General features: G+C 44.5%; 6 protein-coding genes across 11 annotated transcripts in view; 3 read left to right on the forward strand and 3 right to left on the reverse strand.

Annotated features, from left to right (window-relative positions):
- TBPL2 (TATA-box binding protein like 2) overlaps window positions 1-3,501 on the forward strand; it is a 9,955-nt gene extending 6,454 nt beyond the window's left edge. The window contains exons 6-7 of the mRNA XM_074909356.1: window positions 1,365-1,459; window positions 3,145-3,501. Coding sequence (XP_074765457.1) covers window positions 1,365-1,459; window positions 3,145-3,224 — 175 coding nt within the window. The 3' untranslated portion in view covers window positions 3,225-3,501. The remainder of the gene's footprint in view (window positions 1-1,364; window positions 1,460-3,144) is intronic.
- A 2,248-nt stretch (window positions 3,502-5,749) lies between these two features.
- On the forward strand, window positions 5,750-26,138 carry ATG14 (autophagy related 14). Its single transcript, XM_074908912.1, has 10 exons — window positions 5,750-6,246; window positions 11,637-11,699; window positions 11,826-11,868; window positions 12,281-12,362; window positions 17,191-17,428; window positions 17,844-18,073; window positions 18,524-18,641; window positions 19,744-19,834; window positions 19,945-20,030; window positions 22,818-26,138. The coding sequence occupies exons 1-10, from the start codon at window positions 5,957-5,959 to the stop codon at window positions 23,122-23,124; spliced, it is 1,548 nt and encodes a 515-aa protein (XP_074765013.1). The 5' UTR covers window positions 5,750-5,956; the 3' UTR covers window positions 23,125-26,138.
- A 3,374-nt stretch (window positions 26,139-29,512) lies between these two features.
- FBXO34 (F-box protein 34) lies at window positions 29,513-70,204 on the reverse strand. Of its 5 annotated transcripts, XM_074908913.1 has the most exons (5): window positions 70,070-70,204; window positions 56,269-56,347; window positions 44,136-44,240; window positions 41,414-41,611; window positions 29,513-32,278 (listed from the first exon to the last, which is right to left on the reverse strand). In XM_074908913.1, the coding sequence occupies exons 4-5, from the start codon at window positions 41,488-41,490 to the stop codon at window positions 30,085-30,087; spliced, it is 2,271 nt and encodes a 756-aa protein (XP_074765014.1). In that variant the 5' UTR covers window positions 41,491-41,611; window positions 44,136-44,240; window positions 56,269-56,347; window positions 70,070-70,204; the 3' UTR covers window positions 29,513-30,084. The 5 variants fall into 5 exon arrangements, with proteins under 5 accessions (XP_074765014.1, XP_074765015.1, XP_074765016.1 ...); XM_074908914.1 differs by lacking the exon at window positions 56,269-56,347; XM_074908915.1 differs by lacking the exon at window positions 44,136-44,240.
- A 5,658-nt stretch (window positions 70,205-75,862) lies between these two features.
- DLGAP5 (DLG associated protein 5) lies at window positions 75,863-101,469 on the forward strand. Of its 2 annotated transcripts, XM_074909357.1 has the most exons (20): window positions 75,863-76,313; window positions 76,464-76,543; window positions 80,261-80,508; window positions 81,821-82,029; window positions 82,485-82,577; window positions 83,546-83,630; window positions 85,714-85,806; window positions 86,941-87,011; window positions 88,662-88,957; window positions 89,339-89,460; window positions 89,544-89,673; window positions 90,073-90,158; window positions 91,151-91,311; window positions 92,811-92,903; window positions 94,859-95,078; window positions 96,232-96,481; window positions 96,821-96,878; window positions 98,208-98,376; window positions 98,744-98,787; window positions 99,829-101,469. In XM_074909357.1, the coding sequence occupies exons 3-20, from the start codon at window positions 80,271-80,273 to the stop codon at window positions 99,949-99,951; spliced, it is 2,541 nt and encodes an 846-aa protein (XP_074765458.1). In that variant the 5' UTR covers window positions 75,863-76,313; window positions 76,464-76,543; window positions 80,261-80,270; the 3' UTR covers window positions 99,952-101,469. The 2 variants fall into 2 exon arrangements, with proteins under 2 accessions (XP_074765458.1, XP_074765459.1); XM_074909358.1 differs by lacking the exons at window positions 75,863-76,313; window positions 76,464-76,543 and having other exon boundaries at window positions 80,109-80,508.
- Window positions 101,470-102,574: 1,105 nt separating this feature from the next.
- On the reverse strand, window positions 102,575-107,675 carry LGALS3 (galectin 3). The gene is made up of 7 exons (XM_074909360.1): window positions 107,584-107,675; window positions 104,841-104,894; window positions 104,690-104,712; window positions 103,988-104,365; window positions 103,684-103,772; window positions 103,366-103,534; window positions 102,575-102,802 (listed from the first exon to the last, which is right to left on the reverse strand). The coding sequence occupies exons 3-7, from the start codon at window positions 104,705-104,707 to the stop codon at window positions 102,647-102,649; spliced, it is 810 nt and encodes a 269-aa protein (XP_074765461.1). The 5' UTR covers window positions 104,708-104,712; window positions 104,841-104,894; window positions 107,584-107,675; the 3' UTR covers window positions 102,575-102,646.
- A 10,916-nt stretch (window positions 107,676-118,591) lies between these two features.
- Window positions 118,592-130,313, reverse strand: MAPK1IP1L (mitogen-activated protein kinase 1 interacting protein 1 like). Its single transcript, XM_074908918.1, has 4 exons — window positions 130,215-130,313; window positions 123,038-123,065; window positions 121,776-122,492; window positions 118,592-121,313 (listed from the first exon to the last, which is right to left on the reverse strand). Exons 2-4 carry the CDS (start codon window positions 123,059-123,061, stop codon window positions 121,302-121,304), a joined length of 753 nt encoding a protein of 250 aa, XP_074765019.1. The 5' UTR covers window positions 123,062-123,065; window positions 130,215-130,313; the 3' UTR covers window positions 118,592-121,301.
- Window positions 130,314-142,009: the final 11,696 nt, after the last annotated feature.

Below are 142,009 nucleotides of genomic sequence, written 5' to 3' on the forward strand. Positions count from 1 at the left end.
ATGAAATGGCTGTAGATGCCATGTGTTACAATAAAGATAGTAAGGTTTATCGTGATTGCCAGGATGACCTACTACAGCTATCAGTAAAGCTTCCAGTGCTTTGAAACCCTGACTGACACAATTCAGCACTGAAGGGCTCTTCTAAATTGCCTTCCTGTGTGTTGTTCACTGCTTTCTCCTTGCAGGGACACCATAAACACCAGCTTTAGAAACATTGCAACTGTGTGTGCACTAGACAAGTGTTCACTCTGGGGTAAATTGGATGCACGTTAGATCTGGTTAAGATGAAGGGCTGAGGAACCGCAAGAAGCTCCTGGGTTTTTTGCCCAGTTGGTTAATAAAGAGACTCTGGTTTTGTAAAAGCTTTCTTTGACCATGAGTATCGCTGACACAATCTTCGGTGTTGCTGCACATCAGCAATGTGCACCGTTTTCATTAATCTGAGCAGTGTTGGTGATCACAATTTTACTATTCTCCTGTTATTGCCAAGAGCAGTAGTATCAAACCTTAGTGGGTATCTTTCGTCACTGCAGAACCGTATCAATAGGAAAATAACAAGTCTTGATTAAACACTTCAGGTTTAATTGGAGCAGCTCTTAAGCTACTTGAACCTGGTCTATGCCCTTGCCTCACTGTGAGCCTTTAATACTAAGCAGGCCTCTTAACTCCTGTCAAACCAGATGCCTCTCTGCAAGGATAAGGTTTCTAACCTTCAGACCTGAAGCCAGACAGCAGCTGCAAAATACAGAATGGAAAGTATAGTGTTTCTGGGATATTGCTTTGGTTCTTTCTGTCTGGATGTCTATTAGCCAGCAATTTCAAGTAAACCTGTAGTTGAGCGATGGGCATGCTGTGCCTTCAGGATTGGTTTGTTCAGAACTGGTTGTTACCATCACTGAGGGAAGGATGAAGATTTTGGCACTGACAAAATCAAAATTCAGCTGTGTCTTTAGCACTGCGTTTACTTTGCATTTAATCTGGGGACTAAATATATATTTAAGATTCACTTGGCTGTTGTCTTGTCTTAGTTGCACAAGATGCTTCCTGATAAGGGCTCTTTGCAAACTAGGAAGGATTTGAGTACTGTTTGAAGATTACAATAATTGTTCCAACGCTATGGAAAAACATTCAGAAGTGGCTCAGAAGTCTTTAAAAGTAAGCATGAAGAACTCCTACCAGCTCCAGCTGGGATTACCAGGTTTCTCTTGAAGACATCTAAAACCTGACCTGCCTTTCTCTGGTTAGCTAGCTAAAATCTGTGGGTTTAATTACTCTATTGTTAGTATAATTAACGATCAGTTTATGCATATTACACTGAAACAGTATTTGCATTTTACTAATCTCACCTGCTTGCTTTGAAACAGCTATGAACCTGAACTATTTCCTGGCCTTATTTATAGGATGGTCAAACCAAGGATAGTGCTGCTTATCTTTGTGTCTGGAAAAGTTGTATTGACGGGTAAGTGGTCCCCCTCTGTGTATCTGTAATCAAGTGCTACCACATCCTCTGAGAAAGTCTTTAAACTGAACATTAGTTAAACTAATATCTTGCCTACTGCTGCTTATCTGTGTTTTCTGCAAATAACAACATCAGTATTGTTGCACTAAAATATCATATTGCTTTGTATAGTGTCTCAGATTTCCATGTTGCTAACCTTGAGTATCTTCATTTTATTCAAAGTGTGATGCCATGTGTCAATGTACAGAATTCCAGCAGGATGTTGATGTGCTAGTAACTACTCAGTCACTTAAATAGGAATATCACAATAAGCAATTTAAAATTGCTTGGACAGGAAGCAAACTTCTTAAAGCACTTCACTAAAAACATTTAGTAGGGATTATGAGAGGAAAGGGTGGAGATGGAAAAACTTGTCCCAGGCTGTTTGGCAAAACACTCATGAGGCAAAAGCCTTGCTGAGTAAGTGTGCTCAGCAGATATTTGTACCTCAAATCCCATGTCAAAAAAGCTGAATTCCTGAGTGCACGTTCCTAACACATACTTTTGTAAAGCTCAGGAAAATACTTTTTATTCAGATGTACTGAAAGGTAAATGGTACTTGTTCCCAGAGGACCCAAATGCTGTATGGATATTCACAACACAGCTTTGAGGTGTGTGAAAGGCAAAAGAGGAGTGCCTGCCTCAGTCAGAGATTCTCACAATCATAACTCATGAAGGAGCCTCAGCTATCTGAAGAATGGGGCAATCAGTACAAAGCTTAAATGCTTTCCCCTCCAATGTCCCACCAACACCTTCCTGGGTCCAGTAAAATCATACTGGCCAGTTCCATTTTGCTGATACTTGCATTTTTGGGTACTGTAATTGCAACACCCTTACAGGTGCAGTGGGCCCAGAAGGACTAAGCTAAGTCCTTGTCTGTGAAGGCTGGGCCCAACTGCAATGACAAAACTTGAATTTGCTGAGCTGTGAGGGTTTTTTACCTTATCAAAACAGTAACTTGAAAATAACTTTACTTTTTAAAGTTGTAATGTAGGTGAATTAGTCATATCCAAGTGTGTTCTGAGGGAAAGGTTTTACACATTCATCCCAACTGGCACTTAATCATTTAAACGCAGTATTTTTGTAGCTAATGTTTGTTGCACTAGCATGATAGTGTCACTGCCAAGGAACATTCCTGCCTACTGCAATACAGTGTACAAGACTTGGTGTTAAAGATTTGCAGTAAGATAGAAAAGGCTGGCTTTGAAATCACAGGTGCCCTAACAAAGATTTAAAAAAAAAAAAAAAGCTGCTCAGAACTGGAGGAGTTCTTAAACTGTGGATCAGCTTCCCATGTTGGAATAAATACCTTTAATTTCTTTACTTACCTTATCAACAGGCAGATAATACCATGGTTATTCCAATTGCTTTTTTTTTTTTTCCAAAGCCATTGTTTTGCACCTGTCAAGAGTAGCTAGCTCCTGTTTTGGTTCCACAGATTAAACAAAACTAGTCTAGTCTTAAAGCAAGCTACAAATTGTTCTTTGTGAGGCGGCAGAAGTATGATAGAAATTCTGCCTTAAACTAATAGTAAGTTGCTTTTAAACTCCTGTGTTTTTGTGGTTTGTAATCTTATTGAACTGCATTCTGGTTATTCCCGGCACTCAGTTAATTCTTAACACATTTTTTCCTAAATGTCTTTCTAGGAGCAAAAGAACGTTCTGAAATCTATGAGGCATTTGAGAGCATCTATCCCATTTTAAAAGGTTTCAAGAAAGCATCATAACATGGCCCATAAAGCAACTAAGAATAATACATGTGTTTGTACTACTGTGTGTGGATTAATAAGCAAATGACACTATTTTGAATGCTATAAGTGCTGGTGCCTTTCTATAGTCTGTGAAATGTTTGTTTTGCTTTCAGATTAGCTGTTTGTAATTCACTTGTTCTGACCACTTCTTTCAAGCTGAAAAATTTGCCAAATCAATGTATTTTTAATAGAACGTATATTAAGGTGACATTTTAAAGTGTTTTGTAATAGAAAACCCATGTCTTCTCCCCTGTTGAAGAAGTGAATCAACACTATACCTCAAACCAGATTTATCAAAACACTCAGATTTAAGTGGACTGAAACCTAGTTCCTGCAATGTTGTATTTTCATGTTTAATCTCAAAATATATTTTTGTCTACAGTGTGCCTTACAAAATCCAGCATGAGTTGATTTCAGGGTTTTGAAGACTGATTGTAAAGGACACACACCAAATCCCTCTGATCCTACTGGTTGGATAAACTCTTCTGTGTAATGGTGGTGTTACTCCTTTTACAGAGATGTTCAAGGCCCCTGACAGTGCTGGAATATAAAGTCTGTGGGTGGAGGGGTAATTAACCAAATTAACAAAATGGTACCCACTGAGTTGTATTACCAAAGTCCCCTCAGATAATGGGAGTTTGTTGCTTGGCCCAGACAAAAACATGTTGGTTAGGAACTACCTTTCAAATGGGCTTAAGGAAAATACAGTGGGGTTCCTGTAGGGTTTTTTTTATGTCCAGGTGGACTCGAGGCTTCCTTTGCACAAAGGTGTTATGCTCAGCGTGGTGATGTGACTAGGAACAGTGTAAAGATTATCCCTTGGCTGTTCTGGTACCTCCCAGGATTCCCTGGAAGCAAGGGGGTTTTTTTTCCAGCACAGGACTTTTTTGCTGTTTTGGGGTTTGTCTTGAGTCCTCCCGTTGTTTTCTGCTGAAGGCAGGACAGATCTGTCAGGAAACTCCCGGAGCCACTAGAGGTTGCTGTTAGATGACTTAAGCTTAACCCAGGCCAACAGCTACCTCTGTTCTTGACGGAAATACACAGTATGGGCCATGGCTTAATACAGAACAGGGTGTCATAGTCTTGCTGGGCTTAGTTTTGCTGTCCCAAGTTTATTTCTGATTCGGTGAGGATGTGATTTCCACTTCTGTGTCTATGTCTCAGAAGTGCTTTCATAACTGTCTCTCCTCTGGAAAAAAGTTTGGAGAACTTCGTGCACTTCCTTACGATAAACTGGTCTTAACTGTTATCAGTTCCTTTGTCACAGTCAAACCGTGTATTTCCACACTCAAATCTACTCTAAACAGAGGCTTACTTTTCTGTTTGTTTTCCAACACTGTGGACTTTCTGTAGCTATGGGCTGGACTTTTATTTGCACTGTAGCTATAATAGCTGATAAGCTTGAGTTAACAATGATCTTTTGCAAGTGAAAAATAACCTGCTCTTACTATGATGCTGGAAAAAGTTTGTCTAAGATGAGCTGTCTTCAAGAAATTGCATGTTAATTAAGAGCTTGTCATGTATTTTCACCAGTGAGGTAAATGCTCTTAAAGTATGGATAAAACCCTAAAGATAATGGGCTCTGTGCCTTTTCACTGAGCTACTGATTAATTTGCTATGGTAACTCCTGTCTTAGGTAAAACAAAGATAGTTGTTTTTACCTATGTAGTGCTGTTCATGCTAGTGTTTTGTAGCACTTAAATACACTAGGATGGTGAAACAATAGGCTGGGATTCTCTCTTTTTTTTTTTTTTTTTCCCCTGAAGTGGGACGTTTTGTTCTGGGTTGGTTGGGTTTTTGTGGGTTCTCTTTTGGTTTTTTTTTGAAGGGAGATACTGCTTTAAGTTATTGTGGCTTGTGTAGTCCCTGTCTCTTCAAATTCCCTGGTGTTTATGAGTATATTCTGACACAGAGGACTGGCTCTCTGCTTCTACATACTAGTTGCTAATATGTAACTCCTGATTCTGGCTCCAACCTTGAGGCTGGAGTGAGGAACCCTACTAGTCTAGGATGTGTACCAATATTTGCCACTTACACAAATTGTTCTTGACGTTGTTGTAAATAGAGGGAGTGGCTTTGATCGGTATACATCATCCATGCAGCAGTTTTATTGACTAGCTATGGTGCAGATGGTGGTCTTGGGACTGCAATGAGGAGAACTGAAGCTGAAGCCCCACCACTACCCTACTCCAGGTCGGCGTGTCCTACTCCGGGAAGTTAAATCATTCCTCTCCTGGGTTCCAAACCACCAGTGCCTGCCTGAGGTTGATGTTGAACACCGAGCACCGCAGGAAGCTGAATACAATCACACAGCTTCCTCCAGCCTTTAATAAGACGGCAGAATTGTAGGAGACGCCGTCTACTTTTTTTTTTTTACTTCAGCTTTTACAAAGAGAAGAAACTGCACAATTTCCTTACCGGGCCCAGCGGAGCTGCCTGCCCTGCCTGCTGTGGGGCGGCTCCTCGGGGAGCGGTTGAGCCCTCCTCCCTTCAGCAGGTGCTGCAGGCAGCCAGACGGCGAAGCTGACAGAAGGGAAAAACCGACCTGTTTAGTTTTAAGGCCGCGATTGTTACGCTGCTTCCTCCTCTTCCTCTCCTGGCCCTGCGGCGGGTGGGGGTGTCCCCGACCCTGAGGGCTGGGCAGGGGGGGCTGAGGGAGGCCGGGCCGGGGCCTCCCCCCCAGCGCCGCCTCAGCCCCGCTTCCCACAATGCCCCTGCCCGAAAACAAAGTCCCACGTGACCGGCGGCGCGCGGAGCCCATCATGGCGTCTCCCAGCGGCTGCCGGCCGCAGCCCGGCGGGCAGGGCGGCGGCGGGGGGGCCGCGGCTGGAGCCGGAGCCGGGCCGGCGGCTCTGCGGGGCGCCGAGGAGGACGCCGAAGGGTTGTACGTGGCGGTGGAGCGGTGCCCGCTCTGCAACACCACGCGCCGCCGCCTCACCTGCGCCAAGTGCGTCCAGAGCGGCGACTTCGTCTTCTTCGACGGTCGCGACTCCGAGAGGTACCCGCGGTCCTGAGGGGACGGGGACGGCGCGGAGCGGGACATCCTCCCGTAACCGGCGGGGGGGGGGGGCGAGGAACGGGGGGCTGCCCTGCCTCGCCTGGCGCGGCGGCCGTTGGGCTGCCCCTCCCCCGCTCCCCTCAGGGCCGAGGCGGGGGGGGGGGGGGTGTGGTGTGTGTGTTACCCCCCCTTCCCCACCGCTCGATCGCTGGGTGGAGGAACGGTCCTGCCGGTGCCGGGCTCGCCGTCGGGCTGCCTGCTGGGGGGCCGCCAGGCAGGCAGAGCGGGACCCACAGCGCGTTGTTAAGAATAATCAAAAATAATATAGCACCCCCACTTTGACTTGGTCGGGCGCAGCTGTCAGCAGGCATGCCCGTGTTGATGTGGCCAGCGGAAGCTCCGGACAGTTCAGGGCAAAAAGCGAGCCGAGCGGTAGGATATTTGGAATGCATATCTATTTTCAGCAGTATGTGTTAAACTGGTAGCCTGCTAAATCATTAAAATCAGGAAGCTGTGCAAGAAAACAGCACTTTTTTTCATTTTCCTGTCTATATAAATAGTCCTAATTATGGGCCCCGTTTTAGAATTACAAAACATACTCTGCTTGAGTTAATCATGCACCTTCCTGCTCCTTTTTGCAAAGCGCTGGCTCTACGGGAAGGCGCCTGAATGAGTGTTACGTCAATAAGCAAATATTCTCATTATATGACTCAGATGCAGATCTCTTCTCTGTAGCTGCCATTCACAGTATGTCCATCCTTGATTCTTAAAAAGTCTGCCCAGCGCCGTCTCTGAAATAGTTCTGATTCTTGGCTGACGTCGTGTTCTTGGTTCTTCGTTTGTAGCTTCATTAGCAGCTGTTGAGAGTGATTTCTTGGACTATTTGGGGACGGTGGTAAGCAGCATGTGGTGCGGTAGGGTCCTCACACCAAAGGCTCTTTGCATCCTTCTGCCAAAGACAAGAACAGCCACGGGGACACTGGTGTCTTTCTTCCATTAACCCCGGTGGGAGTGGGCACAGGGTGTCAGTCAGCTTGAAAAATGGAGACCAGTCTGCCACTGGATGGGCTTTCTGGGTTTTTTTGCATAAAAGACTGTGTCTTGGAATCACAAACTATATTTAGTCTTTCTGAAATAGGTGGAAAACTTGTATTTTTGTGAGACTGCTTGGACTTATCTGCAGCTTCCATGAAAAAATTGGATTTGGAGTTTGGAACATAAACCGAGGTGTTTTTTTATTCCCAGCCTCTTTTGTAGCCTTAAGATTTTGGCTAAACTTTGGGCTTAATTATAGAAATTCAACTGTAGGCTTTGTTACAGTGGAACTACTGTCTTTCTGCATTAACCAAGACTTAAGAAGTTTCCCTACCCATCAGAAACATGAAACCATAAAGAAGCAGCCTTAGCCAAATTATCAGAAGCAACGGTTTGTTGAAAAAAATCCCCTCTTTAACTTCCTTGTATCTTCTCACGTGAGACAAGATCAACTTTTCTGCCTGACAGATTTCACTGCATCCTCCCAAGATGGTCTGTCCCATTTGTCTGTGTCTAGAAAACGTTATGTATATTTACACTGTGTTTCTTAACTGCAGGAAGTTAAGTCTCTTCTTCTGTGGTTTTTTTTGTCTTTTTTTTTTTCCCCAATGTCTGGACATCATGGTTCCATCTGTGGGGATCACTGCTGTTCTTTTCTCCCAGAGCCTCCATTCTGGGGGGCCTCCCTGTATGCTCAATTTCCCCAGGCTTTTCCCCTGCTGCTCAAAACTTCCCCGAGCAGTAGTGCAATTCACTGAAAACAGCAACTTCATATTAATAAATTAAAGGAACAATATAACACACTGTGAATAACAGAAGCGTGCTTGATTGCAGCAGGAATGCTCAGTGTAGGGACAGAGCCCTGTAAAGCTTGGGTTTCTTCTTGTTCTTTTGAAGATAATGGAGTTACTTATTTTTAAAACTGTGCTTGAAATATTTTGTCTGCATTCTATGATTAATACTTGGAACTGCTGATATCAAAGAAAGAGCCTGTCACCTCAGAGGTCAGTTTTTGTTTCCTCTTTGTAAGCGGGTGTCCACAAATTTCTTGCTGTGTGAGCAGAGAGAGGTAACGACTTTTTAAACGTTGACTACTCACCATGGCAAAGTCATGTGGGGACAGGTGCGGTTAACTGGCTAGACTTCAGGTTGTGTTTACTGTCATCATTATTTATTTGTTTATTTTATGCCTTCTAGTAGTACCTGGGTTAATTTTAGATCAGCGTTATGGCCGGTGCTGGAGGGGACTGACAGGGTCACAACAAGGGCTTTTCTGTCTGACTGGCTAATACGCACCGCGTGAGAAATTCAGAATGTGGAAGTGTATGGGGGTCACTTGGGCCTCCCATTTGTCTTCTTGAAGTGTTACAGATTGTGAAGAACAGATTGTCCTCCCTCTTGTGCAAAGTGAAGAAAGCGAGCATTACCCCTTGTGTCCAGGGGTGGTTTATTTTTAGAAATGTCGTGTGATTTTTCCTCATAGGAAGATAAATTATTTCACGTTCTAACAGTAAGAATTATTTCACATTTCTTTTAATTGGACTGTTTTGTGTGTGAATTTTTATAAAAGCTACAGTAAGATTGTTCATATGTCTGACAAAAAATCACACCCTGTATCTGTGAGGGGGAGAGATTGAGGAGCTGTTAAGACTCATTATTGAAGTACAGCTACAATTAAGGATGAGTTGTCCGGAAGTCCTCCAGTAAAATAATCACTGACATTCTTCTTTGGATTAGTAATGTGTTGTATATTCAAAAGCTAAGCTGGTATCTTGATGCTGGCTTCAGCTCGGAGATTCTTCTTGCTCCTGGGAGCTTACTCCAGCCTGTCATATACATAAATTCTCAGAATGTGTCTTACAAGCGTACTGAATTGCTTTGCTTTATGTGTCTGCTGGTGGCAAAAGCCAAAGACAATATAATTGTGATGTCTAAGCCTGTCTAACTTCTCTGAGCTGTGGGTTATGGTTAGGAATAGTGACTTTTTGCAGCAGTGGAGTTTTATTATAGTGAATAGATATAGTAATGGATGCACCTATTGCTGTCCTCAACTCCTCCAGCATTAATCAATTCCTATAGATTAGGAAGTCATCCTTTCTAGTTGCTTCCCTCTAATTATGAACATGTAGAAATAAGCCAGGTAACTGTAGAAGATCTGAGCTTCGTGTGATAAGACTTGAGGAAAGAAAAACATTTAATGGATCATTTGAGATGTTGAGTTCTGTCCTTCTCTCAGTTTACGTTTTATGGGAGTTCCTGTACTAGTTCATCCAAAGTTTTGTTTCTTTGCCAAGTTGAAAGGCTGTAGATACATAGAGAAAAATTAGTTACATGATGCAATATAATTAAAATTAGGGCTATGTGAAGAAATGGAAACGTTTGCTTAAGAGAAACCTCCTGAAGAAGTTTGTAGGAGCTGTTTGACATAGTTGCCGAACTGTGTGATGAGCTCTAATTTTTGCAGCCTTTTGCAAATATTTCTATCTTCTCTCCCCAGTAAGAACTTAATTTGGTCCCAGATTCTTGACAGATCGTTCAGCTTTTCACTGATGCGATGGATGTCGTTTGGGTAATTGCTTTTAGTCAGACGAATGAATCCAGCTTTGAAAACAAGAATTGCCAAATTACCCCAGCGCTCTCTCCCTGTGTGACTGCCCAGTGGTCTGTTTCTGGGCCAAGTTATTTTTGATTGCAGCCAAAGGTCAGGGGTACAGTAGGTGTGCATTACTCTCTGGTAAACAGGAGTCTGGTACAGTGCCCTTTTGTAATTTCCATGATGACTGGTGGGGTGAGGACACATGGGAAGAACGAAGGTGCTGGGTTGAGCAGCCAGACTCCAGTTGTGCCACATTCCTCCGGCTCATGCGTGGCCTCTGGCTTTTATGCCAAGCACCCACATTTGGTTTTGGTTTGTTTTGGAAGGAAAACGGGTATTTTTGGTTGACTGTGAAGGCAGCAGCTGGTAGTTTTGCTGTTGGTTTAATGTTAATGTCATCTGGAAGGGTGATGACACACTTTCTGAAAGCAAAGTTAGTCACCAAGCTTTCAGATTTCAGCACCTCAATGAAAAAAATGAAACATTTTAAAATTTCACCTGAAATCAAACCCACAAAGTTGAGCAGAGAGGGAAGCCCAAGATGCCATCCTGTCAAGGCTTACTGTAGAATTTGTTCTAAATAAAGCTTAGATACCTCTGAAATAAAGGACTTGGTAGGTTGTAGGTAAAATGTTAGGCCTCTGTTAGGATAAAATTGTCAATTCCACATGTTGCAGAGGGAAATATAATGAATTGTTTTTCTGTACCTGGATTCATCCCAAGACACACTTTTTGAGGTGTGGATCAGAACGGTTCTGTTGACATCACAAGCACAAAGGAAGGCTGGGAAACCATGTGCTGGCAGAAGACAAAGCACATTTGCTTTTTTTTGTGTTGTCTAAATGTCTTGGCTGTCTCCTTTGCTGTTTGCTCTTACTATTGGCTTTGTCACTTCATGCTTCATTGTAATTTCTCAATATGCATCATTCCTATTTTCTTTAAATGTGTTTCTCAATACATTGTGGAACACGAAGGGGAGCAGAGTGTGGCTGCTGTGTATTCGAAAGGTGAAAACACAGGATGATGGATCCTAAAAAAAATTCCCTTCTGATCAGTTCTTTGCAGTTCATATACCTCAGACTGCCAGTGAAGCTTAACTCAAGCAGATGTTTGGGTTATGGGACTTGTGATGGCAACGAGTGCCTAGTAGAAATAAGTAGAAGACAATGCAATTTAATGCTGTGACTAATACAAGAAAGATTTGGATGTTACGTAAAAGTTTTGAGAAAGTGCTGTCCCATTTGGACCCATTAATGAATAAACTGTGAGACAGTGCCACATTGGAAGGGAAAAAATGCAATGCAGAGTGTATTAAAACCTGCATTTCCCACTACCAGAGCAGACTCAGCTAATACCATCAGTTTATGAAAAAACACAGTTCAGACTTACTACAGTATCTGAGGTGGTACTGTTAATTTCTCCAGTGACTAAAGGTTTTTAGAATGCTATATATTTTTTCTGAATACACAGAATATTGATACTGATAAGCTATACATCTAGAAATAGCAAGTAATTTGCTTACAAGTTCAATAACACAACAAGCTGATGTTTTCTCAGCTTAGAGGTTCTGCTGCAATTCCTGTGAGACATATGCTCTAGAATTCCGCAGGAGTTTTATACATTTAGCCATTACTTCTCAAGATTAAGACATATAGTTGAGATTTAGAGACTCCCACAAGCTTCAGTCTTTTTATCTTTTCAGACAACTCACAATGCCATGTTGTGCAAAATATCAATAAAAACACTTAATCTCTTCCAGGTTTTCAGACAAGAAAGAAAGGCTGATGCATCTTAAAACCAAACAGAGAGAATTCCAAAAACAGTAAGTTGTAGTTATTAAATGAAAAGAACTCTCAGAAAAACAAAACTGTCTCTCTAACATGCTGTCGCTAGAGACTGACATTGTCCAGATAGTCATAAAACTTTTTAATCATGTTTTTTCTTCTAGTGTTTTGAAGGCCATGGAAGGGAAAGAGATAACTGATCAGCTGGTGAGTTGTTCAAAGTGTCCCGCATAGTTTTTAAACTCTCTGAATTCCTAGATTTCATAGTTTAAAGTTACACTTTACCTTGAGGGCATTGTGTTGCTTTCCCAAAAAGCGTGTCGTAAGCAAAACTGAAATTGGCTCTGCAAGCAGAGTGCTCCAAACTGTCAATATTTTTAATTTCTTACTAGGTATTTGTTCAATAACTTATTATACTGATTGACTTTATACTAAGCATTCGGTTTGTTTGTAGCATTCTTCTGTGCACAGAACAGTATATGAAAAATTTATTTGTTCGTCTGATCCAATTAAGAACATCCTGCTACTTTTACACTAAAGCTGCTGGCTTTGTTGTTAATCATTAGTCAGTGTGTTTGAAGTCGTTTGTGCCCTAGAGTTGCTGAATGTTCTTTTTCAGAGATGGAAAATAATGTCTTGCAAGATGAGGATTGAGCAGCTGAAACAGACCATTTGCAAAGAAAATGATGAAATGACAAGACGTGAGTAATGCCTGTGCTTTTGTGATGTGGAAAACTCTGTGCCTTAGAGTGAAAAATCAATTTATGTGAATTTGAGTGTTAGTTTTTTAAAATGGTGACTTTCCAAACCGTCACTTCTTAAATCAGCTTGAAGGCAAATCTGAGCGAGTGGATTTTAGCTTTTTTATGCTTGGGTTTTAATTAGAAAACAGGAGACATTATTCAGCTGGATGGAGATCATTTTGCAACAGCTCTAAAAGTAAATGCTTAGCAGCCTATGACTTTGGCTTTGTCCCTGGAGATGGCTTTATTCAGTGTAGTGTTTCTGATCACTTCCTCTTGATAAAGAGGAGCAAACAGCTCTGCAGCTGTTAGAAATTTCATGCAACTGATAAATTTTAACCCACACCTGTCTAGAATTCCTAAAATCCAACTTGAGCAGGAGTCACTGAAATATGGCATAGGCTGGTGGCTTGCTACCGTTCAGCAGCTTCAGTTTTGGAACTCATTAAATTTTTTACACGTGAGAGATTTGTAGGGTAATTTTTCAGATGAGAATATGCAGCACTCCCTACAAGCTACATCCAAATGAAAGATAGGAAGCATGTTCAGAAGCATTTTGATTGAATCGGGAACATTTTTATGACTTGAAATTCAAGAGGAGCTGTACAGGGAGTGGAAGCAGATGCATATACCTGAGAACAATTATAAAGGAATAGCACAAGCTTGCAGTGATAACATCAAAAAGACTGAGATGCAAAATGATTTTCAGTTAATAAGGTGGATGGATAGTAAGAAATGTATAATAAGAAAAAGATGAAGGAGTAGGCAAGTTAACAGGAAAGAGAGCAAGTAACAGTGAGGAGAAGTCTGAAGCATTCAGCGCCTTCTTTGCTTCATCTTCTCACAAAGAAAATGTGATCAGCTGCTTAGCCAGATTAAATTTTACATCATGAGAGGACTGGAGGCTAAGGAAAGAAAACAGCCAGCTAAATATTATTTTGATTATGTCAGCAAGGCCTTATGAGATTCACCTTAGAGAACTTAAAGAACAAGCTGAAGTAGTCTGTAGAGTGCACTTGAGAAGGGAGAGAGGATGTCCCAGGAAACAGAGTGGAAATAATACCTGTTTTCAAAGGGTGGAGGAAGGGAGAACCTTGAACTGATGGCACAGGCATCCTGTTATAAGCCTCTGGCCATTTTGCAAGTAGTTAGAAGATAAGGTAATTAAGAATAGGCCATGTCAAATCAACCCCTCCTCTGCAGATCGCGTGGTCTAGCAGAGTGAGGTAGAAGATGCCTTTGGGCACTACCCCAGACTGTCTTAGGAGCAAGCAAAGATGTTTACTCTGGGTGTAATCACTGGAGGGTTGACACAAAAGGCTAGAAAGGCTGCATTCAGAGTGGTGAGACAGGTGGAACTCAGCAGGAGCCGGTTCCTGGCCCATTTTTGTTCAATATTTTCCATAATACTTGCATGGCAGAATAAGAGGGTGGAATGGAGGAAGCTGAGGTGGATGACAATATGACTTCTGTGAAGAACAGGATCAAATTCAAAATCCTGCAGATAAGTTGACAATATAATCTCGAAAGGACAGAGTCAAGTGCGTGTTTAGGAAGGAGAAACATGCAGACCTAAAGTGGGGGACGGTGGTGAGATTTGACAGGAAAGGATCTGAGAAATTGCAAATTAAATACAAATTATCAATCTGGTGCTCCTCCAGAAAGGTTTAGACCTCATTCTGGGTTATACTAATATAAGCATTGTATTCAAGATGAAAGCAATTATCCTGCTGTGCCCCCAGCATTGATGTTGCCTCAGTGAAAGTCTGGTGTCCAATTTGTACAATTTGAGAAAGACACAAATCAACTGGAGAAAGTCTGGAAGAGAATATTAGGAATAAAGCACAAGGAATGGCTAAGGAAATTGATATTTGCTTTGGTTTATAGAAGAGGGAGGTAAAGGAAAGCAAGCGTTTTAGTAGGTAAGGTTATTATGAAGGCATTAATTACTTTTTTCTTTAGCCTGTGAAGAAATGAGAAGGGGATATCAATGTTACTTTGAGGAACTTACCTTTTCTCAAAATGCAGCTCTGAAGGTGGTGAAATGCTAGGACCAACTGGGGAATGGAGTTCCTCCACTTTTCTACTATGCTGTGAAGTGCATTATCTCCAGCTTTTGCAACTTCTCTGATTCACAGTGAACTTGATTAGGTTTCACCCGTGAACTGGCCTAACTATTGCCTAGCTGACCTGTTGTTAGTTCAGTTACCCCAAAATTGCTCTTGCAGATAGACCCAAAATGAACTCTTGCCCTGAAAAGCCAGTAGATCAGGAACCCAACTTGGTTCACTCTTGGACCACATTAGAAAATGTAAATAGGTTGTTTCTCTCTGGCGTAGTTTAGTTTTCTGAAATAAGAATGATCTGTGGAACATTGGGCTCCTGCTTTTGCGGTTGACTGGATACCTCAATAATAGGTGCTGCTTAAAATAAATTTTTAAAATATCTATGTTTACCTTATGTCTGTGGAGAACAGTTCAAGGAGAGTCTTGCAAATACCTGGCATAGCTCTCTGTTGGGCAGAGACCGGTGTGCCTGTGTTTGCAGTGTAGATCTGTGGGACATGGTTGTGTCCCGAAATACTTCTGGGGGCAAATTCTAATCACCTCATAAACTGGGTCATAAAGCAGAGGTGCTATGCCAAAAAAAAAAAAAAAAGGGGGACAGTTGTTTCTGCACCAGGACTGCTAAAGAAGAAATGTGTATGCAGTGTTCTCCCCTGCTTCTCTCATAATTGCTGTTGGACCTGTGGAAAAGGGAGCTCACTCTGTGGAAAAGTGGCCTTTGAAGTACAACATGAATGTGAGAATTGAACAGATGGACATTTTACTCCTCCTCTGTCTCTTATTCTTTATGCAAAGGAAGAGTTTGGGAATATGAATGCAAGCATTAATTGATGTTACAGGAGTGCTTAAAGGAAACTGAATTACTGACACTTAAGGATTCTTGGTGTCACTCGGAGAAAAGTCAGTTTTCCTATGGTTCCTCTAACAGGGGATTGCTTGTTTTATAAACCTGAGGATTATTAGTCCTTACCTGCACGGAGAAGCTGTTCTCACCTTTAATCGAGGACTTTGCATCTCCCATGTATCAGATCTTCCTTCCTACCAAACACATCACAGATCGCAACAGATCAGTTAGATGACTAGAAATAATTCCTGACGTTCAGAGAAAGCACATGCGCTGTCTGGGGGAGCAGGCACACTCTGAGGGGTACCAGCAGCCCTGGTCTCCCACCCTGCCAGACCAGGGGCTGGCCAGAGGTCTGTGCAGTTCCAGCTCTGCAGTGCAAACCAGGACTAGCAGGAGGGTCTGGTGTGCTGGCTGAGCGTGGCTGGGCACACACCCCCGGGGAGGTTTAGACTGGACATTAGGAAAAAAATTTTCACAGAAAGAGTGGTCAGAGAGTGGAATAGGCTGCCCAGGGAGGGGGGGAGTCCCCATCCCTGGGTGTGTTTAAGGGTCGTTTGGATGAGATGTTGGGGGATGTGGGGTAGGGGAGAGCTTTGTAGAGTTGGGCTGAGGGTTGGACTCGATGATCCCGAGGGGCTTTTCCAACCTGAATGATTCCATGTGATTCTGTGGTGGAAATCAGTCTTGGGTCCCATTCTTTGGATGTAGCCTTTAATTTTTGTGCTCCCCTGTTGGGAAGACTGACACTCTGAACGTGGTGTTTGAGGTGGCCATTGTTGCTTAGAAGTTTTCTTGATTTTAGTATCTTGTAATACAGCAGCTTTGAGTAGCAGATGCCACAGAGCGTTCTGGTAGCTCTGGTCTCATCTGGGCCTTGCAATCAAAATGTACAGGTAAAACAATGTCAGTGAGTTGCTTAGTGCTTTCATTCTGTGCAAGGGACAGTTATCCCACTTCTTGATTACAGGAAAGTGATTCCTTGCTGTGAGAGAACCTGACTAATGCTGTTTCTTTTCAGCCATAAAAATGGAAAGTGAGTGATTAGTCGGTGAGAGCTTTCATTCAAACTAGGGTACATTAGGAGCTTTAGACATGGATTTGCAGAGTGTGTATAAGAAATATTTTCCTATGCTTTTGAAAGACAGAAGTGGCTAACTCACCGTCTTTAGCACCATATGTTTCTGGAAGCATTACTGCAAGTCAGTTATTTTATAGGAGAATCAGCAGATGCTCTTGAAGGATGTTTTTCCAAGCCTCAGTGTGCTTGACTCATGGAGTAAATTCAGGCAGTTGCAGCCCTTTGGTACATTAAGCGCATTTCTCATTTTGTGACTGGAAAGGGACATAGTCACTCTTCCCTTGTGGTAACAAGAAGTCTGCACCGTTGGGATCCAAGTGCTTTAAGAGCACACACGTGAATGCGAAGCCTGAGTAACATACACCGAGAGCAGCAGCAGTGCCAGAAATGGTGAATGAAGATGCTATCTGCACTTGATTTTTGGCTGCGAGCAATGCTTGTCTTTTTGGCCAGCCCCATGCAAACATGTACAGTCAAGCTATTTCTGTCATGATGATTACCTCAGAAGTTTAATTAAACTGTGAAATCTTGGCTTTTCTGCTCCAAATCCAAAAATAGCTGGGTAAAAGATAGGGTAAGATTAATACCAATTTCAGTCTCTTTTGGAGATCTTTGGAAAAGATTAAAAAGTTGTAGCACTTAGCAGCTGGAAAATGTTAAGAGTTTAGCAGGGTTTTCTGTTTTAAGCTGCTATAGATCTTGTTTTCTATAAATATTAATAATGCTGTTCTCAAGCTTACTACAAGTACCTCACAGCTCCTTTTCCAAGGCTCACATCTGCTGCTGTTTTCACAGATGCGGAGGGGCTTCTGAGAATTAAAGAGGAGAACCAGAAGCATTATCGCAGGGCTCAGCGGCATCAGGAGAAGAAAGAGAAGATCCAGAAGCATAACCGCAAGCTGGGAGACTTGGTAGAGAAAAAAACCTATGACTTGAAAACCCAGTATGAGCATCTGGCAAATCTTCGTCGGACGCATATCCTGGAGCTAACATCAGTCATATTCCCCATTGAAGAAGTAAAGACAAGCATGAGGTACAGAGGGCTTATTCTTTTGGACTCGTTTTGCTGAGCTTTAGACACCCAGAAGTGAGTCATGTAAGTCTAAGCTAGACATTCTGTCTCCCTTAGCATCTGTGGGGAGAGGGGGGTGTTTCCCAAAGGCAGAGCATCTGACCTAAAGGTAGAGGTCCAGAATAGAAGAATCTGGAGGTGGTAGCATCTCCCTGCTGAAAGATCTGCAGTGTGTGTTCAATGTTAAACTTCTTAAAATAGATCATTAAAAACCCCAGAACAAAGGAAAGTAGTTTTGGGAAGGAGGAGTTTTGCAGCAGTGTTTCTGCAAGCATTTTGCTCTCTGTGAAATCAGGCTAAGTGCCTGCCGAGCGCGCCTCTGATTACATTTTTAAAAGTTCTTTAAAAACTCTCTGTTCCTCTTCGGGTGCTACAGAGATCCTGCAGATGTGTCTTCTGAGAGTGACAATGCTATGACCTCTAGCACTGTGAGCAAGCTCGCGGAAGCCAGGAGAACCACGTATCTCTCTGGGAGATGGGTGTGTGATGATCATAACGGGGACACCAGCATCAGTATCACAGGGCCTTGGATCACCCTTCCTAACAACGGAGACTATTCGGCGTATTACAACTGGGTGGAAGAGAAGAAGACTACACAAGGACCAGGTGAGGAGCAAGGTCTGATTTGGCATCTGGAATACTCCAGAAGCCACAGAACTCGCAGCCTTGGGTGCCAGCAGAAGACACTGAGGAGCAGCAGCCTGGTCTGTTTGTTCTCACCACTGCAAACCTGAGTCAGAAATAAGTATCAGTACAGGGATTAGTCCACTGAAATCCTCTTTTGCAGGAAATGCTCACTGGGACAGAGCGCAATGTAATAGGTAAAGTTAATTATTCACAGTTTTGACATGGTTCACCTGCCGTCGTTTTAACAGGAATTCCAAGAATTACTATTTTCTCCTGACTTCTGACAGATTTCACTGTAAATGATTGCTGGATTCAGGCAGTTCTCAATACTTACAAATTACATTTTCTAGACTAGACCAGGAACACACTAACACACCCACTGAGGCTTCATTTAAAATGAGATTTTCATGATGTTTTTATTTCTTTCAGACATGGAACATAATAACCCTGCTTATACCATCAGTGCTGCATTGTGCTATGCAACTCAGCTGGTTAACACTTTGTCTCTCATACTTGATGTAAATCTTCCTAAGAAGCTCTGCAACAGGCAAGTAAATGCAAGCCTCTGAGGAGGTGAATCAGTGACCAGTTTTGACTGATCCTAATTCAGTTTGGTTTTGGGAACCATGTCATTACTTGGAACAGCTTTTATGGTAACAAGTTGACAGCTCATGGGTTTTTGTGCTGTTTAATTTTGAGTGGAGGGCTAGTAGGATTTTAGACTGCAGTTAATAGTCCCTCCCTCCTTTTTTACCTCCTGAGAGTGTAGACTAACCATCACAGTTGAAAATAACAGCTTTCTAATTGGCATATTCAGCAGCCTCAAATTAGAATTGAAATATGACAGTCCCTGAATAGCACTTTTCATTTTATGAGACCCTACTGTGCTCTACAAAATCCCAGCCCCATTCAGCAACTCTTAGTCATCTTGAATAGCTCCACTACGTAAAGTGCTGCAGAACAAAGCCTTATCATGTGGCACGACAGCAACGTGATTCTCTTTAGGATAAAGCACCAATAGGGAACGTACCTGGCTGCCAGACATCTGGGAGTGTGTTGCGTAAACCCCATTTGGGATGAAAAGCACTGTTAGGTTTTTCCTGTCTATGTGGAGCAGGTGGGATCTCTACAGAAGTACTGAGGGAGCTGTAGACCTGGTCAAGTCTTCCAGGAGTCTCAGATATGCTGCTGAGATTCTTTTAAATGTTTAAAGTAGTGGTTGCTGAAGCATGGACACAAAAGCTGTGCAAGGTCTCTGCAGGTTTTTTTATGCTGTTATTTGAGTGCTCGCTCTTCACGGAAGGAAAGGCTTGGGAGCAGGAAATGACGCAAGATTTAAAAGGAGAGCCAAAATAGCTTGGCTACAGTGGATCTTTGAGTTTCGTACAGTTTACTGAAACTGGTGAGGGTAGGGCAAGCAGTGCTTGCTGAGGAAATGGTAAGAGTCTTGCTAGGTGAAAAATTGTTCTCCTGAGCATTCTAAAAGTGTCTGTGCAGTTTAAACAAGTGCTCACTGCGAGGATGTTTACTCCAGGATATGTTCAGAAGCCAGGGCACAGGCTGCTGATGTCTCCAGCACGTGTATTTTCAGAGCATTTTGCTTTCTGTATATATATATATATGTGTGTGTGTGTGTGATGTTCCAACAGCGAGTTCTGTGGAGAGAATCTCAGCAGACACAGGTTCACACGGGCAGTGAAGAAGCTGAATGCTAATATCCTTCACCTTTGCTTCTCTCAGGTAGGGGGAATGCACATCTGGATTCTTTGAATAGCTTTTAAAATAGCAACTGTGCCTGCGGATTTCCTCCAGTAACTGATCATGTCTTTTTGTTCCCTTCCCCATGGTAGCATGTAAATTTAGATCTGTTGCACCCACTGCATACGCTCAGGAACCTTATGTACCTGGTCAGCCCAGACACTGAGAATTTGGGCAGGTAAGAAAAGCAGTATCTCAACTCACCTGTGACTGATTCCTTTTGAAGTTACGCATTTGCCTTGTTACTTAGGAGGGAGTTCTTCTCTTCTGCTGTACCTCTAGATCAGTCCGCAGCACATCAGAAATCAGGGTAGTCACAAGGAGGAGACGAGAGAGAACAGAAAAAGGGGGTCCTGAGTAGGAAATCAGATTTGAGAGATGTGTGCATGCTGTGCTTCTGTGTATTGCAGGCTCAGCTGGAGGCTTTGTAGCTGATTATGGACTTGTTTCCCCTACAGCCAGAAGCAGGAACTCCTTCCCTCCCCTGGACAGCAACACGTATGCCAGGCACTCTCCCTGTGCTCCTAATACGACCCTACCCACATCTTCCAACATGTAAATACCTAAGAGCACCCAGCAATATACACCCTAAAACAAATGCTAGGTAAATCTTGCCCAGAATAACTCCAGTCAGTGAACACCCTAGACCAAAGTCAACACTTCAAGTAATATTAATTTATATGTAAATTAAGATTAAAGACAATTTTTCTGTTAACTTAGTACGTGATGAAAAGAACATCAGTTCTTGTGGCCTGCACACACCAGGTTTAATACTCTTTTTCTTTTTTTTACAACTTCAATACAAGAAAGCCAACAACATTGATTTCGTGTTGGGATAATCCAGTCACAAGTCACTTGTGCCTGAGACAGTCTGCAAATATTTGCTTAATCTGACTACTGCTTATTCCCCCTTAAACACAGTAATGGTCTGAAATCTACTTTTCCACTTTGCTCTCGTGTACAGATCTATTTTATTTAAAAACCTGCAGTGCCACTAAGAGGAACTGAGTGCACACACCTCTAACCACTTACCCAAAGTTCTTTGGGTATGTCCCTACTGATTCAGCCCAAAGATATGGGGAGCCAAATCTTTGTAACGGTTTGGAAGAAATCACGTGCTTGCTGCTGCTTGCCTGAAAACATGGAGAGTGCAGGAAATACCCAGAGAATGAAGAACTGTGTCCTGGAAAGCAGCTGCTGTAAAAGGTCCAGGTACCACAGTGGGTCTCACTTCTCTGTGCAGATGTTACAGAGCTCCACAGGCATCAGCTGGGTCCACGGAGTAAAAGAGGAGGTTACAGGGAAGAGCTGGAGAAAATACCTACCAGTGAGGGGCATAGTTTAGTCCATATAAAACTGTCTTAGCTCGGTAGAGATGAGATTGAGACATGACTTCATTTCCACGCCTGCACGGGGAGAAAATACAGGCTATTGAATGGCTTTATAGACACTCCTGGAAGCAAAGAGTCTGAGCTAGGTTGAAATGAGGCACATGCGCTTAACGTGGAGATTTAATTGCCTGCAAGAATGAAGGTGGGGAATTTCTGTTTCCTGATGTCATCCTGCCAAGGCTGGATGAGTTTCTGGAATGGATGCTTTCATCAGGCTCAGGACAGGGGGAACATAATGGCCTTTGTTGCAGAGGAGGTCACTCGAGAACGATCTGATGGTCCCTTCTGGCCTTAAACCTGATGACTTTTTTCTTATGTTGCCTTGTTAAGCAGAATGCTTTGCCAGAAGGCAACGCTCCCATTTCTTTCTGGATTATGAAAGAGGAGTGTTTATCTCTAATTTCTCAGCTGTCTGCAAAGTTTGCAGCAACCAGCTCTCTTTATTTTCCTTTTGATATCTAGGCCCGTAGTTGCCCAATAGTCCCCTTCATAAGCAACATCAGATACATACAATTTTACCAAGCTTTAATCGTTTGGATTGCAATTTTCCACATTAAATGGCTCCTTCAGGCTTCTTCTCTCACTAAGGCTGGAGAAACACTCTTGCCCATGTTAAATTCTTGCTCCTGTTTCACTGAGCAGCTTCATGCTTTGGAATGAACTTTGGCAGGGATGCTGCTTGCTGTGGGAATCCACCTTTTGCTGCCTCCACAAAAACCTCGTGTGCTCAGACTGTGGGTCCCAGGCCTCTGAAACTGCCTGCTTTGGCTCAGTGAAGATATTTCAGATTTTGGTTTCCCGTGTTCTAGTGCAAAGGAATGGGATGGGGAGGGATGTAATTGCTTCTCCCACCAGGCAGCGGCAGCAGGGAACTGGGAGTCCCACACAGGTGGGTTTGGGCAGGACCCCTGAGACCCAGCCCATCGCCCCACTCAGAGCAGAGCCAACTGGAGCAAGTTACTCAGTGGCCAGTGGGGCTTTGAGTGTCTCCCGCAGAGGCTCCATGGCCTCTTGGGGCAACCTGTTCCAGTGTTTGACCAACCTCATAGTAAAAAAGATCTTGAGATGTTGCTGAGGGTGAACTCTCCGCTAGTGAGTTGTGCCAACGCAGCTCTGTAAGTCGTAAACTACACCCTTCCCCTCGCTGACAGAGCTGAGGCCGTCTTGGCCTGGCCAGGGCTAGTGTTAAAAATAAAAGCTGTTCCACATCGAGCTGAGATTGCCACCAGTGGAGCTGTGAGTTATTAGCAGTAGCTTTTTCCTTTGTGTGTATGTATTTCACCGTCCACCACCAAAGCGGAACAGCTCTTCCGCCGTTCCTGCTCCATGGGTTGGAACCCAGCTCTTGCTGCTTTGGCCAACTGTTTTCTTTTCACCGTTGTCATAATACAGTTATCTCTGTAGCCAGTGAGTTTCTCCCTGCCAGTTGATAAACACAGAGGTGTTTTTGATTTCTCTGCTGTATGCTTGACAGAGCAGGGTGCTTTGGCACGCTAGGACTCATCCCAGCGAAGTGACAGCCCCTCTCCTGCGTGGTACCAAGCAGGCTGACGGCCTTGTGTCCGTGTTTGCAGGTCTGGGCCTTTTGAAATTAGTGCTGATCTCGAAGACTCCATGGAGTTTGTGGATCCCAGTGCCACCGGCGAAACAGATGAGAGTGGAGATGAGCACGTCAGCGACGAAGAGACAGACCTGGGGACAGACTGGGAGAATCTGCCGAGCCCCAGGTTCTGCGATATCCCCTCTCAGCAGGTGGAGATGCTGCAGAGCCAGAGCACGCAGGTGTCCCAGCCCATCGCCAGCAGCAGCGCTGGGGGAATGATCTCATCTGCTGCTGCCTCGGTGACCTCGTGGCTGAAGGCGTACACTGGACATCGCTAACGAGCACGGGAAGAAAAGGATCCTAGGATTTGTGGAAGGAAGGAATCCCCTCCCCGACAATGCTGTAGTAAACCTTTACCTATTCAGTTAAGTAGTGCCTGGAACAAAAGAAAAGGTCAGACTTTCATTTTGTAAACCAGAAAAACCTTTTTATTTACCCAAGATGACTGTGATAGTACCATTTTGTAAATTAGCTAGCTACATACTTCTGACGGATTCTGTGACGGCACTTTGTGTCTTGGTTCTGTCTGCGTTGTTGAGTATCCAAGGACCCGGCAGCCTCCAGCTCTCCTTCCTAAAGAAGCAACAGATTTTGGAGTATTTGGATCGGGATGAGTACGGAGAGAAGGCTGCTCAGTGTGCAGTCTGGACGGTGGTGCAAATGCAGTTCACATTTTCTTAACTCCTTACAGGGTTTTTTGTTTGTGTGTGTTTTAAATCTGTCTTGCATAATGCAAAAATGCGTATTTCTAAATTTTTTTCATTCAGGACATGGAAGTTATGCATTTTTAACATGTTTTCTAATCTCTGTTGCCATATTTTTAATACAAAGAATCAGCGTGGACAGGAATTCACACAGCAAATTGCTCTTATTTTAGATTTGGTTGTGAATCTTTACCCAGTTTTGCCGCAGAAAACTGGCTCGTTTCATGCTGTTTCCACTGGCAGGTAGTCTAGAAGTTTTGTGTTGTGCTGTCCAAAGCACACAAGCTCTTTACTCTTGATATCATACACCAAAGAAACACTGGACGTTCTCTTAGCTAGACCCACATTTAATGCTGATACAGGATTGCGTTGTTGCAATAATCGGTTCTGACACCACGTTGCCGCTTTTTAATATTTGAAAACCCCCCCCTCATTTCAAGCTAGTTGAATGAAGTTACGCGGTCTCCACACTACAGGCGTTTTAAAACCTATTTTATGTTTATGGCGGGTTTTTTTTTTTCCCTCTTGTTTACTGAATGCCAAGAAGTTGGTTTCATTTCACTGCAGAAACGCTCGCGGCGCAGCTGGCTGGCTTGTAAAGCTACGGGAGGTGTGACGCCGACAGATGCGTCCCTTAACAAGTGCTCCTCCGCTTCCTCTGCCTTGCCGTGTGTATTACTTAAAGATGCGTTTGCTCAGCAAGGCTTCCAACGTATGGTTTACATTTTCTATAGCTGGGACGTTACTTCTCCACAGGGTAAACTAACGTAAAAGCGTCCTCCCAGCCCTCCGCGTGGGAAGATTTTTGCCACTCTTCCCTGTAGCTTCCCCGTGGCGACGCAGCCTGTAACAGGGGCATGGTGAGGCTGCGGAGAGTGATGCACAAGCCACATCCCTGCCATCAGGCAGCGTCCTCCTGCATGTCCTTCCAGCTCCGGGGCTGGCTTCCCCGGCCGTCTCCCAGCACGGTGTGTGGTGGTTTTGCTCTGGTCGCCACAGAGCCGGGGGGGTTTCTCTGCACCCAGCTCCCCCACCGAGGAGGAGCGGGTGGAAAAGCAGTTTGTACCCAGTGAGTTCCCCTCAGCCAGGGGTACGGGCTGAGTCAGGTGTCTCCCAGCCCCCTGCCCCTCTCCTATGGCAGCTCTTTCTCTTTGGCCTTGCAGATGGGCGTCTGTTGTCAGTTTGATTTTTTTTTTTTTTTTTTTTTAAACCAAAGACCCTTAACTCCGCACTAACAGCACGCACGGTGTTAGATGAAGACACCCTTGATCCTACCATTCTTTTGGTCTAAATCCAAGAGTTGGGTTTGTTTTAAGAGAACAGCCAAGATTCCCTTGACTACTGCAGCCTGAACGGGGACGGAGCCCCCCGGCTCCTCCAGCAGCGAGCGGGGCCGGGAGGGTTTGGTCACTGTTCAGTTCACAGCACTTTACTCACTTGCAGCTATTGGATCCTTTGCAGTTCTGAGCAACCAGCACACGCTCACCAGTACTGTATAGTGGGCTCTGAGCATCACACAGCCCCCTCTGGTTCCCCATTTATTTTGCACTGGACCCCACCATAGAAATATCTTTTCTTTTTTTTTTTTTAATACGTATTTCAGTCACTCTTTCATTGCTGCCTTTGGGCTACTCTGAACCCTTAAAAGTCAGGCCATTATTCTGCTTTGTACGTTGTCATTTACTTGCTTAGGGGAAGAAAAAACAACATAAAAAAAAACACTTTTTAAGCCATATACTTCATAATCATAATGTTTTCCAAATAATTTATTTATAACCATGTCATACTCTGAAAGTGCAACGGCACTGAGAGGGTGTTAAATTGCATTGGGATAGGTCTTTTTGTGAAATGTTTTTGTAACACGACACAGATTGTGAGTTGGTTTGGGTTTTTTTTAAAAAAAAAAAAAGTGTTTTGCACATGTGTAGCTAAGGAAGAAATGTGTGTGTCCAAACCTTGAGTGCAATTGCCAGGATTAGTTTCCCAGGTTGTTTTGGGGGCAGGGGAGGGAGGGCAGGAATATCTGTAGTTATAGATATTTGAAGACAGCGAGCTGAGAGTTTACAAAACACTTTGCGTAGCATGAATGCGGGAATTTCAGTTTAGGCCGTGACTTTTGTTCGTGACCAGTGATCTGGGGTGGCTGATCTGAGCTGCCGAGGAAGAGCCCAATGGCAAGAGCCCAGCCCTCTGCTGAAAATGGGGTGAAGGGTCTCAGGTGGGACACCCAGGGGTGGCTTGTCACCTGCAAAAACTCGGGGCCTCTCTCTGCAACTTCCGAAGTAGATGTAACTAAACACAAGTGTGTTTTGGTTTTTTTGTTTGTTTTTCTAAATTTTATTGTATTATTGCAATAAATCTTTTAACAGTAATTTTTTTTTAAAGTTGTATATTGATAATTATTACTTCTGTGTGGTTTTGTTTTTAACCATGCTGGGGCAGTACACAGGAATTTCCAGCCTTCAAAGCATCACAGGGACCAGACCTGTTCCAGTGCAATCGTACAGCGGTGGAACAAGCAATACCATTTCTAAAAAAATACTCTTAGATAAAATAACTAGCATCTCCAGTGGAGCAGGTAGAGGAGTGCTGCAAAACACAAACACACACACACACATGTCCCTCTATGTACATGTAAACAGATAAATCTCTTGTGTACACCTGGCTGATACTTATTTCTGCAGGTGCTGAGCCCGAATGACTTCTGCTGCATGCAAAGACAAGGCTCCTCTTTTCAAGGTCATCTCAGAAGGACACGAGCGTGTGTCTCCTGAGGGAGGTAACTGTTAACATGAGCTGTTGTGTGTCTGAGCAGTGGGGATGGGAAGGGGCTGTGTTTGTCAGTAAGAGGCCTGTGGGAGCTGGTGGCCTGCAGCCTGTGGTTTACTGGCTGCTGAATGATGGAGAAACAACCTACCTCACTTAGTTTTTTTTGTGGCAGCAGCTACCTGCTGCGGAGGACTGATGCTGTGTGATTCCCATCTGCTGCTCTCCCAGGAGCCAGAGCAGCCTGGGGCTCCTGCAACCACACGGAGCTGGGGCAGTTTGCTGCCTCAGTCACAGCCACGCAGGAAAGCAGCCTGTGTGCAAAGCCAAGCCTAGCTCCAAGCTTGGCTCATGCCTATGGGCTGCTTGGGTCACTTCTGCTTAGGCAGTGACAGCAGCAGGAGGTTTTGTCCTCTGCCACCACTGGTTTGTGGCAGGAGAGCAGCCCCAAAATGCCCCCGGTCCTGTCCCTGCTCCAGAACCAGTCCAACGCAGGCTGAGGGGGGCAGAAACAGCCCAGGGCAAGGCTTCAGCACCATTCCAGCCTTGCAAGAAGTGAGATTCCAGAGGTCAGATGCGTTGGCACAGCCTTGTGCTGGTGTGAAATGACAGTCCCGGGAGGTGGCACAGGGGCAGACGCTGCAGAAAATGAAGTGGAGCCAAAGCCACAGACCTGACCTCTGCTACCACATGGCAGAGCCTCGGTCCAGGGCGCAGAGACGCCGCGGAGGGAAAAAAACTGCTGCAGGAACAGGCAGGATGGAGCAACAGCCCAAACACAAGCCCACAAGCCTCGGCCATGGGCGGCTTTTTTCAGTGGTGTCTATGCCAGGAGACCCCCAGAGCTTGATGAAAACTGGAAGCTTGAGAACAATGGAAATGTTACTACAATTTCTTCACGGGCGTATCTGGAAATTCAGTCCAGACGTTCCAGCCGCTCCCAGGCAGGGAAATCGAGCACATAGCGCAGGCTTTCGTCCTCAGTTCTGAATGCTGAGTTTTGTAAATCCAACCTTGGATTTGGTTTTAATTGTCTCTTAGAAAAAAGAAGTTCATCAGACGTTGGGTTCTCCCTGAACTGGCCCTTCAGGAAACAGAAATCTGCACTTTATATGAGGGGGGAAAAAAAAAAAAGCTTGCAGGCAGCTCAGCACGGCTACATTCAGAACCAACCCACTTCTGGATGAATAAGTTTGTTCTGTAAAACAATTTCTAACAACAGCAGTGCTGTGCAACAGGGATAGTTCCGGCAAGCAACGTAATAAATGATGTATAAAACAGCCAGCGTTCCTCAGCCAGCCTGGAGGCAGGGTGGGGATGGGAGAGGGTAGAGAGCAAATTGTCCTCCCTACTTAACTGCTCCAAGGAACAAAAGAGCGCAATGCTATTATTTTATTCTCATTTTTCCTCTTGTTCAGTGAAGGTGACCAAAATCTCACACCCTGTTCCAAAAGAAATTACCTCACCGGCCCCTTATCTAGTTACAAAATATTTTTCTCCGCTGCTTTCAGCCTCGTAGGGACTTTCCTCGCTGCTGTCAGCCTGGCATGGGTTATCTCAAGTTTTCCAGAGTTTTGGGTGGGGGGCAGGAAAGCAGCTTCTTCCCCCCCTCTTCCTTAATTGAAATTAAGCTGCAGGCGTTTGATGCTGATGGTTTCAGCAAGACAGCTCCTGCCACAAAGTTGTTTTGCTGCTCGTCCCAGTGCAACCGATGGATCGGATCGAAGCTCGTGGGTGAAGCCTGCGCCCCGTTAGAGAATGAAGTCACGAATTAACGAGGGATCCTGCTTTTCCTCTCCTTCACAGCTGATTACAAGCAACCGCACCCTCCTTTTCAATTTCTAATTTCATTCCTCCTGGTTGCCATCATGTCTGCTGCATTGCAGAGCTGGCCGAGGAGGAGCAGCAGCAGGGAGGGGAGCCCAACGCCCGGGGGGGGCAGGCAGCAGGTAAAGCAGGGATTGGAAAAAAAACCAACATAACCCATCCCTTTTAAATCTACTGTGAACATCCTGAGCTTACTAAACCCACATTTCCAGCTGTAAGGGCTCAAGTTTTCTTTCGCTGTCACTGGGGAGAATAAAAGCATCCTCCTTGAAACCCTCTCTGTCCTCAGCTCCACGCATCGCTCCCTGTGACCCTGCTGCAGTTTTAGGCCCGCAGAGGCGAAGCTGAGGGAGGAGGGTGGTTCAACTCGGCCCTCGCAGCCACCAGCTCCCCTCACTTGGCTGATCTTGCTCCGAGGGTTATGGAACAGCCGCCCCCCTCCAGCCACTGCTCCCGCAGAGCCCTCACCTGCTCCCAGGCGCTCCCCTGGGGGCGGCAGCACAGGGGGGAGCCCCAGGGGAAGGGGGCACCAGCTCTTCCTGCACCCTGTCGGATATTTCATCCCCTCCCGCTGCACCCAGTGCCAGGAATCCATCCTTGTCCTGAGAACAGCAACAGAGGGAAAAGGGATTTGGAGGATGTAAAGGCCCAACTGCAGTTGGCTCCCTGCAAAATGGCTGCCGGGGTGTCCCGGGCACGTCCCCAGATTTCCCCACTGTCCACCCCCAGGCAGAGAGCTGGGCCAGAGGAGGGCTGTGACCACACCGCAGGGGAGGAACGCCTTTGGGAAATACTCCAAGAGAGGCCCTGCTCCACTCCCAGGAAGGGGTCGAGGAACTGGCACTTGGCTGCTGCAAACATTCACAACTCCCCTTCCAAAGCACCCACTCCTACCTCAGAAACAAGATGGCAGAGGCTGGGGTAGAGCAACACAACGATTCCTCTTACAAGGGAAAAATTCCATATCCTGTGGACAGCAAAGCTTCCAGCAGAGCACTGAGGCAGGACAACTCCACCTTCCACCATCCTGCTGGACCCACACTCCGGCCTCAAGGACCCGGTGAAGAGGTGATGGGCCAACACAAGGGTTGAGAAGCGGGACTCGAACAGGAGAACCTCTCTTTTTGCAAGTTTTACACACCCAGCACCAGCTTTCTGCACAACAGGAGCCGCTCTCAAACCTCTTGAGGGGGGAGTGAAAGGAAAAGTGAAGTAATACAAGTTTGGGGGTTTGTTTGTTTCTTTTTTAGGAGGAAGACTAGTTTTACACATCTGAACTACATCACAGTACCAAGTTTCTGCCATGTGTTTTACAGTATTTTTATTTTGGGGCAAAAGTCTTACAAGAGAAAGTCGGGTAAGGCAGATCTAGAATGCACATTTTATTTAAGTAAAAAAAAAAAGACAACAAGGATAAGGTAGACAAGAACTTTTTATATTCTGACTATACAATAATATTCCTCTTTTTTTTTAATCCACTGCCACACTACTATAATGGATCTGTTCTAGTCTAATTTTAAGGTTGTCCAGTTAAGTTGTCTGAAGATTCTTTAAACAAGTTGACCTTTACCTATTTAGAGTTTCTTCTCAGAAACATTCATATATTATACAGGATATACAGATTTTGAAACAAGACACTTAAAAACACACAAAACTATAGCCGCAACACTATCATAGCTGCATTGTAGTGATTACGTTGTTCAGCCAGCTGTAGACTCTGTATGTACAATTAGTTTTTATAGTGTTATTTACATAGATGGACTAAACGCTATCTTTAATCTAAAAGGTAAAGGCTCTTGTGTTTAAGTATGTGCAGTTTCATAGCCCTGTGAAAAAAAAAAAAACAAAACCAAAACACGACAATTATATACACTGTAAACAGCACAAGGCATGAGAATCTCCTCCTACCCCAAAACAATCTCGCAGGAAAGTGTATGTGCACTAATATTCCTCTTCCACTTCGGCTCCCACTCCTCTGGTCTTCTTATGAATAGCACGGTTAAAGCTGTGGCAGGCAGGAACCCAGTGATTGTCATGAAGACCTAACTTACAGCCCGGGATGCCCTTCTGAGACCGGTGACAGCACATCCAGTACCCAGGCCCGTAGGGTAAAGCTTGACAGTAAGGTTTGGGATGCCACCGGCACAGCGATACGTCCCCTTTCACGTATTTTTTCTTGCACTGCTTACACGGATCTTCTCTGTAACGGGGATCGCGGACCCAGCGGGAATCTGCTGGCCTGATGTTGTAGTATTCAATGATGAATTTGAAGTAGTAGCAAGTGCATTTTAGGGCAACCAGGCTCCTAGTAGGAAGCAATCCAAAGATCTTCACTATGATGTGGTGAGGCAAGAAGGCCATATACTGCTGAGGCTCCAAAAGCTGTTGAATTTTAAACCTGGTCTCCAGAAAGTCATGTGAAACCTGCCTTTTCAAGCAGGAAGCATCAAGTACTTGCAAAGCCCCTTCTGTCAGAGGAACAGAAAGGGCAGATGGCTCTGTAGGGACACCACTTCTGACGCACGGTCTGTCAGACGCCAAAGCATCCTCATCCTCATTTTGGGCTACTTCTCCTGGCTTTTCTTGGGTACTTTCCCGTAGTGGCTGTTGCTCGTGAGCAGCAGGCTGGTCAGCTGGGAGAAAAAACAACCTCCCTGGGAGTGGATCTTCACTAGAACTGGAGTTAGAGAGCTTCTCCTTCCTGCATCCTTTCTCAGTCTTTGTGACCGATATACTGATGCATAAGGGCTCCTTCCTAGCAGGATGCTGACTCTGCCTTGGGAAAATTACAGGCTCTTTCAACATACAATCAACAGTCGTGTTCTTGCTCTGCAAGGAATCTGGTGGCAACCTGGCAGCCGCCGGACACTCAGACAGCAGAGGTCTGGGAGGCTCAATTCGCGTTTCAGAATCGCTCCTGCCAGCGGTTCCCGCCAACACCGCGTGAGCAAGTCCCGAATTCACATTCCCCATCCGAGTATCCAGCCCAGAAGGAAAAGGCTGCCGAGCACAGGCAGCGCCATCCCACAACTCGGTGTCACCCAGAGGACCGCAACGTCCTCCGTATCCAGCCTCTGCCACCCCTGCCTCCTCCAAACCATCCCCTGGGGCCAGGACCCCCGCGGAGACCTTCTCCCCCGCCTCTCCCTCGGCCTGGGTGCCGTTTGCCAGGAGCACCCTCCCGACGTTTCTGCGGAAGCTGTTGTTCCGCGAGAGGCTCCCGGCCTCCCGCTCGCTCTGGCGCCTCAGGCACTCCGACTCCAGCTTGGCCACCATGTCCAGCACACGCACGGGCTCGCTCGGCTGCTGCTCGCTATCGCCGCAAGGTCCCCTCTCCGCGTGTACCTCGCAGGCCCCGGCAGAGGAGAAAAGGTCTGAGCTGGGAAGCGCACCTTTAGGCTGAGCGCTCAGCCTCGTAGTAGGAGCAGGCGTGCAGGATTTAGCACAGTCTACCAGTAAAGCACTTGCTCGTTGCTCCAGAAAGGCCACCATCTCTATCACCGAGAGGGACCGGCCCGCGAACACGCCCTCACCGTTCTCGTTCACGTAATGCACCGAACAGTGCTCGATGCCGCAGGCAAAAGGCTCCGGCTGAGAGCACCTGGCATTCACCTCCCTCATTCTTTCCAGTTGAATTTTGGCTTTTTTAAGATCTACCGATTTTTTCCTGCGTTTAACTGTTCTTCCATCGATATCCCACGTGCTTTTAATTTTCATGGAGCCTACCCGGTTGTTGCCACTGCACTGCTGGGCTGCAAAGAACGCGATCTTCTCCTTTGTGTTGCCAGGTTTTACTACAGCCCAGACATCCAGGGGCCCTTCCCCTTCCTCTCCCTGATGGATCGTTGCAGACAGGGCGTTCTTCTTTTCCCTTGCACTTGGACCATCCGCTGGACCTTTCCCATTCATATTGCACATAGTATTTGGATAAATAATCCCCAGAAGCTTTTGAGATGGAGTCACAAGGGAGGGTTTTGGGAAAACGCTCAGTTTGGTGCAGTTGGTGGTGTATTTTTCTTCTTGTGCTGATCTCTGATGGCTCGTAGGTGAGCCTCTCAGGGAATCCTGGCTTAGTTCTGGAGATCGCTCTTTCTTCTGTAACTTGAGATATGGCTTTAAGTGCATACCAGAAACCCTAGGAAAACAGAAAGGGAAGAAGTTATAGTTGCAAAATATGCCTGCCTGGAATTAGAGAAGGTGGCCCTGACTAGGCACCAGAGTGCCTCCTGCTCTACGTCCAGCAGCCCACACCTCAAAAGAGACCACGTGAAAAAGGAAAAGCAGCAACCAAGCTGCAACATTCACCCGTGGAGAACTTCTACTCACATCTTGCAACAGGATTACAATCTTAAAGATAGCAGAGATCTTCCTGTTCGAGAAATGTGTTTCCAGGGGGTTGTAAGGAGAAATCCTAACTTAAGTTCTATCTATTATGCAAACATAGCTAGAGGTTTATTCTGAGAGTTAGAGCCACCCTTCTGTCCGTTCATTTCTTAATGCAGTTGTGAGGCATGTGCGGGTCCAAGGTTTTTATCTTGACATTAGCTACCAGACAGACAGATATATATATATATATTCTTTTCAGTAGATAAAGTACAGTTAAAGCTGAAAAGGGAAATGAGCAAGTGCAATTACATTCAGAGATCCCAGCAGATATCTAATCTCCTAATACCACCCAAAGTGAAACCTACCCTTTGGCACATCAATAATGGCAAATTTGGTGTACTTTCCCATAAGGATCCTTATGCTATACAGCAGATGTGCCCCCCCCCAAGCGACAAAACTATCACATACAGCTACGAGAACCGCTTTCAAGGATGTGTTTTCACAGTTAAGAACTTCAGAGCTGTGAAGGAGACACTTGGATGCTGCTGACAGTACAGCAGCAGTACCCCTCCTGCAACAGTCCCAGGCGCTCGACTCCTCCTTTCTGTTACACCTTCGCAGTAATCTTCAATTCAAAGCTCATAAACACAAAAGCCCAGGGCACTGCCACCTAGGATTCAATCATCAGGAGACTTCAGGCTCTTCTCCCAGGAGTATCGCATAAGCATATTATAGAACTAACTATAGATTATGTTTCCATGGTAATCTTGGTTACATTAAAAGGCCTCCTTTTTGAAACGGGGATCATCCATGCTTGCTAGTTTAAGAACAGCAGGTTCAATGCCACATTTATCGAGAGTGGATATGGACACATTCAGACACCACATGTGTTTCCCTTGACAGCCACCACCAAAAGAGGAGCTTTGCTATTGTGTTTCTAGCCTAAAACCAGCCTTTAATGAAAAACCTCAAGCCGTAACATCTATAAAGTTGGACAAACGTACAGCTGTAACACCTGCAGCTGTATGAGGCAGATGCAGCCAGAGTCCAGCTGGGCACCATCAGGACACGCACCCCCTCGAGATGCCCTTGCCAATGCCGTGCAGGGTACCCGTGGAGTCGGCACAGGAGGAGGAGGGAACCCAGCTTCCCCCCTCCTCCTCGAGCAGACCTGCCAGAGCGCGCAGGATGGCTGTGAGGAGGAAGAACACACGCAGACGCACTGTACGACCAACCTCGAGCAGCAGCTTGGGGACCTCCCTGGCAGCCCATCCCCACGCCTCAGCCAGGGCCATAGACCCCCCATAGAGGAACAGACGGCAGAGCAGAGAGCCAGAGTGCTCCGGAGCCAGCCCAGGGCTGGGTTTGAGAGCAGGATGCTCCACTTACAGCTGCAAACACCACACGCACACAAGAATCCCAGAATCACCTCGGTTGGAAAAGCCCTTGCAGCTCCTCCAGTCCAACCGTGAACCTCACCCTGAGCGTTCCCAACTCCCCCAGATCCCTCAGCGCTGGCTCAGCCCGACTCTTCAACCCCTCCAGGGATCCCGGGGACTCCCCCCTGCCCTGGGCAGCCCATTCCAACGCCCAACAGCCCCTTCTGCACAGAAATCCTTCCTCAGAGCCAGCCTGACCCTGCCCTGGGCAGCTTGAGGCCATTCCCTCGGGGCCTGGCGCTGGCTCCTTGGCTCCAGAGACTCATCCCCCCTCTCTGCCCCCTCCTGGCAGGGAGTTGCAGAGGGCCAGGAGGTCTCCCCTCAGCCTCCTCTTCTCCAGACTGAACCCCCCCAGTTCCCTCAGCCACAACTTGAGTACACAAGGGCAACCACACAGCCAGGCACCACCTGTGCCCGTCCAAGCAGAGGAAGCCTCCAGTTTAGCCACTGCTTTCCCCTAGGTTTTGATTCCTCCATCTGGCCCCAGCAATAAATAGCGAGGGGATGGGTGACAGATGAGGGCAGAGAGGTTTTGGGGAGGTACATCAAGAGGAAGGGCTCAGTTCACCTTCCTATGAGCGTGCATGAAAACTAGGGGATCCCTTCGGTCCTGTGCAGTGCTTCGAAGGCCAGGAGGCAGACGCTGCGAAGGATGCTGTTATGTTCTCTCCCCTCTTGATTTTCTAGGAAGATCATCACCTCGTCGTTCCACCAGTGCTAAAACCATCTGCAGTTCACCTACAGCCTGTGGGGTAAGAGAGCTCCCATGACTGCAGATACACCCACCTAGTCCCTGGGTTAATTCTCTCCCAGTGCCTTCTGCTCACTAATTCCAGCTCTTGTTGGAGTTGGGTCACCTCCCAATTTAGTCTTCTCCGCAAAACGTAACCGAGCTATTTTGTTTGCCTTCTCGGCTGGATGCTAAAAACTAAAATAATCTGATAAAAATAGAACTTCAGGGTGCTGAAATAGATGAATAAAAGAGAACAGGAAATCAAGGCTGCTGCAGTTTGCTTTGGCCTCATTTTCCACAGGGTCTACCTCATCTTGGTGGCATTTTCTAACTAACCAGGATCAGACCACCAACATGCTCAGCCCAGAGCCCAGCCCCAAGGAGCAGGAGGCAAACCACCACAGCAAGGTGCTGCAGAGAACTGTGCCTGCAGCCCTCCTGTCCCCATCCAAAGGGCGTTTGGGGGCTCTGCAGAGAGAAAAGCTCCAACGGCTGCCCACCGCCATACCCCAGGGAGAAGAGGTGAATACAATAAAATACACGATTTTGCCCGCTGAAGTCTCACGAGCTAGGAGCAGAAGATCAAATTTCATTCAGGAGTTTTCATGCCAGGGTGTTTGAAAGATGAGCTGAACGTGTTTTTAAAAGGCTTTCTTCAAGCAGTTTTCAGGAATCCAGCAAGACAATCTGTTCAACACCCTTCATTAAGAGAAGCTGCAAACGAAGGTGAGACCAAGTATTATACGACTGAAAACAGGACCAAACTGGTTACCCCAACATGCTCAGAGGACATGTTTAGCCAGCAAAGTTGGTTCAGCTGCTCCCAGCTATTTCTGGTCTATGGAGAAAGACAAAGGATAGAGTTATGCCTCACCTATTACGGATTTCTCGTTTAAGGTTATATTTCCTCCTCTGTTGCAGTTAGTCTCCGGCTCAGCCAACAATACCATTTAAGGTTGAGAAGTTATAATTTACATAACAAAATTATGCCTTAGTCAGAAGTTTTACTGCCAGAATAATTGCTTCATTTGAATTCAGCATTCAGTTCGTTGCACTGTTTTAATGGATCCAGATTTAAAGACAACCTTCATTTAATAACTTCAGACAGCTATAAGGAGTACTGCTAACTCCACCTGACCAGCTCAATTGCAGAGCCACCTGCCTCCCAGGTTTTGGGCAGTGGGGAAGAGAACTTCCATTTTAAAAGGGATGTTAGCAATGGACCTTACTTGAAAGCATCACTTGGGAAAAACAGGTCCCCACCCCACACACACTTTGCTGTGAATGTTAAGAACAAACTTTTAGGCAGATGTAGCTTCTTCCCTGCCTGTCAGCAGCAGATTTCATATCTAGCTCCTAGAATTAGAACAAGGCTTCCCAGCAGAAATTGCTTTGAAGATGAACCAGAGCCCAGTCCCCACCCACAGACTACCTTATTTCTGCAACACTTCAGTGCTGGCAAGTGGAGAATTGTGGCAGCTGCAGGTAAGTTTTTAAATATTTAAAAACACCAAAAATAGTTGTTAAAAGGTGAAGTCACTGACAATTTCCCATGATACTGAATTCCAGAATAATTCTGTTTGCTTTCCTCCACCCTTTAAGTTATCAAGCTTTCTAATTTTATCTTTAGAGACAATGACTCTTCAGAAGTTCATAGAGTAAGCATAAAAGGTTTTCAATCCCAAATGTGCGGTTTTGAATTGCTGATAAGAAATAATTCTGCCAGGAATGATCAGCACTGAAACAACTAGCAGTGCTGCCTTTATACTGTTATTCCGTCCTTAAGCTGATGAAATAAAAGGGCCAGTTTTTCTATTTCTAATCAGCCGTGTCTGAAAAACAGGATACTTACACTTCTGGAATGATACTGCTGTTTTTACAAGTCGTAACTACAGCTTGTTTCCACTACAGTTTTATCAAGTTAGTTGCTATACAGGATTGATACAGAAATATATTCCTTTATACATGTGCAGACATGCACGCACCCCTCCTCTCCCTACTGAAGGCAAGACCCATCAATAAGCTCCTGTGCCAAGCTGGCCAGAATCCTTCTGCATCCTTTTGTATTTATACATCACCTAAATCACAGCAGTCTAAAAAAGTCATGTATTTGCTTTAGTGGAAGCTCCGAAGTTGGAGGAAAAAATGGTAGAAAAGGCTCAATTTTCACAACTCCTTTCTAAGGTCTGCAGAGAGCCTAGATGCCCCTCGCTGCACCCAGATCAGGGACTCTGACAATACCCTGTGAAGCCAAAAGATTTCCTCTGGCCAGCAAGAGCAACAACAACAGTGTAATCTTCTCAACCAGCATATTCATGCTGCAAGTTTTCTGGGCAAAGCACCGGAAGGTTTTATTAGGGCGCAAATTTCAATCAAAACCCCAAAGTTTCCTGTGGATTTCTTTTTGTAAACACTAAATCCAGTCGACAAAAGTTCCTAGCATTGCTGACTGCACACGCAGTGCCAACTACAACTCTGAAAAAAAACCAAAAACCCTCAGGACATCCTAACACAAGGCAGAAGCCAAACAAAAAAAAAAGAAAAAAGAAAAAAGAAAAAACCCAACAACAATACAAACCCACACCAAGCATAACTTCTGGCAAGGCATTTCTCTTCCCTGGCATCCCATTTCTCTGTCTGTAGAGCTTAGCTCCTCTGTAAGGGACACTAACAATTAGGAAGGACTAAGTACTGAATGCAAGTTAAACTACGGTCAACCACTTGTTATTTCTGGAAGGACTTGGTGGGTCCTTTGGGCTCCATCTCCAGTACCATTTCCATCCCCTTTGCACTGCCGGGGCAAGGCAAAGCAGACGGAGAGCTGCTTCAAAGGCATTCCACGGATTCTGCTGGGGCGGGAAAGTCCCGGCCGAGCAGCCGGGATGGAAGACGCTCTGCTACTCACTGGAGCTTGTTCTGGCGCGTGGCAAGTGTCCAAGCTGGGAGAAAGGCGGGTTGGGAAGCACAATGCTCCAGACCAGGGGTGGGTTTGACTTCAGCAGCTGCAGAGGCATCCAGTTTCTAGAAAACCTACTCCGCCTTTGCAGCAGTAACTTCCTATTACAGCAATGGCTCCTGACCCACCTCCCAACGCCCGCACAACTGCCTCTTGCATCAATCGGAGAGCAAGCGAGGATTATCGGGGGCTTTGAAGGCAAACAGAAAGTACCTGACTGCTGAAGCAACGTTCTCTGCTTGAGCAGCCAGCCTGGGGAGAAACAGGAGCAAGCTGAGCACGTGGGGCAGAGCTGGCCCAAAGAGCTGAGGAGCTAAATGCAAAGCAGGCACCTAACTTACCACTGGATCCCCTGCCGCTTGGACACCCACGTCAGGTGTTACAATAACTTGACTTTGGAGGAAATGACACCCAAATATAGCTGCACACTGGAGAAGCTATAATACCCATCACACAAAATTAATCATCTTCACCAAGCAGAGGTTCCAGGTGACAGATCACACATCCAAGCTCAACGCACAGACCAGTTTGAGGACTCCCACCCATTAGTAAGTTCTGAACACATTTTAAAGCAAACGCACACCCATACACACCCCCCAGCATAAAGCACAGTAGCCTCAGCTACTTTCTAAATTTTACCCAGGAAGAAGTGCCATTGCTTTGCCAGTCTTTTGTATAAAAGCACTTACCATGAAGCTAGTGACGTAGAAGCAATTCTTTGCGGAGCCTGAGGAAGCTCAAACCCATGCTCCCTGCTTCCCAACCATACTACAGGGATGTCACAGGGATGACATAAAGCAAAAGGGAACAAAATAAAATGAAAGATTTGCTATTCGAGGTTATAAGCTGCTCCAGAAACACGTAGTTCAGAGATAATGGGACAGCACATATGCCTGTGGTGGAATAGGCTAAGATGAGAAGAAATCACAGAAGGACAGTAAGAAAAAACAAAAAAAAAAAGTGCTGGTTTTATAGGGCTTCTGCTGAAAGCTGCCCAGAGCAGCACAAGTAAGTGACATGTTTGCTTCTGGCAATGTTTTGCCTTTCTTGATTTTTTTTTTTTTTAATTTATTAACTGCAAGAGGACCAAGACCTTTCTTAATATCATGGCGCAACAAATTTCCTCAAACAGTTAACAAACCAACACAAAGTGATGTTATTTAGTCTTCATTTTTATGCGTGCATAATGAGAACACATGAAAGGTTCTAGAAATTAACCTTGGACTGCACTATCTTTAAGAGACTCAGAGTTCAAAAGAAAAAAATATGTAAATGTAGGTCTGAAGGCGAGTTATCAGGTTGTTCTTTTGAACCTCAAGACTGAAAGGAATGGGTTCACAAAGTCAGCTGCACTGTGGTGCAGAGGATTTCACTGCAGACAGCGCAACCCAGCAGGCATTTCCAGGAGTCAAAAGGTGTTTTTATTATTTAGAGCACATTCCAAACAAGAACAGAAGCAGCTCCAACTGAACACGGATGCAAGAAGACGACACAAGTTTCAAGTCACCAGGTCACATCACTTGGAAACTTGTACCCTAGAGATGAAAAAGTCTAGTAATAATGCTGCACCAGTTCTCAGATTTAAGTCATTGCAAAGATATTTAAAAACAAAGATTTCTTGAACTGAAAAGGTTCTTCAGTTTGTGAGAAAAGACAGGGCGAGAAACAGGGCTGGCAAGCAAGGTCAGGGTAGAGATTAAGAGCACTCTAGGAACAGCACAAAATACCAAATCTGACTTTGCATCACTTTTAAAGAGGAGTGGTAAGGGTGATCATGAGGGCAAAACCCCTGGGGATTAATCTTGAACAAGAACACTGGTGGGGGAAGACTAAAAAGCTTCATGAAAATGGTGAGGATTGGCTCATCTCAGTTTCAGAATTCAAAACAGACAGGCTCATGAACTGCAGGCCAAGAAGCAAGATTTATAAACCTCTTGAAAGGCAACGATACGAGTTAATAAAATATGTGGCACACTGCAGGTGGCACTGAAGGGGAGAAAGAGAAGGGAGAGAGATCACAGCATCTCCAGGCTTGGTAGTCTGACTTCAATATAAAGGTGTTTTGCAAGCAAAGAGGATTACAGCAACACAAGAAAAAGGGGGAAGAGAAAATGGTTCAATATGCCAGACTAACCAGAAGGTTGTCCAAAAAGTGATCTTTTTAGACCAGTGTACTACATCTTACTCACATGGACTTCCAAAGGCACAAGGAGATTTACTAGTTCAGACAGACTGGCAGAAGAATGGGAAAACAGACAAAGGAGCTGGCTTAGCAGCAGACAACCCCAGGTGATGCTGAATAAGAACACACCAGCCTGGAAACCAAAGACATGCCTCAAGAATCAGCCATGGGAACCTCTGATTTTATTCGGAATGACCTCAGCACAGCTACTACAGGTGCACCCACAGAAACAAAGGCATTTCCAAACCAGCAGAGGCACAAAGCCCCGAGCAACAGAAGTTGAGGAGAGTTTTGAAATACAGATGGTGATGCACCAGCAAGCTGAACACCAAGAAGTTTTGGAGGTAACCGATATATTCAAGGCAGCAGTGAACAGCCCTCCTCTGCCAGATCTGCTCTGGAGGGCAGCACATGCTTTTTGTCACGCCCCAGAGGAGATTCACCCAGACTGAGAATGACCATGACTGTCATTATTTGAGAAGCTACTACCTAACACTTGGGTCATTTAGCACTGCGAAACCACAGGTGAGGGTACAGAACCACATTTTACAGAGTACAGGAAAAGAAGTAAGCCACTGAAAGTAAGCAGCAGCCCTTATGCAAAAAAAGAAAAGAGGAACACAAGCTCCAAGAAGTGTATAAGATGGCATTAATGTTCAGCATGGGAATCCAAAGAAGGTTCCTATTAGCACAGCTAGATCTGTCATCTTCAGTAATGGCTTAATCTACAGGAAGAGAGAAGAAAACATGTAATTGTTTTTAGGCTAGACTTCTAAATTTACAAGGGGATTATGAGATACTGCTTGGGAAAACAAGGAGCTGGGTCACCCAGGAAGTCTTTTCCAGCACTAAATTACCAAGAGACTAACAGAGCAAGTATCTGCTGTCTACACAACCACAAAGAACAAAGGTTAAAGTTTGCTTTAAACCCACACAGCTTTTGGAAACCAGAAAGTTGGCTCTCTTCCTCCAGATTGAGGAAGCTTGAGAGTCTTGGTTTTAGAAAAAGAAGAAAAAAGATACATATATTTTCAAGTAGCTTGAACTCAAACAAACTGGCATGTTCTTGCATTTGCATAAGGACAAGTTGTTCTGTACGGTGTTCCTATAAGGAGACACAGTGAGAGGCGTTCACTTAATTGTCACATAAGCACAAGTGTTTGAAATCAATCGTGCATTTCTTCTTAATAAGAGACACAGGAGAGCGAGCAATACAAAATCTGAGCTTAAACTAATCTACTTACTCCGTAGTAAGACAAACCGCAACACTGATTGCCAGCATTTCCACTTGCTTTAAGCTGACTGCATGTTTTAAAACGTCCTATGACAAGCCATTCTCCAATTAAGTTTTACTTCAAAGCCACGTTCCCAAATTAATTTGCAGCTGTTGCTAAAAAACCCCAAGATTTCTCCAAGTACAGTACCAGCTGTAGTGAATCTGTAGTTGTCATTATCAAATAAAAACGTCAAAGAACATTTCTACCCTTAAGCCATTACAACATTTCACTTAAACACTATCCAAAAGTAAGAATTCAGACCAAACGTTTGAATGACACACAAGGCAAGAGGAAAGTAAGAAGGCTAAATTGCTGCTAAATACTTAACTCTCAGCAGACCAGCTGGTCTGTTCATACCGTTTGACTTGATGGAAGGTGGAGGATGTGGAATTCAGTGGTTCCCTGTGGAGGCCAGCTCTGCAGGAACTCTTCATCGTAACTCTCTCCAGCTAAGGCACACCGTCACAGCCAGTCCATCCTGGGCTACACACAAGGCTCCCCCATCAGTTTTCCTTGCCCCACACAGAGCTTCACTGTGTCTCTGCCACCTAGAAACTGAACAAACAAGAGGTAAATAGTAATCATATTACTATTAAAAATAATAATATCATGTTCAAGTACAGCAGCAATCAAAGCACAGGTGATCAGGACAAGGTCTCTTCCCCAAGAGAGAGAAAATAAATATATATACACACATAGACATGCACATACATATATAGAAATACATAAATATAGAAGAACTTAACATCATTAAGCTGTTACTGCAGCTGGAGTTTCCAAACACCATTAAAATACAAATAACCCCCCCTCACCAGCCTGTCTGCACATACAATGCTTCTGCACCTTATATACGACTGCAGCACCACCTTGGCACCTCCCGTAGAACACACTGTCCTCCCAGCTCCGTACAAACAGGACACACAAGATCTTTCTGCCTGTTAGCACCGCATCAGGCTTTGGAAGGAAGTTGCTGCTAGCAGTAAGATTTGACCCTGCCAGGAGTTACGTTAGCGTTCTAATCAAAATAACGTGGCAGATTTCATGAAGGACAAAAAACATGCCACCACGCAGCCTCCAAGCTTCATGAAAACTGCTCTGTCTTTGCATCACACACAGATAAGCTGGCAGATTTCACCAAAACAAAACTGTTCTGCAGTATCTCTTGTTTGCACTAGGTTGCCGCCTTCTACGTCTTGTCCTTGGAGGAGAGACAATTACCAGCGTATTTTAATGTACTTTGATGGTGAAAAAACAACCACCTTTGAGTGGGAATATAAAAGGCAAGAGTGACACAGCAGAAGAGCACTGGAAAAACTCAAATACTCAAGCCTGAGTTGCCAGCAGATTGTTTTAAAGATCGTTTGCTTCCTCTCTAGAGGACCATGGACAATGATGCTGTAATAAAGGAATGCCAATTGAAGAGGCTAACTATAGAGCTGCGTCCCCAGGGGATTTCTGATTTAGTACAGCAGGTTGTTCTCTCCTTTTCAGCAGCTCTGCCCAGCGTTCCTACCACTGCCCTGTTCCTACAGCAGCATTTCCCTGTGCAGCCTGGCAGAGGCACTCGGAGGTTCGTGCTTGCCGGCAGCCAAGCTCTGGCAGAGATGGAGCCTCTCGCATCTCACCCCTTTCACAACACCTGCCAGAGAAAAAACTCCCACACAGCAGAACACCTACCTATGCACAGCTCAGTTCATCAGTGCTGGACCAATGTGGTTTACAACTCAGGGCAGCCACTAAACACTCTTGGCCTGGAAAGCCCACTCTAACTTGGTAGCCACGCTCGCCAAGAAAGTAATGAAGGATGACTTTTCAGGCAGGGAAAACAGAAGCTGTTTTAGATCCAGCTGACCTGACATCTGCTACATCAATTTCACAATTCCTCTAGCAATGGTGAATGAGAGGTTAATCATTTGCCTACATTTGAGTAAGCAGGAGCCTAAAATAATATATAAAATATTATATAAACACATTCCAGTCTTCATGAATAAATCTCTGCTGAGCTCTACGCAAGGCAGAGAAACGTGTTGGATGGGGAAGATGGAGGCACTGCACTGGCAGAGCAGGAGGATGACAGAATGCCCTCTACTCCTTGAATTCAGAAAGACAAGAAACAAGGCTGCCGTGGTTAACAGCAGCAGAAATTGAAGCTTTGTAGTTAAATACCATTTTCATTAGACTACCCAGAGCCTATAACAAGGACCTACCTGCAAAAGTGAAGCTTAGGCACAAAAATCAGCCATTTCTGATGTTTTGTGGGCTGTAAAAATCTACATTCACAAGCATCAATCCACAGAGGAAAAAAAGCATATGCCTAGTGCTTTATGAAAATCAAAAGTTAAACAAAATCATTACTTTCCCATGAACCGTCAGTAAGAGGCACTGAAACTCTGACTTTTATCCAAGCTTTTGTCTGGCTTTCCTTCTGGCTTTACTGACACTAACATTTCAGACGCAGCAGGAATTGTATCACAGAAACATTATTATATCCACACCCAAATAAATGCAGCCGTACCATTTAAAGAATGCCAGTCACTTTTTTAATAGCTGAAACTCTCTCCATATATTCCTGGTCAGGAACACCAGATGTTTTGTCCTAGCCCCACTCCTATGCAGATCAGTTGAGAAGGATAAAAAGTCAGACCAAAAAAAAAAAAAAAACCAACAAAAAACCACCAAACCAAAAGATCATCTTGTTTGTAGTAAAGAGCTCGAGAAGCAAAACCATCAAACAAACTGGTTGAGGTCAGGGGCAGCCACAACCCCAATCCAAGCACAGACATCCTATGGGTGGGATGTGATGCGCTTAAGGAGGAACTAGCACCTGCTAGAGGGAAGCAAAAGCTGACAAAATAGACACAGACAAGTTCAGATGGGCACTGCAGCTCCATACAAAGCATGCTTTTTCCCCTCCTCCAGCTGCTGGGCTATAGAAAAGAGCTGAAATACACTATTAATGCCAGCAAGCTACTGACAAATTCCTACTGTGTAAGTAGTAAAAAAACTGTGCTTGTGAATTTAAGAAAAAAAAAAAGTACAAAAAAAAAATCACGATCCAAGCTAGCACAGAGATACTTACTGCTTTTTAACTACCACAGTGTCTTTCTTTACCAAGGCTGATCCTTATCAGTAGGTGCTTCAGCTGATTTGTTAGTTTTGCACAGAGTTGGGTACAGCCTGAAAACTGAAATACAGATGCACAGAGAAAGAGAAAAAAAAAAAGAGGAAGTTAGAAAACCTAATCGTGTTTTTCTCCCTTTCTGAAACCACCCCCAAACATATGCCTTTATGCATAAGATGTGGGAAGGACTCAAGATTTTTGGCAGCAGTAACCATCATGTCCTTCCAGCAACGGGCAGCAGGTCGCCGAGTGGTCCCACAAACTCCCCATCTTAACAGTTCTGAATGCTGCTGCAGTTTAGGAAAACAAACGTATTAACTGGTGTGGATAAGTGGGAGGGTCAAGGTATCCTCATCTGTGCAGCTTTTGATTTTTTGATAGCCAAAGCTTTACTGCAAGACCGAGTGTGTTTTAAACAGTAGCAATACTAAACGGATAAACAAACGAGTTTAGAAGATGGGCACATCCTTTCAGAAAATCTGCTTTCTAGGAAGGAGGCTGTGGCCTCGGGACTGGTTCTGAGCAGCTACCACACTGCTGGTAAAAACACATTTGACCACCCTACCTCCACCCAGGGCCACTACACTGGGTCAGCTGGGCAAAGAGCATAACACACCCCAGAAGAAAGCAATGGCAAGTAGTTCAGAGGGGAACTCGGATGAGTTAATACCATTTTCAGTCATCACAAGGAACAGGTAATCCTTAAAAAAACCCCAAGAGTACCATTGCTAAGGCCTCATAACAGGTATCTCCATGTGGGTTTTTGGGGTTTTTTTGCAGGAACAGGGTTGCCTGTCCATTCCTCAACTTCAAGTTTAAGTTGTTACATGATACTTGTCTCTAGAAGCGTGTTTCACCAGACACCAATTCCGCCATTCCCCAGCCTAGCCAGCCCTCCCTCCCCAAACATCCCCTAGGACACCTATAACAGTGCCAGGCTCTCTTGAGCAAGAAAGAGGCTTTTGCAGAAAGCTTTCCCTGCTCCCAACGTTCACACTTCATGGTAACAACCAGCCATCTGCAGCAGCTCCCAGACTAGGTCAGACCGCGAGACAATACTCCAGGTCCTCACACTCAGCCACTTAAAACACCTACAGGAACACAACCCTTTCTTTTTAACTGTTCTTTGTGTAATATCCACCCACTTTTAACACCTCAAAGAACTACCTTTTAACACTAAGTTCATCAGCTAGGTTTTACTGCTTTATTTAGAACAGTCTTAGGCAAAATAAGAGAAAACAAGCATGTTTTATCTAAAGCTATCTTAGAAAGAGCTTCAGAGTGACCTCACATTTGTGTTTCCATCCACCTGCAGCTGGCAACAAACCCTCACATAAAACTAGGTATTTAGTAAACACACCATATCCATCTTAGGAGCATTAAGAAATGCCAAGATTAATAACTGCAATCAGATGAGGTTCTCTGAGTCCTGCTCAACTGCAGTTTGGCCTTTTCACCTGCAGCAGGAGGCTACAAGGAGCCACCACAGACATCGTTTGCCTTGTGAAGCGTTGTGTGCTCAGCTTCCCCCCTGCTCGATGGTCAAAAGGTATAACTTTGCATAAATCGGACGTTATCTGACCTAAAAGCAATACAGCTGCCACAGGGAACCCAGCTGGAATAAGCAAGGGGGGGCTTCCCGTGTCTATTTACACACCAAACCCTCCTGATGCCACTTGTAGGCACCGGGAGTCAGAGCTGGCCAAGCAGCAGGACCTCATTACCATCACACTTGGCTCATTTCCCCACCAAATTCACTCCAGCCCTTCTCCAAGCTTCACCGAGCTCCCAATTCATACCCTTTACCCTGGATAACACCAGATGGAGCAGTTAAGTGAAATCTGAAGATTCCCATGTAAATTTGAGCCTGGGCATCCATGTCAGCAGGGAGCACGCTGATGCTCCAAAACACTGCACAGCCCTTCAGTCACTGTGACTCCTGCCATGCTGGGCTCTCACCCCTCTCTTCCTCCCAGTCATTTCACCTTTTCCCCTTTAGCAGCACTGGTTCCTCAATGATTTCTCACCTGAAGCAGCTCAAGGAGCTGAAATGGGGAGAAAATGAACCCAGAAGAGGTCAGCTCCCTGAACCCACTTACCCCCAGACCTGGCAGGCACTAGCAAAGCTCGGCAGGACGAGGTTCTCAGCAACTCAGACTGGACTCAGCTGTCTTGAATCCACACCTTGAATCATGTTGGGAAAGGTGTCTGCCACAAAGTGGTTTTTTTGCTTTTTTTCAAGTCAGCAGAAAGCAACACTTCTGAATGCACAGTGTGCAAAATACAGAGTGTTTCGGAAGCAGGGAATTGAGTGTGGAGGGCTCCAAGGCAACGTTTGACTCCTTACTGCTGTCAAACAGTGCTACTGGCTGTACCAATAAGCATATGAAACACTTATTCTAATGAAGCACTACAGGGAGAACCTGTCTTCCTTCCAAGATCACATCAATAAAGAATGAAAGGCTTCAAATTCGTAGCTCTCATGCTTTCTCTGTAGGTGTGGTTAGCATTGGAAGGACTAAGTCGTCCCACTCCCCTCGGAAGGAAAAATCTCAGAAGGGAAAAAGAAAATAAAGAAAAATTAAGCTCAGCTGCACCTTGTTAACCCTGTATTTTAATACTGGAAAAAAAAGAGTATTACAAATGTTTCCTTTGTTCAATTATTCCTGAAAGGTTTCAGCTGTCTTGCACAATTTGGGTAAGGACATCATCCGTTGCTCAACTGGGAAGAAGTTAAGAACTGGCTCATTAGATTTGTTCTGCTTGATCCAAGAGGAAAACAAAAGCAGTAAATCCCTTACTCGCCAATGCTGCTGCAGCACTGGTGACAAACGCACCCAGATCACACATTACTCTGCTTTCTAGAAAGCTACCACCTACTTTGGCTCTCCTGGTCACCGCATAATCTATGGTGTGCCCCGAATGATAAATAGGGGGTAGCTGAACACCCCTGAGCGGGGCTACAGCTTCTGCGTCCTGGGGTTACGGGGTGAAGATACTGTAACGCTGCTCATTCCAGGCCACGTGTTCATGAGCCACATCCGAATTATTTAGTGTATAAAACTCGATTTGTTTTGCCATGCAGATTCTGAATTGATAAAAGCTCGGCTGAAAGGCTACTTTCTTGGGGCGAGGGGAAGGAGAAAGCTTCCAGAAGCCTTCCTATTATAGAAGCAATAGAGCTGGTTCCAAAAATAGTAGAGAAGCACTCCCAGAGCTCTGGAAACGTTGTGCCCTCGTTTTGTAAGGCTGAGGTCTCGCCGGATTGCTCCTGTACATGCAAAGAACGGCAGAAACAACTGCAAGATGCAGAACTGACGTTAAAGGGGAGTTTTAGGACAAACACCAGAGACAGAAATCCAGACAGGAAAGAGATCAGCTTGAATGCCAATAGAGAGCCAACCTGTCCCACTTTAGAGAAAGCCAGTTAAAACCAGCCACAAGAAGCAGCTCATCTTTTTCAAGAACGCAACGTTAGTTTGCTAAAGAAGATCTTGATTATTATTACAACACTGACGTGGCAGATTAGAATTGTCAACAATAATTTCATCACACTGTTTCGCCTGCGGATGTCAGGGATCCTGGCTGGAGAGGTCCACTTGACTCATTTTGGCACACATTTGGTAGATGCGTTTTTGCTGCGACAGCTAATAAGTTGACCATCACATGGCCTGCCTGACAGTAATTACTCACTAGTTTGCCCGTAATGGTTTGTTAGTGATCCAGCAGCACGGCATAACAACCCGCTCTAATTCTTAAAATTAAAGTTTCCCGTGCCTGTTTTGTGGCAACTCTTCACACAGTGAAAATAAACCCATTTGCAATACTCCTCTGATTACAGGCATATCTTTGAAACGATGTACTCCAGCATAGGACTGGCTATTTTACTGGCATGTACTGACAAAGTATAATCAAAATTCATCAGGGAACCAAAAAGCTCATACTTGACACTAAGGGCAAGAAACCCCCCTGCACCATGGCACACAATGCACAGGAATAACTGCTTCTGTACATCTCTCCATAGAGTATTAAATGGCTTCTAAAGTAGAAGAGCAAACATACAGCTAACTTCTAGATATCCGGTAAATAAATAAATACAGTTCCTTCTTTAGAACTTTGCTTATAAGGAAAACCCCGCAGCAGGTGAGCCATGTTAAACACTAAGTTTATCAGCTTTGAAACTTAATTCACAGGATTAAATATGGCTTTAACTGATTTATATGGCTCTAACTGGTTTGGACCAGGCTTTGGGCCGATAGTTCTCCTTCCAGAGACCACACCACACACTCTGATCATTTAGGTCCAGCCCTAAATAGTGTAGCAGAATAAAGGGCAATTCATTTTTGTTTACTTCTGTGGAATCTTACCCTTTAATCAGAAGCTTATGTTATGGATTTCTCTGTCCTATACTACTGTGGATACCTTATCAACAAAATGCAGGCACAAAACCAAACAAAAAAAACCACAAAACACAACATGCCTAAAAAACAACCAAACAGAAACTGTACATACATAAAAAAAGACTCAGAACATCATCACTTTGTTCACATGGATTTATTTTGCCAATCCACTGCAGAGTTGAGAGGTTACAGCATTCACTAGGCATCTTTAAAGCATCTATACTTTTCTTAAGGGTCTCCCCAAAACCAAACTCAGCAAACAAAAACCTTGCTCAGCAACACAAACACCAGATTAAATATAACGGTACTCAAAAAAGAAGTTTTAGAAATAACTGTGCCATTAGTCACAAGTATTTCTGTAATTCAAAATGCCCAAATTTTTCTATCACGCTCCCGAATCCACCCTGTTTTCACATACTAGCATCTTCTACAAAGTTTTGCACCAATGTCTCATGGTTTGTCATGGAATCTTGTAATCCTTTCAAATTTTTAAAACTAGGACACTGCTGATGCCCCAACATCACGCTTTCACGGAATACTATCTTTCATCTTGCAAGGATAATGTCAAAATGCTGAACTCTGAAATTTCAAATTTATAGGTCAGCAGTTTACCAAAAAAAATTCTGCTCTGCAAACTCAGGAAAACAGTCATACTAAGTATATCCAACTTCAGGACAGATTTCACGTAAACTATTTTTCACAGAACATTTTATAACAAAGTACATCATTATATCTGCCGAGGACAGAAAAATTCCAACAGAACAGATTCATTAGGAGCATCTAAAAACAACCCACCCACCAACAAACAAGACACACCACCACCCACACCCTCTCAAGCTTTAGATTCACTGGTCTTTCCAGTGGTATCTTAGAAAATAAAAAGCCCCCAAAGGACAGGCTACAATCTAAGACAAAAAAAAAAATAATTAAAAAATCACTAATTAGTGTCAGGTTCTAACACAGCCTCTGCAAGAGGAGGTCATGCCTGCCCCAGGCCCCTTCCAGCCAGCTGCACCATGACCCATGGCAGGACACAGCTGAGCCCGTCAGCCAAGCAACTGGCACTGCTGCAGAAACGTATTTAAGAAAGAGCAAAAACAGCTGACAAAGGACAAAAAAAAATCGGAGAAGGCTAGAGAGAAGGTGCTCCATGGCAGGGCAGGTAATCCCCTGCAGCAAAACGGGAAAGGTGTTGGCATAATGTTTATCTTTGTTTCTCACTACTCAAATCTATTTTAACTGGCAAGAATAATTTTTTTTTTTGTTTTGTCCACAACAGTAATCAGTAATCTCCCTGATTTATCTCGACCTTTAAGCTCTCTAAGCCTATTGCACCCGGTACCACTGAGTAGGGGGAGTGAGCAAGCAGCTGGGTGGGCGCTTGGCTGCTGGCCAAGGCTAACTCACCACACAACTTTGCACAAAATCTAAAGAAATTAAAGTTTTTCTGACTTTGCCATTAAGTGCTGGTGCTGTTTAACTGACACCACACACAAGAATCATACACTGTTAATTAGACTGCACATCAAAGGCTGCCAATCTTCACTCTTCGTTGGAAGATTAATCTGTCATGGTGCTGAAGACATCTGCTCAGTACAGGCAGGATGAGGCCCCATCATTTCAATCCAGCAGCATATTTTTTACCTACCACACTATCATCTCTCCGACAGTTCCAGGCCTGTGGGATGAAGTCATACACGTGCATGGCAAGGAAACGGGACAGCAGGATGTCAAAGCCAGCAACATAAAGATGCAATCCAAACCAGCGACAGAAAGACTAACACAGCAATGAAGATGAGACTCACAACAGCCCTTGGCACACCGCCGCCAGCAAAGCAGACCCCCTAGTTATCCATCACACAGAACTAGGCACTTGCAGCCATCACACAGCAGAGCTTGTCCAAGCAGGAGCAGGCCCAGGGAGGAGACAGTGCATCGGTGAGCAGAGCTGGGGCCACACAAATGCAGGTGAACCATCCAGGAAACAGCATCTGGATGGGGAGGATGTTTCTCACCACTGAACTGCTTCGCAGTTTGCAACCTACAGAACCTGCCCAGAGAGACCAGAAAGGGTTTTGAACACTCAAGCACAAGCATGTGACCAGTGACATGCTATGGCTGGATTGCTTCAGATGAAGACAGAAGGCAAGCAAGAGTACACACTTAAAAAAAAAAAAATCTTTCCTAGCCAAAATATGTTTGGTTTTATACACATCTTTAAAAGGACATCACACAGAGAACACCTTCTGCTGAACTAAGCTACAGATAAGCTTGGGGTTTTGACTAATAAACTGCAGCAGAGACCAACATTAAATACAGTATCTTTTTACATGATGGTTTCAAAAGACAGTTCAAAATCTAAGCTAATGCTGAAACCTACCAATTCCGTGGATCTTTTGTCTTTTTTTGGCTACATTTTTAAAGATATTTTTTTCCATTAATAACTCGAGTTACTTGAAGTAAAAATAGTTTTATATTTTCAAAGAGCTTTGTAGCTGATACGCCTAGCAACTAACACAATTAAATTTTCAGAAATTCCAAGCATAGCATGAATTCTGCTATAATTCATTCTTTAAAGGAAAAAAAAGAAAGGCCCCAAAATAGCATCAAAATTTCAGTAAAGGATAACAAGGCACTTCAGCATGCAGAAGCTAACTGTGAGAGCTTTCCCTGCCAATCTTTCCCTTTTCATGTTTCATCTTCAAAATTCAGTAGCGTGGACCTACAACAGGACACCAGAAATAATTCTGGCTCAGTTCTTTCCAGATTAATGACCGTTTTAGAAGTATCAACTTTTAGAAAAGTTCAGCTGAAAGTATCACATTTGGGTTTGTTTCATAACACTTTCAGACTTATTAATGTAAAAACAGCTTTATAAGCAAGACAGAAAAGGAAAAATATGTGTATTGCTATCGCAGTATTCCCCACTGGTCCTCCACAGTACAATCAATATTCTCCTTTCAGGGTTTCCTCCTCTTGGACAAAATGGAGAAAATACGAATAAGAAACACCAAATCACCAGGAAACTAAGCAGAAAATAAGGTACCCACAACTGTGTTTTAAAAAGGACAGTTTAAGTGAACCAGATTTTGAGCTGGGGATTGTTACTTTACTGTGAAAATACTCAGCACATTTTTAGGCTCCCCAGCGGAGCAGCTGGTGTAAGCACAGCATCCAGCAGAAGACCATAACCTTACAAATCAAACATGAGAGCTCCAGAGCTCCTATTCACCACGCTGGCTTTCGTCAAGAAATTGCTACCAAATCCCTCTCCCAAAAGCCAGCTGAAGTTTGCTAGCCTGAAAACTAAATGACTGAAGTAATCACCAAGCCCCATCAGCTTGTTCTCTCACTATTTAACATCTCTTACTAATTCTCTCTGAGCTTGCAGGAAATAGTTTCAAACAGCTCCCTCAAGAAAATGAGTTTCAAGCCTTAGTTTTTCCATTCTGAGCCATCTCTGCACTATTTCATAGCTCTGATAATTGTACCACTGACTAACCTCCAACTGGGAATAGCTGTTTTTATCATCACTATTAAAAACAGTCCCTCACGCTGCTAGGAATCTGGAAACTTATTGTAGCCGCATCCCACCCTTCAGCCTCTCAAAACACTACAGAGCGATGAAACTATGTGCTGAAACCAGAGGATCCCCGTGCTGAACAACTCCTGTAATTCTGGGTAATCACAACTGCTTCCTAAGCAAAAGCAGCCATGAGGTTTGGTTATTGATTTTTGAGAGGCAAGTGGCATGAGATCTCAGAAAGTCAAAGCAAACATACTGGACTAGAAAAGTTAAAATTATTTTTAGAAACGTAGCAGTGATGTGAATGTTAAAAAGCCTCATGCATTCACCTAGTTTTTTTAGCCATTTTGTTTTTTTAAAGTAACAGGATTCACATGCAGTTTTCCTTTCCTAAAACCACATTATCTTGGTTTTTACACCTTAGCCAGAAGAGGAGTGAATGACGGCTCTCAGAGAAGTAACAAGATGCAAAAAAATAAGACCTGAAAGAAGAATGGATTTAAAAAACAGCTTTTAATTATCTGAAGGTACAGTTGCCAAGTAGACAGCAAAGAGGCTGTGCACCACATACAGATGGGAAAATTCCCCCAGGTTTATTTCAGTCAATTATAGTGGATTAACCTATTAGTGAGGGCAAAATATATTTTTTTTGGATGCAAGTTTCAACAACTTGAAAAATCACTGCCACTCATACTTTGATACACGGGATCAGAAATCTCTTTTATCGCACTTCCAGTCATCACAGTCCATAAACACACCCTACAAGCAACCTCTCACTCTTTTTTAATGCATCTTCTGTCATTATTTCCTTCTCAGGGAACGGTATCCCTCTTGGCTTTCTGCTTTAAGTAGCATTTCATACATCCATGAAGATTTTTTTTTTTATTGCTCTTGAAGAGACGTATCAAACACCTCAAAACTCTTTTACACGGACCTTTGCACAAACTCACCATCCGAGGTATTTGTCAAACAGAAAAGCATCGTGGCACTGAAGAGCAGCTTTCCAGGATCCCTGTCCTAAATACTGGGTGTGCCTACTTTTGTTTGGTATTGTTTTGCTGATTAAGGATAGCAATTAAACTCAAGACACCAGAGTGAAAAGAGTAGGCGTGTTTTACTAGTGATAAATGATGTAACAGAGTAATACAGAAAACATACAGTAAGACAGAGTAGTGCACTTAGATAGGAAAATACATCAAATAACAAACAAATAGGGTAATGCATCAAATCATTACTACATGAGAGAATAGTGATTAAGAAAGATCCATCACCACTTGCATATGTCACCTTCATCCAGATCTACACACCTGGACAGCCCCGGCTGCAGCAAGGACTTGGAGAGCTTTTCCTGGCAAGTGGGAAGTCCTACACAGCACATCCACCCAAGGTGAGGCATCCAAAGTCACTGCAAGTGGATCCAGCCTTATATGCTAAAAAACCAGCAAGCCAGAATAACTGGCACTTTTGTTTTGAGCGGAAAATATCTGGTTTCATTCTCCTGTTGGATTCCACCCAAAGCCTGGCCAGGGCTCGGGGCGGGAAAACCAAGGGAGTTTCTAACAAGGCCAAACACTTGGGTTCTCAGCCTTGAACAAAGCTGAGAAGGGAAAAGTTGGATACATTCTCTCAGCATTTCATGCTCACCACTGATTATATTCTGTCTAAGCTGCATCTTTCACTACTGAGCATACGTACTTAGTTAATGACTACATGCTAAGTGAGCAGTTTCAGCTCGGGGCCTGTTGTTCAGGCTTCAGTACTTTAGCACGTTTTACATCAGCACAGGTGGTTTGTTATAACCTGGCACAATACGTACTAGCACAATGGTTATCAGGTATAAGATATAGAGGATACATCTATAGGTCAATTCTGGCTCTGGGCCTGTTGTCCAAGCCTTAGCACTTCAGGTATCAAGTTCCTTCTGCTGGCTGCGCTGCAAGAGCAAACTACATGGATAGTTAAGTTTTTCCCCACCTCCAGAAACATCTGTTCCTTTTCTAAGTTCTCCAGACTTCCTTCCCCTTTACCGTATCACAAAGTCGATCTCTTTTTAGCAAGGCTGCCTTCTCGATAGTCCATCACCAGTATCTTCTTGTCCGCTGCAGAGCAGCATGAATCACTGAATCTTTCACAGCTTCCAGTCCTTTCAGCTCGAGGCCAGGCACTGAATTCAGGCATCCTGATTTAGAGAGCGGGTTGTTAAACTCCTTCCTTGCCTCTTTAACACTCTACAGCTTCCTGTCCTGGGAGGCAACCAAACTGCTACAAAAAAATGCCAGTTTCTGTTAAATATCCTCAATTCCTGTGACAGTGAACATTTAGAACAATTACACTACTTCCAGATCTTGTGCTGTAACTGCTTTTATTCCACAAAGTGCAGAGATGAGCAAAAATTACTTCAGCACGAAGGAGTTTTAGTTCTACAGCATTTCAAGTTAACATTCAGGCTTGGCACGACCAACCATCCGCGCAAACACACAGCACAATGTCACCCCTCAAAACCCCACTGTTCAACCTAAAGGCACTTTTTTTTTTTTATTTTAAGGGTGCGTCAGCTGCTAACTGAAAGTGGGAATGCTTCATTTAGCACACACACTTGTTAAACTGCTCACAGCATGCAAATAAAATACCGCATTGTGCAAAAGTCATTCAGTCTCCTCATCCGTAGATATGAGCAATGGAACAGCGTCCAGGAAAGAGAAACTTGGAACAACATGCAAATATTTCAGTCCCTTATTCCCAATATTCACATACTATACTAAAGCCTACATCCCTATCATGCTGAGGGGTGACCATGTTGAGACTCTGCTGTACATAAGGGGTGGGAAAACAACCATTATCTGTCTTGCCCCAGTACTGCACCCTTTTATTTGTAGTTATTACTGCAAACTGCTTTTTTTTCCAGACAATGGTTGTGTTATTATAGGTACCTTCATGCCGTGCCAAAGCACATACACACAGCAATTCTGAACAATCAGCCTTGTTTTCATGGGAGCAAAGGTTGCAGCCAAATGAAATGGGTGGAGATCACATTAAACAATCTTGGAATCTGCTAATAGGATATAGGAAAATGTGACCATAATGCAGATGCAGAGTTCCCCTTTCACCTTCCAATGTTATGGATAAAATAAAAGCTTTGGAAAACCAATTAAACTGTTTGAACAACATCAAGCAAGTCAAAGTGTTCTCAGCATGCTTACAAGACCACTGAGAAGCTCTTTAAAATTAAAAGAAGTGCCCTTTCAAAGCTCTGAAACCAAAGAGCAAGTTTCCCCACCCCAGAACACCACCTGTTTAAAAGATATAGGATACCTGCAAGACGTCTGCTTATCCGTGGTAAAGAGAAGCTCACCACAACGACTGTTCCTGTATTAAAGACATGAATTCCCCTCCTCTGCCTAAGAGGGGAATTTTCATACCAAAGCACCTTGCTTGGTCAGCTGTAACCTGCATTCCCCTTGTTTGCTTTTGAGATGTGCATTAGTCAGCTTTCTCCTTCACAAATGTGATCGTGCCTCTGCATGATCATACACTGAAGTCATGTCCTTGAGTCTGTGACATCAGTCTGTTGCCACGGTAACGTACAGGGCAGTCCAAAATTCAGTATTATGGCATCACTGCGGGATCAGACAGCAGGGCAAGCCAACACCTGAGAGCTGGTTAATGCAGCACAAACAGCCAAGGCATTTCAATCTAATATTAAAGTGTAACTGCACTTTATCCTAATGTTCTTCATTAAACACAGCTAGAACGCTCTCGTCAAAAAAGACAATCCAGAAGGTCATTAAGTTGAAGACAAACAGGCAAGCCATCATGCGTCACTAAAAAAGAAGGTCAATATGTTTCCAAAGATGGCCACCAAGTACGAAGAAAGCTTAGTTCAGCTCTGAATAGAAACCACCATCTGTTCCTAAGGCAACACCAGACCTGCCTGAAGAGATTGTTCCCAGAGAAACAGGGATGGCCCCTTGGCACCCCAGATGAAGTGCTGGGTTGCACACAGCTTTCCTGGAAATCAGAGACCGGAGTGTCACAGCACTGTCACCCTTTTGGAAGGGAGAGCATTACATAACACATGGTTCTTCAATTTCGAGCTTAGAAGCAAAGATCAGTGCAACATTCACCCAACCTATAACAAAGCCATGTAGTGAAAAAAGGGTGGTACCTTCAAAGAGTTGTTATTCCATGTAGGGTTAGACATTACAGTTCTGTAGGTTCCTTGTACACTCATGAGAATGGCATTTCTGAAGAGCAAAAAGGGAAGGAAAAAGGAAATTAGTTACACGTTAACAGTGTCACAACTACCAACCAGCTCTTAAAACCCAAAAGATTCAGTTTGACCACTGCAAAGGGCACATGGGAACAACAATCAATGCATTGCTGACGTGTGGAGCACCACCAATTCAAGCAGGTCTTCAGGGCTGACTGACCGAGCCCACCCCAAAAAGACTCCAACAACTACAGTCGAAGGCAGCTGCTCCACCACAAGGAAAAGTCCCGCTGGGTGGCTGCGCAGAAGCTGCTTTGTCATCACAACAGCCCAGGCTGCAGGGACAGCAAAAAGGAGAGACCTCAAAGCTCTCCACAGCCATGCTGGCCCCCCCTTCTTTACCTGTTCCTCCATTCTCATCAAGCACACACCTTTAGGGGTCCAGGTGCAGATTCCCAGTTGCTGCTCTAACATCCAAATTCCTCAAGACCCTCGCGTGCCATCGCTTCTGCCCGTTCAGCTTCTGCGTGAACCCAGCCACTCCCTGTACACTTGACTAGTTTCAGTTCACCTCCTTCCGCTTTCTCTTATGAATCCACGCGTCTCCTATAACTCACTCAACACTTCTTCTGCAAAGCTGACCTCCATCCTTCCTATAACCTCAGACGCACCCACAATTTCTTAACAGTGCTATTAACAAGCTGCAGGCACAACAAGGAACATTTTATGTTTTCCACACAGATGCAACCCTCACCCTCTCCTAACCCCTCCACCCAGGTCCCTGGCTATAATTACCCCATCCCTCGTTATCTAATACCCAACACAAGCCTCAGGGCTGGGAACCATTGTTTATTTCTCTGCAATGCCACACACCCCAGTGGTGTTGTATAAATAAATTCCACAACCTGTTTGAGCCTGAGCTTGATTCAGACCTGAATTATACCAGTTTCTAAATGACTGCTGCAGATACCTTCACTTGCTCCCTTTCGCAACGCCTGCTTACGCAATCAGCCACCACAGGCAGCTCCAGCGCCAAACATCACGACAGCTAATTGCTTCTGTGGACCACAACTGCAGAGAAAACAAAATTTAAATCCCTCTGCTTTTAAATACAAATTGCAAATTACAAAGGGAAGAGACAGGCAAGAGGCACACTGCTCTCAGCATGAGGACACCTGAATGACAAGTTCCACGTGCCAGTGTCACCTCTCAGCCACCAAAGCATCCTGGCTTTGCCCCAGCCTCAGCTCTTAAACACCCAGCAGTTTTAAGCCTGAAGTACCATGGGGGCTGAGATTCTGGAGGCAACTTTAAGCCAAACAGATTTCAGAGCAAAATAAAGCCAGCAGGCTTCATCTCCATGGAGCTCCTGCAACATAACATAGGCTGAATAAGTTACTCAGGGCAGAGGTCTTTTTTATTAACTACCTAGTAAATTCAGATTAAAGTCGGACAGCTTTTTCCCCTCCCTCGCATAAAGATCAGATGCTATCCAGCCCCAAGGAATCAATCCAGCTTCTGCAATAAGGAAAACTTGCTCACAGCTACATGACACCACACACAACCTACAGGATTTCAGCCCTTCAGGTACTCATTAAACTTTTTCCCTAGAAAAAGTCTCCAGTACCGGATCATTTGCCTTCAATACATTTTCTACAGTCAAGACGGACTGTAACTGAGCGCTGGATATCGAAGCACACGAGTAGCTCCAGTGTACCCATCCCACCTCACGAAGACCTGTGGACACTCATCAACTACCCTCCCAGTCATGTGTGCCGATTCAAGCAACCATATGTTGCTTCAGAGGGGCAATCAAACCCCCAAGCCAGACACAGCAAAGAGAGGAAGGAAGTACTGAGGCACACTTCAACCATTAAGAGGTAAATAAAGGCCGAAGAAGAGCCCAAGGCTGGGTGGCTGTCGTGGAAGCCTGTTAACAAATTCAAGAGAAGCGGAGCGCAGGGAAGGCAACTTCACCATCCCAAATGGCCACGAGCCTCAACAACTTGCCCAGACCCAAGGGCAATTCCAAAATCTGGAGCACAGCGCTGAGAAGGCAAGCAGACCATTTTGAGATGTAGGATTAGCTTTTTTTTACTGGAGAAAGGGAACACAACCACACACAACCATTCAGCAACTAACAAAGCAGAACCCAAGCACTGTGGGTTTGAGACATCTGTGAGAGATACCATTTTATCAGCCAGCAGTCCGCCTCAGCACAAAAGATGCAAAGCTCTTGCTCTAAGCAACAGTGCTTGCCTTCCCCAGAAGCATATGGGTGGAGGAGCTCTGCCCACTCATAGGAAGGAGCTGTGCTTTGCAGACCCTTCCTCTGACCAGCTACATATTTTCACAGGAATAAAGTATTTTTCCCTCTATACGAATAAATACCTCCTTAAAAAAAGGTGATGCAGTTCATCTCATTAAAAGAACCCATATTGTTCTTATCAAAGCATGGATCCACTCCAGTGCACGATGCACAGGCTAGTTTGCAAAGCATGTTTGGGTCTTTCCGTCTGAAAGCCACTCTATAAATGCAAGACCCAACTAAGGGGCCTCAGACTCTTTAATTCTTTGAAATTCACCATCACTTCACCTGAAGTTATTCCAAGAGCTTAATGCTGCAATTGGATCCATACTGAATCGCTCTACATGATCAACCCCACTGGCCCAGTTACAACCAACACAACCAAGCCCAAACGCACAAAAACTATCAACATTTTAAAAGTGTATTGTATTTTCTTTCCCCAAGACATTTTACCTGTCAACAACTATCTGTCTTAGTGGGTTACCATCCTCCCATCACCCTGACTTGAGTTACTGTGCTTACAGCAAAAAGCAGCGAGAGCCAAGAGCACTCTGCCTGGAGTCCAAGCAGAGCCTGCAAGAACAGACCCCCTTTGGGGCAGTGACAGTTGAGATCGATTTAATGCAAAAACAAACTACTTTTCCATTCTAGTCAAAATCAGAGACAAAGAATTGCATGTGGCTCAGACTGCAGAGTCAGCTGTCTTTTTAGGAATAGATCAGATTTAACAGTTCTATGGCAGCCCAGAAAAAGTTAGCCTGACAAGAGTTTTAAATTTTGCCCAGTACTACGCTACACAAAATCCAGAGGCTTGTCTATGGTGCTCTCACAGCCTTAAGCCAGTACCTCACAATCATCATCTTTCAGAAACATCAGTTCCAAGAAGGCATAAATAAATCTAAATGCATGAATGCACTTTTATTCCATTTCAAAGAAAGACAAAAACCCTATCTGAAGCTCTGCCCAATAATTCTCTGCAGCATGATATGGGTTGCATATAACATCATTTCTACACTGGGGAACCAAAACTACACAAATCTGCTACAGCCTCGTCAATGTGACCACTCTCACCACAGGGACTCGTATGCTGAGGTGCGCTCAGGCTGGTTTACTCGATTATTCAGGGCCTAATGCAGACAGAGAAACTAACATGTATCACTACGGAAAGGAAATACAATCTAAATGTTTATTGGCTTACATCTAGACCCTTTGAGACACCTAATGTCAGATCTTCAACTGGCAAAGCACTTGGAAAACCTTCAGCTGAAGTTGCCAGTTAAGGGAATGCAGAATTTTAGGGTATTTTTGCTACATACACTGGGGACACGCCTCTAACGCACAAAGCCCCGAGAAGCATCATGACAACTGCAAAAACAACTCTGTCCTGGCTAACATTCATGTAACAAAATTACAGTTTCACTCCAGGGAAAAAGGAAAAAGCACTTAAGTTTTGTTTAAAGTGTTGTAACCCACGCCACTTATCTGCTATCAGAGCAGATTGCAGGGCTGCTCCAATGATTATTCAGTAATGAAGTAACTGAAATTGGAAGGTATGCAATTAGTCCCATCTCCTCCTCCTCTAAAAAGGAAAAAAAACAGCACAGACGGTATCACTTCTCCCTCTAGCTCTGCTACCCTCATCACTTAAAATACCTACAAAGCAAAGTAGGGCTGTCACTTACAAGCTGCTAACAAGCCTGGCTTGGCCCTGACTGGCAGCAAAGGTGATATTCTCAGCATCTCCCCAGAAGAAAGTTACTAGTTTACTTAATGGGATGTTTTCTCAAGTACCCACACAGGCATATATTAAGCTTAACAACATGCCTGCATTTAGCTTATTCCAGTAAAAGCACATCACTTTTCAGAGGAAAAAAAGCTCTGCTGTTCCTACTAGCTTTTAAGTTAAAGCATCTCTCACTAATCCTCCTGGGCACGACTGTGAATATATTAAACTCAGGACACAGGTATCACTTGCTGGCACTCTGTCTAGTTTTACTGACTTCAGCTTGAAAACACTGGCTCATTTTACCAGAGCAATTTGCACCCTACCTTCCCTTAAAGAGTTGCACTTTATGTTTGTAAAGTGATATATGCAGCTTCTTCCATAACTGTGGCCAATATATGGAAGACACAGAAAGGCCCCCAGACACCCCAAAGCCAAATGGCACCTCACAGTATATCCCTGCTTCCAAACTGCAATTCTGATAAAATATACATTGATGTTTATTCATGTGCAAAAGCTCACTCATCCTCCCCTCCACCCCAGCGATACCAGTTGGTCTAATTAAAGACATGCAGTCTCCCAACAGCCTCTGCCTTGCATATATACCCCAGCAAAGTTTCTGTGATCACTGACTTCTACATTTACTAAAAAAAAAAAATAAAATCTCTATGCTTCTGCAAATGGAAAGCAGCCTGACAAGACTCCTCCATCCTTAACTGCCTTTGTTCTGCCCAGACAACCACCTGAAAAAAAAAATTCCTCACTGGTATGCTGTGACCCAAGTAACACAAGGGAGGGCTGGGGGATGGAGGGGATTCCCTTAGCCCTATAAAAAGAGTTTCAAAAAACCCCCACAAATTTACAACCAATATTAATGCAACTGGCAACATCAATGAACTTGCTCTGTATAGCTCCACTACAGATGCAACAATTTTACACTCAAATTAAGTTCCTTGACTTTTTTCTGAGCTAAATTCTTCCCAACCTCTTAAAAATAAACGTTTTCCCAAAGACAACTGAGCTGTCCCCAAAAGACACTCTTGTGCCTTTGCTTCTTTGGATTCAGTCAGGCCAGGGCTGAAGCTGTGTAAACTTGACAAAATCCATACACAACCCTTCCTTCACTGGCTACATCTACAGATCCAAGAGAGGAAAAAGTGGGGGAAAAAAACCCACTTTTACAGTGAGAAGAGTATGCAGAATGCTGCAGAGGCATTTGCTACAAAGGTATGTGAACTCATACCATTTAGCCCACAGCGTAGAGCTGACACATCAGCGGACACCATTCTAACAATCCCATAAGCTGTTAAGGCCTAATAAAGCAATCATTAGGAAAACTGGTTTAGTCCCATGCACCATCCATGGAGAGAGCGTGACTCAAACTGCTCTGAGCTTCCATTTGCAGCACAGGCTGCAAAGCTGCATTAAAAAAGACAATTCCCAGTAACTTGTACCAAAGCCACGTCTCCAACTGCTTCTGCTGCGAGACCAATTCAAAGCACGTTATTATACATTTTAATATGACTGTATCTGCCATCCCACTGCATCTAAAAAAATCCATAAGCATTCTAAGAGAAACACAGGGTTTTTTATTTTTTTTAACACCATGGAAGATGGATTCGTTGCTATCAGTAATCCTCCCACAGCCCGAATTTCAGAAGTGATGGCAGATTTACTTAGATTTGAGTCGCATAAACAAGCGCTCTTTGCATCACTTCATTCATCTGTTTATTAAGATAAAGTTTACATCTTTAAAAAAAAAAAAAAGGTGAGTGCCATCCTTCTTTAGGACGAAAACAAACACAAAAAAGGCAAGAAAAGCCTGTCCCGCACTCAATGGCAAACTCTGGTGCCCAGATGGTTAAATTGAGGTCTAGAATCCCATCTCCAGAGGACAAGCTTTCCTTAAAGGATGGTTTTAGAGTTCATTTACCAAGTCTCTGACATTTGTCTCAAGCTACCATGCGTTGCATGCCCTGACAGTTCAGCAGTGGATTGCCCGGGGCACACACGTCTTGCACAGGGACATCTCTCCTCTCCCCAGGACACGTGCAGGTACTCAGGAAGGGGAATGAGTGAGAAAAGTCAAAGTCAGCAGCACAACACCGAAGCAAGAGCAGCCTAACAGCAGGAGAATAAGGGGTAGTTTTGCATATATGTTTACAGGGAGCTTCTCTCGACCTCAGGAGTCAGGACAGGAGGAAGCACAAAAGGTCTGAAGACATAAATACATTAAGACTGCAGTCCCAACACCAGAGTGGAGGCTTCACGATGGAAAAGATTTTTACACTTTGTAAATAAAGACTTCTGTGAGGCAAAGTTCAGAACAAAGACCTCAAAGAAGAGCTTTATAAATCAAAAGGGAACTGGGTTGCCTCTGGAAGCACATGAGCTGGTGAACCCAGTGTCCAAACTCTTTTTTAAAATATAGCCTCCAGTATGACACATTGCAGAAAGCCAAACCACAGGCACAAGCCAGGAGTTAGCCTTTGAAGTTTAGATATAACAGAAGAGTATTTCACCTACCTAGATGCAGAGGGATAGCTGCTGCCTTTGATGGTACAAGAAATTTTGGTCTTAAACTGCCCAAGGACTTCAAATTGCTTGCTGGGCTGCAGAGTGGTAACACTCAAGCCTACACATACACACAAACATAATTATGCCTGGTCTAGACTTAGGAGGGGAAAAAAAAGAAAAATCTTTTCAGTGATGCTAGCATGCAAAGAAAAGAATAGCATGTACAAAGAAATCTCCAGAGTGACTTATGAACAAGACTTTATGCTTGGCTTTCTGCCAATTAGAGAGGAATTAAAGAGCCTAGCAATATAACCCCCTTCATCCCAAGGAAGAAACCGCATTCTTAAGTGATCAACGGAGTAAGAAGGAGGAGGAAAGAGGGACAAAAACACGGGACTGCAGTTGCACATCGCAAAATAGGAAGTTTCTGATTGTACTGAGACAGAAAGCGGGCTAACAAAATAATGCAGAAAGAATAGTTTAGATTAGGTTAATCCGGTCTATTGCGTCCAAAAGAAAATTAGCCAGTAAATAACAGCATTCCAATAAAGCAGACAGTATTTTTTACTATAAAATTCCAATCGTTTTAATATTTTACAGATTATATGCCTCCACTGACTGCCGACCAGCAAAATTAGTAAAAGGAAGAGGTCACAAGTAAAGCAAACCAAGTGGAAAAAGCATTACTAAACACCTTGAGAAGCTGAAAATGTGTCAAACCCCAGCTTTTTAGTTAGAGAGAACATTTAGTAGCTATCAGCAATGATTATTTTATATCCAACATCTTTGGAAATTAATAATTCGTATCATGAGAGAGGCTTTTAGCAGAATCAGGACCAGACCTGACATGCCCCAGTTTCCCCAAGGTTACTCTGTAAAAACCATCTACACTTAAAATATTTCAAGGGCTCTTCTCAGGCTGCAGAAGAGTGACCAAAACCTAACTTTTAATTTTCTGGTTTAGCATTAGTTTTACAAGAATCTAATCTCAACAATTTGTTTGAATGACAGAAGGAATCTTGTGTAAGATTGCAGGTTGAAAGCTGCTGATATAAAGGCATTACAAGGAAATGAAAAAAACAAGTTACAGAAGCTCACTAAATCAAAGCTTGTAAAATACCAAAACCACAAAATGAACTAGAAGTAGTTTAGGAGTTGCTAGGGATGTTTAAAGTTAATAAAATGCTAAATTAAATGGCTGCCGCTTTGGTTTGCCAAAAAATTATGCAAATTTCAAAAGTTCATACATAGTAATTAGCACAGCAAAAAGCAGGTCCCAAATAAGTGATGAAGTTAGCCTCGCTCTTATTTTTCCAGCAGATGGAATTAGCTGCGTGTGAAGTTATTTTTTGCAATTGGAGATTAAACATATTATCCTGAATATCAATTCTGCAAGTACAGCACATTGGATACATGCATACATGATATCAGGAATATGCAAAAACCAGTCTGAATCCTCCTCTTCCATCATGCTAAACAGGACACTAAAGAGGCTGGGGGAGGGTTTACATATTTAAGACTTCATTTTTCAAACTGATCAACTATCAGGCGACAATTTAGCTGAAACAAGTTCTCTCAAAGTACATTAGTGTTAATAGTCCAAACAGGTTTTTCCAAAGAAAAATGTCTGCCTTGACTAAAAATACATCCTCTTGATGTGCTAATTGAGAGATCACAAAAAGTCATCCCAATTGCAAGTTCAAACAACGTGCTTAAACTGAAAGTCCCGTTTTTGCCCATTACTTCCCCAAAACCTGGCTTACAGGCATATCCATCCCATATCATGTATCACTTACTGACACACAAATCTGCCTTTTCCACTCCTATTACTGATCTACCACTTCATGCTTTAAAAGATACAGCCTTCTCATAAACCCTGCAATTCTCAAGCTACCTGCAGCAATGCACTGAGCAACGGCTGAACCTCGCATGTGCCCTTGACCAAAATCCTCCACCTGCGTTCCACATACGGAATTTAGTTTCTCTTAAGCACTCGAGCCAAGAGCTGCCCCAGTATAGCAAGTTAGTCTCAAAGACATTGAAAGACCCAGTAACTTTTCTCAGCTGTTTGTCTGCCCTAACTATGGTATTTATACCATGCTTATAAAGGCATGATACATAAAGATATAAGTCAGTGCATGCACCCAGTTCAGGGGGCACCCACCTCGGAGCATCCAACCTCCTACTGTGAGCATCAGCAGATGTGAGTCCTGAGAAGGTGCAGGGAAGTCAACCAGAACCACAGTTACTGCACTGATCATGAAGAGAGAGGATAGGTTTCTTCTTGTGCAGTAAAGGCACCAGCTTCCAAACACAAAACTGCTGAAAGAAGTGAAAACAAGACACAAGTCTTGCTACACAAACATTGCTTTATAGCTCCAAGTAGCCCAGAAAAGGTTCCCAGAACCTATGTGTGCTACAAAAAGCACCCAAAAACTACAGAATCAAAAGGAACACAGCAAGAGGAAAGTAAAGTTTAACTCTAATTTAAAAGTCAAGTAACACATTGGATTGAATACTATTAACCAAAGTTGTGGAAATTAAAAGTAGATGTACTGAAAGCAGTAGAAACCCTGCCCGAAACAAAATGAGAATTCTCATACAAAAATACTTCTGTGGCCAAATGAAATACTGACTTTAAGTAAGAAAGCAAGCACTTACACCTATCGTGCCCCCCCCCCTTCTCAACTAGGGAGTCTCATTTATCTCAAAGCAATCAAAAGAAAACACTTCAATTTTTAAAGCGAGAAAAGCTGCAGAAATGAAAACCCTGTCTGGCACGAACAAATAATATTTGAGAAATCAAAAGAAGATTCTCCAAGTTAGAGGAAGGATGAAAACAGTTCTGAATAATTTACTTTGCATAGCCCAGTTCCTGCCAAAACATTTCTGTAAACCCCATGGTAGTTCAGATAATTTCCATTCTTAAACAAAAAAAAGCTAGATTGAACATTAGCAACATTAATTGTGTGATATGACCTGAATGATGCAAGAACAAGTAGTTAAGTGAACCACAACATCTGCTGAATTTTTAATCACTAGTTGTTTTGCTGCAAGGCAGAACAGCATTGTATATTAGGTTCCAAGCACTGTATGGAATGGCACATTAGGACAGCAAGGTTTGAACTGGCAGAAATTCAGCCTCCGTGCTACCTAAATGCCACTACTTTGCTATGAACTGTAGACATAGCAGCTTCTAAAGCAGGGTTTTTTTTTAAATCACATGGAAAAGAGCACCATTTTCTGCACCCCAAGCTACCAGTCAGCCATTTTTGAATACTATATTTACTTTTTAAAAGCTGACATTTTCTTATCAACCATTTACACGTCCTTCTGTAGTGCATTTTTACTCTCAAAACAGCATTAAGTAGTCACGTGGCCACCCAGCAGCATCTCACCACAAAAGATATAGTTGAACCTCCGACGTGTAGGAAGGTGATCTATGTAAACGTTCATATTACCTCTGTACTGCAACAGGAGGTGCAATTGCAACATGTTTAAGTACACCTGAGCTCTATTTAATCCCTCTGCCTCTGATACCCATCGCAAAGACGCTGCAGACTCCCAGGTTATACCAGGAACCGGCTGCCCAAGTGAGTATCCTTGATGCGAGTTGCACAAGCCCACCCTATACCTGTATCAGCCAGTCCTGCTGTGATTTCTCTCCATCTGATACCCAAAATAACTAGATTAAAACCAACCACAATGCTGGCAGTGGTAAATACATCTCCAGTTACACTTTAGGTATAAATCTGCAACAGCAGGATTAGCAAATGATACAGCAGATATTCCCCTTTCAAACAACACAAAACAGGGTGGTTATTTGGGGAATAAACACTAATTCCACAACTACACATGCATATTTCAAATACAAATCCCACAACTACAGCCAGAATCTGCACTATGGGCATCTATCCTGATTTGTATTTCAGGAGTGAAAATAAAAACATTAAAAAAAGGGACAACATTCATACATTAAAAGAAGTCTGTTGTACTGACTTTAATGGATTCTAACTTTAATAAGCTAATAGAATCAAAACAGCTTAGAAAACAAAACTAGTAAAATATGGTACAAATAAAGACTGAGCAGCCACACATACCAAAACCAGCATTCCTGTGCCCTCCTTACTGCAGAGTTACAAAGCTGGGAAGTTGATCTCTAACCAGCAACTTTCACTAAACTAACATCGCCTTCAAAAGCTTAAATGTATGAAACATCTAGTAATAGATCTGATGACCAAATATGCCACAAGAGTCAAAAAAAGCAGCAGACAGGGACAAGAGAGATGCATGCTTCCAAGGCTACATTATCTTTAATCATAGGCTTAGGACTAGTCCTATGTTTTCCTTAGAGACTCAACTACCGGGTATGAGAAAAGCTGCTATCTTCTCTGAAGCCAGGTATCAAACCTGCAACGACAATACTGAAATATGCCAATTTTGTTGGTAATAAAGCAACTGCCATTTGAGGATTATACCAAATTGCTCGTTTTGTTACCCTACAGGGCAGCGAGAAGTGAAAATAACACGTTCTAACAAATGCGTCGATACCTGGAACCTCAGGGACAGTTAGTACCTAGGTAGTACCGTGTGTCTACTACACAGTATTCAACTTCATAGCACCAGGAATTGATCTTGGCACCTCTGTACCCCAAAACCGAAGCCCCTCCTGGCACAGGAACCACAGGCAGGTCTCTATGAACACAAGCTCTTGCTGCCGTTCAAGCCAGGGAAGAGTTCATCAGCACCGCAGTACACGACTGCAGCACGAACTTCCAATTTTAAGGGACACTGAAAGATGTTTTATATGCCTGTAAGAAAATGAGTTGCAGCTTAGCGCTTGACAAGTCACTCAGACTTCTTCACGATCCTTATCTAAATGGAGAAAGATTTTAAAGAGCATTTAGTGCAAGTGAAACATACACAGCTTCCTCCTCAACCTCTGCTCATTCTCCAATTAAATATGAAAGAGACAACTTAGTCATACGGAGCGTGCAAGATGATTTTAAAACACTGGTATTAAATCAAATCCCACAACTTTTCACACCTATTAAAATGAAACTTTGTCATCAGAAGGGGAGATTTTGATAAGCACAGTGCAATTAACAGACACCGTCTTTGTTACCAGGCTGCTCAAGATGAAGCCCAGGCTCCTTGACATTCCATTTCTTTCCCTCAAAGGCTCTGTGCTACAGCAAATTTATGGTTTTTTAGCATGTAAGAGGAGAATTGGGCACGTTACCTTCAAAACCAGTCAATAAGGCTCTTTCAGTCAGGCCCAGGGAAGGCGGGTGGCTGCTGGAAAGCAATACAAGGCGCTCCCTTCCCCCTCCCCTCAGGACCCAAAACCGCTGCATTCAAAACACTCCCATCCCCTGCAGCAAGGGATTAGCCATTTATTAAAAAGGAATCAAAACACTGTAAAAGGCTTCCAGTTAAGATTTCAAGGGGGAGAAAAAAAAAACCAAAAAAACACAAACCACACAACCACCCCGCAACGCTGGTGCAACTGGAATTGCATTAGGAATTTTTCTGGGCACTGAAGAACAAGTAGCTCAAACGTAAGCAGGATGTCATTTGTCCGGACCATGCTGATCAAATGGTTCAAAAGGAGAACAGAACTAGATTATTTTTTTTTAGTCAGTCATTTTGCTGTCTCCACGCTAAGCAGTAGCAACATTAACTCCCCACAGGCATTCACGGGTTTAGACTTTGGACTTGCAAAACAACTGCCCATCTCCACGCTTTTTTTTTTTTTTTTTTGGCTCTTCTCTAGGGGTGACAGACAATTATAATGGCCAATTATGTAAAACCTTTCATCCGAGAAAACACGAAGCACTATGCAAACACTCATTAAGACTCACGACTCGAGCCTACGCCGGGCGCTTAGCTGGTTCAAAGCTAGCTTGGATATCTCGAGCTACCAAAACTGGATAGTGAGAGCTATGGCATAGCCGAGATAGCATGCAGCACAGCAGGGTTAACCACTTGAGTATTTACACAGCTTCGCAGGCGGGTTTTACAGCCCGCAACAAACCCCGAGCTGCTGTGGTTGGGCTTTACAGCCCCATCCAACCCGGTTATTTAAAAGCAGAGCAGAGAGACGAAGGCTGCTGTTGGGCGTTGTACGAAGCACCTCGCAGTACGAGCGTTAGACCCACTTGTCCGGCTGATACAGGGAGATTTTTTTTTCCAACTGGAAGCCACGCAGCGCAAGTCACTAACTTCAGCTTACTAAAGAAATGAAAAGCGACGCTTATTGTTTCAACTAAGGCCTTGGAGGAAGTAATTTTGAGAAGAAATCACTTCCACCGCCAATTGTACTTTTAACCTTTCCTTAGATTCTTACACCGTCCCCACGTGAACGCGTTATCAGAAGCGTTATCTACAATATCTAAGAGGGAATAACGCTTTCTTTTCGGATCACTCTTTATGTTTACTGAGCTTCACAATCCGTCCCTCTGAAAGGCATGGACTAAGCCGTGCAGAAAAACACGATCAGGAAGCGACAGTACTCAGAAGATCAAAATTCGGGGAAAAATACGTGGATATTTTAAAGAAAAACCCCTATGTGCTTGCCCATAGGCCCACGAAGAGACCTCAAAAGTCAGGGGGATTAGGACGCCCCCCGCCCCTCAGCCACGCGTGGGCCGATCGCGTTATGCAACCGCCGGGGCGGAGAGATGCTCCGCGACCCGCACGCCTGACCTCGGCCGTTGGGGGGGGCCGGGACCCGGCACCCACGGAGCGGTCCTGCCCCCCCGCCTCCCTCCCCACCGCGGGCTCACGCTGTCAGGCCCGCCGGGAGGCGGGAAGGCCACGGGAGCGCTGCCAGGGGAGCGGGTACAACGGGGAAAGGGCGATAACCCCCCACGCCGGGGCCGCCTCTGACCCCCACGGGAGAAGGGTGCCGGCGCTTGAGGGGAAACACCGGCAATAAAATCAAATAAACCCGAGAAGCGGCGGCCGGCGGCGGGGAGGCGCCGCACCGGGGGAGCGCGGAGGCCCGGGGCCCGGCGCCGCGCAGCCCCGTCCGGCGGGCGGCCAACGGCCCCTCGGCGGCCCCCGGAGCCGCCATGGCCGGCCGGAGAGCGGGCGGTGGGTGCGGGGCCTGCTCGCCGCCCACCTGCCCGCCGCGGCGCCGAACCGAGCGGCCGCCGACCACCCCCCCTCACCTCCCGGCCCCGGCCCCACCGCGAGAAGCCTACCCGGAGCGGGGCCGGCCGCGCTCCCGCGGGGCGGAGGGGCAGTCCCGGCGGCGGCGGGGAGCTCCGCGGGGCCGCCAGGCTGGGCTCGGCGCGGCGCGGCCGGATCCCGCCTCCCGCACCCCCCTCCCGCACTCCGCTCCCAGCCGCGGCGGCGGGAGGGGCCGCGCCGGCAGCGCCAATCCGCGCCCGGGGCGGGGCGGGGCGGGACGGGCCCGGGCCCGCCGGGGAGGGCCGCGGTACCGCCGGCCGCCCCCGCGCCGTGCCAGGCACCGGCCGCCCCGGGGGGGCGCCGCCGAGCGCAGGGGCTCGGGGGCCCGACCGGGGGGCTCTCGGGTCTCCGCAGGGCTCGGAGTTCTCCTCGCGGTCCCCAGGCCCTGCCCGGGCCCGGAGCCCTCCGCAGGGCCTCGGCCGTCTCCTCGGAGCGGGGCCAGGCCCGTGGGGTCCCCGCCGGCAGGTTCGAGGCCGGGGCGGTTTAAGGGCAGAGCCCGGTGCTGGGGACCGGCAGGGTCGAGGCCTCCCCGTGGTCCCCAGCGCAGCCTTGCTGGCTCCGGGCTTGGACCTTAGAGCCGGTGGCCGTGAGGTTTAGTGACCAGCGTGGCACTGGAAGTGCGGGTGCCAGCTCCCAATTTAATACAGTGATCACAGGCTGAAAATTTATACACTCCTCTGCAGGAGGTCAAATAAACTCCATTTGATAGACCTTCTGGCTTTAAAATCTACTTAACTTCTGACTGCAGGGCCAAAAGAGCTGCTGGGAGGTTACTGGGAGTGGGAAGGGGTAGCCCTTCAGGGCACTGGAACCCCACCAGCGCAGTTGCCAGCCTTGACAACGTTGCAGCAACGTTGCCTCCCCGGCACGATCATTAAATACCCTTTGCTGTCATCTGTGTAGATGCTGCCCTCGACAGAGGAAATCATGAGTTCCTGGTGTAGATGTATCCTAGGAGGCACAGCCGTACAGGCCCTGGGCAGCGGTTTGTCAGGCAAGCATCACCCCAGACATCGTCTCTGGGCTGTCCTGGCGAAGCCCTCAGCCTGCCCAGAGAGAAAGACAGGCACCGGAGAAATCCTCCAAACCCAAAAGTATTCAGAACGAGAGGGAAACGCAAAGGGAAGGCGTTAGGAAAAGGGGAATTAAGCGCTGGCACCAGATGGTAGCTTGAGCCTAAGGGGTTCCTGCAAGAAGGAGCCTTCCCCCTCCCCAAAAGAAGATTTTCAGGAGTTTGTTTCTGCTTAGAGGGAAGCAGGGGGGGGGAATGCAGGTCCCTGTGGGGGAGCACAGATGACCCAGAGTGAGAGCAGGGCTAGCAAACCAAAAATCCCTGGTTTCCCTGACCTACAGGAGGGAGCAGCAAAGACAGTACTTACTCTGTGTAATGCAATACTCTGAGAAGATCCTTGAAACCGTTCTCAAGCTAAAAAGCAGTTTAAGTGTGTCAGCACAGCACTGCGCTGCAGCAGTCCTGTCGAGGGGCAGAGCTAATTAACCAAGGCACAGGACCACATTCACATGGCATCTCAGATGGCCGAGATGAATCTCCCAAATTCTCCGGAGTCTTGGTTGGCTACAGCCGCTATATACAAAGACAAAGCGAGGACTGGAGGGAAGACACAGGTAAAATGAGTTGCTGAAGGTCAAATATTGGATCAGTGACAGGACGGAAAACAGAACCTACAGTTCCTCATCCCTCCAGTACTTTCTCCTCTGGGCCGTAACAAAACCTCAGAACAACGGGATTTAGCTGCTGCTGACACAGAAGCTTCATGTGTTCCAGGGGAAAATTCTGTATTTTGGTGTAGGACCACAGTGATTTGGTTGTGCACGTGAAAAAAAAAAACAAAAGCTATTTACTAGCATGGTACCATTACTGCCATGGTCCAGTGACATACACTGACACACGCCGGATGACTTAGAGGGGAGTGAAATATGTGCCCTGTCATATTAGAAAAAGGCCCCACAACGGTACAGACCCAATCTTTTGTTTTAAGTCGATAAAGACAGCTAAATGCCATTTGCTGCTAAGTGACTTCTAATGATTAAATAACCTTTCTTCCCTCGCCCCCCCAGGGCATTTAGTGATAATATAAGAAAGATTTTGCACATTGTTTAGCTTACATGGCCATCTGGCACTTTTGCATTTCAGTAGCCTTGAACATTAAAAAAAACAATAGATAAAGAAAACCAGTCCTATCTTATCAGAGACCTGGAGAAATTTAACTCTGTCAGAGTACACAGGATTAACCAAGTCGTTATAGCTCTTTTATTGTTTCCATCTTAATTAACGGTCATATTCCTCAAAGCTTTCCATTGTTGTACTCTCTAAACCAGGCTGTTCCTTATCACCTTTGTATTTGCTTCACTTGTGAAACACTTAACTCCAGCAGTTGCCATATTCATTACAAAATATTTCTGCTTCTGGGCAATGGAGACAAAAAGGAGTCTCAGGCTGAGAAAAAATACAGGTTTTAACCCACCCACCCCCTCAAAATAAAAAATTACTAGAAGTCTTGTCTAAGCTAAGGAAAAGGATGACCTTTTCAAATGAAAACACAATGGTCTTGTCTTAACTCAATTAGAAACCTACTTAACGCTGCTGAATCATCTGATACCACTGGACTAAGTGATTTCTTCATCTGCTTTTGCTAAAAGGCATAAAAGTACAATTCACCCAAAGTAACCCTCTCCAGAGACCCTGGAAACAACAAAAACTTTGGTCTCAACTCAGCAGTGGCTTATGGTTGAATCCAGCATTTGTTCTTGGGTTAATTTCTGCTCCCTTCTTCCCCATAGAAGAAAACCAAGGTGGTTTGAGTCTGTTTGGAAAGAAATATAATTTCCTTAAGAATACGGCTCTGGGCCTTGGAGGATGAAACCAGCTGCAGGATGTTTTCACCTGTAGTGCTAGAGCAGGTTTTGGACTGAAATCTGTTAATAGCACAGAACATTCGGTCTAATCGCACCGTAAATAACAGAGGATGTAAAGATATGCTGAGATAAAAACTACCCAAGCTTTGTTTCCAACTGTACTTTGCATTATAAGATTGCTAGTTTGCATTTTAGGCTACCTCCAGTGAAAGCTGGGAGCTTATAGATGTGTTACATCATCTTGCTGTTAGGTATCAGGCTGCCAGGGTGCAATAGAATATCCAGAGTCGGGTACCTTGCTTCTATTTATAGCCCTGAGAATGTTAGACACTTCCCAAGGGCGAGTGGAAACTCCCACCTGCCAAGCAGAGACCTGGTTGCAGGAAACATCAAACAAGGGGTGTATGAGACTTGCTTTGCATAGCCAGCTTGAGGTGTTACCATTGGCTCCGGATCCTGGGCCCACACATCTGGCGTTTAGGACTCTATAAGGGCTCTCTGAAGGAACAGAGCATGGTTACCAATTTCTTTTTAACACCGTGGGCTGTCAGGGTTGTGCTTGATGTCATTTGTTGTATGTGCTAATCTAGGGGGTAGAGCAAATACCCAGAAAAGGGAAGATGCTCTCCAAGCTCATACTGGTGAGAGTCCAAATATCCATCTCTCGTACCTGCTCGGGCCATACCCTCCTCCCAGTGTGCAGACTGAGGCACGGGGCGGTTGTGGGGGGCTGTCTCACACTCCTGTTAAAAACGTGCTGCTGTGCAAAGTGAAAGCCCAAAAACAGAGCGAGAAAATGCAGCAGAAGGCTTAACTGTCTTTCCTAGTTGTTGTAAGACAGGAATTTAGCTTGAATTTTCTGCTCCCAGAATTTGTTCTGGTTTTTAAACAAACTAGTGACCACTTCAGATGAAAAGCATAAGCAGAAGTGGGAATAACAGCCAATGTACCAATAACAGTTTTGCTGCACAATACTTAAGAGATTATCAATTAAGTTTGGCAGGAAGACTACTCTGTGCCCTCTGAAGCATCATGCTGTGCTACACAGACAGTAGTTTGCCAACAGAGGCTTTTCTTTGACTCCATGCAAGTGGCAAGTATGTCTTGCTGTGGGCTATAGCTCTAGAACTCCATTTGCTTGAACTTTCACGAAAAATAGATTCAGAAATTGTAATTATTTCAGGGCTAAATTTGGAAATAGGTTTCCCTACATGCTCCATACTTCAGTAAGGTGCATTTATGCAAGGCTGGGAAGAATTACCCTCACAAATAACAATATCCCATGCAAACAAATTAAGAGTAGAAAGAGCAAGTTAGCAGATTTCCCCTAATGATCTCCTCGGTATAAAATGTATCCGATAATGACAGTTATATTGTCAAGAAATAGGTAAATTCAAACTGGTTCTCAAAGCTTCAGTGGCTAAAATGTCAGCATATTACCATAAAACCATCAGGACTGTATGAGAATGGCAGGTTTAACCTTTCACGCATGTATCTCTACAGGATAGTGTATTTTATATTCATATATATAAATTTTATATATTCATATTGCTTATCTCTATTAAATGGTAATATGTTTATTCCTCTTAACACAATAAAATCAGCAGAAATCAGGAATTTGGTTGAAAAACACTCGATTACCATGCTTTATCTTAAAGTGACATTGCAATACTTTAAAATCATGGCATTATTCAAATAATCAAGACCCTTGTGGTGACCTAGATATTGTTAGTGGAAGGTGTCACTGCAGCGTGTTAAGGAAACCCATTCTAGCTTTAACCTAACTAGCTCAGGTGACAACCAGCGAAGGTGCATGGCAGGGCCTGAGCCTGCCAAGGACCCGTTAGGTACTCAGGTTACCAGTTGCCTTGAAGGGTGTACCACTGCCTTATCACTGATGTTATTTGAGCTAGTCAGATTAAAGCCCTGGCTGTAGTGCAGCCATGCTTCTTAAATTCACTATCAACATCCACAGGAGTGGGAATTAGCAAATGCGCCAGTCTGGATGCTCCGAGGAGCAAACAAATAGTGTTTCAGCATGAGGGAATCCTTCAGATGCAAGTTTGCAATTAAAAAAATAATTTTTTGGTTGGAATGAAGATGCTCCTAAACTCCTTTTTTCCCTAAAACTGGTAGTTCAGCATGGCTCATATCATCAGACTGTATCCTGATGTCACAAGGTAGAACTGCTGAATGCCCACAGATTCCACTAATTTGGGAAAAAAAGAGGAGTAACAAAAATCAACAAACACCGAGGACTGCATTGGATTGGAGTCTGTGGGGAGACTACAAATATGAACTCCTTTTGCTGTGGTGTTTAATTGGATCATTTTCATTCCACTGGGGAACCTGGCAGCAGTTGATTACCTCCATACTTATTATCTTACAGTAAATCAATGATTTTAGGATTCGTCCGGATGCTCGAAGTTTGCGAATCTTTGCTGTCTCCCCTGTCAATCTACACAAGGAACCAGGGGGTGACCTTTTTCTGACTCCTACAATCCTCCAGGCACAGAGCTGCTCTCCACTGATCCACGACTGACCGCTACTGTGGGCGACAGCTCTGTGCTCTGACCGAATGGTCTTTAATCCACTTATTGCTGTCTTCATCCACTGTAATCCCCTTCATATAAACATTTAGCGACATTTTACTGTCATGCCGTATGGAGGTCCTGCATTTTTAAGCTGTTTGCAAGTGAAAGAGCTCAAACAAATGAATTCATGACAGTCCTTGATTAGGACTAAACTGTGATAAAGCTTTGCTTGTGTTTTGCTTCATTTGTATCTTTGTTTCCCCAAGACTCCCTAACTGTTTCCCTAGGCCTCTTTGTCTGTTTAGGTAAGATTAAGATGCTCGTTAGGCTTCCTACGTAAATCACTGATAACCGAGACTCAAGACCTTCAGTGGACACTTGGACAGTTCCTGGAATGTGCAAACTAAGATAGGAAGGACTCAAACAAAAGGATACAGAGACCCTGTAATGAGGAGGATGATTTTTGCTGATTTAGGAAGAAGACACCTGGACTTTACTTCACAGCGCATGCTCTGGAAAGAAGGTCAAGTAGCGAACACCGTGAGGAAGACTACTTACTTCTTCCCTCAACCACCGAAGACCCCCAATCGAACTTAGGATGCATGCTCAAAGGGGTGTCAACTTATGTAAATGGATTCCAAGAACTCCTTATCATAAGACAACCCTTCCCAGGAAATCTAATGAATATGTGTGATTTTTTTGTACGTAAAAACTGATGTCCCTCACTAACTCGGGGGAGCCCTTATGGTGGAGAATCCTCAGGGCGACGCCAGCGCTGCTAATAAAGAATACCTGCTTAACAGTAGAAAACTTTACTGTTGAGTCAGTGTCTTTGTTTCACAAGGTAAGGTTGTCCTCCGCTGTTTACCATCTCGCCTGCTGCTCAGCGGTTTCCTGGTTGGCAACAACTCTTTTCTCAAACGCCGTCTACATTTTTGCAGTGCCACCAAGTGGCTGGTCTCTTCCTTAGCATTTTTGCATTGTAATTTTGCAGATTTTTCTTAAACAAACGCGGAACAAACTGCCGTGCAGATGAGAATCGGATTTAAAACAATCCGCCTCAGCAAACTGGAGGTACGATACAAACAAAGGAGAGGATATGGGGGGCAGCAACGGCTCGGCACAACCCCAGGCCACTCGGCGTAAAGGCGGCCGCGGTTCCCGGGGAGGCAGCACGGGCAGGTCGCTGAGGTACAGCCATACACCTGGGAGGGCGGAGTGCGGCCCGCGGGTTCTTCACGCTGCCTCCGAGTCCCCGCGGGGCGTGAGGACGCCGCGGCCTGAGCCACCCCCGGCCCGAGCCACCCCCAGCCCACAGCCAGGTACCGCTCCGCCATCTTAGAGCGGCGCCCCCAGGGCGGGCGGGCCGCCAGGGGAAGGCCTCGCCCCCACACGGCCCTGCGCGCCCAGCAGGACCCGCCTCCCGCACCCCACCAACCAATGAGCGGCAAGCTCCGAGAGAAAAAAATGCTCAGCGCAGCCAATGAGAATCAAAGCGTGGCCATCAGGGGTGACCAATAAACAGCCCGCTCCGGGTTTCCGGTTCTGCCCATCAACGGTCGGCCGTGAACAGACCAATGAGAGCTCGAGGGCGGGCCGAGGCTGGCCAATGAGCGTTGTCATGTGAGATTTGAAAGTGAGCCGAGGCGGGCGCGCTGGGGGGAGTGTGGCGCTGGGGGTCGGCACAGGTATGGCGGGGCCGGCGGCGCGGGGTTTGGGGGGAATCTTATACGGGGTCCTGGGGCGGGGGTCTTGTCCCGGGGTCCGGGCAGTGGTGTCCCCTCTGGGCTGGTCCGAGAAGAGGGTGAGGCGGGGCAGAGAAGGGGCTGAGGGCAGAGTCCTGTGGCGGCCCCTCAGAGCCGCCGTGGGAAGCAGGGACTGGAGACGGTGTTCAGGAGGGGCCCCGTCTCGAAACCATTGAGTCTAGACTTCATTGAGCCCCTAAACTCGTGGGGTTCCCGCTTTAAAAACAGCGATGTCTGCCCTTCCTGCTCTGTCGCTGTTCGGGCCAAAAATGCTAACGGTGCACCTAAAGGTTTTTCATATCCGTATTTTCACATCCTTGGGTTCTTGTGGTGTTGCTGATCAAAAGTGGCTATTCCCTCTTTTTTTTAAAAAAAAAAAAAAAGTCAATTCTCTAAATTTCCACCTTTAATTTTTCTAGTATATGCTGGCCAGTCACAAATCCTTTCTCTTACATAATCCCTTTGTTGCTTTCCTACAACTAGTCTTCACTTGAATTTATACTAGTTTAAGGTCCAGTTAATCTTCGAGATTTCTCTTTGGGCAAGGCACTACTTCAGAAACCATAATTTGGAAAAAAAAGAAAACAGGTGGTTTTGTCCCTGATGTTTAGGACATTGAGTGTGCCATATGTTTTTAATGAGCCCAAACAGATCATGGGTAATCTCTTGTATTGCTTTTACTGACCTGGGGTGCAAGTGTGTAATACCTTTGTGTGAAGCTCTCTGTGTATCTCTGCTTATATTACATTTGCCTTCTTCAAGTTTCAGATGAATTCTCCAGGATTACTTACTGAAATGTAGATGACTTGCTCTTGAGGCTTATTCATGGGAGAAGGCCTTAAGTGGATTTATACTACAATAACTAGGAAAATACTTTTCAAAGTACAAGGTAGACCATGAAAAAACCCTTTAAATGTGTAAAATATTTATCAGTGGCTAAGGCAAATACAGCTTGCCTGATAGATAACAATGTATATTCTGCGGGTATAGGTTATGTTACCTTCCATCAAGGCACTGATGGATGTGTGCACTCTGAAAAGATTGCTGCTGTACTAAAGAACGTGTTAAAGGTAAATTTAGGGAATTTGTCCTGAAAGTTCACAAAAGATGGGTGGATGCTACCTGTTGCCTTCAGGAATGATTTTTCATCCACTGGGCTCAAAAAGCCTGTTTCTTCCAGGAGGTAGATAGTAGAGATATATTCCCGCTAACTGTTTTCTTCATGGCTTTCCGTAATACCATAGGAATTACTAACAAGATCCGCTCAAAGGTGGTTATTGGAGATGCTCATTAACAACTTAAATGTAAATGAAGGCAAGTATGAACTGGAGTAGAGTTAGTCTGATCATTTGCATTATTATTAATTACCTGGCATCTTTAATCAAATTCTGAAAGTTAGGACGTAAGATATTCACAAATTGGGTGGCACTGACATGCACCAGCACTTCCAGGATTATGTGGAAGAAATCCAGTCTCTGATTTGAGTGCTTTGAGCTGAGTTTTGATTTTTTTTTTTTATTCCCTTTTGATAATTTAACTTCCATTGACCATTTCACTCTTCTGCAGCACTGAATGTATTGGGAAAAAAAGATGCAAAATATACCCATTTAGACTTCTGATTCATACATGATCTCCAGTGTCTATTCCAAGCACTTCCATATGGTTATGCAGGTACTGCTGGTGCTGTGCAAGTTACTTGGTATGTGAATGCTGCCATAATGTAGGGGCATAAGGAGCTGCCACTGCCAGCAGTGATGGTATCAAACAGACTTTGTATTCCTCCTTGTAATAGCTCAGATTCTGTCCTTGCTTGCTTTTTCCATAAGTATATACAGTTTTAGAGTATGTTGTTTATTTCTGTACTCTTTCTGTTTATTTTGGTACTCTTCTGACATTGGGGTTTTCAGTTAGGCTGCTGGTGTTGCTTTTGGCTTTTGGTAGCAAATGGAGAGGGAGGGAATTGACTTTAAGAAATCCTGTACACCCGTAGTCAAGGCTGATCTTTTCTATCCAGTTCACTGATGATTCCTTTAGCCTAATCAAAGCTTGCTGTCTTGAAATTAAGAACCTTAATAAAGGACCAATTTACTGGTAAATGAATAACTGCTGGGTGATTAGTTTAGCTGTTTCACCCTTCTTACTGTAAAGCTGTTCTCTGTAAGAAATGGAAGATGAGATTTCTAACACACCCTGTTTGAGGTGGCAGACAGAGTAAGGTTGATTGCAAGAACCCATCCTGACCTCTTGCCAGGAAGAAAGCATGAAACCCTTGACAAGACAGGCTGCAGGGGAAGGAGCTTTTTACATTGCTGTTAGCACAGCATGTACAGACCAACCAACATTTCACAGAATTACAGAATAATCTAGGTTGGAAAAGACCTTGAAGCTCCTCCAGCCCAACCATGACCCTCACCCTGACCGTTCCCAACTCCCCCAGATCCCTCAGCGCTGGCTCAGCCCGACTCTTCAACCCCTCCAGGGATCCCGGGGACTCCCCCCTGCCCTGGGCAGCCCATTCCAATGCCTCACAACCCATTCTGTAAAGTTGTGTTAAGTCTCCTTCAGGTTAAAAAAGTAAGGAGAAATCCTGCTTGAAATAAACACCATTGTATTGCAGTTGCATCCTGGAAACTCAGTTGGGAAGTGTTGCTAAGTATTCTGCTGCATGACAAAAATGCCTTGCCATCAGATAGGGTATAATCTAAATGCTCAGTGGCGATGTTGCTTCCAAGTATTGTCCTACAACCTTGTCATTTACTTGCTTTTCTCCTTAACACGAAAAACATCTGTGTCAGAAACAGACCCTGGCAGTGACACAGTGTCCCCTACTAATTCTGTGTCAGGCTTGTTGACTGCTTAACAAACTAGCCCCTTGAATGCATAAAATAAAATAAGGAAGAATCATTACTGAAATTGTCATTAGAGTGTTCTCTGGTATACATGCAGAAACGAAGAACCTAGGGCTTTGTTTGGAACATGCAAGCTAACAAAAAGGGCAAAACAAAATGTGACAGCTTTTTTCCTAATTGTCACGATTTTTGTCTAGGGTCATCAAGATGGCTGCTACCTCCCAGTTTGCCAGTCGATACAAAAAGGATTTGAGTACCGAAACCCTCAGAACAAAAGTTGCACGCAGAAAATCAATGCTTCAGAAGGAGAACAGACACAAGTTGTTTGAAAAGGGCAGGCAGTTTGGATTGGCAGATGTCAATGTTCAGCTCTCAAAAGAGAGGGGAATTTCTCAACTCAGTGAGTCAAGTGAAATGTGCTCTCAAGAGAACAGTGTAAAACAGAGTAAGTAAAGACAAAGGTTTTTTTTAAATTGTTAAAAATGTCTTTAAGTAGCTTTAGTAACATTATCACAGGAACCTCATTGGAGTCAATGTTTTAATTTGAAGAAAAGGTTTAAGATTTAAAAAACAATGTTTACCAGTTCTAACTGTTAAGAAAATCAAGAAAAGTCTTAATATGGTTTTCTCCTCCTCACTGCCCTGGTGATATGATTGAGGCTTCGCTCTGATTTGTCTGCAGCAGCTAAAGGAAGAATGCATTTTGCTATTAATAGTCAATGGGAAGTCTCTTAAGGATTATTTTGTCGTTGAAATGAAAACCCCTGATCTAAAATCTCGTCTAACATATAACTGGTGTCTGTCATGTGCTTAAAGTATGCTTAGAAATGGGTAACTGTATATTGTAATTGGATATATATAATTATAAATGGGTTGATGCATAGTATAAGTTTATTTTTAAAATTGCTGGGTTTTGACAACTTATCTTTCCTCTCAGAAAATGGGGCCTGGATATATACTGATTTCTGCCTCCCTGGCTCTCCTGGATGCTTATGGTCTAGGGAACTAAATTAATCTTTTAAAATGTTAACAGATTTCTTTAGAAATGTTTTCACCTTCGGCATCTTGATAGCAGAATATTATTGGAGAAAAGAGTGCAGTTCCTATGTAATCATGTCAAATATGAAATCTAAGAATTTTTTATCTTGATTATATTCAATAAATTTTAACTTTAAGTAGATAATAATTTTTCACATAGACATGTAATTCAAGTTTGTCATTATCTTATGGTTTTATACTTTCACATAGCTTCTGCCTGATTTTATTCTCAGCCTAGGGCAGCCTTTGGTATCTAAAGCTGACCTAAACTTCAGCTTTCAATGACATTACAAGTGTCTGAATAGAGAAACTGGTAGAAATAAACTAAATAAGTAGTTAAACTGTTAACTTTAATACTAGTAACCTTGCAGGAACAGGCTGTACACTGTAAACCAGATATGAATTTACAGTATTCCTCAGGTGCAGATTTAGGGAAGTGCATTTGTAAGTTGAAATTTGCCACTGAATACGCTTTTAGTGAGAAGGGCAAAAATAATTAAGAGCATCTAAGCTTTTAGCAAGCTAATAGATCACAGGTACTTGCACTGTAAGACTTTAACTGAAACTTGCAGACACAGATTCCAGACAGTCTGCTCTTTGACTTATTATGTCCCTTTTCTAGCTTGGAGAAGGTTTTTTAAATTTCCTGACTTGCTTATTATTGGCTCAAAAATATCTTCAAGATATTGTAACATGTCTGTCTTCCATCTTTGCTTCAGAACGACCTACAGATGCAGCCACCAAGAAGATTAATGAGCGCAAGGAAATGCTCCAGCGCTATAAAGAAGAAAAGGAGCTTCGAAAACTGAGAGAGCAGAGAGAGAAAGCAAAAAAGGGTGTGTTTAAAGTTGGGTTATATAGACCAACTGCACCTGGATTTCTTTCACTTGTACCTGAAGTTCCAGTGATAGTGAAGCCAAGAGAAAAGGTAATAATAGTAATATTAAATACCTAAATTAAATATATGCAGTACACTATATTAAAATTTCTATTTGCATACCAAATTGTTTGTTATGCCAAAGAAGCAGTTTGTTTTGTAAATAATTTGTAAATATTTTATAATAAGGAACAGTAATGGAATAATTTGTCTCGGTTTTTTAAAACAAAGCTGGAAATAGTACTAGCGATATGTTGATTTTTGTATTTATAACTATGTTCTCAGTTCAAAAACTGGAATGATTAATCCACAAATGAAACAACTAAGTGATTTTAGAACTGGTAACTTGTTTCTATTTAGTCCACTTGACCTTGAAAGTTTTTCAAATTACACACTTGACCCATTTTGCCCTGGCATGTTGCTTTTCACACTTAGGCTTCTTGCCCACTCTGAGTGACAAGGGAAAGGGAGTATGTTAACTCTTGTCTCCTTGGGGATGTTTCCAGGCAGCTCCTGATTTCTCTGGGAGGATTACTCGATCAAAGGCCAAGAACCAAGAAGAAAAAACTGTGATACCAACTGCATCTAAGCACTCTACGGTTTGTGTTTTATATAAAACTTCAGTGAATAAATTTAGAGAAAAGGATACAATTATCCTTCAGACCATAACTTAGGGTTGTATGCTTGCAAGTTGGGTGCTGTCTCTAAGGTGGCTTTCCTGGTGAGAAAGACAAATTAGATCAGAAAAGCTTTTGGCAAGTTTGTCTGCAACGTGCTGAACTGAACTACAGAGAGTTTGATTAGGTCAGTAGAAACAGAAAAGCCCACAGATCTTCTGCATCAGTTTTTCAGTGCAAAATAATGTAGTCAGCAGGGACTGCAAATATGAGTAGAGGCAGTAGTGAGACTGAAGTTACGTACTTTGGTTTTGGCTTGGAGAACCAGTGCATCTGCCTTGAATGCAGAAAGTCTGTCATGAATGCAGATTACGAAGAGTCTGCATTCATTCTTCACTCAAAAATCACTTCAATGTTAGCATATTTTTACTGTGAGTCTTGGCAGTGCCTTCTGCTATTACTTGTATAAAAAAAGTAAGTTTTGCTGAGGAATTTCACCAGCAGTGATCTGTAAAAAGCTATCTTTTGAATCTAGCAATTTTGCCTTACAATACTTGAATGCGTTTGAACAATTTCCAGTCATAACTTTGCAAAGGGACAACTGAGTTAGTATTGATTTTTTTTTTCTGAAAACTGATTTTTAAAATAAGTAATATGTACTTAGATGTGGCAGTCATTGTAACTAGGTTGACAATAAACTGAAACTTTCTGAAATATTTTTCTTCATTCTTTTTCTGACACATCCTTGATTAGTTGGATAATGCATGTTAACACGTGTCTAAACTGAGCTATTTTAGTTATTGTTAATTTCTCTGCTTTTTAAAGCCCTTTGTGCCAGATTATTTGACCATTTGTTTTACTAGAGCCTAGGATAGAAAGATGAGGAAAGAAATTAGCCTGCTTAATTTCTGGGAACTTGATACTTCACACAAAATTATCTTCTCTTGTAGGTGTCTGCCAATGGACATAGTGTGCGCCCTACACAAGCAGGACGTAAACAGATGAGCACAGCCAAAGGAGCTGAGAAAGAGAAAGGTATGAAAGCAGTATGATCCTTATATCCGAATCTGAAAGGATGTGGCTGTTTTGGGGGGTTTTTTGGGGATTAGGGTTTTCTTTTCCTGGGTCAGTAGTTGTGACATTATGGGAAGTAGTCAAGGAACATCTCTGGGAGAGATTGCGGTACACTTTTACGTGTAGGAAACAAGGAGGAGTTTTTAGGACAACTGTTCCTACAAACTATGACAAGGGCAGCAGCTGGCAGATTATCAAACATGTGGCTCTAGGTATCACGTAAACTCCTTGCCTCTGGACTGAGGGAAATGGAATGCAGGATACGAGCTGTCCTGGTTACTGATTGTTCACCCTAGGAAAGGGAAAAGAAAAAGTTCAGTAGGCAGAATTGCATGACTGTGAGCTGCCTTAGCATCTGGGGCTGTGCAGAGCCTTCGAGGTGTCTCAAAGAAGAATATCTGCTGTTACAGAAGAGCAAGTGGAAAGATGAAGAATAGCTGACAAGTAAAATGTGAATTTTCCTTGGTATTGTGAGTAGCCCGAAAAATAGCTTGTTGTAGGAGCTGTGAATATTTTCAGTGAAGTCTTTTTTCTGTCTGTACAGCAAATGTGCTGCTGTCTGTGGTCTCTAAATGAAACTGCTTGGGTAACTCAGCATTGAGAAAGGTTTGGAAAAGGATAACCTACTGGTGAAGCACGTTAGCATGTAATGTTGGAGACAGGAGCCCAACCTTATGATGCACACTAGAGCAACTGAGTAAATGTCATTTACTGAAGAAGACAATGACACAAGTACAATCTTAGGTTTTCACAGCCCCTTCTCTGTCACTTCCTATGTGACAGTTACGTACATTTCTTAAGAAAACAACAATGAAAAAGAAACCAACCCATGACACCTATAAGGGAGTAGAATACTTTTGATTAGAAATTCTTCCCAACAGTAGTGGTGTCCAGTGCCTCAAGTAGATAAGTCACGTAGAATATTGATGTTAATGCAAGATATTCAGTAATTCAAAGTGAAATGACTTTCCGTCACTAACTTAATGAAATCAGCAAGCAGCAGACCTTTATTTAAATAAATATCAGTAGTGCATTCAGTGAATACTGTAAAAATCTGTTATCATTGTTTATATAACAATTAAAACATTTAATTTTTGAAAAATTGTCATCCACTAGACTTGATTATTCCTTCTGTGCTGAAAGAAGGATATGCATTACATGTATTTAAACACTAGCATAGAAGTGTTGGGAAAGTGAATGTCTGGATAAATTAAATGCTGTAGATAGTTATCTAGTATTTTCTTTCCCAACTTGTCGTTCTAGCTTTCACAGAATTGCAGCTTGACGTTAAAAACTTGAATAGCATTAACAGTAACCAAGTGGGGCTACTAGATTTCAGGCAGATATAGAAAGGAAGGATATGAAATAAAGGAACTCCTGTTAAATTTTTCTGTGCTGGAGAACGCTATCATTTTTGAAACATATTAGAAACAGTATTAAATACAAAGATGAAAATTATTAAGATGGGTAATAGAGTGCACAAACTTGTCATATTTTATAAAATATTTTAGGGACAATTTGTCTTAAGAATGCCTTGTTAAATTACATTAAATTCAATCATTAGAATACTTTCATATAATGACCAGGGCATCACTTCGTTACACAGATGGTTTGCTTAAGCTTCCAGCTGTGCAAATAACCATGGCAAGTTATGACTTTAGAAAGCTTCATCTGTAAAATGGGAATGATGTTGACTCTGATTGAAGGGAACGTTGAGAAGGGTTCTTTAAGCTTTGTACTTGGCATCTAGCACACTGGTACCTTAATGCTCCTGGAGGTACTACTGTTCAACAAAGCCATCTTCCCTCAGGATCCTTCAGAGCATTGCTGTGATGCCAAGGCTGAGCTGTGCTGTCCACGTTTAGCACTGCTTGCACTGAACTGACAAAAAAAAAACCAACCAAAACCAGACCCTGTTGATTCTGGTTAACTAATGCAACTGATAATTGCTAGTTTCTGATTTCTACAAAATGTAAACTAGTTATATTATTTGAGTGTAGCTCCTTCTTAAGCTTGCAATCTCTGGAATTCATGTTTCTTACAGTGTTGCAGACTGCAATCCAGACAGCCTCAGATGTAAGAATCACCAGAGCAGCCGCCTCTGCAGCGAGGCAGGTGCTGAAAACAGCTACTGCTGGTAAGTGAGGTGGTGAATATAGCCCTGCTTGCTGATATATAAGTATTTGGAATAGTGTGCTGTAAAGAGATACCATCTAGTACTGGATAAGTGAGCCCTGGAAACAGCATATGTATGTGTATATGCTGCTGTTAGACTCATTGTCAAATGATATACTAAGACAGCTCTGTTGTCTTTAGGATCTTGCTCATATCTCAGGTGCTCTGTTGTGCTGTAGAGATATGTTATCAGCTTGTCCTGAACTGTCTTAGCACACTACATTCTGCTTTGTAACTACCTCCTTTGAACAGATAAACTGTATGTAAATCATGCCAAATTCTCAGGTAAGAAAAGGACTATATCACTTAGACTCTCATCTGGAATTCTGTTGCAATATTTAAATCAAGATGTTGAAACCAACATTGGACAGTTTCCCATAAAATCTGTCAGTGTGGAGCATCAATATCCATATGGTAATTATAAACCGAAGGAACAAAACCGGAACTGGTAAAGATTTGCCAGTTGGTGTACCACTGTGTAAGGACATACTATTAAGTCTGGGATCAGGAACGCTCTGGAAGAGATGAGAGCCTATGATCTTCAGGTCAGGAATTTCTCTTTGTTCATGTTTGCCTGTTTACTAGAATAGAGGAACATGATGAAGGGGAAATTTTCAGTATATGTTCTTGTTCTCAGGATATTCTCTAGAATGTTCTGCAGTGTCATTTGTATTATATATGACAGAAGTTAACCCCTAGGCTGAAAGCACAGCTTTGCTAGTATCAGTTTCAATTCACAAACAGACATCATTGCCATATAGGAATTAAAAATCTGAACTCAAATTGGCTTGACACTATCTCTTCAGCCTTTAAGGTAATAAGGTGACTTTTTTTTTTAGTATATGACACTGTCTAAAGACTAATGACTTCATGAATCTGCTTTCCTTTCTAGGTGATATATCTCTTAATAGGCTGTTAGATCCTAGGCCAGGTTTTCTTCTGAATGAGCTTTTGCAGTTAGGTGTCTGCCCTCTAGCTACCTCCCACTCAAGAAACAAATCTCACCCTGTCTTTAGCCACTGGACTTTTATGGCAATCTTTTGGGGAAAGATAATCAGATGCCTTTTTGACCTTTTGGGAATTTTTCTCATTCTAGGTAACCAGTCACAGAGAAAGACAGCAAATGTAGGAAAGCAGAAGAAAGCCATCAAACCTGATATGATGGAGGTAGGTCATTTAATATTTGCAATGAAAAAACAATAAAACCAATTTAAGAGCCAATAACAGTGTAATTGTAGCTCAGATATACTTGTATTCAAGTATGGAAGTAGTAAGTTCGCTAATAAGATAGATTTTGGGAAGAAACTGTATGTATTTACATTGCTATATTTTAAAAATTAAGATCAAATTTAGTGCCTACATGGATGACTTACTAGTCAAGATCTTCAGTGACTTAAATTAAGACAGGAAGTTCTTACATGACATATCTCACGTCTGATGTTTTAACTAGTGAAAAAAAAAAAAGGCCTGCTCTTCTGGTTTTCTCTAGCATTTGTAATTTTTGTGCAGTTCATTCCTTTTTAAACATGCTCTGAATGTATCCTTTTCCTGCTCAGGTAATGATATGAGACTCTAGAAGCTGAGGAATAAATGCATTTTTGGGTTTTGAACCACCAAAAAATAAAGATGAAAATGTTATTCTCTTCAAGGTAGATGTGATTTATCATCATTAAAGACAGTCATTGTGGTTCTTAGTGTTACTGCTAGAAGAAAACTTTTCTGCCTCTGCGTAGATTCAGCACTGAATTCATCGTAGCCCTCCAACGAGGCTCCCAAACAATTTGCGTAGGCATTTGTGTGCTGACAGTCCTGTGTGAGAACTATCAATGATTTTTCTCCTTTGCACTCTGCTGTTCCCTCTCATCTTGTGTCTCCCTCACGCCTCCCGTCTCTACTCCTGTTTCCATAACTACAGCTGTGCTCTTGTATTGTCTTGAAACTGTTTGTCACGCACAAACACTGGCAGGAGGTAAGAGGCTCTTGCATCTTCGCTTGGGTAAGTACCTCTTCGCAGGCAGGAGTTGGTTGGTGCTGGCAGTGGGTAAACTCTTGCTGTAACCTCAGTCATCTCATTACAAGAAGTGTGTTAAAAGTTTAATTCAAGGCTTGCATTCCAAGCAGGGCTGTCTAAAGTGTAACAAGACTTTCAGTGGATTGAAGATGCATATTTTCGTGAAAAACAATCTCTTTTGGCTGGTTTGAGCTAACGGTATCTCACTATAGGTATCTCAGAAATGTGTTCTGTGTGACTATCTGGTCACTTGTAGGAATGTGACTTCAACTTATTAACTTTTTCCTCCTCTTTTAATGACATTCTGTGGTCCTAACTGCACTTGTCTTGGGCTGCATTCCTCAGCTATCAGCTTATTTTAGCTTGTTCTTCAGTCTTTGGATTAGAGTATGTGTAGAAACTGTGATTATTCAAGAGGCCTAGTTGGATTTGAAGCCAGTAATTCTGCTCTCGAGGAGCTTATCACCTTAAAGCATTTTTTTCTAGCAGTGAGAGCAAGCGTTTGCTAATTTGAATTACTGTTTTAGTAGGTGAGGTGTTTTGCTACTTTAGCCCCTTCTGTGGATTGTTGCATTCCTCATAGCGAAGGAGGAACCACCCTTGTTGCTAGAATGATTTGCAGGTGTCAAAACCAGTTGGACCTGTTGGTAAATCATGACTTCTGTACACTTATGCTATTGTAGAAAGCATCTTACCTGAAACTGTTCCATTCCAGATGGCTTTCAGACAGTCACCCACCCATGCCTGTAGTAAACACTTAATTGATTTGATAATGGAGTTTGCTTTGTCTATTTGTGCTGTTCTAGATAATTCCTTCTAAACTTGAAGTGGATAAAAAAGCTCAAGTGGATCCCGCAATGGAAAGTTCTGCAGCCGATTCTAAACATTCAGTGTTGGTAGAACTTCAACAGAAACAAACATCAGAGGAAAACAAAACCAATTCTGCTCCAGGGAGACCCAGAACACGCTCTTTTGCACCTCAAAACTTTGTGTTTCAGCCATTAAATGGATTAGCGACCTACAAAGTTACACCCATGAGTCCTTCTAGGGCAAGTGCATTTTTGACACCTGTTGCCTTCTGGGATTTTTCTAAATCTCCAGTGTAAGTGTCTGTCTTCTAAGGGCCTAAAATGCAAGTGAACCTCTCTGTGATGATAAAGAATCATCTTGCTATAGTGATTCCCTGTGTAACAGATTGTTGTGATGTTGAAACACCTGATCGTGGTTGCCATCATATCTTAAATGTGGACTTAATAACACTCAAGAAAACAGTATCATCCAGAATTCTATCTGTGCTCCATATAGTGGAGACTGTGCCATATATATCTGCACAGACTTATTCTTTTCAATAGGATTTGCTTGAGTTCTCTAGCAATGTGTGTAAGATTGCCTTCTAGATTGAGAAACGGACATCAAATATAGCCAAATATACAGAAATGCACAATGTGTCTTAACTCTAAATGTACTTTTTGTTTGCTTCCAGTAACATAACTGAAAAATCCAGTGAAACTGAAGCACAAGAGCCTAATTTAAAAAGTCAAGCTTCACCTGCTGATAAAGGCATTCAAGAACAGCAAACCACTACAAGTTTGAAAGAAGAAAAAGGTAGGAGGTTCACATTTAGTTTATTGTTCTAATGTTTCTAGTTTTTACCAGATTCTGAACTAAATGCCTTTTGTATTTTTCAGCAAGTGAATCAGATGAGAAAACTTCCATCCAGAGATCAAATGAGATAATTCCTGTCTCTCCAGATACAACAGCACTTGAAACAAAGTCAGATGATGTAAGAGAGGAAGAGCATGGTGTGGGCTATTTCAGGTTTGTGTTCATCTGTGTCACTTCCCTGTTGTCTGTTCAGAAGGCCTTCATCTGGGTAATGAGACATCTCATCAAGATTAGTTTATGGTGGTTGGTGCCTGTCAGCAGTGACCTGAGTAGGCACGCATTCCTATCTCCCCTTTTGTGTTTTTAGTGCAAGTAAAGAATATAGAATTTTGGAGACTTACACCTTGTCCGAAGTAACACGAGCTTGAAAGCTGTAGAAAAGAAATTGCATCTCAGCCAGTCAGCAAACTGAAATAATGTAATGCCTTCTGCTCAAAGACAGCGTAGCTTCTCTGAAAGCAGAAGGATAGTAACCATGAACAGTCACAAGTTGTGACAGCAGTTAGAAAATTCTTCAAAAACCTTATTTTTTCACTATCCCTTTATTTTTAGAAACATTCTTCAGTCTGAGACAGAGAGGCTGATGTCTCAGTGCCTCCAGTGGGATGGAAAATTTGAGCTGGATATTCCAGAGGATGGTAAGACTAAACTGTAATAGACACTAGAAGGGGTGTTACGGTCACTGAAGGGGACAGAGGGAGGTACATGTGTATCTTTGCAAAATAGCACTGTCTACAGCACTTACTAAAAGTTTTGTTAGACAGCACTTACTAAAAGTTTTGTTAGACAGCACTTACTAAAAGTTTTGTTAGACAGCACTTACTAAAAGTTTTGTTAGACAGCACTTACTAAAAGTTTTGTTAGACAGCACTTACTAAAAGTTTTGTTAGACAGCACTTACTAAAAGTTTTGTTAGACAGCACTTACTAAAAGTTTTGTTAGACAGCACTTACTAAAAGTTTTGTTAGACAGCACTTACTAAAAGTTTTGTTAGACAGCACTTACTAAAAGTTTTGTTAGACAGCACTTACTAAAAGTTTTGTTAGACAGCACTTACTAAAAGTTTTGTTAGACAGCACTTACTAAAAGTTTTGTTAGACAGCACTTACTAAAAGTTTTGTTAGACAGCACTTACTAAAAGTTTTGTTAGACAAGTTTATAGCTGTATCTGCTTCAAGATAAAGGCATGCTTTATCTCCTAATGCTAAAACTTAGGTGTAGTTCTTGGCTTCATAGTGGTTGACACTAAAGTGAGCAAAGTGCATATTGAAATAGTTTTTCTGTTGTCAGTTTTAAGTGTATTTAAATGTATGAACTTTAATCAAGCTGATTTTTTAAAAAAAAAATAAAATTAGGTTTTATTGTAGAATAAATGTCCTTGTCTGGGAAAATGAAGATGACTCATCAGTGCTCATCTTAAAGATAGTAACACTTTTTTTGAAAGAAGCCAGTTTAGAGCAGTTCAGTAGATAGCTATGCTTCATCTGAACTGTATTGCAGGTCTGCAATAGATGAACATAGTTCAAACAATAAACAGATTCCAGACTCTTTAAATCCTTATTGAAATCAACTGTGAAATGATGGATTATTCCAAGATGAACTTCACTTATTGTTTTCTTGTTGCTATCAGCTAAAGATCTCATTCGCACCACAGTTGGTCAGACAAGGCTTCTCATAGCAGAAAGGTTTAAACAGTTTGAAGGACTGGTGGATAATTGTGAATTTAAACGAGGGGAAAAAGAAACAACGTGTACAGACTTAGATGGATTTTGGGATATGGTTAATTTTCAGGTATGTACTTGCATGTTAACCTACTAAAATAAAGTTGATGTTATTTATGAACAATGGATTGAAACGATTTGGTGTTTGAGTATTTGGATTCTGATTTTTTTCATAAATGTAAAAAATTTAGGTCCTTGTTTAACACTTTCTGACAGTGAATAGTACTAGTTGCTATGGTGTGATTTATAATTCATAGACTAGTTCATCCGTTGTATCTTCTTGTGGTCTGTGTATCCTGTTTTTCTCTGGAATGAAGGCCTGTAGCCAAGTCTTATTCTGGTTGGGAGTGAGGATACAGTCACAATGTCTACCTGGACCAAAAGCTGGGAGCTTTTGGAAAATTTCTGAAGCTCACCTGAAAATTAGGGATTCCATGCTTCAGTATGATAATAACACAGAAACTACAGTCACCTTATTTAGGGGTGAGCTTAGGTGGTAGAAAACATCCATCTCCGTTGATGCTTCCATTGGCTTCAGAATGAAATATTCTAAATTACCAGAAGGGCTCTTGACAGTATTTGTAAGTCGGCATTCAACAAAGGAACTTGTAACTAGTTAAATTAAATGTAAAGATGGGTTTATTGTTAAGGTCATAGTCATAGGTCTTAAATTCCCTCCAGAAAGCAGAAGGGATTGATCTGCTGCTTCAGAGATATTTGAGGGCAGCTTTGTTAGAACCAGCAACTTAAAAAACAGGGTTTACCTATGCTTACTATGTGTCAGCTCAAGTTTCTCCTGAGCCTCACCACCTTTTCCTTTAGATAAACTTGGAGTAACAGAATTGCTCACTCTGTCCCTGTTTGCATTTGGTTTTTGTTTGTGTCCTCTGAGTTTCAGGGAGGATGTAAAGGACTTGTCACTTCAGTGACTGATCTGCTGTACATAAATAAGCCTTGTGTAGCCTTACTAGCAAATGAGGCAAATGCCTCCCTTACAGAGCCTGTGGAGAACAAGGCTGTTGTATGGAGCATCAGTCAGGGAGGAGGTGATGCTGCAGAGCTCGTTTGTCACGAGCAAGCAGGGATTGCATCAGGAAGCTGTTCAGGCCAGCAGTTTAAAAGAGTAAATGAGCTTGCATGGTGTGTTTCCTACATAATGGGAGACTTGTGCTTGTTTGGGTAAAGACTGTTATGCAATGTGTTCTTTTACATTCTTTAAATATGACCAATGTCCAAGTGATTAAGTTCAGTACAAGAACAGGTTGTAGACCAGCAACTTCGTTTTAGATGTTAGATCTTACTGAACAATTCCATACTTCCCCTACTAACTACAGAAATGAGACCAGTCTTGTCATCTAATTTGAAGCTTGTGTATGGTAGCGTAACCTTCATGTCAATTGTATAAGAACACTGAATACTTTAAATCAGTTGGTGTCTTAATTTGCTTCTGTATTTAAAGCAAAAGTACTTAAATGCATAACTGTGCTTAAATTTTTATGAAACGCTATTCTATTGTGAATCTACTAAGTCTTGAAAATTAAACCTGGACTTTTCTCGGCTTTCCAATAGATTAAAGATGTGAATAAAAAATTTGATAATCTGAAGAAGCTTCAAGACAATGAGTGGCAACCACTTGATGTCCCAACCAAAGCAACTGTCAAGGTATGAATAGCCCTTAAAGTCTGTGTCTCAAGGCATTGAGATGCAGCAGAACTATCTAAAATAACTAGTAAACTGCTATTGCAGTAATGAATACTCTTCTTTAAATGGAAGTTCTGTCTGAAGCCCTACTCATCTGGCTTCTTTAGATGTTAATGTGTAAAAATTCAGTGAAATTCCTCTCAAGATGCACCCTTCTCCCTTGCATATCTGAAGTGCACTTGTATTAGTTGCTGTTGGTAATGCTAGTTGCCTCTTTTGGCTCGGCAGATTAGAACTAAGAATTAACAATTGACTCTTTTGGAGTCCTTGGACTCTGTGCTAGTACGGCAAATCTATTAAATTTAGAATAGAAATTTACCCTTAAGATGCAGAACGCTTTGTCTGGGCTACTGGCGTTGGCACTAACTGAACTGAAAAGGAAACCACACAGAAGTTTGGCAGCGACAGACAGTTTTGAACAGTGAGTGCTAAATTATAATGGCATCCCATTAAGACAGCACCATGGGTAGCATTAAACTAGTAGTTTAAGCACAGATGGATCTGACACTATCCAAAATAACTTATTGCTTTAATAAAAGCTATTTTAACTACTCTTTGGTTTGGAATACATAATTGCTTCTAATGACTGAACATCAAGTCGTATTCATGTTGCCAAAACTCCATCCAGTTCCTTGAGACTGCTCAACTAATTATGAAAATCATGAGCTTCAACAAGGCCAAGTGCCAGGTCCTGCCCTTGGGCCACAACAACCCCAGGCATCTCTACAGGCTCAGGGAGGGGTGGCTGGAGCTGTCTGGAGGAGAAGGATCTGGGGGTTCTCACTGACAAGCAGCTGAGCAGGAGCCAGCAGCGTGCCCGGGTGGCCAAGAAAGCCAACAGCATCCTGGCTTGGATTAGAACTAGTGTGACCAGCAGGAGCAGGGAGGTGACAGTCCCCCTGTGCTCGGCACTGGTGAGGCCACACCTGGAGGGTTGTGTCCAGGTTTGGGCACCTCAATCCGAGAGAGATCTGGAGGGGCTGGAGCGAGGGCAGAGGAGGGCAACGAGGCTGGGGAAGGGTCTGGAGAATCAATCCTGTGAGGAGCCAGGGAAGGAGCTGGGAGTGTTCAGTGTGAGGAGGAGGAGGAGGCTGAGGGGAGCCCTCATCCCTCTCTGCAGCTCCTGACAGGACATTGCAGAGAGGGTGGTGCTGGTCTCTTCTCACAGGGAATTAGCGATAGAACAGGAGGGAACGGCTTTAAACTGCAACAGGGGAGGGTCAGACTGGACATTAGGAAAAAAATTGTCACAGAAACGGTGGTCAGAGAGTGGAATAGGCTGCCCAGGGAGGGGGGGAGTCCCCATCCCTGGGTGTGTTTAAGGGTCGTTTGGATGAGATGTTGGGGGATGTGGGGTAGGGGAGAGCTTTGTAGAGTCGGTCCGAGGGTTGGACTCGGTGATCCTGAGGGGCTTTCCCAACCTGAAGGATTCTGTGAAAACGATATGAAGGTTGGTAAGGAACTCCAGGCACAGAAAACTGGAGGGAATGTAGTCTGTGCAAGCTGCTGGTAAATGTCAGAACCCTACAGATGGTACAAGACACTAAACTTCCTTCAAAAAATTGAGTGCCAGGAGAGTCTTCACTGGCTGACTGGTGTCTGTCCTGTGTTTGCTTTATCTCCCTGCCACTAGGAGTCCCTGTATCCCACTCTTTTTAACTGGAGTTGTCAGAAAAAAAGTTGTACTGAGTATTTCTGAACTGCAGTAGGAAAAATTCTTAACGTTGTCATCACAAAGTAACCTAAATAGTTGAATGACAGTCCAAGACACTGGGGAGATGAACAGGGGCTTTGCCCTCAGTGTGTCTCTTGCCTGTTGCAGTCTCTGTGTGTGACCAGCAGCTCTGTAGATGTTGATGTGCAACTGCTTCTGTCCAAAGCTTCCAGATGTGACTGAGACTTTCTTACCATTTCAGAAGACGACTGTTCCAAATGGGGTGTCTAAACCAAAGCTGGGAGCAGCTGGCAGAACTGCTGCCCGAAACCGTCTCGCTGCTGTAAAAGCAGCTATGAGGGCTAAAATGAATCATGATGGTGCTGGTGATGGTCCACATCAGGAGAAGCTACCAGAAGTAGAAACAGTAGTTTTTGAAGCAGGATTTTTCAGAATTGAAAGCCCTGTGAAAACCTTTCCAGGTGGGTGAAGCTTAATCATGATTTCTATGACCTGAAAATACCAAAGAGAGTTTAACCAGTCACACTGGGGAGAGGAACGATGTTGTTTATACTGGATACACCTTCAGTACTGGACACAATTAATATTTCAACTAGTGGTTAATTACGTCAGGGGACCAAAGAAAACTGTTCTACGTGAATGTGCTGATCTGAGTGATCATGGCAACATAAAATCACTGCTCAGACAGAGGTAAAAGCAGTTGCTTCATGGTTTTTCAACACGTGTTTAACAATGAAGTTTTAATCTAAGTGTTCCCAGACTTAGCTGATGAACCTGTTCATCAAAGTCAGTGCAAGCTAATGTCCTTTATTTGTACCACAGGAGTTGGATTTCTTTTTTTTTTAAACTAAATCACTTGCAGTGCTGTCTTTAAAGCTGCAAAAAAAGTGTCCCCTTAATCTGTATTCATACTCCATAAGATTGTAACGTATTCCAGTCTGTTATAAAAGCTGTTTAATAGGTTTTCTGAGCAGATGCTCAAAACACAACTTTATTTTCAGTATCTAATCACAATCTATGTGAAGCCAGTATTTTCAGCAGTCCTTGATTCTTTGGGAACCATTCTGCTTCTCATTTCTAGATCATAAGTTGACTTTGAACTTCCCAGGTTTTTTGTGTAGATCTCTTTCCTTATCACAAGACTAGCAATTTTTTTCATATGCCTCTTGTTAGTAGAGAAGACCTTCTGAAAAGCTTTGAGCATCACTGGGTTGAAGCAAGCTCTAGCAGAGAATCTGTTATAAAAAATCGATTCTGAATCTGTCTTCTTCGTTCTATTAAAATTACCTACTGTGAAAGATGGAGATTCATGACAGTTTTCACCAGATGGACTTGTTAAGAACAGCAAGTCTCATTATTTCAGGTTCTTTGTGAAGGGATAGTCATTACTAAGTTGCTTGGCTGGAGTTAAAGTAGTTTTGTAACTTACCGACCTACTCTGGTCAGCTCTTTGCAATTTCTTCTTTCAGTGTATGTAAGATTTCAATGTAGTATTTGTATAAGACAATTCACCAATCAGAAAACAACGGTGTTCCTGGCTAGAATCCAAACAAACAGTTAACTTCATCTTCTGGAAACTGCTGTAGTAATGAAACATGAAACACACTTTTTCAGGTTTGCTTTCAAAGACACCTCTTGGATCTTCCTCGCGCACTTCTGGAAAACTGTCCACTCCAAGATCATCCAGTAGAGCTTTGCTTCAGAGCATCCCTTCCGTTCTTCGTAACCCCGAGGATACAACTGCAAAACAAACAACACCAGTGCTCAAAGGCTTCCACCCAGCACAAAATTTGGAAATGCACCAATTTCCCACTGGAAAAACTCCCTCACTGGAAGAACTTCCTGGTGGTTTTCTTGAACAAAGGTAGACAAGTTAAGGCAGTTTTTAATTAACTTTGTACAAACAATTTTATAGTTCTAACTGAAAGAATTAATATAATACCTATTAAATGTTACCTTCCAATTTAGCAGTGGTAAAGGTTGCAAAGTCCTTGTGACTTTTCCTTCCCTCAAGCAAATACTCAGATCTTTGCCCAAATCTAATCTCACTGCTGAGGTAGAAGTTTATTTTTTGCCCAGAAAATCCGATAGAGCTGACCAGTGCCAAACAAGCATAACTGCAGAATTGTAAGGTTGGTTGGGTAAGTCAAAAGGTGATTGAAGATGATTGAGAAGAATTAAAACATTTCGGTTTCTCTTTCAGCGTTTCTGCAGCTGAAGAACAACACTGTCCTGCTGCTGGCACAGCAGAGGGGACTGAGGTAAGTCATGCAGAGTTCATGTGCAAAAAAACCCCCACTTTATTAGCCCCAGACACTTGGATTTCTGATCAAATCCTCATCAAGATACCTGCTGTATTCCTCAGGCTGGTGCTTTTTCCTGCTCAGTGTGGACACAGGTGGGGACTGCTGCAGTTTGGCGACCTTGTCCAGCTCTTTGGGAGCCACCTTTTGTTGGCTGCTGTGTGATGACACTTGCCACTTGGGCAAGCAATGCTCCTTGAAGTCCACTACCTGTTTTCTAGTGTGAATTTTTTTAAAATGCTTTTGCATTTGGGCACCATGACTAAAGGCAACAGTGGTATTTAGCCCTCTGGGTCCTCATGCTGCTGTAGCAGAACACTGGGCTGTTTAAAGTTTATTGTATATTGTTCAAAGTTATAGCAAGAGCAGTGTTACTAATACCAGTATCAGAGTTCAGAAGTCCATGCCCTGAAATGTCTGAGGACTTGGTGACTTGCCTACATTTAAGTAGCCTTAAAAAACAAGAAATGCTGACTCCGTAGTTTAGATAATACTGTGCTACTCAGTGAAGGCCAGTGCTTTGCAGTTAATCATCCTTCAGTACTTTTCATTGGAAAAGAAGTATCTTGATTTTTGTTTGTTACTGTTCAGATCTGTGTATGACTACAGCAGTTCCCGCCCCCACACACGCCTTATATATATTTTTTTTAAATCTTGATTACTAATTTGTTCTTATGCCTTTTACTTCATTCTTTCCCTATCAAATGAGAAATAGCTCGTTGGTGATGTCACTCTCTGAGGAAAACTGTGGTAATCTTTAATTTGCATTGTTGCTGATCAGTTTTTCTTAAGGTAAAGTCTCATTAGAGAACATCCTCAGAATGTTTTGGGCAGTTGAAGTTCAAAATCTTCTTCTGTGTGGAAGAATTTCCTTTATACTAAGAGATTATCAAGCTTACAAGGGTATTTGGGAAATAGTTCCTGTGTTAAACTGTGAGCCTTGTCCTGCCTGTGCTTTGTACCATGCCTGGAGTTAAAACCTGTCTTTCCTGAATTGTCCATAAAAACTGCAGGCTGGGTGTATGCACTTGGTGTGACATGACAGGAACATGCTGCTTTCTGTGAATGCAGATCCCCTTGAATGTCTTGGCTACTCTTTCACTTTCATGCTTTTTGCATCAAAAGCTGGCAAACTTTCTTTTATTGCAGGCAAAACAGAAAATAAGAAAGCTTCCTCGTGTCATAGGTGCTGCCTCATGGCCAATTTCACTGATGCTTTCCTTTTGGCTGCTGCAGACATCTTAGCCTCTCAGAGGGCAAGGAACAGTTAAAATTCCTCTTTTTCAGATGCTGGAAAATTCTATCAGTGAATTAAAAGTAATGGATGGCATGGAAGAGATGGAACTATCTGCTGCAGAACAACAAGGACAAGATATTGTCATGTGCAGCCCGGAGAAGGAGATCTGCCCAGAAGCTAACTTTGATTACTCTGGAGAACCAAAAATACATCCAACAGGTGCTTATCTTAAAGCTGCTTAGTACAGTTTGTGTGGTATTGCTGGGGCCTTATGTTTATTCTAAAGTTTTATGGAGGTCTAAGTATTACTCTTTGAAATCCCTGTCATTGTAGCTTGCTTAATCTCTGTATGCTGTTAGCAAAACCTCCTTTAGCAGGGCTTGCACATGAGCAAACAGTGCCCCTTGGGTTTTTCTGTAGAGTTTCCATGTGATATGTGAAGGAGAAAGCTCATGTAAAAGGCTTGAAGTAAATACAGACAGTTTAGGGTTTGCTTTCTTTCAGTAAATGCAGAAAACAATACCTGTTTCTCAGCTTTGGCAGCATCAGACACTTTTTAAAAAAAAAAAAATTTCTTATTTTTCAGATGTTTCATGTAGTGATTTGACATCCATTGGCAGAAATCCTTTGGTAAGTTGACCTTCAGGTTTATTTGACTAAGACAATCAGCCTGTTACAGTCCTGTTAACCTTTCCTACAGAATCAGTTACTGCACGAAGTAAACTAAACTCTGCAAGATGTTATCAAGCCAGTTCATATAACTTACTCTAAATACAAGCCACGATTCCTGTCTCCCTGCTCAGGCTCACACTGTTATTCCTTGTGGCACATGAGTGTAGGATGAATTGAGACATTTGTAACAGAAGAATGTCTGATTCTTAACAGATTGATCCTTTAAATAATATTTATTGTAAGTATTTACCAACATAATGAAATGCCTGGTCTTTTTCCTCTACTTCCTTGGAATTTTTCAGGTCTGTCCCATCCATTTTTTTATAGCTTTGACTTGTAGAGCTGGAAGGAAGATTTAACAGGGAAAAGCAGGTGTGCAAAAACTTTAAAACTGTGAAAATAATTTGGATGTGGAGTTTCTTGGGTCTCGTGAAAAACCCTTTTTAAAATATGGATTACTTATCTAGTGATGAGCGTCTTCAAAATGGACCACATATCCACTTTGTATTTTATGTCTGGACACAACCTTGCAAAATGTCTGTTGGGAGAGCCACAGTATTTACAGTGGTACATGATTTTGACCTGCAGCAGTTGCTTTGAAACAATATCTTACATAAGCAAGCACATTTTAGTATACTGGCATCTACTGAATCGCTGCAGGCTTCAGCTCTGCCCCCCAGATCGGGTGCTTTGCTTATTCTAGAGCTGCAGTGTGTCCACAGGACTGGGTGAGAGGCAGGAGGATTGCAGGCTCCTCCTGTCCCCTTGTCAAGAGCATTTTCTGCTAGTTTTTGTCCCACAAAAGTGAAGCAAACAGGCTCCTACCCTACCTAAGCAGCTGCCCAACAGTAATTACCATTGGTCTGGTGGTGACACAGTTGTCATTAGAGAGAGGGGGATTTGCCATTAGCTGCTTTCATGTGTCACCCCAGTGCTGTTTTGCAGAGCAGACAACTGCTCCTCAAACACTTACTTCACACTCTGATCTCTCCCCCGCAGCCCATGCTGAATGCTGAGCTTCCCTTCACTCCAGTCAAAAGCAAAGCCCAGAAGTTTGCAGCAGCTGAAGCATTCAGTGACCTTATTGTATTTTCTCCCCTTTCTCCTTCTGGGGAGAAATGAAGAGTGACTTGAAATTCAAAATGTGTAAATTGTATTAACAACAAACCCACGGAGGATATCTGGAATACGCTGCTACCCTGGAACTGTGTTCTGAGTGAATGAATACCTTTAGTATTTTGGAGTTTATTAAAATATTTTGTAACCTTATGGGGCAGTCGTGCGCTGTAAGTACTGCTGTACGTTAGTAGCAGCGTGTTTGGTTATACCTGTTATATCCAGATTGCATATTTTTAACTACAGCCTGAAATATTTTTATTTTTCTATAATTTCATGTTTTTCCTGTCTACTCCAAGTTGTAAAACTATTCCTCTTTTAAGCTTTTCTGTCCTGACCTTACCACAGGAATTATTATTAGAAGATGCCTCCCAGAGTGGCTGTACCTGTGCCCTGTTTCTGATGGGAGGTCACCTCTGGGGACAGGACTGGGCCTGCTGCCTCCCCCAGAGCATGGTTCCGTACTTAGTGCTGCTGTCAGGGGCCTGTTGCACCCTTGGGCTCTGGCATTCTGTGCATTAACAACTGCTAATTGGCATCTGCTCAGGGTTTGATGCGGGCCATTCTTTCCTGTGGGAGTCTGCTGGGTGTTTACTTGCTTTGTTAGTAGTAGAAAATATCTCAGCACAAGGATTTCTGAGACAGATAATATCTTTTCCTGGCTGTGTATTAAAATAGGGCATTGATTATTATTTCCTTTAAGGACTCGGTTATCTGTTGAGCATCTTGAGTACCCTCAAGCCAAACTCTATTCTCTCTGCTTTTTCATGTGAAAATCTCTCAGGCTCTTTGAACACTTGACATGTAAACCTCAGCCTCTTCTCACATCTTGTTCCTTATGCATTCTCCTGTCTGGACTGTAATATATTTATGCATAAGAGCACACCAGTTATACTCTATATTTGAGTAATAGTATTAGAGTACTTGTAGTTGCTATATTTTTCAGTGATACCTAACTGGGCTGCTTTTTTGTTATGGTGATCTTAGTGTAATACACACATTCTTCCACTAGCCTTTATTTTAAACCGAAATCAATTCAAATCCCTCAGCAGCAAGTGTTGCCACTACAGCTGGGGGATCTTGTCTGACAGAAGTTTTAACCTGGAAGCTGTGTACTGGTTACACTGAAATAAATAGAGGAAGCTGATGTGATTTGGTGTTACTGTGTTGGAGCCAACTTCCTCCTTCCTAAACTCTAGTTGTAGTGGTTCTAGGCTACTGCATCTGCTGGAAATTTTAACCTTGTGCTTGTTGGGATGTGACAGCTCCAAGTATAAATGACACAACTGTTATAAAAGAGTATGAGACATACCAGAGATCCTTGAAAACTTCAGTCCTGGCTCTTGCACTGTTCTTGTTTTGCAGACAAGACCAGAAGAATGACTCACAGAGAAGGGAACATACTTTACTTTTTTTTTTTTTTTTACCATTCTGACTCATGAGGTGAACTTGCCAATAAACCTCCCCACCCTTAAAACCAGTCTTGACTCACACAGAAGTGATGAGGGAAAGAAGCAGGAGGCTTGTGACGCCTTCCCCAGAGCACGTAACGCTTGTATAAATCGGGTCTCCCTTGCAGATAGAACAGGCCTTTAAAATGAAGGAGAGGGGTAACTTTTCTAGCTGGGGTCTGGGAGAGAGATTTTGCTGCTTCCAGTTCCAAACCCCCTCTGAAACACCTCATGCTAGTTGGGATCAGAGACTTGAGTTTTCCAGCGATTCCTGGTGGACAGAATCAGTGAGGTGACACTTCTGTGAATTACACACAACCCAGTCCCAGCCTGATCGCCCCCCTCCTCCTCCCCTGGGGGGAACTTCAGTCCTTCTCTGCATTGTTTTGAGTCCTTTTGTGAAAAAGGAATTACTGCTCTACCTAGCAGAGCAACTGAGGCTAAAAATACCAAGTTCCTACCTGCTGCTGCTACTTGGAGAAGATGGAGTTGGAGATTGCTGCTCCTGTTCACAGGACCAGGGGCGGCAGGATCCTGCGACTGCTTTGCCCATTGGGTAACGGAGCTGGGGCAGGGTCTGGAGCACAGGTCTGCTGGGGAGCGGCTGGGGGAACTGGGGGGGTTCAGTCTGGAGAAGAGGAGGCTGAGGGGAGACCTCCTGGCCCTCTGCAACTCCCTGCCAGGAGGGGGCAGAGAGGGGGGATGAGTCTCTGGAGCCAAGGAGCCAGCGCCAGGCCCCGAGGGAATGGCCTCAAGCTGCCCAGGGCAGGGTCAGGCTGGCTCTGAGGAAGGATTTCTGTGCAGAAGGGGCTGTTGGGCGTTGGAATGGGCTGCCCAGGGCAGGGGGGAGTCCCCGGGATCCCTGGAGGGGTTGAAGAGTCGGGCTGAGCCAGCGCTGAGGGATCTGGGGGAGTTGGGATCTGTCAATGTTAGGTTAATGGTTGGACTGGAGGAGCTTCAAGGGCTTTTCCAACCCAGATGATTCTGGGATTCTGTGAAGCCTTCCTCTGCATACAGCTCAACCAGCTCCTCATCTTTTGTCAAAAATATTCTCTGTCTCTGCAGCAAGAATTCAGATGCATCCACATCTGAACTCGGCTCAAAGGATATTGTGTCTTCTGAGATATTACTGAAACCAAGTTTTACTTGTGAAAGCATGTTTTATTACCTCAAAGTACTTGTGTAAGAAGGCACTTTTATTACAGCCATATCCCAAGCATTAAGTTTGCATTAAAAAGACACCACTGTCGTTATATCATGGTGGGTGTGACGCTGGTGAGGGTGATGTCCCCAGCAATGCAGAGTTTGGTGATCTCGTTCAGCCTCTTCTCACGGAAGCTGTACTGCAGCAAGTGAGCGTCGTCCACTGCCACCTTGAAATGATCCACCTCGCAAAGGATCTGGAGCTGAAATAAAAACTCCAAATCAGCCAAAAAGATAACCATCGGATTTGTTCAAGGAAGTTTTAAGCTGCAGCCACGAGCAGGTTGGCACCGGCTGGAGGCTGCTGCCAGCACGGTCCAGCCCGGTGGCATGTGGACAAGCTGGTGCAGCAACTCTGGGCTGCAAAAACACCGGTGACCTTTGCCTCCCCCAAAGCCCTGCCGTGCTCTTTCTCCTTTGTGGTTTAGCCCAGTTTCTGTCTTCTAGTTACTATGATGGTGTTTGCAGGAAAAAAAGCTGGTGCAGAGAGCACGGGGAAAATACTCCCTAGAAACCTGCCCAATGCCTGCTGCAGAAGGACAGTGTAAATCAGGAGGATTTAATAATAAATGGGAATAACAGAAGTTGGGCAGAACTTACACCCTGGGCACGCAGGAGGGGTAAGAAGTGCAGGGAAGGCCCTCGTGGAGCCGAGGCCTGTGCTAAAGCAGCGAGGTCCTTACGCTGAGCCCTGACTCAACCCTCCCGGTGCATGGTGCTGGTGCTACTGGCACAGAGACTTGAGTTTTAGGGGGAGGTTTGTTACCTTGAAGGGTTTTCCAGCTTCAAATGGAAACCTAGGAGCTGTCCTGTCCTCCTTTCCCCAGTTATTCTGGAACATTGAATTGCAGACGATGACTTTCCTGTTGTCTTCCTTAAAGCGTGGATTAAAGTGGAAGGCGATGTCATTCCCTTTCTTGAAATCCAGTGAAAACCTGCAAAAATGATAACAGACTGGCTGATTTTCCTACAGAACTTCATATAATATTTGATTTTACACCAGGCAGGTGTTATTCAGGAAGAAAAAAAACCATCCCTGCACCTCATGGAACCCCCTGCCCATGGTGCTGGACACCCCTGGTACCTGTTGGGGTTGGGGTTGACGGTCCCCGTGATGGTTATGAGCATCCGAGGGACGAGTCCTGTCTGCAGGGGCAGCTCGAAGGGCACTTTCTGGGAGACAACGGGGATTTGGTGTTAGAAAACCATGGCTAAAGCCAAGCGCTCAGGCACGGGCTGGCTCTCAATGTGACAATGCATCGGGCCAGCCCCGTGACGCTGTGATGACCTTGTCACCCCCCCTGGGGACAGCCAGCCCCACGTCCCTCCTGTGGCCAAGCAGCATCAGGCACTGAAGACACCAAAACCCTTATAATAAGAGCTGTTACCAGCGGAGGAGCTGGTCCCCCCTGCGGAGGAGAGGGCCCAAATCCAGGGCCACTGGGCGGTTGTCCTGGTGCAGAATAGGGCCCTGGTCCTGCTGGTGCTCCAGGGAATGCTCCAGGTGCTCCGGGATATGCTCCCTGTCCGGCTGGTGCTCCTGGATACGCTCCCGGTGCTCCGGGATACGCTCCGGGTGCCCCGGGATATGCTCCCGGCGCTCCAGGATAGGTCCCCGGTGCTGCTGGTGAACCAGGATAGGTCCCGGGAGGGCCGGGGTACGCCGGGAACCCCCCAGGACCTGGCTGGTTCCCCCAGGAGGGCCAGCCTTGCGGGGGGGGGGCAGAGGGGTTCGGGTTGTTGCCGGTGGACAAGGCGTCGGATAACTGGGGACAGAAAGGAGAGGAGGAGGGTTAGGTGGGGGACAGTAATGCTGGGGGAAGGTTGAGGCCTCCAACACCCAACTTCCGTAGCCTCCAGCGTGTGCTGAGGGCAGGAGCTCAACTGCTCCCCAGCAGCAGCGTGGGGGGGGTGTGTCTGGGCTGAGGTTTCCAGAAAAGCAGTAAATCCCGATGTGACTGGAGAGGATCTGGGGAGTTAGGCAGGTAATAAAGCTGCACTCCCACCCCTTCCGGAGGTCCCCGCTTTAGGGCAATTAAATAATCACAGCGAATACTTTTTTTTTTTTTTTTTTTAAAAGCCATACTTACAGAGAAACCGTCTGACATCTTTCCTAAAACAAAAAGACAGAGTATGCTTAAGTCATTTTTATACACCAGCTGAAATAGAGAGATTTTTGAGAAGAGCTACAGTTTACAGCATCAACAAGCTGGAAATTAGTAAGTAAGTCCCATCACGTACCTGCTAGGCAGAGCCGACAACTCCGGTACTACAGAACAAAACCTCGTCTGATACCTGTGGGAGAAATTGAGGGTCAGGAGCAGCCTGAACGGCTCCGGGGGCAAATCCAGCCCAAACACCCTCCGGATGAAATCAGCTGCTGCGGGGTTGGTGTCAAGGCAGCGCCATCGCTGACCTCACAGCGCTGCGGAGAGGGGACACAGACTGAAAGGACCTGCTGCTGCTCTGCCCCGGGAGCTCTCGGCTCCCTCCGGCCTCTTGATGGGTTTTCACCCACCCAGTTTTTTTGCTCTTTGCTCACAGGGAAGCACCAAGCAGCATCGCAAACCACGCGAACACCCTCCTCCCCCCAGAACCACGGGGCACTGTGGAGCTCGGCATTTGATCCACCCTAAAAATGTCCGTGCCAAGTGTCTGCTGTGCTCAGAAGTCAGGATGTTTTATTCCAGCCTCCAAACTCTTTTTAGAAAAGGAAAAAAAAAAAACAAACAACAAAACAAAACAAAAGGGCAGTGCTCACTGTTTGCCTCCAGCAACCCCCCCTGTGCAGCACCAGTGGGGACACGGCCACCTCTCTGCCCTGGCTATGGGGTGTTCGCAGTCTGTGTGTGACTCCTGGTGACACCCACACCCCTGCAGGCTCGGTGACAACGCTCTGTCCCCCGTGAAGGCGTGAGAAGGAGCAGAGCTGCTCGCTGGGATGAGTAACGCGGCCTCGACGCCCACCCGTGTCACAGGAACAGTTTTGTCCTGCACACTAGCTGCGGCCGGCGTTACTCACTTCCCCATCTCCCTGAGGCATCCTCCTGGAGAAGTTTTCCATTAAAAAAAAAAAAAAATATTCCTTGCAGTGGTGGGGCCACAACAGCAAACACAAACTACAAATCCAGCACAAGACACTGGGGGACACGCAGCCACCCCACGACCTGTGGGACAGATGCTTGCTGCAGGCTTTGGAAGGCGAGAGGATCGCAGGCACCCATGGGTGGAGGTCCCCTTTCTCCCCCCACACATCCCCCCTCGCCCCACGCCGGCCAGAGGGCACCGCAGGAAGGACACACGTGCCACCGGCCGCTCCAGGCCACTGGATAAAAGCTGCTTTACAAGTTTTATGAGTCCACGCCGAGCCGCTCTGCTGCAGCAGGGCCAAACACATACCTGCCTGCCTGCAGGAATAGCTGCGGCCCTGAGCTGGATTCCTCCCATCAAAGGGAGCATTCATAAAGGAACAGGGGAAGAAAAAAAAAGGGGGGGGAGAGGCAGAAACACGGAAAGAAAAGGAAAATTCCAAATTGAAAACAGACGGAAAAGTCTCTTTGAAAGACACGTTCGGGTGCACAGCGGCCACAGCAAATCTGGCTGGCTTCCCTTAGGAATAACAAACCCCCGAGTGTTCACAACCAACAAATAACCCCTTTCCCTGCAAAACTGCCTGGGTTTTTTTCCCTGCAAAACCTCCTCATCCTGTGATTTTTAAGCCAGTCTTTCCACCAGCATCCAGAAGCCCGGACTGCTTGAAGAGCCCATACCTTGCAAAGCTTTTATTTGCCTTCTGGGTTGTTTGGGGTTTTTTTAAAGCCCTTGGGTTTGCCATTTGTTTGCAGGGTGAAGCTGAGGGTCACACAGCTCCTGCAGACCCCCCCCCAGGGTTGGATCCAGCTGGGTCGGCTTTGGTGGAGCCACAGGGATGTGGCTGCTGATGGTTTGTGTTGCTCCAGTGAGGGGTCCCGCCTGCTCCACGCTTTAATACCTTGAGGAGAAGTAATTTTGCTCCCTCGTATAGATTTCTTATTACTTCGACTGCCGTGGGACAGCTTGGCAGGAGCCTCCTATCTCCCCACTGGGATTGGAATGGCCGATTTGATATTTGTTACCAAAGTTTACTGTTCCTCTGCCTCCAAACGGCTCCGCTGGGCTCAAAGCCTGGCCATCACCCTCTCCTCTCTCCATCACTGCAGCGCTAGAGTTCTTGGGCCCCTCTCTCGCTGGAAATACTCCAGTGGGTTATTTACCCGTGACAGGGCTGTCACGGCCGTGGAAAGGGGATTTTTCTCTCATCCCTTCGGCGGTGCCCCAAGGGCACATTTCCAACACCATTTGGGCTGCCAAACCTGATGCCAAACCATCTCTCCCCAGCGGCTCCCTGAGCTCTCACCGACCTGACAGAGAATCGTCGGGGGGAACGTGTCTCTAAAGCCCCCCACGGTTTTCCCGTATTCACACGAAGCGGAGAAAAATTCTCTTGGGGAAAAAAACCCAAAACAAACCCAGAAGTTTTCCTCCCTTCGGCGCTATTTCTGCAGTGACTTTCCTGCGTGTCTTTCTGGGTGTCTCCCACACACCCCCCCCGGCACCGATACTCCCACCCCTCCGCGTGTGTTTTTGGGGCACGGGCAGGGCCACCCCGACACCCTGCGGGTTCCAAACCGCCTCAGAGCTCCTAAATATTCAACACACACACACACACACACACTCCCCCCCCCGCGCCGTTACCCCACGGATTCCCTACTGCTATTAACCGCCGAGCCCGCGGGTCCCACCCCCAGGCACAAGGGGGACCCCTCCTTTGCAAGGCAACACGTGTTTTATCCCCCTGCTCCCACTCAGGACCCCCCACGGGTGATGCGCTGAATCCCCCCGCCCCGTGGGGACAAGCGCAGCCTTAACCCTTTCCTTGCAAGGCAACCCCTGAGCGCCGCTGCTGCTCCCACCCGGACCCCCGCGGGGGGGTGCAGCCACTCACCCGCCGTGCGGCGGCTCCCGGCGGCGGCTCCCGGGGCTGGGATCCCCCGGTGGCCCGGGCAGGGCAGCGGGGACCCGCCTGTTCGGGGCGGGGACAGGGCGGGGACCCCGGGGATGCGCCGCGACCTGCAGCCCACGGGGCTCCCCAAGCTGGGAAAGTGGCCGGCGGCACAAACCAGCATTGGGTTTCTCTTTATCAAGCGGTGACAGCGCCAACGGGCAGAAGACGGGGGGAAAAAATTGGGGTTCCTCGTGTTTATGGCTCGCGTGGGTCCATTTCCACTCTACCGGCAAGATGTAAACCCTGAAAGAGATTTGTCTGCATCTCTCCCAGCTCCCCCCCACCCCCAGCAAAACACAAATTTGCTTTGAAATTTTAAACGTTTTCTGTTTCTCTCCGAAGACTGCCAAAAAAACCCCAAACAAACAAACAAAAAAAACCCCCAAAAAACCCCAGCAAAGCTTTGGTTTTCACCCCATGCAGCAAGGCTAGCGAGCAGCGCTGGAAGCTGTGAGCTCTCAGCTCAGCAAGTGCAGTTTTACTGCAGGTTGAGGGTTTTAATCATCTCCTCTGCCCAACGGGCTTCATGGTTTAAAGCAGTAAAAAAGAAAAAGGCATGTTTTTGTGCTGAAACGCTCATCTGCTGAACGGCCCTGCTGGTAGAATAGAAGAGTAGAAGTTAGAAGTTGGAAGAAGTCGGCAGAAGTTGTTGGCAGAAGTTGGCAGAGAAATCAGAATAGAAAATAGAATAGAAAATGGAATGGAATGGAATGGAATGGAATGGAATGGAATGGAATGGAATGGAATGGAATGGAATGGAATGGAATGGAATAGAATAGAATAGAATAGAATAGAATAGAATAGAATAGAATAGAATAGAATAGAATAGAATAGAATAGAATAGAATAGAATAGAATAGAATAGAATATTTCAGTTGTAAGGGACCTACAATGATCATCTAGCCCAACTGTCTGACCACTTCAGGGCTGACCAAAGGTTATTAAGGGAAACACACTTTAATTGGTGGCATTAAAGAAGTAGAAACTACTTTAAGGCAGTGGCTGAACTCAAGGGCTTGGCTAATACCACAGCCAATACCAAAAAAAAAAAAAAAAAAGGGAAAAACCTGTTGAGTTTGGTTTTAATGAATTTTAGCATAACTTCTTCCTGTTCATCTCTGCTTATCTAAACGACTGGGCTTTAAAAGAGGGCAGTCTGCTCTCTACCAGGGCACCAGCCTGGATTTTAGCATCATTCAGCTTCGTTTAATACTTGCCACAGGGATTCAGACCAAACTTAAGCCTTAGGCTGATGAGAGAGATCAGGGATGCTTGAGGGAGTGAGACGCTCCACTCAGAGCAATAATTAAACAGGGAGTGCTGCTTCACTTGCCTTTCACAGCACCCAAATTTCACCTCAGTAAATACACACTGTGACACCTTTGGGCTGGTTTAGGGCGCAGGGACCTGGAGAGGGTTTAGGCCAGTAATGTTGAAGCCTCCCTGATCCGTTGCACGATGGAGCTTCCTGAGCCTGGAACACAAGCAGGAGATCGCTGCTCTTCAGAACAACCCTCTGAGTCCTTGCTCCAGCGTCTGTCTAAAACAGCCTTTCTGAGAGTGGATTAATCAAGAGGTGCACATTTGCAACTTATAAAGTTGATTAAAGTGACACAGACTAAGTGTTTTTAAGCAGGTACCAGTGACTTCTGCCTTCCCAGGTAAGGCTGTAGTAACCTGTTAGTGCACTGCTTTTTCCCTTCCTCCCTAAGACCCCTCAAATGTCTTTGGCAAGAGATATTTTCCTGAAAAACCTGTATTGCTATTATTTTCAGGATTTCACTCAAAACATTTAGCAAAAAGGTTTGCCTGTTTGTTTTGTGTTTTTTTTTTCCAGTACCAATGCCATAAGCCTCGTGCTTCCAGTTACACAACAGCCAGTGTTAAAAAAAGTCTGACCAAGAGGGAAAATACAAATCAAAATCTGAGCTCATTTCTTCACTTAAATAAACCAAGCAGCAGCGAGGATGACAAGCGAGCATCCCTTCAGCATTCACAGGGTGGGTGCTGAGAGCCCTTTGCACGCAGAGCGACGGAACGTCCGCGTTTGACTTTGCTCCACATCATCTGAGTCATCCCGCCGTGACTCACATGTCGGACACGGAGGTGTGGCGACTGCGGTTTTCAAGCTTTGCCTCTCAGGATCGGGAAGAGCAGCTGGGTTGGTTGCCAGAGCTCTAAGCAAGCGAGGGAGCGCACGAAGGCGCCGGCTCTGTAGGAGAGGTAAGTCACGGCAAGCGCGTCTCTCGCTTGCGGCGTTGCAACGCCTTGTGATGCAGGGCCTGGCAACCCAGGGCTGGCTGCTTTTCAGAAGTTGGTAAAAAAATAGTCATTTCTCAAAAATAGGCATATGCTTGGGTTTGGGATTTTTTTTTTTTTTTTTAAGCACTCGTAAGTATCCTATTTGCTTTAGAAACTCTTAATGTAAAACACAACCCTGCCTTGTACCACACATCAATTTACAGCCCTGAATTACAGACACAAGGGGTGGGAGAGATGAGACAGAGGACCCAGGCAGGCGGCTCGGCCGTCAGATCACGCCGTTTCTTCAGGATGTACCTTCTGATGTGCCCTTCACTGCAGCCAAACACATCCTCTAAACACAGTTAACTTCCCCCATTTGAAAATGCCCAGCGTTTATCTGATCGCATGCAAGAGCCAAGTGATGCTTAATGGCCATCAGCAGTAAGACTAGAGATGAGCTAATTAGTTCAATTCCCCCACTCAGTCGGGGACTGGGAGTAACTCACCCACCAACTCTGTTCCCAAGACACTCAGGCACCGTTACCCAATAGAGCAACGTCATACATTACTAAACATTCTCCTCTAGCAATAACCTTTGAGAAGCTGCTCTGCAAGAGTTTCACCATCTATCAAGTGCTGTTCATTGAGGGGCTCGCCGGCCATTGTGTCCCAGCAATGTTTGCCATCGAGTACTGTGGTAGTTTAAAAGAAGCCCTTTAAGCTGAAGAACTGCACAAGACTGAGCAGACCGATAGATAAAAAAATTAATAAGAGGGAGACTGGATGCTATAAGCCAGGAGCAGAGGTGATAGGAGAGCAGGGGGCTGGAGCAGCAGCTGCCTCGAGCTGCCGCAGGGGCAGGAACTGAAGGAGGCAGGTGGCTGTGCCATGCCAGCAGTGCAGGCAGCCCCTGTCCTCTGCAGGGAATCACAGAATCCCAGAATCATCTGGGTTGGAAAAGCCCTTGAAGCTCCTCCAGTCCAACCATTAACCTAACATTGACAGATCCCAACTCCCCCAGATCCCTCAGCGCTGGCTCAGCCCGACTCTTCAACCCCTCCAGGGATCCCGGGGACTCCCCCCCTGCCCTGGGCAGCCCATTCCAACGCCCAACAGCCCCTTCTGCACAGAAATCCTTCCTCAGAGCCAGCCTGACCCTGCCCTGGGCAGCTTGAGGCCATTCCCTCGGGGCCTGGCGCTGGCTCCTTGGCTCCAGAGACTCATCCCCCCTCTCTGCCCCCTCCTGGCAGGGAGTTGCAGAGGGCCAGGAGGTCTCCCCTCAGCCTCCTCTTCTCCAGACTGAACCCCCCCAGTTCCCCCAGCCGCTCCCCAGCAGACCTGTGCTCCAGACCCTGCCCCAGCTCCGTTGCCCTTCTCTGGCCACGCTCGAGTCATTCAATGGCCTTTTTGGGGTGAGGGGCCCAAAACTGAACCCAGGAATCGAGGGGCGGCCTCACCAGTGCCGAGTCCAGAGGTAAGATCCCTTCCCTGTCCCTGCTGGAAGGGAAGAGGGGGAGGATACTGAGTTCAGTTGCTTGAGGCTTGATTTGTTTTGAAGAACAGTTTAAAAAAATATACACTTTTATACATAAAATATATACATATACACTTTAAAATATATATATATATATATACACACATAAAAATATATATAGCTAGGTGACAGTTTGCAATTACAACTAAGAATTATCAACGCTTTACTTGATCCCTGTACGCTTTATTTTACACTGACATAGGTCAGGAGTTAATGTCTGCATCTTCCATTCTTGTGGATACTGAGTCTCCCAGAGGCAAAAGACCCCACCCCAACGGGCGATCTATCTCTATAAAGTTAAATATCTTCAAAGCAGTAATTTCAAGCTGTTTACATGAAATTAATAAACAGAAAGCAGCTTCTCTCTTGTTTTAGAACCACAGAATCATGGATGGTTTGGGTGGGAAGGGACCTTAAAGATCATCTAGTCCCTCCCCCCTGCCCCGGGCAGGGCCACCTTTCACTAGCCCAGGTTGCCCAAAGCCCCGTCCAACCTGGCCTTGAACCCTTCCTCAAACTTTCTTGATGGTCAATTAATGGGAAGGAAATCAATCTAGAGGGCAAGAAGCTCTATGGCACAAGAGATCCACTCCCCTTCTCAGAGCAGAACAGCGCACATCCACATGACTATCAGTCTCATGATTTCTGTGGCCTGACTTGTGCGTGGGGTCAGCAGGAACTGTCACATGCAGCGTTTGGGCTTCAGATCTACCACCGAGGCCATGCTCAGCACAACCCCGAAGGTGCTAAATTCAACCAGCATCTCTCCTTCCTCCCCCTGCAACCTCCCAGGCTGGTGAACGGGAACTGTGACCACGTCACCTCCTTTCCCAGACACAGGAATGAGGTTCTGGGTGTCACAGACGCCTTTGTGGAGCCCCACGCTGCACCTCCCCGAGCTGTCACTTCAGTTTCAGCCCTGCATGCCAGTGCCTGAGTCACCTCCGACTCCCCACCCCTCTGCAGTGATAAAAAAGGGCAACGGGACTCTTCGCTGTGGCCTGCCAGGCTTTATGCAATACTCTCCCAGGACTTCTGAAAACAGCCTCCTGCAGAGAACCCAGCAGCCCTGCTCCTCCTCATTTTTTGGGGAGATGGCTCATTCAAGAGCTTCCTTGGCTGCATTACTCACCCACCTCCCCCCCCCTCCACCCAACATCGCCTTGCTCTGGTGCTAGTGAAAAATTAAATGGGGGGGAAGGTTGAGAACTTTGATAACTCAAGTTTGATGGTAAAGCAAAAGCAGCAGATAAATAGCACTGATGCTCGCAGCACCATCCCTGCTGCTCACATGTACAAGCAAGTCTGGACTTGCTCTCTTTATCCAGCAGCAGCTCCCTTCTATTCTCTAAAACACAAAACTCCGCCTTGGCAGCTTCCTTCTCCTAGAAAACAGAGTACCAGCGCGAAATTGTACCTCATCCAGTTCCCTCTTGCTCTGACAGTGCCAGGCTGAATGGCAAGTCCACCCCCAGAAAGCTCTGCACAGCCTCTAATGCTGATGCTGTAGATGAGCAAAACCACGCCACCGTTTGAAGCTTTTATATTATTAAAGATGAATAAATGGGAAGCACTTTGCACTTGACGTGCGGATCTGAGCATTGAGTGTCTTTCCAAGCATTAAACGAGCCTTGTAGCAATTTGTGTCAATAGAGATTTACAAAAGTCTTCAAAACCCCCCGTGGCTTCAAACTTAATAGTCACTGCCTCCTCCTCCTCTGCGCAGCACGCTGCCCAGGGGCCCTTAAGGAAGGTCCTTTGTCCTAACATTATTAAATAAATGGATGGAAAATCCCTACAGCGATCCCAAATGCCTGTGCAGATGGGGTGAAAGACCCCCATGGCTTGTTGCCATCAGAAAAACAAGGTCCTGGTGCTTTTCTTGGCCATGCTCTGTGCTTGCCCAAACACGCAGCCAACTCATTCATTCAACCTTACAGAAAGCTCATCCAGCCTAAAAAGCCAAGAGGAATAGCACTGTGTTGCAGGAGGGGGTTGAATCAGTTCAACCAAAGCCGGGGGGGTTTCCCTGTTGGGGTGTAGCACCCACAGAGCCAGGAGGCAAGTGGGGGGCTCACACAGCCAGCCTAGCCCCAGGGCTTCTTGCCTCCAGTTGGCCCCAACACAGCTTTGATAAGGAGGGTAGAAGCCCCGTGTGATATCACACTGAATATCCAGGGTTGGAAAGAAAACGTGAAGGCTAAAGAAAGACAGGAGAGTTGAGCCTGATCCAGCAGAAAGTCAGCTGCGATGCCAACCACTCTAAAAATTTTACCTTAAAATAACCATATTACAACAGCAATCATAAACTTAGGTTGGAAAAGACCTTTAAGATCAAGTCTAACTGCAATGAGTGGCTTTAACCGTAGCTCAGGAAACTAGAAAAAAGAGGAAAGGGAAGAGCTTTGTAAGAGTCCCTGTCAGGTAAGCAGACTTCCCTTCTTTGCTGCACTGCTTTTGATGCTAGGTTTTTGCAGAACACAGAAATTCATTCTCCTCTGAAACCTTACACTAAACAGGGCTCAGATTTAAATCTCACGTACAGCGTCTGTTCTTCCAGTAGAAGTCAAATCTAACGCTGTGCAGTACAAACCTGTGTGAAGACACAAGTTATGACATCTCCCAAACAGCAAGTAAGTTACTACAGTGCTGTCGGTCTTCTTACCCATTTTTTATGAAGTTCAATGTTAAAAATAATCGGCAGCCGATCGAGCCCTCTGCCAGGGAGGATTTGCCGAGGAGAGGCGAGGCAGGAGGGCTGGGAGCAGCACCAGTGCCCTCTGCTGATGGCAGCGGGATGGTGGATGGGCAGCTCGGAGAGCAAAGAAACCAGGGGGACAACACCAGGCTTTGATTTACACAACAGCATGAGCTCATTTTTCCAGCATCTGACTTTTCTTTGAGCCTCTCAGAGCAGCTTTTGCTCGATGTCACTCCACAGACGCTCTCTTCTGAGTGACTCCGTGCTCTGACAGCTGTTACAGACCGAGAGCATCGAGAGGAGGAGGAGGATGGCGACGGCAGCTCGGACCTACCCATGGATCACCCCCATGTCCCAGATCACACGGTGTTGCTCACGCTCGCCTTTCTGAGCAGGAAAACGGGGACAGCATCAAGGTTGAAATGCAAACATGAAAGCGTGAGGTGGAAGCTGCTAAGATGCTGAAGGGCCTGTATTAAAGTTTTCAAGATAATCAAGTCTCAATGAGTTCCTTGAGGAGCACCAATGAACTCCAGCTTTACACAGCTCAACACACAGTGAGAAGCACCAGGATATTAAAGCATTAATTCTCCCCACTTTTAAGCAAACTTAAAGATAGGTTATTCTGCCACTTTCTCTGTGCTGGAGGGTCTCACCCTATAACTGAAGGGAATAGAGGCAGATTGGAACAGGATTCAAAACCCCTCGAACAATTTGTATCATACAAAGCACTATATAAAGCTTTTCACATTGTGCAGATTAGGCACATTCTTGTAAAAAAAAGCACCATAATACAGTTTTACTTTTAATTATCCTTTAACAGCTTTGTAAAATGGGAGCATCCTGACAGATCACTTCTTGTTAGCACATACTGGGTTCCCACCAGAAGCACAGATCTACCCCAGAACACCACCTCATTAATTAGCCCCAGCAAGCCCAGGAAGTCACAAATGAAATCTGCAGTCATTTGTCACCTTCTGAATTTGTTTCAAGAACAGATAAATTCCAGGTTTGCTTTTAATCAGACACGGAACAGTGTGAATTTCTGGCGTCATGGGGTGATTCTGGTGGGAAGGGACATCAGGAGGTTCCTAATCCCCATTCGGAGCAGAGCCAGCTCTGAGGTCAGCCCAGGCTGCTCAGGGCTTTATCCAGGCCGGCCTTCAAAACCTCTGAGGATGGAGATTGCACAACGCTTTGGGCAACCCGCTCCAACGCTTCACTGTCCTCATGGTGACAGTTTCTCGTTGTTGCTGGTCTGACTCTCTTCCACCACCAGAAGTTTTTCTCTTCAAACTATAATTAATTCCCCTCGTTTCACACTGAGGATGCCAGCTCCAGCCTAAACATCACTCAGAAACAGTAACAGGATACGGCAGAGCAAGGTACCCGACTTCCACCCAACCTCTCCCCAATGTAATTTAGATAGCTCACCCTCCCTAGGACCCCTCTCTAGCTCAGAGAAAGGAGTTCCTCTGCAGGGCCTGAAATTAAATGCTTACAGTGGACGTGCGCTCCAGCTCCTCTCCTGGGTGAGCTTCCTCCCGCTGCCAGGTGCCTCATCGAGTGTCTCCTCACCAAGGCCTCAGCCCTTTACACCAGCTTTTTGCTCTGCCCCATCAGCAGAACACTCTGCAGGATGTATGTGGGGTTACATCAGAGAAGTTATCTAGTTTAAAGATAACTGGGGTGGCGGCAGAGGAGGAAGAGATAAGGACATGTATGTTAAACCATCATTATTGCCAAGCAAAAGAAATGTGCTGATTGATGGTACAGCTTGATGCAAGAGTTTAAGGGTTAAGTGCTGCATGAATTCCCTCCCTTGATCCCATGAATCTGCAAGAGCAGGTAAGATCTTGTGCAGACAACAGAACTAGGACATGAAATTAAACCCACAGGAGTGCCAAGTGACTCCTGAGCACAGACCTTCCCTGTCGAGTGTCATGAGAAAGCTGGAAAGAGGCCAGAAGCACAAGTATTGCCATTTTATCTCTCCCATCTCTCATTTAACAGGGAGGGTACCCTTTGGAAAGTGACACCACAGAACTGAAGTGCTTGTAGCACTACACTGTGCTTTTTACTTATCTAGGTGTAACTTGTAACTTAATTTTACCACAACTCAGCTGCTGAACAGGGGATACAAAGTCCCCAGTCTTCCATCTTCACTGTCATCAAATGGGTCAACTTAGACAACCAGCAGATCTCCAAAACAGAAGTACTCACCTCCAACAGTGCCTCCGTGCACACAGCTTTTAACATCCAATTTCCCACATACCAGATTCTGCCAAGAGTGACCAAAAAAAAATATTAACCTTGCTGTTACCAGCTTAATGGGTGTGTGCATGCATGCATGTTCTTATATCGAGTTACCCCAAATTCCGCTGAATTGTGAAAGCAGAGAAGAGTTGATACTCCCACCACAATTACCTTGAATTTGGGAAAATGGGGCCAACACGAGATGAAGTTTTTTAGTCTGGAGAAGAGAAGGCTGAGGGGAGACCTCCTGGCCCTCTGCAACTCCCTGCCAGGAGGGGGCAGAGAGGGGGGATGAGTCTCTGGAGCCAAGGAGCCAGCGCCAGGCCCCGAGGGAATGGCCTCAAGCTGCCCAGGGCAGGGTCAGGCTGGCTCTGAGGAAGGATTTCTGTGCAGAAGGGGCTGTTGGGCGTTGGAATGGGCTGCCCAGGGCAGGGGGGAGTCCCCGGGATCCCTGGAGGGGTTGAAGAGTCGGGCTGAGCCAGCGCTGAGGGATCTGGGGGAGTTGGGAACGGTCAGTGCTAGGTTAACAGTTGGACTAGATGATCTTTAAAGTCCTTTCCAACCTAGTTGATTCTGTTAAGTTTGCCACAGCTGTGTCTATCTCGCCCGTGTCCCTCGCCAGACCAGGACTTTGAGCACAGTGAGCCCAGCCCCTGCACCCAGGTTTGGGCGAGTCACAGGCAGAGCCCAGCCTGCCAGCACAGAGCTCACACCTCCTGCCGTCACAAATGCCTCTATCCACCCCTCTATCCACTCGAGGTCTTTCTCCAGATGTCTCAGGGGAAAGCCCACGACGTTGTGTAATGCAGCCGCTGTTTCTCTTGCGGTGTGTACTAGTGGCTTCGAAGCTTATACTGAAGTAGAAACTTGCATTTCTTGATTTGCCAGATGGCACTTAACACACTAATCTTTGCGTCTGGTGGTAATGGCTGTTTGAAGTGTACAGAACTGCTTTCTAATAAATAGAATCTTGTGCTTAACTTCAGAAATAGGAAAGCTGCTCAAGAAAAATACGTATGCAGAGCTATGTCTTTAGATGCCTAAGGGCTCTTGCTACACAGAGGCTGAAGACCATGATCCTATCACCACCCCACCCTTCAGAGAGCGTGGAGGCTGGTCAGGGAATCGATGCCTGGACACAGAAATGTGCCTAAACTTGCCTGGAGAGAGTTTAGGTGTTTGCCTTGACAACAGCAGGGCAGAACTATCACATACCATATCATGGATCTAACCACACACCCACTCACCACTTTGCAAGACCCCTGGAATAGTTTTTCAAAACTAGCTACTCCCCTAAGAGTTATGTAGATTATCACTGGTCAAATCCACCCCCCTCAATTTGATTAACGTTTTATGAGTTTTTTAATCAGCCATTAACAAAACTGGGTCAGCATACCCCCATCTACCAATGAAAGAAAGTTCATTTGAGGAATCCAGAGGAGGAGACAACCCCACAGCTGAGCTCTGTGAAGACAGAACAATGCTTTATTAACAGATATAAGGATTACACACACTGCACGGTCTAAGACGAGCTTGTTTTCTAAGCCTTAAAGTGGATAATTATTTTTGTTTCCACTCATTACTGCTTGCTGCTGCCATTTTTACCTTCCTGAAAGGGTGAAGGTGTGGACAAAGGTAGCAGCAGCACTGGCCAGCTCAGTGTGAACCCTTCTGCAAGCCACTATAAAGGAAAAATATAAATGTAGTGATGCCCAAACTTTGTAGTTCACACCACTGCCAAGCCCTGGAGTTTCTCAGTTATCCACCCTATCCCATAAAACTCCTCATAAACGTACAAAAACATTGGTTTGCAGGTCACTTACCACATCCACATGTGTCAATCTAGCCTAGGAATTGTTCAGAGCCAGGAAAAACTCACACCATATTCTTCACAGGTAAAAATATTCCTCCCATGCCTCCTCTAGAACAAGCAAGATCAGATATTTTTTTCTCTTAATTAACAAGGCAATTTATGGTGATACCCGAGGCTGACAGGCTACAATACAGTAATGGCCACATCCACACTTAATACGCCTTACGCACAAGCTGAAAAAAAAAAAAAAATCACAAAAGGAAGAGGAAAAACACAGAAGTCAAGTAATTCTGATTTTATATTCAGTCTTTGCAAATCAAAGATGTCCTATTTTTACTATTCAAGGCAAAAGTCTACACAAGCATGTCAAAAGCAGTAATTGAAAAACAGTAAACACAACAGTCTTGAAAATACGTTTAATGTCTAATCTTATACAAAAGTGACAGCATTTTCAAAAAAATATCAAATCCTGTATTTATAGCTTCTCACTATCATACAGCAATATTTGTTTCATCTAAAGAAAATACAGCAGCAGGTGATAATCTATACTTTAAAGATGTGATTGCTTATATTTCATATTGTAAACAAATGCAGTATGTCAATCTCAAAGCACAAGTCAAAACGAACTTCTCAGCAATTTAACTCAAATGATGCATAGAAATGTACAAATTCCATTGCAAAAGCTTCAGGCCAGAAGTTGCTCACACTTGACATAACATGTGATAAAGTTACTACACGGTATATAGTGACAACTTGAGTTGATTTTTTTGTTTGTTTTTGCTTTTTTTTTTTTTTTTACACAATAGATTAACAGGTATACCCTTTTCACTGCTATGCAAAGAACTTTGCTCACAAAAACAAAGGGGTTATGAAACAGTTTTCATGACCTCAAGAAATACGAATATACATTGAAAAACATCCCATATATACTGAATATTAGCCTAAGTGTTCCAGTAATAAATCCTGCCTATTTCAGGAAGAACCTAGAAGTCTAGTTACTTTTACAAATCCCCTTTCCAAAAATCATTACTTGCTACGCTTGCTTTATCCTTTCCTACCTCTTTCCATTCCCTGCAAAGTCACCCGGCCAGTGCAATTTCAAACTGGAGTGCTGCTACCGTATGATCCACTCATTTGGAATAAATGTTTTTTCGTTACATCGATTTGTAATCTAAGGCTGCAGGTATCAAAAAAGCACTTGAGCAAATGTAGTCAGTGTTCTTCTACGTTAATTTTTAGTTAGTCTTGCCAAGATCTAAGCCAAGCCTGTTGGGGGGGGGGGGGGGGCAGCTGGGGCTTAAGGTTAGCAAAGGCTTGCACTTCTGGTTCCTATTCCTAGAATTACAGATGCTAGGTTTTAAGCTGAAATGTCAAGTATTTATGTTCAGCTCCAGTATTGTCTTCCTAAAACAAAAAATACACATACCTTTGCTATTAGTTCTCATGACATTAGATTGTTTTAAAACAGTCACAGCTAAGCTGACCGCCGTCTTCTGCAAAAACATTGCAGGGTTTTGCCGTAAAGACTAAGACTACTAACAAGCATCACCACCAGGTCACCCCATTTGTTCTTAAGAAGTCCATCACATGCATGCAGGAAGCCACGATAAGGTACTGGAAGAGAATGAACTCGTTTTCACAGTTCCATGACACAAAGACTCCCTAATGAGCTACCATGTTAAGCAAAATTTGTTCCTAGTTCTACCTACAGAGGCTAAGTTAGGATATCCCCAGCAGGGGATGAAACAAACAGTCCATGGTCAAAGTTTAGGCTATGAAGTACCATGAAGAGTGCCAGAACTCCTCACTGACACGTGGCTGTGTGTCTTGGTAACGCTGAACTAGCATTGCAGCAAACCCCTTGCATGCTCTTTGCACAGATATGGCAAGAATATGAAAACTGACTGCAGCGTCCCTTCAGAGGGGGCGTGGGGACAGCTACACAGCAGTGCACAGGCTTCCAAACATTCAATTACTTCCAAATTACACTTACTCAGTGAGGTATGCAGACACCCAGCTGAGAACAGAGGACTACTCTCCGTCACAACATTCAGCAGAGCCTCAACGAGACCTCCTCATTCTCAACTGTGGCAATAAGGATCTCTGTGGCCGATAGAACTAAACGCCATGCCAAAAACTGCCGGGAAGGGAATTGTCCAGTTGTTTTTTGTTTTTGTTTTTTTTTATCTTTTAAGCTCAAGTTCAATTTCCAGGGACTCTGAAACAGCCTGCCAAGTTTACACAACCCAGCAGCAAAGCCAAATTTTAAATGACTAGAACCCAGGTTAGAAATAGGGAAGTACCTTACCTAAGTGGGAATCAGTTTCTCTTTACATAGACCAAGCCAAACTTCGAACCACCACAGAATGAGAACTGGCAAAATGATGTCCTCATTTGCATGCATAAAACTCACATTTGTTGATTCAAAGTTAACTGCACATCCAGGTTATTTAATTTGCACATAAATGCCTGTTTGTGAACACGAACAGTGTGCTGACAAGTCAGACCAAGCATTTCAAATGCGTGTCTTCTCTTCCGTAGTCCCAGACTGAGCAATTGTTTTGAGTATATACAAAATGCTGAGAAAACCTTCAAGTTCACATGCTCTGTCTCTTTAGTTTGAATTACTGTAGCATGTTCAAAAATTAGATTTCTTGACAAAAATCTTGAAACACCTTTTATTGACATTTTAGAACAACCTGAAAATAGACAAAATATGACTATCCATCCATTCAGTGACCAGCACAAGGCTGGCAACAAGACTTAAAGCATTCATGGAAATTTAAGAATTAACTTTTTTTAAGTCCTTGGGCCTGATTCTTTATAATCCTTTCTTGGCAACTCCCATTTTTTCCAAGGAATATTTGCCAACATAAGAACCACAGATGTTAGTTTTATTTCCGCTCTTTGTAATTCATTTTATTAAACCAAACAATTAGGCCAGCATATGAGCAAGGTAAATTTTTGCAAACTGCTCCTTCATACCTCAAATGCGTATACAAGAGGCAAGTATTCTTCATAGCCCCACACATTACTGAAACAAAAACTGTAAAAATCTCTAAGTAGTGGATGAAGGTGGAAAGCTACAGTATTTTGTTGCCCAGAATGTATTCAACGGTAAGGCTGCAAGAGACAATAATTCATAGTCAATACAGGCTTTTCACAAAGCAGGTCATTCACAGTTACAAAAGTTCTTAATTAAAACAAATTCATCCTTATAAGTTGTTATTCCCTCCCTCTGTGCCCTAGAAGCAGTCGCTCTGGATTAGAGAGAATTAAAGTTATCTTCTCTCTCAGAAATTATTACAAGGCTTTCCCCCCTTTTTGGCCTTTTAGAGGAGGCTTTCCAAGTCGCAGAAGACCTCCGCCATGTGATGCTTAGACACACTCTGACTCAATATCATTTTACCACCCTAGTAGATTTAGTTTAGCTTTTAAGAAGTTGGGTGTTGTTCCACTGACTACAGAAATGAGACAGATGTCATGAAATTCCTTACCTGCACTAACAGGTCTTACACTACTCAATTTCCACACTTAAAAATGTTAACATTTTAGAGTAATTCAGGACCAAAATCGAATACTCACATGGGGACCACCAGGCATTGACGGAGCACCAGCAGGACCAGATGGCACTTGAAAAGGATTAGGGGGCGTAGGATAGAGTCCTGGAGCTGGATATGATCCTGCGGGTGGAGGAAATGGACCTGGCGGTGAAGGTCCCCACGTTCCAGGTGGGACCGTACCCCATGGTACTGTTGGCGCAGCCCCTGGAGTCTGGGTAGGAGCGGAATATGGCCCTGGGGGTGGATATGGCATGCTAGGTGCAGGATACTGCCCTCCCATTGTTGGTCCCCATGCTCCAGAGGGCATGGATCCCCATGGCCCAACGGGAGCAGGAGGTGCAGCTGGCTCTGTTGGACCACCATAAGGTCTTGGAAGCTCTGGAAAGGGCATATTTGGTGGAGGATATTGCCCTGGTGGGACAGGACCTGGCACAGTTGGGGGTGGATATGGACCACCAGGAGGAGGGCAAGAGGGTCCAGTAGGAGGAGGAGGAAATGGAGCAGGCGGTCCCGGGGGCATTGAAGGATACATTCCCGTTGGCGGAGGTCCGAATGGCACGCTGGAAGCGGACGTATTGGGTGGCAGTCCGGCTGGCGCCGCGGGGGGAGCGCTTGGGTTGTTCCACGGGTTCGAAGCTGCTGGCCAACCCTGCGGTGGCTGGCCAGGCTGTTGACCAGGTTTTGTGCTGCTCACTTTGGAGGTTTTAGCAGGCGACTGATCTGGTAAAGCATCTGCCAACTAAAAGATAAAGCAGCAGTGAGAATGTAAAATGCCTACTGGACTCACGAGTTGCAGACATTCACCCACTACGTGTATACGTTTCAGTTGCCAAAATGGGAGGAGAAGAGCTCTTTGTTGCTGCACAGAGGTGATTACGTTCATTTTTGTGCAGCTTCTATCATTAAGGTAGAAGAGGCATTCTGACATGCTGCGGTTAGAAAACCCGAGATAAAAGGCGACCTACCACACATAGCAATAAGCAATTTCAGCGCAAATCTGAAAAGAAAAGATTTTTTCATTGATTTCCATTATGGCTATTCTGACACTATTAAAGCACAACTCCTTTGTTAATGTCACAGCGGAAGAGAACCCACAAGGCACCTCGCAGCTTCATGTTTAGTCCACAGGCTGCTACATCTGCCCAGAAGGAAAACAACACAACTGCAACACAGAGGAAATCGCCTCTCTGCTGTCAGCTCCCCTTCTTCTCAGGAAAGTATGTCAACTTTTAGAATGAAGTAACACAACTGGCTGATCTTCAGGAAAGAAAAACTGTTACTTACCGAAAAATCATCAGTTCCAGACATTTTGCTGAAAAGTAAGGTAAGATAAAGTGAAATTTGTTGAAAATAAAAGTATTTCAAGCAAGAGTTCATGAGACAAACTCTACCTTTGTCTCATTCAAACCACAGTGTTGAACTGGCAGCGCCTCTTAGCAATGGCTTTAATGACTCTAGCCCATACAGGTATCTGCTACCCAAATACTTTCCTCTTGATAAAGTTCTCATTAAAATGAAAGTCTTCAGCTTCTACCTGTCTTACCTCAGAGAGGACCAACGCATAATGTAAATGGGTCACATTACACTAAAAAAATATTCCAAGTATTCATACCGAGCAGGCAACCTACCCAGACAGTGATGCCTGTAAAGTATTCAGGGTCTTTTCTAAACTGGGACTCAGAAAAGGTATGGCAGGCTGCTTGCAAGTGGAGTTAATGCATCTAAACCAAATTATGATTAAATCCCCACACAGATCTTACTGTCAGAAATAAAAGAACTATAGTTTGTTGATGCTTTACCTTCCAATGTGGGCATGGCAAAGGTGGCATTAATGCATTACCTAGCTTCTGACCCCTCAATGTTTCCATTGAAAATGGGGACCAACGAGTGACGTGCTTTTCATGAAGGCAACTACTGCACTTAAGAGCTTTCCAGAGCTTCAGCACAATGCACGCTGACTGGCTTTGTCAATCTTTATTAGCCATACAAAAAGGCAGTGGAAGGCACATTCAGTTTGACTAACTGACAACAAATACTGACTAGCAGTGAAGAACTGTTAAAAACATGACCAAGAGCAGGTGAAATAGCTGGACACACCCCAGTGCAGCCAGAAGGTTTTAGGGCAGAGTGCAGGAGATCAAGAGAAACATAGGAGGAGGAAAAATGCAAAGTATTAAGTCCAGAGTATAAATACAACTGCCAGCCTGACCCCCCACAAAACAACCAATCCTTGGTTTTCCTTGTTGATGGTGAAGACCTGACTTTTAACACAGAGACTGGTCTCAGCGACAGAGGTTTGTACAGGCAGCCTATGACAAACAGGTTTATAAACTCCTTTAGATTACAAATTACATAACACAAATAATGAGCATATAAACTAGAGTCTTCTCAGAAAGTGTATCATAAGTTTATGACTATCTACACAATTTCCTAACCTTAGGACAGTGCTGGATCAGAACAAGGGACCAATTAACTCTGCATCCTGTTTTATCTTCAATGGCCAGTAAGGAAGAACAAGAACAGAGACAATGCCCACCCCAATACTTCAAGGATTTCAAGCTCAGAGAATTCCTAAGTTGAAGGCAATTTTCAAAGAAATAACAACCCTCGAGTAATTTCTTTTCCACATCTACTCTCCCCACTTGTACCTAAAACATCCACTGGCAAGGAACTCCACAGCACTGCTATTTGTTACACAAAAAAGGTACCTTCTTTTTTGTTCTAAACCTGGATTTTACTAATTTCAATTGCTGCTCCTTCATTCTTGCAGCCAAGGAAATCGGTAAGTCTATTCTTACCCACCCTGCCCATGCTGATCATTATTCTACAGATTTTTATCATTTTGTTTAAATTGTTCTCTCTCCAGGCTGAGCTCGAGCTTATTCCATTGACCCTTGTGCAGCAGTTATTCCATACCTGTGATTGTTCTCACTGCCTCTCTTTGAGGCTTTTCCAATTTTTTTTTGTATCTTTTGAGATGAATGACAAGAGCAAACCACACAGAATTCAAGATGTGGGATAACCATTGATTTATACAGTTTCATAATTATGTTCTGGTTTGTCTTCTATTTCCTTCCTAATACTTCTTAATGTTTCATCTGCTTTTTGATCACTATGGAACTGACACTTCTGTGGCAATATTCCATTCCTCAGTGTTAAGGGTCAGCCCATCATTTTATATATGAAATTATATGCACCACTCTACATTTATCTACTCTGAATTACATGAGATTTATTGACATTGAATTATATCTGCCATTTTATTACCTAATCCTTACTTTCCTGAATGGCTTCATATCAACAAGACACTGCTCATCTCATTTCCCAAGTTATTTATGACCACACCAAGCAACCCAGACCCCTGTGGAAACACAGTGAACTTCTCAAGTTACACCTAATAATTTAAAGAAACCCTTTAAGAAATACCTAACAATTTAAACAAACCTTTTAAGAAATATGTATCTACAAAGTTAGTACCCTGGTGGAAATCAGTGCCTAATTGCATGAATCTAAAGGTTTGTTAAAGCTCCAACATTAGCTTGTAACAGCAGTAGTTCTTCAGGTAAGTATGAATATCTGAATCTTTGTATCGATGAGGTACACTGTGTTCAGATCAATGACTACTTGTTTAAAGATGAGAAACCAACTGAACTACATCAGGAAAATGGTTTGGTTTCTGCTCCTGTTAACAGCTCAGCTATTCGAGAGACATCTATCAGAAAAAGCTCCATTTCTCTTCAGCATATACCTCTTATGTTAAAAGAGTTCGTTAGTTTTTACAGTGAACCGTGCTCAATAATAATTAGAAGTTGATATGTGCTTTTTAGTGGCACTGAGTTCAATTTACCAGTACAGAGAAGCTATTTAATATAACCCACAAAACATAAGAGATCAATCCTTAATATAGAGACAAGTACAAAAATAACTTTTCACATAAGCACCTCCCCCCACCCCACCAAAACAACAGGTTAACAAAAAGCCACACCAAAACAGGCCAAGAGAATCATCCTTTCTTTAGGCAGATGGAGAGATGGAATAAGATTAATTGAAAAACAGAACTACAAGTGATTGAAAAAAAGCTCACAGAAGATGTCAGAACATATGCTGCAGGGGAAAGGAGGAAGAGAGGAAACAGACCTAAAGGAGAACTCAGAAGAAAATCCCATGATTTGTCACTAAAGTGACAGAGAGTAGTAAATTCAAGTCAAAGCATTGGATGAGTAGAGTTGAAACAGGCCTGCTTACAAAATATCAACAAATATCTCCAATATTGGTCAGCAGGTAATTTCCAAGTATTTCTGTGCCATGAAAATTAAGGAAACAATTCTGCTGCATGACTTATGAAAAAAAAAAAGTGTTGTTAAGCACAGCTTATAATGAGAGTTAGTGGCTTTTTTACTTTGGCAAGCAGACAAGAGCAACATTTGTTGGCAACATTTAGCATAACTGAGTCAATGCCAAGCATGTCAAGGATCCTCTTGCAGACAGGATGGCCTACTTCAGGGACGTTTTTTAAACATACATTTAATCTGGGTACTGCCACCTTCATTTAATGAAAAAGAAACCAAAATTACCGTTAGACACGTTCAGACAACATATGAACTAATCTATACTTAAACCTAGAATCTATATTCCATTCAAGTCGTTTGACACTAGCACAAAGAATTTCAATCAAAACCTTACAGAAATGCCAATTACATTTGTAAGAGTATTGCCCAAGGCATTCACACACTCACAAATTGACCTCAGCGACACTGTCAGACAGAAGACCTCTGAGTAGCTCCACTTTCAAGTCCCCACTGGTCACACGTGGGCTCAAGGTTTTAGAAAAATGTACTGAATGGTGTCTTCAACTAGATTTTTAGTCAGTAGAGTTAACAAATGGACTCTCATTTTGTCTTGAAGATTTTCTAGAAGAGCACTGCACAAGCACTGATATGAGCAGAGAAAAGCTGATTCATGTCATAGACGTCCGTTCTGCCACATTTAAACTCTACTTCAAATTATTCTTTCCGGGGGAGAGGGGGGGGGAAAAGAGAAATAGTGAGTGGAAGAAGGAGGATTTGAGAGTTTTGAGAGTTTAAGTAATTTGGCAGGGAGTAGAAAGACTACAAGAACTGGCAGCATTCAAACTGAAGTCTTGCTTGCATCCACTGTGCTGCAAGATAAGATTTCCTTTGTTTTCTGAAGGCCACCGCCCCTGGACACATCCCCTGCTTTCCAGAAGCACTGAGCCTGCCAGCTCCTGATCGGCTGGTCAGGGCACCACTTCTCAGCCACCTCTGAGAACACACATGGCCAGAAGGGCCAAACTAAAGTGAAGGAAAGCGAGAGGTGACTGGTGTCTGCAAAAAAATGCATCTAGGAGCAGAATCTCTCTCATCTTTTATGCTGAAGAGAAGGCTCATGAAAGATTGTCACTGCACCTACCCAGAAACCATGCACCCCAAAATCTTGGAATGCAATCCAAGCCCTCCTGGATACCCACGAGGTGAAAATTAACAGCAGGTAAGAGAGACAAGCGAACCTCCCGGGCTCCATGCTGCAGAAATGTTGGGAAGCCCCACTCCGATACGGCATTGGCAGGCCAGCTCTACCAACAGCGCTCAAGCCCAACTGGTGATTTTCAGAGAGGTCTGTGAAAACCCCCCTGTTTCTGGAAGCGTAGTGCTACATGTGGCATACTAAATCCATCCTACTAAATAGCTTCCACAATAAAACAGCTCCCCAGCGTTTTTTAAGCTCTAAACCCTCTCTGGTTACATCCAGCCCAACTGAAACTGATGGATGTAGTAGCATTTTTTCCCCATCCTCTTGCCATTCCTGGCTTTTCTCTCTCCATCATCAGCCCTTAGGGACCCTCATTAGAAAGAGCTGTCCAAAACACTTTATCTTTCTTTTACTAAAGCTATCCAAAACTAAGCATCAACTGCCTTCATTTTTAAAATTTTTTTTTGAGTTGCATGACATTTTTCGAACACTTGATGTGCCAGATTTAGTTCCTGTCTCCAAGATCATCTCTCAAACACAGAAAAATGCTTTCTAGATGCAACAGGCTCTGCTGCATTTCCACTGGGTGGCATGGCTCGATCAGCAAAGAGGTTCTTTTGTCACTGTAACATGACTAATACCTACCAGCATAACCTCATCTACAACAAGATTTCTGCCCACATAAGTAAAACTACCCAACATAGCTATACAGATAAAATGGAAGAGAGACCAAATCTTTGACAGCTTCTAAATGTTTTCGAAAATATGCAAATTTCTGCAGCTTCTACCTTCAGGCATTAAGCATCAACATTTTACAGCTGGCCTTTCCCTATCTTTAATGCCCTCTCGGCAGCTGCACTGATGCGCTGACATACTGTGCAATCGCTTAGTCTGACCTGCGTGTTTATTCCTTGGAAGAATAAAGACAGTTGGTAAACAGACAGAAAAAAAAAACCCAACAGTTGCATCAGAAGTAGCTACATAAGATTTGGTGATCTTACTGCCCCATCCCATGTCTGTTTTAACTGACGAAGAGGACTGAAGTTGGATTTTTAGTTTTCAGCTTTTCAGGACAGATCTAATTAAGATCGACAACCAAAACCTTGCATTTGCTACAAATTATCAACTACCAGAAAACATAATTCTTCAAAACAGAGGTCTTACCAGTTTCTAAGACCTCTTATATAAAGCCATAAGGAATTGTAATCTGTTCCAGTTTTCCACCCATGGCAGGCCACTGAGTTTCACAGCTGATTCCCCACTAAGACCAGATCTAATCACTTCAGATGGTCACCACATCACAAGCAGATGGCTCCAAACCCAGCAGACGTGTATCACTTCTGAGGTGACTTGTTTGTGTGCCAGCTGCGCTACAAAACCGGTGGAGAACAGCAGGTCTCCACTGCCAAAGATTACTCCTGTCCACACCATCCCATCCTGTGACTCTTGCAAAAGATACGTTAGTGCAGCAGCTCAGAATAATTAAAACAAATCTTCCACAGCTGCCTCTAAACTTTGAGAACTATGGAGCCCACTCTCATCCTGTTATACTCAGTTCTAAAAGAGTGCGTTATTTCTTATTCATAGCTTTAGCTTCTGATTATCAATTCCTCAGAAGTCTTCCTGAACTGCTGTAAAAGCCATTTAAAAAATACTTATGTTCTCCTCTTACTGAAGCTGTATACTCTGGAATTATCAGTTTAGTTATTTTTATTTGTTTTGGATGAAATAAACAATACTGACCCTGAGTGTAAGTGATTATTAGATATCTTCACCGCAGGGTTTTTGGTATGTCATGCCCCCTCTCCCCCCAGTAAAATATCAAAACTCTGCACTGTATTCCTGTTCTAGCCTCAACAGTTGCAAACAAAACCATGTACCTTTCTGCTCCTTAACAGAGGCTCTTTTCCAGGATAACTGCTTCTCAGGATACAATCTCACTGCATGGATACAGCTGGCATCTTTCACATCTTGATCTGGCACTGTTAAAACGTACTTACATGAACTCAAGCTTCAAGAATATCAAGAGTGCTTTCTAGGACTGACTCGATATTTACCACAAATTTCTGCATCACTCACTGGCCTCCACAGGTCCTGGGAAGGGTAGTTTCAGGGTGTGTCAGTTTTGTTTAAAAAAAATATCTACCTTTGTTCTTACATCCACTGACAATAAAGTTGAATGGCATCAAATCAACGCTGTTTTCCACAGAATTCACCTAGGAACAAGTTGTCTCTCAGAGATGAAACCTGTCAGATCAGTAGTTCTCTCTCCAGGCAATGTGCCCTTTCATACCACACAGGGCTCGCTTTCCCAGCAAGTCAGGTACCTTAAGTATATTAACATTTGATAAAATGAATCAACTTCTCACAAACCGTGAGAAATTGCCTGAGGCCTTCTCTAGCGAAGAACCTGTGAGTTGAACAGCCACTTATATGCGATCCACATTCATTTACATAGTCATCTATAGATTACAACCACAAAGCATAAATACAAGCCGACAATATATTTTACCCAGCAGCCACCACCGTTACACAGAGCAAACCAGGATCCGCTACAAAGGAGCCTCCTCTGCCGTGCAGACATCAGCAAAGCCAGCCCCACCTAACCGAAAGCGGCAGCAGCCATTAGGCCGCCACCGGCACCTCGACGCGGTCCGCCCTCCCCAAGCGGCGGGTCTCCGGGCGGGGGAGGCTGCCTCCTGCCACTCCCTCACGGCCAGCACCCCCGGTACCACCCCTCCGCAGCTCGCCGGGGCTGCGAGAGGCGGCGGCGCCTCGCCCGGTGTGTGGGACTGAGCCGCGACGGGGGGCGGGGGGGAAGAGGGGAAGAGCCAGCTGCGGCCCGGCGGCCCCCGGGGGCGGTGTGGGATGGCACCCCCTCCCCTTCCCCCGGCCCGGGCAGGGCACGGCAGGCGCTCCCTCCCGCTGGCTAACGGGCGGCAGGGCCGCCGCTGGGCCCGGCGGCGGGTACCTGGGCGGGCGGGAGGCGCGGAGCGGAGCGCGGCGCAGGCCCGGAGCGAGGCAGCAGGCGGCGGCCCGCAGCACCACCGCCACCCCGACGCCCAGGCGGAAGCGGAACTGACGTCACACCGACCACGCCCACCGGAAGGTCACGGGCTTGACTCCGCCCACACCCCACCCCACCCCACACACCCCCCTCGGGACCACGTGACAGCGCCCCCTCCCCAACAGCCCCGCGCGGCCTCGCGGTCACGTGGCGCCTTCCCGCCACTCCCCAGCCTGCCGCGCGCAGGCTGAGGCGATCCGCACCGCCCCCCCCCCCCGGCCACGGCGGAACGGGAGGGGGATCCGCGGGGGATCCGCGGGGGATCCGCGGGGGAACGGGAGGGGGATCCCCAGCCCCGGCGCTGCAGGACTGCGCAGCACCCTTCCGCCCACCGCCCACCACCGGGTGTTTTTCAGCGGCGGGATCTGCAGCCCTTCGCCGTCTCGGCTGGCGGGTTCCCCCTCAGCTAGCACAAAACTCCACCGAACTGTCCTTAAAAACATCCCATTTTCACATTTCGGCCCCGAAGGATGGGCGGCGCACCTGAGAACTTGGCATGTTTCCTGATAAAAACGTAAAGACCTCTCCCTGCGTACCCCCATACCCTCGTGGTAAGGAGGACTAAATATATAGCATCGTTTTCCTGCCCTGCCCCTCTGAGCTATGACACTAATCCTGCAAGCGTCTGCAATCACAGATAATTCCGTTAAACTCAGCAGAAACGCGGGCGCAGGCGATGCCAAGCACATGCCAACAGTTGTATCCCATGCGCCGGTGCCCTTCCCCTTGCAAGCGGGCATCTATTTACATTTTTCAAGGTCATTATTGGGTCGCTTCTAAACCAACAGGGAAAAATCACCAGCAGGAGCAAACCCCAGGCAATCCGGTAGCTGCAACAAGCATGAAACTGCAATGTTTTTACTGATTTATTTGCCTAAATCATTACAACCAAAACGAAAAGGGTATTCGCTACAGACCCAGTCCCATGATGGCGTGATGACTCGGTTAATCTGCTCCCTCCGAATTTAATTAAACACCGTGAAAAATTTAGACTGACTTCACAGTTCTTCTGCAATTGCCTTTCCGAGCGTGGCAATCACTGGGGGTTTGTGTAGAAACAGCAATTTTGGCGCAGCCTCGTTGGGACAAGAGTGAAATCAGCCTTCCCCCCAGCTGTGTGCCGGGCGCAGCGTTCAGCTCACCTTCGCTCTTCCACGCTGGAAAGGCCTCGCCGTGGGTGATTGCTGCCCGTGGTGACAGCAGGAGTCCCCAGAGCGTGGTGTTTCGTCCTGAGCAATCTGGTAGTTAGAAACCTTAATTAACGAGCAAACATGCGGCGGTGATGATGTCTCACTTCAAATATCAAACTGGGATTGCGATAACACTTTTAATCAATAACTACCAGCCAACCTCGCCAACCTTGACGTTAGGATTGCCCGATATGTAATAAATTCACCCCCCTTTCTGCAGAAGCAGAAAGGATGATGAATTTCTGTACAAATATTTATTTGTACACACAGCTTTCCCCTCCGTCAGGCAAATGTAGCTATCTGTGTGTATGTATATGCCGAACGTTGTAAAAAGAGCTGCAGGCGTGACTTTACATAATTGTTGTGCAGTTGATCCATCTCAGTGCCAGGAATAGGACTTGGGGGGGGGGGACTAACACCGAGCCCTGGCCACATCCTACTGGGAGACGTTACTTTGCACTCTAAATTATGTAATGGAAAAAAAGTTGGGTTGAAATTGCAAAATTAGAGCCTGTGTGCAGCTCCTAAGGAACACAATGGAAGCTGTGTGAAAGAAATTTGGCTCCCAGTTTGTAAGAGGCATTATTTTCCATGCCTCCATTGTAGGACCTGCTATGGTATTATTTAAATTATTCAGCAAGGCTGCTTGGTATAATAATGTAAGGGCAGTTCATTATTACAAGTCCAGGTTGCAGGGCCTGTGCTGTTGCCTCTATGTTACAAGTATGGATCGCTTTGTTTTTTCTTCAGCATCACATAAATATTTGTGTTGGAAAGAACCTTTGGTCTAACCTCGGGCTCAAAACAGGGCTAGCTTCAAACCTTGTCTGCTTGAGTTTTGAGTGTCTCCAAAGACAGAGATTGCACAACCTCTCTGGAGGTTCAGTGTCATTCCTAAATACTGCTTCTGTGAATACTACCGTTACTCCTCACGTCTTGTCAGACTTTCCCTGGCTGTGACTTGTGACTGTTGCTGCTTGTCCTTTTGCTGTGTACCTCTGCGAAGCATCTGCCTGCTCTGTAACCCCACTCTGGGTGGCTGGAGACTGCAGTGAGATCCTTCCTCCACTCTCTCTCTCCTGGCTCAAAAATATAATTTCCAAAGCTTCTCTTCATATGCTGTATGCTCTGCCCCCCCCAACCATGCCAGTGGCCCCCTCTGAACTCCCTCCAGTTTGTCAACATCTCTCTTGTCTTTCAGTGGCAAAATTGGGTATAATTGCCTGCCTTAGCCTTTATTTTGGGGTAAAAGACCAACAGACAATACTTAAATTGTCTGATTTAGTACTTTTCAGGGACAATACCACAGATCTTGAAATGTGACAAGCATCACAGTCAGGAAACTTTATCGCACCCAGAGGGCTGTGCATGCCACAAACAATTAAATTCAGAGGAACAATAACAGTATCTTTTTTGTACCTCCTGCTTTTACATCAGCTAGTCAGAAGGAAGAACTGAGACACAGTGGAGGCATCCCTTTTCTATCCAACCAGAAAATAAAAGGATTCCTGGTTGTTTGGTTTTTGGTTTTTTTGTTTTTTAAACAAGTTTTAAATTATGGAAAGTAACATCAGCTATAGTTAGGGAAATGCCAGTGTCTGATGATGGACTAGAACAGTGAGATATAAGATATTAAGCTTCAGTTACAGTGTTGATTCTTGCTGGGCGATGTCACTCGGCTTTTATATTCATGCCTCACTGTGCACTGTGAACATCATGCGCTCTGAAGAATTAGCTGAGCCACCCTGAAGCTAGATTTTAAAGGATACCAGATGGTATGTTCAATGCATGTGGTAAGCTTTTATATGCTTTTCCCCTATGGCCAATCACTGACTGATCATTTCTTTCAAAACCCTCATAAAATAAATCACTTTGAAAATGACACTGTCTCTAGTTAATAAGTGCTCTTTCTTAAAGCAGAGGCTTGTTGCCATGAAGATAAAATCATAAAACTGGTTCAAAGTGCATCGGGATGGCAAATGCACCCTATTGAGGAGATGAGATAAACTGGATTGAACTGGAAAGGAAGCACTGCTGTCTGCTTGTTGTGAAATTACGAGCAGGTGAACTGTCATTAAAGACACTTCGACAGTCACTTGGGTACTAACACACGGATCTTCTGTGACAAGGAGTGAATTTTCTGTGTACATTTTCTTTCCACAGTGGTGGATATGTAGAGCCTTGATCACATGTCAAGATACTGTGTGAGTTTGTTTTCAGATTTTGGAGCTAGTGATTATGTCTGGCAGCAGAAGACAGAGCTCTCTTCACTTTTTCTTGTTCTTCAGTGAATAAGAAGTAGAAAATTCCTCTCTGTGTGACACCAATGAAACCCACCTCATCATCTGTCCTCTCAGAGAGGCGCCTGCCTTCTCCCCATCCCCACAGAGGGTTCCCCCGAGGGATCCAAACCTTTATCAGTCCCCTTTCTGTCCTCCCCTTCGCTCTTCCCCCGCGTGCCCAATCCCAAACTGTGGTGCCTGGTGCGGTGTTGCAATCCTCACAGCCTCTCAATGAGTTTTGTGAATTTGCCGTTTGGCTTTCAGCCACGGCTCCGACAGGCAGATGATAATAGGAAATGATGGCCCTTCGTTCTCTGAAGGATCGTTTTAAAGTGCTCACTGCTGTGGAGACAAGCTGGAAAATTTCTTTTTCCAAAAGCTTGAAAAGCAAATGAAAGGACCCTTTATTTTATTTCGCTCTAATTTTGCAGTTGTGAATGAAGGTCTTTTTTTTGGAGAGGGAGAAAGAGGTGAGGAGTAGCTGGTTTGCAGAGGCTTTGGCCTGGCAATGAGGGCAGAGTTGATTTTCCTCGTGGCCCAGATTCTCTAATGGCTGTAAACACACAGAGGCACACGCACACATCCCTGGTGGAGAAACTTAAGAATAGTCACAGTGCAACAGACCAAAGGTCTGGCTGGCCTCGAGTCCCGCATGACTGTGGGCAACCCCAGATCCTTAGAAAAAGGAGAAAGACAAGAAATGTGGAATGATCCTCCCCTCACCAAGCCTCTGAGCCCCTGGCAAGTGGCAGTCTGGGGTTACACCTGCCTCACCAGCCACTGGGGACCCACTGAAAGCAAGGCCAGCACTGTATGGCAGCATCATCCGTGCCAGGGGGTGCCTGCTGGTTATCTCTGCCGTCGTGTGAGCAGCTCCCAGCAGGAGCAATGTGCCCGGATCACTAAATCTCAAACGCTGTTTTTCATCACTTCCCGATGCCGCCATGTGTGGCTGTATCTTTGTGTCTTGTTTTCTCTTTCTGCGCAAAGGAGTTGGGATCTGTTTGTTCATCAAGAGATGCTTCCGTGCTCGGGCACTTCTCCCTGCAAACCCGCCGAGGGCCTTTGAGATCTCCAGTTTTGCACAGCCACTGACATATGCATTTCTATATGTGAAATTAATTGTTCAATAGCAAGTTGCTCATGTCTCTACTTCAGATGTATATTGATGGTGTAGCCATACTACGAAGGTCAATGATCTGCTGATTGGTGCCAAAGAACACATTTACAGTCAAATGGCTTGTAGTAATTCAGGGAATGATGCACGTAAAGATCATTTGAGCTCGTGAAGGATCTGTAAGTCACCGATATGACAGATGTGCTACTGAAGGACGTGTGGTGAATTATTGACGTGAGTATTCAGTATAAAACACTGTGTGGAAAGTGCTACTTCCATAGCTGAGCCAGGGCTGTGTGGCAGCGTGGGCTGAGGTACTTTTTCTGCTTGCATGAGGTTTGGTGGAGAGCCTGACCCCAGGGACTCTTGTTTTACTCACACATCTGGGAGGTTCATAGCAGCTGAGCAGAAGCTGGCCATCTGACCCAAAATCCTCTCGAAGAAGTCCGAGTCGATGCTCACCTGTGAATTTCATTAGTTCTAGGAGTCTCTTGGAGGGGAGGTATTTTGCCCCAACATTTCTATGCTGAGCTGGGACAAACATTTACCAGGTACCAGGTGCAGCTGAGGGAGTTTACTCCATTCCAGGACTAAGGTTTTGTATTTTACCTTTACCCTCCCTGCTCCAGGCACGGACTTGGTGACTGCAATTGCCTTGTCAGTTTGGGGCTACCCCATTAAAAGAGCACAAATTTCCTCCACTGCAACTTTAATACAGTAACATCTTGTCACATCAGCTAATAGTCATTTAATGCTCTGAGAAAATCTGTGGGAATAACACCCATGTCATTCCTCCTCCTTCTCTTCAGCTTTCAGGCCCTGATTCAGCAAATAGCTTAAGTGCCATGCTGAAGCGGTGCCTTTTAGTTGCTAATGCCATGCAAAAATGCCCTGAGAATAAAGCAGTGTTCATGACCACTGTTAAGAATCCGCTTCCTTCTTTGGGTCTTATTTTTCCATCAGCCTGCTGGAAGAGTACAGCCGGAAAAACAGATTAGCTCAGGAAAGACTTCTCAACTAATAAACATACCACAAATACACTTCTTAGTCATATTTTGGGTCAAATGGATTTGTCAAGTCAGTAGTCACCCAAGTATGAAGGATTCCTATAAATAAATGAGACTTAAATATTTTTGATATCTGTCTGACAGAGCTCCTTTAAGGTGTAAATGGAGCTGGAATTAACCAAAGTCAGGATCATTTCAAGCAAGCGTCATTAAAAAAAAACCCCAACCATTTGAACTTTTTAACCTTGGGGTTGTTTCCAGCCATATCCCTAGCAATGATAATAAATTCAGAAGATTCCGTGAAAATCACTATTCTTTGGACTCTTGAGGCATTTAGCATAATGTTCTCAGTTCCTCTTCTCTCTTATGAAAACAGGAAGAAATTACGCAGGGTAGTAGCTGTTTAAATACTAGAAAGTCTCCCTGGGGAGAATTACAGACATTTCAGTGATAAATTGTAAGTGAGATAACGGAAGGTTTGGAATGAGCCTGATCCAAAGTTTATTTCAAAGCTTCCTTATTAATTTCAGGGCTTTTTGTAAGAGGTTTGAGATGAGAAAGTCTCAGCCCACCTGCGTTTGGGTGACAGGTTTGTCTTGGTGCAGGTTTACCCTGGGCAGTTCCCATTGAAGCGGGGCAAAAAAATATTAATCCAGCACTGGATTTTTTTTACGGAAATCCTACATCCGAACTTCATCCCAAGGCTTCCCAGCAGCCAGGCTGCTCTTCTCCCCACCAGACCAGAGTCTTACAGCTCCAGGCTGTATGAGTGAGCATTATTTTTTATCTTGGTTCTCCCTGCCTGAGGGCAAGCGCTACTCCTCCCTGGAAATGTTTGCAATATTGTCTGAAGAAACAAGATTTCAAATCCCCACTGTAAGCTCTTTCTCCCCTGCCAGGGGTGAATGAATTCTAATTAATTAGCAGAAATACTCCTCTTATACAGCCATTTAGAAAGAAAAGGAACTGACTATTGTGATAAAGTACATTGCAAAACATGCTGGGCTTCACTCTCACAATATCACAGGGATCTGAGGACATAATTGCCTTGTTATTTCGTGATCCCCAGGGCTGTGCTGGAGGCAGTTTAGCAGAATGGGCATTTAAAAACTGCCTCCAGCAAACTCCGCTCCCCGCTGCTGCTGCTGCCTGCTTTCCCAGGTCTCCCGTTGCCTTGGCTCAGCTTGGCAGGAGCTCCTTCTCCTCCTCCTCCGGGAAATTCCCGTCTTTTGACTCCCCATCCCACGGCTGCTGCCCTGGACTTGGTTAGTACCGCTGCTGCAGAGCCCACTCCCCTCCACCACCTCTCCTATATTCATTTTTTTTTTTTTCCTGTTTTATGCTTAGACTTGAAATTCTTTGGGACACGGAGCATCTCCTTGTTTTAGTTTTGAGTTTAGCAGTATCGACTTACTGTTGCAATACAAATAATGAACACAAATAACACTTTCTCGGTAATACTTCAGCCCAGCGTCACAGGGTCGAGGCTGGTTGGTGACCTGAGAAAACCAGTCTCGTTCTGGACCATGTCAGACTCCTTCCTCGGCGCTACTTTAGCTAAACACGCTCTGGGAAAACAACAAGATATGCTGCCAAAATAGCAGAAGGAACCAACTCCCCAAACAGGAGGCCTTCCCCTTGCTCCACTATTTGAACCGCAGGTTTAATGAAGTAACAGGAGGTAAAACCAACAAGCATGATGTTATTTAAACTTATGAATAGCTCCTAATCACACAAATTGTTCCTAAAGAACAAGTAGGTAGCAAGGATTGCAGGATCAGACTCCAAAACGATTATGCTGAAGTGCAGTAAAAATGAATGGACTCTTTCCTTTCCCTTGCAGCAAAGATTAAATAGCCAGCACTGTAGTTAGGTCTGATACTCCTAGAAATTACGTTTCTTTTTGACAAAGTATATGTTACGTGCCTGCTAAAATGTATTTTCATCATTAAAAATGAACTGTAATTGGCAGATGAATCAAGTCTACGTTTGTGGAGATTTACTCTCATTCACTGACTGATTTACAGTGAGTTGTTTGCAATGAATCTCCCTACTGTTAGAAATTAAGACATGCTATCATATTTAGACTGTAAAAACACCATCATACAGCCATTTAGTGCTGCATTCAAAATAATACAGTAATGCTTTTTTTGACTACGAGATGAGTAAAGCCCCCACTGCTGAGCTGGGCTGGCCACTGTCTGAGCTACTCTTCCTTGAGCCTTCACTTGTGGCCCCTGTTGGGGATGGCTTGTCTAGGTGGACTTTGGCCCAGCCTGGCATGGCTATTCACATGTTCTGCTTTTATATAAAACTAGATAAGTTAGTGTGAAGGTCTTGTATTAGAGTACAAACACGATGAAGCCAAAGCTGGCAGAGGCAGTGAAAGAAAGAATTTTGGATGCTTGTGATGGTACTCCAGCCAACGTGAGATGGAGGGGGGTGTACATCTTTTTGTTTTACTTCCCACCACGGTGCATTTCAGGTTCAGGTGGTTAAGCCACACTTGGGATTTCAGCTGCTACAATATTACATTTTATTTGCTAATGCCATATGTTATTTGTGTGATCACAAATGTGCCATTTTTAGCTCATAAAGCGTTGAATGAATTTATTTGGAATAATTTCTACCCTAATGTGGCCAAACATTTGACAGACATGGTTCCAAAATGTGCTTCTGGGAGTGCTATTTGATTACAGCATGTGGGTATCAAAGCAGTCAGGAGTACAGTCTGGGGGTAGAAGGCCAGGAGATTAAAGAACAGGGGCACAACGCTTGGCTTGGGAAGCCCTTGGAAAGAGGTGACTCCAGATCCCCAGTTTCCCTGCCTCCCTCTTCCTTCCCTTTAGTTCTTCTCCATCCTCTCCCTTCCCTTCCCCCTCAATAATCCTGTCTGCCTGGAATCACAATAAAGGAGCACACCAGATAAAGCAAGGGATTATTTACTTGCGCTTTTGCTATTAAATGAAGCACAGTATCAAAGGATTCAGCACATCCCCCTGGCTCATGTGAAAGAAAGGATCCTTTTATTCCTTGGCTAGTCTTTATCTAGCCAAGAATCTGCTGCCCACTCAGGTAATTTGTACCAACAGATCTCGTACCTGTGGTAGCAGAAGATCCTGTCAGCAGGGAATACCCAGCAGAAACCGAGCGCTGCTCACACATGAGAAAGGCTGTCTGGGAAGGGATGAGAGCTGATTTTTTTTTTTTTTTTGACTCACTTGTAGGAGAGGACAACTTGGGAAGAGGCATTTGCTCAAACAGGGAATGTTTTCTTTTTTGACTTATCTTAATAAATGCGTGTGTTCTTAGTGAATCAACAAAGGGCAAGTGCCTCATCTGGCTGGCGTACTCAAACTCACACCCTCCCACTCAGTGTCACCTTTGCATATATCTTCCCCAATAAAATGTTCTCCTATTTCCCCTTCACATTTGCCCTCTCTTTGGGCACGGGACCAAGATTCCTTGTGTACAAGGATACCAGAGCCAGCAGCATCACACCAAGATATAATTTGGCTCTGAGACTATAAAAATGACAGGATGTCCCCCTCGCCAATCCTGTGTTACCTTGGCAGCAGCAAGATCTCAGGCATCTTCTAGTCTCGTGCCAGCATTTTTGCTGTAAAGAGACGGACAATAAAAGTCTTCAGCTTGCCCTCAGCCTCCAGCTTGCCAGGTCAAAGATCTCCTGAAAAATTAAGGATTTTCTGGGGAGGCTGAAGATCACACAGAGATATTACTTGCCAAAACCACCAGGGTGGAGACTTCCCATTCCTCCTGATGTGAGGTCATAGCCAGCCACACGGAGAAAAGTCTCTGTTGCACCCTGGTACTGGGTTCATCTGTCACCCCAAATTCTCCTTTCTTGCTGCACTTCCCCACTCAGGTTATCCCTCGGGCTGATGGTACTCTTTGCCAGTGTGAAGCGTTAGTTGCCTCTAAGGTGCTGATAAATCAATAAAGTTTTGGGGGCTGTTCATTTCTAATGTGCTAAAACCACCAGAAAAATATCCACAAAGCTGAAATTATCTAATTTTGCAACTGTGCTGGTGGAGAAAAACACCCTGTCAGATTTAGTAGAGCTATTCCCTTCTCTCCCAGTATTTTCTAGAGACCTTTATTCCTTCCCCTAAGTTGAAGGACGTGAAGTTTCGGATGGCTCTGAAAAAGTTGTATAACAACACAGCCAGTGCTCAGATTGATTTTTCTTGACTAAATTTGCTTGATCTTTTTTTTGGGGGGGGCTTTGGATATCAATTAAAAGAACACTACTCTTTTGTCTTGTGTGTTGCTCCCCTACAAAATAATGAACTGTTTAATACACTAGAGGCAATTTCAAATTATCTAGTTTAATGAGGAAGGTTGTGACGGAAGATTTATTACCCTTTCTGATCTGCTAATGTATTTTCCCAACCATCCCAGCAGAACCAATCACCGTATTTTCATTATACACTCTATTTTCAGGGGTTCATTAGTTGTAGACTAAAAATAACAGCGAAGGTCTCAGTCTGAGAGCTAATCCAATTTTTTTTAATTGGAAACAAAATTTGATTAGACAACTTTCTAATCATAACAGCATCAAGCATCAAGGCCTTTACTGAGTGTTTTGTCCAAATTGAAACTTCATGTGACTACACATAAAGACCTGACCTAGAAATACAATCACATAACTGCTACGAAGGACAATTCCAGCCTTTTTCTTAAACAAAGAAACCCACATTGGCACAAGCAATGGACTGTAGTCTGTTCCAATTGATGCGCGTTAACAAAAAAAGGTCTGGCGATGAACCCGTTCAACTGAGTCAAACTCAAGAGATACTCTGAGATAGTGACTGAATATGAGACTTAAGAAGTAACTAAGATATTTTTTCGCTCCTAAAAATGAAAAATAAGGAGAATAAGATGGAAGAGCTCCAGCTGGCCAACAGGGCCTCCTACCTCAAAGCTGGATTCCAGTCTTTCTTAAGTTGGTACTTTCCAGCAATGTCTTTGTGCTGTTGGATTGCAGTACATGACATGAGCCCGCTGGTTTTCCTGCGGCATCATTTTGATATGCAGGAGCCACGAGCATAATGAGGAAGGCAGGGAGACAAACAGTTCTGGATTTTGCAGGGCATGCCCTTTGAAAAAAGGCATCGCTACCATGTGGGAATGTGGAGATGTGCTGCCCTGTGAGGCTGTCATCCTCATATCTCTGCACTGGTGGGGTGAAGAGGGACCTGTGTTCACAAGGGCCAGCTTTAGCAGGGGGACACTAGCTTTGGCCCTCTACAGTGGCCGGACAGCCTTAATGGGCTAATGAGCCTGCTATGACTTTTAATTATGCTGTGGCCACCATGGGAGCTGTGCTCTCTGATCCAGGTGTCCCTCTGACCGGTCCCAAACACATGCCGTTTGAGGGATTCTCCCCAGCAATACCATAACGAGAGGACCCCCAAGAGGACATCCTTGGGGCACTTGGCAGACTTTTCTAACCCTGCCAGGATCCCCGCAGGAAGGTGTTTGTAATGACCTGCCTGCGGGGAGGCTGGGCTGAGGACACGGTTTGGCCAGCTAACGCATCACTCTGACACCCAGGGGATTTTTAAAATGGATGTAGGGAAGAGGGAAGTTATTGCAACTCACGTCAGCCCCAGGCTATAGATTTTAGATGCATAAATTATATATTTACATTCAAAACTCTATTATTCATAGAGTTGAGTAAACAAATATTGATTTTTACACTGTAGCGCTGATGAGTATTTCTAATGATGCAGACAGAGGCTCTTCTTCCATCCTTGGTAACTCTGACCTCATTGGTGCTTCCTGACAGTCGTATTTAACAAGGACGATCAAGTTTAAAACCAGTTAGCTGCTGCTGTGTGCAATGGAAATCAATGTGCATTTCTTTCTGAATGGACAACTTCTCCACCCACACCACGTCACGTGTGACTCGTCCGACGGCTGTTTTAGATGCTGAACCAGACAGATGCAGACTGAAAGCAAGCAAGGAAAGGATGGCATGAAACAATCTTAGCTCTCCCACCTTAGGGGAAGAGGCAAAGAGATACTGGCTGTGTGAATACAGCAGAAGAAGTAAGCTTCAGTGCATTAAAAAAGTGAT

This window comes from Athene noctua, chromosome 6, assembly GCF_965140245.1.
Source record: "Athene noctua chromosome 6, bAthNoc1.hap1.1, whole genome shotgun sequence".
NCBI lineage: Eukaryota > Metazoa > Chordata > Aves > Strigiformes > Strigidae > Athene > Athene noctua.

Bases quoted from the DNA above. Each gene is read 5' to 3' on its own strand.
- DLGAP5 (XM_074909357.1), top strand. From the start codon at position 80,271: ATGGCTGCTACCTCCCAGTTTGCCAGTCGATACAAAAAGGATTTGAGT. The intron at 82,578-83,545 runs GTTTGTGTTTTA...CTTCTCTTGTAG, and splicing joins CTGCATCTAAGCACTCTACG to GTGTCTGCCAATGGACATAG. The intron at 83,631-85,713 runs GTATGAAAGCAG...TGTTTCTTACAG, and splicing joins AGGAGCTGAGAAAGAGAAAG to TGTTGCAGACTGCAATCCAG.
- LGALS3 (XM_074909360.1), bottom strand. The intron at 103,773-103,987 runs GTAACAGCTCTT...GTTGTCTCCCAG, and splicing joins GGGGACCAGCTCCTCCGCTG to AAAGTGCCCTTCGAGCTGCC. The intron at 103,535-103,683 runs GTACCAGGGGTG...TCATTTTTGCAG, and splicing joins GTCAACCCCAACCCCAACAG to GTTTTCACTGGATTTCAAGA.
- FBXO34 (XM_074908917.1), bottom strand. From the start codon at position 41,490: ATGAAGAGTTCCTGCAGAGCTGGCCTCCACAGGGAACCACTGAATTCC. The intron at 32,279-41,413 runs GTATGAACAGAC...CTGTTTTCCTAG, and splicing joins ACCTTCCATCAAGTCAAACG to GGTTTCTGGTATGCACTTAA.
- MAPK1IP1L (XM_074908918.1), bottom strand. From the start codon at position 123,061: ATGTCTGGAACTGATGATTTTTCG. The intron at 122,493-123,037 runs GTAAGTAACAGT...TTTATCTTTTAG, and splicing joins CTGGAACTGATGATTTTTCG to TTGGCAGATGCTTTACCAGA.
- ATG14 (XM_074908912.1), top strand. From the start codon at position 5,957: ATGCCCCTGCCCGAAAACAAAGTCCCACGTGACCGGCGGCGCGCGGAG. The intron at 11,869-12,280 runs GTGAGTTGTTCA...GTTCTTTTTCAG, and splicing joins AAGAGATAACTGATCAGCTG to AGATGGAAAATAATGTCTTG. The intron at 18,642-19,743 runs GCAAGTAAATGC...ATGTTCCAACAG, and splicing joins CCTAAGAAGCTCTGCAACAG to CGAGTTCTGTGGAGAGAATC.